The sequence below is a fragment of the Mus musculus genome, chromosome 13 (genome assembly GCF_000001635.26).
Source record: "Mus musculus strain C57BL/6J chromosome 13, GRCm38.p6 C57BL/6J".
Lineage (NCBI taxonomy): Eukaryota > Metazoa > Chordata > Mammalia > Rodentia > Muridae > Mus > Mus musculus.
The window spans coordinates 92,608,220-92,750,608 of NC_000079.6; the positions used below are offsets into that span (position 1 = coordinate 92,608,220).

Sequence of the window (142,389 nt, forward strand, 5' to 3'; positions counted from 1 at the left end):
AAGAAACTCGTAACAATGTATTTACCAGCCACTTTGGTGAGGCTATTATCTGAGAGGGATACAGTAGTAGTGGGGAAGTAGCTACAGGTTTCAGATGTGTTCAAAACACTTACACTTATGGTTAGAAGCTAGTGCTCTGACAAGCAATACATTACAAAAGCTTTACTTAATAGTATGATACTGGAGGTGGGCAGAAAGTGGTTAGTAAGAGGACGAAAGTCAGCCTGAGGGAAGATGAAATATTGTAACTTGTGAGTTTAAGAGCCCACGGCCTGGCCTGGGACTGAGAACAAAGCAGAACAGACCCCAGGCATGCCAGGGCAGGGCTGTTGTTAAGGCATTCCTAAGAACATCTTGGCTGTAAAGATGAAAAGGTATTCAAGGACAAATAGGGCTACATTATCTGGGTTGACACCATCTGGCCGGAACCTCCCCTCAATCCGAGGACAAGCAGGGCTATCTTGTCTGAGTCAACACCACCTGGCCATAACCTCCCCTCTGTCTATTACCCCTTGGTGCCAGGTAAAGCCATACATCAACTGGTTGTTATGTGAACAAAGATAAGCTCCCAGCCCACAGGAACAAAGCCCTGATGCCCCTTCTTGCTGACCTGTAATCTTTCTGTTATTGTTTGAATGAACCAATCCCGTACCTTTGTCAAAATTCCTCATACTCCTAACCCTTTGCTTCTTTAAAAACCCCTAGCTTCCGAGCCCCAGGATCGACTCCCCTGCCTCCTGTGTGAGGTACGTGTCGGCCCAGAGCTCTGCCAATAAAACCTCGTGCGTGTTACAACAAGAGAGGATTCTTGTGTTCGTGGGTGCTTCCTGTCCCTGGACTAGAGTGGGGGTCCCCATATTTGGGGTCCAACAAGCCAAAGATAACTTTGATTTTTCAATCTACAATATTCCATCTTTGCAAAATCATGAAGGTCCATCTAGTCTGCCAGACTTCAACACTACTGTGCTAAGAAAGAGGCACCACATAGCATCTTCAGAAAACTTGAGTGCACACCAGGCAAGCATCCTACCTCAAGCACAAACAGTAAAGCTGGCTGTACGTGACATGCCACATGTTTGCACCACAGTCCGCACAACTCTTGAAGGGGCTGAGGCCAGAAGACAAAAATCACAAATCACTTTTTTTTTTCATTTCATTTAAACACCCGCATGAATACAAGTGATGGTTAAGCCAGAGCTTCAAAGAGGCCATGTTATCCAGCCTGTTCTTAGGGAAGCTAAGAATTTGCAACTTCCTGACTCTGGAAGTTAAGGCTTTTGCTAACTTTTTTTTTTTGGGGGGGGGTATCTTAGTGTACATTTGACATGTCCACAAACTATTTATTATTTTTGGCATGTTGGGGAAGGAACTCATGCATGCTGGGAAGTTCTGTACAAAGGAGTTCCACGCCCTATCTCTCCAGGTCTTTAAGAGGCATGCTCTCTCTAGGATAGTGACATCAGTACTCAGAAACCCTCAAGCTAGTGCTTGCATAGGGCTGGCAAACAAACAAAAGCAAAACAGGAGTCCACTACGAGGTCTCTGATCCTAATCCAGTGACACTGGGACACTGGGTGAGGGGTCTCCTAAAAGAGTGGGTAAGTTCCAGCTCAAAGGTTTGGACAGTTTACCCCCCTCCCCCACCTCTTGGTCGGTTCCCACAAAGACAAACTCTTGGTGTCAGACCGGTTTCCCCAGGGGCTGAAGTTCTAAGTCTAGTGACCGCCCTGCAGCAAACAATGGAGCTCGCTGTGAAGCCCTGCGGAGGTCCTGGCTCTGAGTTACAGGCTGCCACCCAGCAGGTTGCTCCTCCCACACCTTCTTATTTTTAGTTACAGCCACTGTCTTCATAACTTTTCTTAACCGCCAAGTAGGGCTCGGTTGTGTGTGTTACTCTAAACTCCTGGATCTAAGACGCCAGAAGATTCAGCGTTGGTAATAACTAAAGCACGGATTATCAAAAACAGTTTTTTTTAGTTTCTATCTCCTAAAGTTCCCAAGACACTATAGGCAAAGGCTCTGTCCAGGGAAGGTCAAGTCCTGGGTTTTGTGCCTGAGGATCAGACGCTAGGCTAGGATTGTCAGCTAGGCGTTTTCACTTCCCAAGGCTTTAGGCAAGCTATTCAAGTTACTTATCCGCTGTCACTTTCCTCACACGGGTACAGCAATGTTTATCTGAAATACTCTTCCAACCAAAAAGGCATTGGTGTAAAAATCATACTAACAGAAATGGTTTTACATTTGAAGTAACCGTGAGAAGAGATTCAGGTAGAGAGCAAAACTTGGCACTCCCTTGGCATCCAACAAGCAAATGTTGGAATCCTCCTTTCAACGTGGGTCAGCTGAGAGGCAACTAGGACCCCAACCTAGGTTCCCAGATCGACTCTCGGTCAGAGTTCCGCGGGAACAGCAGGTGGAACAGCTAGGCGCCTGGGGAGACCTGGCATCTGAGGGGGTGCGGGAACAGAGGGGTTTCCCGAACGTGGATCTGGTAGATGCCTGAGGAGTAAGGCGATCGCAGTCCCATACCAGTGGCGCCCTCGTGGAGGGACCAGCGCAGGGCATTCGGGAGGGAGTCTTCCTCTAGGGCTACGGTTTTAACTACCAAAGGCAAGCGGATCTAGTTTACTGGATCCGGGGCGGAGGAGCGCCGCGAAACCCGGCGGGTCAGTAAAACCCGAGAGCTTGTAAAGACTGCATTCCCTTGGTCTAACTCCGGCGGAAGTGCCAGAGAGGAAGAAGCCCACTGTGCTGCCCGGAAAGGGGCGGGGCCATAGCCATCCGCCGGGCCGCTCAAGGGGCGGGGCCTAGGATATGGGGCGGAACCTACACTCGGGGCGGTCTTAGGGCGGAGCCTGTGGGGCGGGGCTTGGCGGCGGTTGTTTTCGGGCCAGGGTACGGGGCTCTCAGCTGGGCTGCTGGGCTCGGGGATAGGAAGCAAGACGAGCTTCTTCAGTCGCGCGCTCGCGGACCAAGCCGAGAGGGCCCGAGTGACGGGCCCAGCGGGCAGCGTCCCCGAGGCGAGGTCGTCGGCCGCGGTGATGTCTGCCCGGTGCTGTGCTGGCCAGGTGAGCGAGGCGGGCTGCCGCGCGGGTTATCAGAATCGCGGACACCGACGCGAGCCAAGCTCGAGTTCTGGAAACCCTGTGGGCGGGAAGGGACGCGGGGAAGCCCGAGAGGCAACCCCAGCGACCTCGGTGTTCGGCCTCCGGGATTCCGGGCTGGCAGGGCGAGCGGGTCTGGAGCTGAGGATCCCATCGGTTCCCAGGACGTGTCACCTCCGGTCGAAGCCTCGAGTAGTGGCTCTGAGTTCCGTAGCTCTCCTGCCACTGCACTGCCTGTGGGATAAATCCAGGAAAAACGTGGGGTTGGACAAGATCTCTGTTTCTGTACTCCGAGCACAACTGGTCAGTCCGAGCAGGGCGGCCGCGTTTGGCATCTCCAGGTCTAGAACATGGGGCTCTGTATTCACGAGAACGTCTGGATATCCGATTTGCAAACTCCCGGACACAAGTCTAGGCACAGGGAAGGCTCAGCCCTGCTTTATGGGTTTACCGACCGGACCCTACCCAACCCTGACTGGGCACGAGCCTTCGCTCCCTTCTTTGCAACTCATCTTGCTGGAACCTGTTTTGTAATCTTGCCAGTTAAATTCACGATATCCAAGCCATAGGAGGCTCCTAACTGGAGAGAATTATTAGGTTTTAGCCCTTTAATGCTAATTTCCCTTTTTTTTCCTGCAGGGTTAGAAAAACAACAGCGAACTAGGTAAAGCCATCTGGATGTCTTTCTCCCATGTTGTCTTTTTGTTAGGTTTTAAGGGGTTATAAAAAACAAAAACAAAACCTCGAATCTGATCGCGGTGGGTGGGCATTCAGGTGCAGGACTGGTCTTGTTTACTTTGAACGTCAGGACAATGGGAGCCAGCTGTACGTGCTGTAGGGGGTTAAGCTGTGTCTCTGGACCCATCAGGTTTAGTGGCCTATAGTAGTCCTGTCCTCTTAGAGGTGGCCCTGTATGTCAAGCTGGCATTTTTCAGAAATGAGGAAAGTGGGGCTTTTTGGTTTGAGTAAAATGATGCCCGTCCCCTCAATGTCTGGAAAGGAAGGACGAAGGAATATGACCCATTCAGGCTTTTTAGACCAAGAGGGGCAGAAAAGATTGTTTTCAGAAAATTGCAAATATTCATTCTCTCTCTCTCTCTCTCTCTCTCTCTCTCTCTCTCTCTCTTTGCTGGTGCTGTAAGTTCTAGGCAAGTGCTCTTTGAGCAGCACCTCCAAGTCCATTTTTCTGGTTGTTTTGTGATACTCTTCAATTTGATGCAACCCTTTTCATTGTATAGTAAGTAATTGCATGTATTTGGGGCCATCAGCCCTTCTCTCTTGGAAGCCCCGTGAAGATCTTTCCTGACAGGTGCTTGACTTCAGGTTCTGAGAATTTATTGTTAGTACTTAAGTGAGTTTTAAAAAATATTGGTATGAGTGATATTTTGCCAGGATGTATGACTTGTTTCTAAAATCCCCCTCTTAGGGCTTTGGAAAGAACCAAGTCCTGGCCATTCCCCACAGAATCATAACTTCTGTTTCTCAGGGCTGCTGAAGGTCTCACTGTGGTAGGTTTCAGTGCAGTGAGCAGCGCTCACACCATGGTTTTATATCGCTATGTGAGGGCGTGAGCTTTAGCTAAATGTTAGAATGCTTGTCTAGCATGCACTTAGCTGGATTCAGCCACTAGTACAAAATGAACCCCTCAAACCTCACACTGTCATCAGAAGCTGAGTCTCTCAGTTGTATCCATATATTGTTTTCCAAGCACCTGCTAAATGCTAGGAGGAGGATATATTGTAGGAAGCCAAACATCTCTGCTGGCAATGATCTGTGTGTGTACACAAGTGTAAGGACATCCCATAAGCGTGTAAACAACAATAGATCCAGTTCCAGGAGTCTCGGAACAAGGCTGGGTAGTAAAACAGCCTTGGGAAGGTTGGGTGAGACGCTTGTCTGAGAAAATGCCTCTAGAATGGAGATTTAATGGAGAGAGTACAGAGGCCAGACTTAGAGTAGGTGAGAGAACTTGCCGGGCCAGATATGACTGGAGATTGTCTGTAATCCCACACAATGAGTCATACCCTTGGTGAGGGCAAGAGTCACTGGGCCTGACTGGAGCTGAAATAATGGTAATTGCAGCAAGCAAGGAGAGCACTGGGCATAACTCCTGTGTCCCCACTGGGAACCAGGGCATCTTGTTCAGGAGTTTTACGTAGACCACTTTAGAGAGACTTGCCATCACTTGTGTAGTTGGTGCATTCCTGAGTGAGCTCAGTTTGAGATAGCTGCTGCTGCTGCTGCTGCTGCTGCTTCTTCTTCTTCTTCTTCTTCTTCTTCTTCTTCTTCTTCTTCTTCTTCTTCTTCTTCTTTTTTTTAAAAGATTTATTTATTTATTATATGTAAGTACTCTGTAGCTGTCTTCAGACACTCCAGAAGAGGGAGTCATATCTTGTTACAGATGGTTGTGAGCCACCATGTGGTTGCTGGGATTTGAACTCCGGACCTTCGGAAGAGCAGTCTGGTACTCTTACCCACTGAGCTATCTCACCAGCCCCTCCTCCTCCTCCTCCTCCTCTTCCTCCTCTTCTTCCTCCTCCTCCTCTTCCTCCTCTTCCTCCTCCTCCTCCTCCTCCTCCTCCTCCTCCTCCTTCTTCTTCTTCTTTTTTTTTTTTTTTGGTTTTTCAGACAGGGTTTCTCTGTGTAGGCCCGGGCTGTCCTGGAACTCACTTTGTAGACCAGGCTGGCCTCGAACTCAGAAATCAGCCTGCCTCTGCCTCCCAAGTGCTGGGATTAAAGGTGTGTGCCACCACCTCCTGGCTGAGAAAGCTTCTTTATATATCACAGGTTCCAGGATGGCTAAGGAGAAGGTCTCCAGGTTGGAGTTGAGATTACAGTGAGCAAATAGATCACCTATAATATCTAGGTTTTTGCAGTTTCATATGGTTACTTATGATTTTGTGGAGGGCCTTAAACGAGACAATCAAAAACATAACCTGAAGAGATGTTAGCCATTCTGCAGCCTTACAAGCACAGGTGCGAGGCCCTGTTCCTGCCACGTACCTAACAGTAGCTGTCATCCTGTGGGTCGAGACCCAGTGGGGACCTGGTGGGGGGTGGGGACGGGTTGAACGACCCTTTCACAGTTGTTGCCGACCACCTGAAAACAGATGTGTTTACCTTACAATTCATAACAGTAGCCAGATTACAGTTATGAAGTAGCGATAAAAAGAATTTCATGGTTGGGGGTCACCACAGCATGAGGAGCTGTATATAGGGTCCCAGTGCTGATCTAATAGATCCTCACTGGAGTTTGGGTCTTAGTGTGATGGCTTCGAGAGGAACACAGTGAGCAAGGGTGAGCTGTAGGCTGCCTTGGACTTGGAAGATTGCTTTGGGAACTGTGAAGGCTAGACTGTCAGGGAGAAGGGAGGTGACCTAAGGAGACGTTCCAAGTAGTCAGGAGCTGTTCATTTTGGAAGTACGTCTTTTTGTTTGTTTCTTCAAAACCAGGTTTTGCTACGTAGGCAAGGCTGGCCCAAAGCTTGTAATTCTGCTTTATCCCCCTGAGTGCAAAGATTAAAGGTCTGCACTATCTGATATACCTGCTTACAAGGTGGCCTGGGTTTTTGTTTTGTTTTGTTTTTTGGTTTTTTTTTCCCCTCATTTAACTTGGCTGGCTTCAAACTCTGTGAAGCAGAGACTAGCTAGCCTTACACACCTGATTCTTCTTCTCCCTCTACTTCTGTGTGCTATCATGCCTGGCTACAGTCAGCATCTGTCTATCTATATCTACATCTTTATCTATTTATATCTCTATATATTTAATTTTGTTTTTATGTGTATGTGTGTCGGTGTACCATGTGCCTGTCTGGTACCCTCAGAAGCCAGAAGAGGGTGGTAGTTCTTCCGGGGCTGGATCCAGGGTAACCCCTCTGCAGCCCCCACTTCCTTACAAGCACAGGTGCTGGGTCCTATTCCTTTGTGGGTCTCAAATCCCTGGGGGTGTTTACAGAGGGTTGTGAACTGCCCTGTGGGTACTAGGACTCAAATCCCGGTCCTCTGCAAGAGTAGGCGATGCTGTCAGTAGAGGGGCCTTTTTTCTCGCCCCAACTGTGAGTATTGCTTCTTTGTGAGTCATACTTCTTTGTATGTGCTGTGTTTGAGGCTCTGCTGTGAACACACGTCCCTTGCTGATGGAGCTTGCATTCTGGCAGCCTATTCTTACTGTAGTCCAGGGAAGAGAGAGCATGCTACCTTCAGTGAGGTTTTAGCTGCAGGAGTGGGTACAGTGGGTATCATGGACATTGTCTATAGTGGTAAAAATGAATTCGAAATGGGTGTGGAGAAGGGAACAGGACTTTGATATGTTTGTTTTGTTTTTTGAGATAGGGTTTCTCTGTAGAACAGGGTGACTTTGATCTCATAGAGATCTGCTTGCCTCTGCCTCCTGAGTGCTGAAATGAAAGGTGTCTGCCACCATGCCCAGCTTAGAGTTGGTGTTTGTGTGCATAGGTGGGTAGTGCCCTGTAATGAGGTGAAATCGGAGGTTGCCATTTGACAAGGAAACCCATAGTTTTCTTTTGCCTTTCTGTGACTCTTGAAAGGCCTGTTATTAAATCCAGTGAGATCGCGGAGTACTAGGATTTGCATTGATTTTAAGTCAAAAGAGCTTTAAGATTGCAGGTAAAAGTTTTGGATTTGGGCAAGCAGGTATGCCTCTGAAAAGGTTACTTCTCTGTCTTCAGTAGTCCTTATCTGTAGAATGGGTGTGGTGATGCTTAGGTTATTATGAGGATTACATGTGGCACTAGGATGGATATATATATATATATATATATGTGTGTGTGTGTGTGTGTGTGTGTGTGTGTGTATGTATATATGTATGTGTGTGTATATATACATACATACGCATATACATACACACATATATATGTAATATACATGCAATATATGTGATATATATATATGTATGTATGTATATATATATATATATATTGTATATATATATTGTATATATATATATATATATATATATCTCCGTTCCAAGACAATTTGAGAGTAAGAGTTGTCAGGATTTCCTGCAGGCAAGTATAAGCATTCGTGATAATTGTGGTGATGGTGGTGGTGATGATGTCTGTTTTATAAGTATATCATCATTCTGGACAACAGCCCTGTCTACCACAGGTGAGGCAACTAAACTGTAAAAAACTGAACCAGTAGACTGATGTATCCAGACCTTCAATACTGGCCCTCCAGGTTTCGGTTGGCTTACTTCTCTGCTTGGCGCTTGTTCCTTGTTTTCCTTATTAGTAAGCAGCACAAATATGCGACTGCTCTGGATGGACGTAGACAGTTCTGAGCATTCAGCGATTCGGCTTTTCTGGGAGATATTGTTGGCTGCCATCAGGAAAGCGGGAGTGGCATTTAGTTTCTTCCTTCTTATCTGGTCCAAGTTATAAACACCACATTAGAGACTTAAGCTCTGCCAAATACACAAACGTTTGTTGGTCTTGCAGCTTTTCCTGAAGCCCTGGGCAGTTCAGCTCTTTGCCTTTTTTTTGTTTGTTTGTTTGTTTGTTTGTTTTTTTTTTTTTTGGTTTTGTTTTTTTGAGACAGGGTTTCTCTGTATAGCCCTGGCTGTCCTGAATTCACTTACTTTCTTGCGCGCACCGGACTCGACCAGCAAGAACGACGCTGCAACAGGATCCTTCTGCACACGTTTATTGGGAGAGCTTGATTGCAGAGGCGAAAAGACTTTTTGCCCAGAGCTGGTGCTGCTTTTATAGGCCTAGGAGAGGCATGTCTCATACCCTGATTGGTTATGCACTAAGCCTCATTTGCATGTTCCTCATCTGATTGGCTACTCTCTCTCAGTACCTCACTGAGCCTCATTATCATACCTCATTTGCATGTCTCACATCTGATTGGTTATACTCTCAGTACCTTACAGAACCTCATTATCATGCCTGGGCCAGGCAGTGTTTTTGCAAAAAACTTTACTGCATATGTACACATTGGTTGTTTGTCCAATCTTATGCATGGTGGCCAGCAGTAGTCAGTGCCACTCAGCAACGGCACATGTGGCTTCCCACATCTCCCCCTGTTTGTTTTAATAAAATGAGGCTGGACTAGGCCTGTGCAATTATGCCCATCCGCCGTGGCTCCTGTTTTAGGTCGTTCCTCTAATGTCACAGCCTTACCCGTCATAGGGTAACCCTATCGCCACCGGGCCCCATGTCTTAGGTTGGACTATGCACGAGGAAAGTTGCCCGTCTCTGGATACCGCAGTGCTGTGTGACAATAACTGCTAAATGACCTAGGGCGAACTCTGCAAAAGAGGCCAGCCAAAAATTGAATTAGTGGGGAAATCATGATCACTCTATCGCTTGTAATGAGGAAACCTCAGTGATGTGCAAGGGCTGATCAATGATCATTGAGTCTCTCTCATCTCAGTGCCGTGGAGTGCAAGAGCAGAGAACTCAGATGCCAACTAATTCTTGAGCATGGATAACCAAATTTCAGGGGAGGAGCCGTTTTCAATAGCTAAAAGTGCCTGAGTTATAATCACCTTGTCACGTTTTTGTTGGGTTCTGAATTTGCATACCAACCAGAGCATGAACGCCAGTCCACAGCATATGGCAGCACCAAACAAAATCACTCCCACCCATTCCTTAAAGTAAGAAAAGGCAGAGGTAAACCAAGAGGTAAAGTCTCCGAGGGTCACTGGTTCCACTCTGGTCCCATTAAGGTTCAGGATCTGCATCTGCAGTCTCGTCTGCAACCTCTCCAGCTCCTGCGACCAGTTCCCTTTCAGGTAATTTGATAGGTCTGTACTTTTAATAAAAGAATTATTAATATACTTATTGGGAGTAATGCACACATGCGATGTGGATGCCACACAACTCATTTGTATGACATCCATCATCCGTTCCATATTATGTTGTAAAATATCCACTCTCTGATTCACTAACATTAACCCTGAGGCGATATGAGAATCCACCTTTTGCAGGGTAAGCAATGCTTCAGAGGATTTTTCTGCTATCTGACTTATGGTGTCAGCAGTATTAACTTGATGGGCCATAGCAGTTCCTGCGGTAACTGCTGATGCCGCGGACACCACAATGGCTGTAACAATGGCAGCTGTGATTCCAAAACCTCTCTTTTGCCGAATAAGACTTGTTATTGGGAACTTCTCTGGATCTGCCTCAACAGGTACAGGGACAAAGATTGGTAGATGAACCACTAAGGCTAAGAATTTGGTTCCATTCCAGCATTGCGTCAAAAAACAAGTGACATTTGTACAATCTAACCATTCTGTATTATTTTGAAATTCAGCCAATATAAAGAAAAATGGAGGATTGACACAAACTTCTACTGGAGAAGTAGTCATATTTCTGATAATTCTATTAGTTGTCACATTATCTAAATGAGTAGAGGTATTGGAAAGAGTGGCAGAAACATTCAATATCTCATGAAAGGTTCCAGTCAGCAATGCAAAGGCTGACAGACTGGTACTAGCACCTGCCTCATTGCTTAAAATCCATTGGTAATATGGCCAAATATTTTCTTTCCCTGTAGCATCTCCTTTATCGTTCATTATAGCAAAATCTAGTGGGGGTGACAAAACAAAACCCTTTGCTATTTCTTTCCGAGGAAAAATTTTTGATTGACAAGGTGAAAAAACTATAGGAAATGCGAGGTCCGGATGACACCAAGGCATGCTGCGTATAGCAGTAGCATTGCCAACAGGCCATCGTGATCTTTTGGGAATGGTCACCTTTCCCTTTATCATAATAGTGGTGATGTTTATAGGTGAAATTATATTATTTTCAACATCACCTGAGCCTGATTGCGCTCCTTGAGCAACTTGTGTTAAAGCATTAAACAACACTCCAGAGCTCCCCTTATTTTGGCTAATGGGATCTGCCCAATTAGAGATAATCTTTTTCTTTAAAAATATACAGGGTGTAAAAGGTTTATCCACATTATGCACAAAGCATAGTGTATAATTCAAATGAAAACTAGTACTATTATACACCCGTGGCTCTTGAGGAGTTTGTCGTGCACAAGGCGCATCCAAAAAACATTTCGTTGCAAAAAATAAAGGTAAGGTAGAAGAATTGGAATGTACCGGTAAAGGTACTGGCCATGATCTTACTATGGCCCACAAAGGTATACTTATCCCGGTCTCAATCATCAGGAGCAGGAGAATCATCTTGGGGTTCATCTTGCTCTTTCACGGTCCTTGTCAGTCGCGTCGGGACCCAAAGTGGATTTTCTTCACCCTGTGGAAAAACACAAATAGCTCCCCGGGATCTGATTAAGATAGGATCCGGGCCATACCATTTATTATCAAGGACATTTTTCCATTTGACCATTTCATTGGGCGATTGAGGCCATTGTCCGTGCCTTTCAGCTGATGATCTTCCAGCATCATCCAATTTTAAAAAATTAAGAGTAAATATTGTAAGGGATAGAGCCATCTTTGGCGTCATAGCCTCTATTCCCCCTTTCTGTTTTTGCAAATATTGTTTCAGAGTGCGATGGGCTCTCTCAATTATGCCTTGGCCCTGTGGATTATAGGGCAATCCAGTAATATGTTTTACTTGCATTTGTTTGCAAAATTGGCTAAATTTAGAAGAAGTATATGCAGGACCATTATCTGTCTTTAACACTAGGGGCTTGCCCCATGCAGCCCAAGCCTCTAAGCAGTGAGATATGACATGAACTGCTTTTTCCCCTGTCAAGGGAGAGGCATGAAGGACACCAGAACTGGTATCGATGGATACATGTACATATTGTAATTTCCCAAAAGATGGGATATGTGTTACGTCCATTTGCCAAACATCTAGGGGTCGCAATCCGCGAGGATTAACACCCACGGAAGGTGCATTAACAAATTCTACACATTTACCACACTGTAGGACAATATCTCGGGCTTCTTTTCTTGTGAGCTTAAACTTTTGTCGTAATGTAGAGGCAGGGACATGATAAAGCTGATGAAAATTTTTTGCACTTTCTATAGAACTTTGTGATAGGAAAACCATGTCTCTGGTGGCTGAGTCAGCAATTGCATTTCCCTTAACCATAGGTCCAGGTAATGATGTATGTGCTCTAATATGTTGAATATAAAAGGGATGCTCACGCATCAGAATACAATTTTGTATTTTCATCAAAATTTCAGATACAGGACTGGACTGTTTAAAATTTCCGGCAGTCTCTAATGCTAGAACCGCATTAACTACATAAACAGAATCAGAGACAATATTTATGGGCATAGGAAATCTTTTAAAGACTTCTAAAACCACCAAACATTCTACCAATTGAGGGGCTCCTGGTGTAAATTGCAACCTTACAGCCTTTTCATTGATTACATAACTTCCAACTCCTGTTTTGGATCCATCTGTATAAATATCAATGGCTCCCTTTATAGGGGTATTAGCCGTTACCTTTGGAAATATTACTGGATGTAATAACATAAAATGTAATAACGGATGTTTAGGATAATGATTATCAATTAAACCAGAATAACTGCATCTAAGAATGGCCCATTCATCTATAGTAGCACACAATATTTGCATTTGTGCGACAGTATAAGGGACAATTATGCTATCAGGCATTTTCCAAAGTGAGTGATTGAAGTTTTTATCCCTTTGTGGGCCATATTTGCTACCATGGTGGGATAATGCTCTATAGTCTTATTAGGGGATATATGTGGGTGTATCCATACTAAAGGACCATTTTGCCATAACACAGCAGTTGGCAGATTGATGGTGCGTAATATGCATAGGCACAAAGGTTCTTGCTCATTTATACGAGTTAACTGTGCTGTTTGGATCGCCTTTTCCACTTTCCTAAGAACATCAGAAGCCTCAGGTGTTAATTGTCTCAATGAGGTAATATGTGAGTCTCCTTCTAAAATTTGAAATAAAGGTTTTAATTCCGAAGTAGGGATCCTTAAATAAGGTCTAATCCAATTTATATCTCCTAATAATTTTTGAAAATCATTTAGTGTCTTTAGATGGTCTTTTCTAATACTAATCTTTTGTGGGGTGACACATTGTAAAGTAATAGTGGCTCCTAGAAAATGACTAACATTAGACTGCTGTACCTTTTCTGGTGCAATACTCAAACCATTATTTTTTAAAGTTTCATTAAGCAAGCCATAAGCTTGCTGTATACTTTCTTCTTCAGGTCCACAAATTACAATGTCGTCCATATAGTGACAAATTTTTAAGGAGGGGAAACCATCCCTAACCGGTTGTAAAGCTTTTCCTACATATAACTGACATATGGTAGGGCTATTTGCCATTCCTTGGGGTAATACCCGCCATTGGTACCTTTTATCAGGTTCCATATGATTAATAGAAGGCAAGGTGAATGCAAATCTAGGTTTATCTTTCTTATTTAATGGAATTGAAAAGAAACAATCCTTAATATCTACTACTATAATTCTCCAATCCTTAGGTAGAGCTGAGAGTAGGGGGAGCCCTCTTTGTACAGGACCCATAACTTGCATTTGTGCATTAATGGCTCTTAGGTCATGTAACAATCTCCATTTACCTGACTTTTTCTTTACAACAAAAATGGGGGTATTCCAGGGTGATTGAGTGGGTTCCACATGTCCCAGGTCTAATTGTTCTTGTACTAATTCTTTAGCTGCTTTCAATTTCTCAGAGGGTAAAGGCCACTGAGGCACCCACACCGTGTCCTCCGTATGCCACGGAATGGGCAAAGGCTCCTCAGTGGCCCCTAGAAAAAACCCAGCCCTTTCTTGTCTGCCTTTACAGTGGCTTTAACTGGTGAAATTCTACCTTGCAAATTTTTTCCAAGACCTAGTCCAGGTATATATCCCATTCCTTTCATCATTTCCTTGCTTTTCTGAGAGTAATCATTAGTCAATATAAAGTTCATAGCTGATAACACGTCTCTCCCCCATAAGTTTACAGGTAAAGGGAGTACATAAGGTTGAAAAAGCCCTGTCCTTCCTTCTTTATCTTTCCATTGTAAGGATTTTGCACTTATAGTTGGGGTAGCCTCATATCCTAATCCTTGTAAGCTATGTGATGATTGATTAACAGGCCAAGAAGCAGGCCACCACTTACTAGATAAAATGCTTTTATCTGCTCCTGTATCCATTATACCTTGAAAGGTTTTTCCTTCTATTTGTAATTGTAAAGTGGGACGATTATCCAAATCTAAAGATATGTAGGCCACATTAGTTCCTGTAGAACCGAGTCCCTTATCTCCTCGCGAGTCCTGGCCACTAGGGAACATGTTATGCAAACTAGGAAGAATCAGCAATTGAGCAATGCGATCTCCAGGAGAAATGGCTACAATACCTCGGGGTGCAGAACACATAATCCTAACTTGTCCCTCATAATCTGAGTCTATAACTCCGGGATGTATTACCAATCCTTTCAAAGCAGAAGAGGACCTACCCAACAGTAGGCCCACTGTATCCTTTGGTAAGGGACCTCTAAAATCTGATGAAATAGGCTGGCACCCCATTTGAGGTGTAAGAATTACTCTGGAGGTGGCACAGATGTCCAATCCTGCTGAACCCGGAGTGGCTCTCCTCGGTCTCTGGGTGGCCTCATGGACACTGTGGTCTGGAATGCCCCATACATTTGGGGGCCCTGGGGACGGGGGCCCCTCACTCCGTTTTTTGGCTGTTGCCCTTTAAACTGAGGTATTGGCCTTCCTTTTATATCTCTGACTGATCTACATTCATTTGCCCAATGTCTTCCTTTCCCACATTTTGGGCAAATACCTGGTACTGTCTTTTCAAACCTACTCTTTCTACTCTTTGTACACTGCTTTTGCAAATGACCTGTTTGTCCACAATTATAGCAGGTTATTTCTTTTGTTTGTGCCATCAAGACTGCAGCAGCCAGCCCTGCATTTGAAAGAGGTCCTCCTATTTCTCTACAGGCTTTCATCCATGCTTGTATTCCTTTCCCTTTCCATGGTGTGATAGCATTTCTGCATTCTTTGGTACATTGCTCATAAACTAATTGTTCAATTAATGGCATTGCGGCCTCAGAATCACCAAATATACATCCTGCCGCTTCCATCATGCGAGCTACAAATTCAGAGAACGGCTCATTAATTCCCTGAATAATTTTTGTCAAGTTACCAGATACTTCTCCTCGATTAGGCAATGCTTTCCAAGCTTTCACTGCTGCCTGATTAATTTGATCATAGACCTGCACTGGGTATCCTAATTGATTGTTTGTCCATATACCCTGACCTGTAAGCATTTCAAAGCTCCATGCTTGTTGCCCTGCAGTAGCATTAGCACGGGCCTGACTCAAACACAGATCATGCCATATAGACTTCCAATCTAGATACTGTCCCATCGTAAGACATGCCTTTACCACACTCATCCAGTCAAAAGGAGTCATGGCATTGTGAGCCAATCTATCAATTTGGGACTGAGTAAATGATGCATTAACTCCATAGGTCCTTACTGACTCTGCTAGCTCTTTCACTTGTTTATGCGATATTGGCTCATAATATCGCTGTTGAGCATGATCCTGAAAAACAGGAAAAGCCTGACATATTTTTTGCAGCCCTTTAGGAGTGCAAAAGGAGTGGCCATAGCCAATTGTTTTCTTATCTGTATAAGGCGGAGGTGGTGGGGGAGCACTGATACTCCTTCCTATTGGACCAGATCTTTCTGCCTTACACTTTGCAGCAGCCTCCTCCAAATTTTTCTCCTCTCCTTCTGATAGTTCCGAATCCTCTGAGCTAGACAATTCTAATAACTCAAAGTCCTCGAGAGGAGGGTAAATTGACTTAACTTTCTGTTCTTTATTTTTTATGCTATCTTTTGTATCTTTACATTTTGGTTTCTTTTCCTTTTCTCCTTTTATTTCTCTCCCTTTACTTATCTTTCTGCGCGCGCTTTCTTTTTCATATTTCTCTGTTTCTGACATACTTTCCTGTTGCTCCTGTAAAAGTCGCTGTCCTTCTTTAACAGCTAGCTCACATTTCTTGTCCTGGATACAAGCCTTAATTAATTTCCATAACGGCCTTGTCCCTGCTTTCACTTTCCCATCTGCTTCCTCTCTTGCTATATCTTTTCCCAGCTTTTCCCAACTAGGTAGCGTCAGCGACCCAGTGGGGGCAAACCAAGGAGCAAGTCTGTCTATTTCTCTCAAAAAACCGCTCACTGTGCTTTCTGAAATTTTTAAACCCCTTTCTTTAAGCAAGGCTTGCACTGGCCCTACTAAGGGCGTAGACTGGCCATTACCCATGATCGTCCTGGACTAAAGCATTATCTACGTGAAATTATTCCCAGCAGATACACTCGTGCCCAGGGCGATGACAATTAAGGCAATAGCATAAAATTAAGGCAAGAAAACAAGCAAGCAGCACAATCCCAGCGACAATTAATGGATCTACTTCGTAGGAGAGCATGCCTCTCAGAGATTTACATTAATTTCTTTACACTTACCGGTACCACCGTTCCTCAGCTGAAGAGTTCTGAATCCATGCAGTTGAATCCTTCTCAGCAGTCTGTTTTGCAGGAACCTTTATTAACACCGCTCCCCAGCTGAAGAGTTCTGAATCCACGCCGGATCCTTCTCAGCAGTCTGTTTTACGGGAACCTCTATTAACCGCTCCTTCCCCGCGATGCAGTTCTGAATCCTCCCTGTAGTAGGGGGTCTTCGCTCGTGCCTGAAGATGTTTCTTGTCCCGGGTTTTCGGCACCACTTCTTGCGCGCACCGGACTCGACCAGCAAGAACGACGCTGCAACAGGATCCTTCTGCACACGTTTATTGGGAGAGCTTGATTGCAGAGGCGAAAAGACTTTTTGCCCAGAGCTGGTGCTGCTTTTATAGGCCTAGGAGAGGCATGTCTCATACCCTGATTGGTTATGCACTAAGCCTCATTTGCATGTTCCTCATCTGATTGGCTACTCTCTCTCAGTACCTCACTGAGCCTCATTATCATACCTCATTTGCATGTCTCACATCTGATTGGTTATACTCTCAGTACCTTACAGAACCTCATTATCATGCCTGGGCCAGGCAGTGTTTTTGCAAAAAACTTTACTGCATATGTACACATTGGTTGTTTGTCCAATCTTATGCATGGTGGCCAGCAGTAGTCAGTGCCACTCAGCAACGGCACATGTGGCTTCCCACATACTTTGTAGACCAGGCTGGCCTCGAACTCAGAAATCCGCCTGCCTCTGCCTCCCAAGTGCTTGGATTAAAGGCGTGCGCCACCACCGCCTGGCACTTTGCCCTTTTTTGATGCTGTGGTGTGCATATTGCATGAAAAGTTCTCTGGGGCAGAAGTGAGCACCTTCTAGTAGAGAGAACTTCACTAACTTCTGGATGGGCTGAGGCAGCCACACTAGTGGGCTTCGTAGACAGATCCAGTCTGTGACTGCCATTGACAAAGTAAAGACTCGGCCATCTCTGCAGCTGTGTCCCATAAGAACAGAGGTGCCCAGATGTTTACAGGTGGTCTAGACACCTTCTGTCTATTTTCCTCCATCTCCCTCTCTTCTCTCCCTCTCCTCCTTCTTCCTTTTTTCTTGAGACGAGATAGATCTAATGTAACCCACACTGGCTTTCATCTTGAGGGTGACCCTCTTCTAGATCTTTCTGCCTCTGTCTCTCCAGTGATGGGACTGCAGGGGTGTGGCACAGCACCTAGTTTATGGGTTTGTTTGTTTGTTTGTTTTGAGACACACCTCATCATGTAATTCTGACTGACCTGAGCCTCAGACTCAGAGTTTGGCTTTGCTACCTGAGTGCTGGGATTAAAGGCCTGTGTTACCATGCCTGGCAAGATCTTATTTCTTGATCATTGAAGTTTTCCTTAACAAAAACCCACCTCTAATATCTTTTATGTTAATTAACAAAGCCTTTAATGCTACCAGGGATTACCTTCCATTGTTAAAGTTTAAAAACCACCACCACCACCACCACCACCACCACAATGGCACATATGCTAAACCATGATATTCTGTTTGCCAAGTATTGGGTAAAGACCTGAGCTGCTTCCATTTTGCACAGCATGAGCCGCCTGCTTGCTTTTTATGACAACTTGCTATGTAGCTCTGGTGGGACCAGGTTGGCCTCCTGTCTCAGCCTCCCAAGTGCTGAACTACAGGTATGGCCACCTGGCCAGTCAGCCTCTTACAGAGGGGAGTAGGAAGGGGGTGGGTGGTGAGTGGTGGTCCAAGTCCAGTTTAGGGAGGAAAGTTATAAAAGGTGGTGATGTGTCTGAGTCAGCTCTGCCTGCTAGCTGCCTCTGGTCAGAGCCTGTCCACCCTCAGAGCTGGAGCCCCAGTTATGTTGCTGGTATTGTAAAATAGTGGTCTTCAGATCTGGGAGAAAGCCACTATTGCACCAGTGTCCCAGGCTTGTACTGTCCATGGAGGGTTGGTTCTTCTCTAAAGATTGCCAAAAATTGCAGACGTTCAAGTTCCTCATAAAAACATTCTGTTTGTAGAATAAGAAGCAGAAATCCTCCACTTCAACACTTAGACTAACTCCTCCGATCCCAGTGACTTGTGACATCTGATACAAACATATAGAGTGGCCAGTCTCAAGCAACACAGATGGCGCTCCAGCATCTATTACCTAACAAGATGGTGAAATGCCCAGCTAAGTCCCCACAGGAACAGTGCATGAGATAAGAACACGTAACTTCCCTCACATAACCTAATATCCATCCCCTCCAGGGCATGAGTCTCTCCTTGCAAAGTATTTTACAATATATTTTTAATTATTATTTCTGTATGGTGTGTGTGTGGAGGGGCATGCTTGTCACAGTGATGCGTATGGAAAAGCTCTGTGGAGTAGGCTTTCTATTTTCGCCTCTGTGTTAGAAGGGGTATTGAAGTCACATTGTCAGGCTTGCGTGGCAAGCACAGTTACCCACTGAGCCATGCTCTGGCCATATTTTTAAGGATTTATTGATTGCCTGTTGCATGTGTGCACACATGCATGTGCTTGAGTGTGTTTGCTCTGATACAGGGTTTCTCTGTGTAGCCCTGGCTGTCCTGGGACTCATTCTGTAGACCAGGTTGGCCTTGAATTCAGAGATCTGTCTGCCTCTGTCTTCTGAGTGCTGGGACCATGCCCCGCTCTGATAAATTGTCTGTTAACTCCGTGCCTTCAGCTCATCATTGCCAGCAGATTTTACAGTGATCTTTGCACATCCTCCCAAGTATATCTAACTATCTCTAGTTCACTCATACTTGAGACTATGTTGGTATTGTTATATTGTTACATTGTTTACGGGAGAGAGATGGCTCAACAGATAAGAGTACAGAGTTAGCTCTTCTGGAGGACTCAGGTTCAGTTTCCAGCACCTACTTGGCATCCCACAAACATCTATAACTCCAGTTCCAGGGAATTTGACAGCATCTCACATAAATGCAGGTGAAACATGGACACACATAAAATAAATTATTAAAAAAGGAAAAGAAAACAGCAAGTGCATGTTGAGTAGAGAGAGAATTTTATTTTGCTTTGTTTGTTTGTTTATTTGTTTGTTTTTGGAGTCAGGATTTCTTTGTGTGGTCCTGGCTGTCCTGGAACTCTGTGTAGACCAGGCTGGTTTCGAACTTGCCGAGATCCTCCTGCCTCTGCCTCCTGAGTGCCAGGACCAAAAGTGTAGACCATGACTGCCTGGCGATTGTTGAGATTTGGAAGCCTGAACCAGGGCTTTGCACATTCGAGGCAAATACATAACTGCTGTGCTACATCCCTTACGGGTAACGTTTGTGAGACAGGATCTCACTGTAGACCAAGCTGGCCTTAACCTCACCACCTTCCTGCCTCAGCCTCCTCGGTGCTTGGGGTGCCGCTGCACCTGGATCCAGATGTTGAGTGAACCTACAGATGCAGAAACTGAAAAAAAAAAAAAGAACAAAAAAAGAGGCCTCTCTTGCGTTTGTGTTTCTAAGGGACAGGAGGAAGCTTGGAATCCCTTAGTAAATGCTGCATAAAAGGGGAATGTTAGCTACGGCAGACGGTGGTTGCTTTTCCACACAGGAAGCTTAGTTGTGTGTGGCCTGAGCTTGGCTCGAGTCATAGGTGTCCAGGATCTTGAGGTTTGGTTGTTTCTTTTGGTGTGCTGATGGGTCGGTTCTCTGGCATCTTCTGAGTTATGGGTAATTGGAACCCATGCAAGAGGCTTCTTATAGCTATTAAGTGGTCTTTAGGGCAAGTGATGGACCACCTTGGGGTTGTAGACAGCCCGTGAAGATGTACTTAAAAAGTAAATTACAGCTCTGGGGAGGTGACTTAGGAGTGGTGGCTGAACTGGCAGCTAACTCAAAACTGCCTGTAACTGCAGCTTTGGTGCCCTCCTCTGGCCTCTGTGAATACATGTGCGCGCAACACACACACACACACACACACACACACACACACACACACACACACACGCACGCACGCGCACACACACGGATATGCATGCACATGTACAGAGAGACACACATACAAATATAAAATGTCCATTACATACCATAAAATATTGATGACCCCTGAGAAGATCCTTTGTGCTCCTCTAGGAAACCTAAGTGTCTACTTTCAAGACACAGGCAGCTAGATCAATATTTTCAGACTCTGGCTTAGATCTGTGTCCACCACCTGGCATTTGTTATCTAGTGCACTAGAAGTGAGTCCTGGCTAGTACAGTGTGGCATCTCATGTGCAGAGCATGCACCTTGCTGAATGCCTTGATGAGGGTTACAAAGCCCTTGTCCTCCTGGGCTTTGATGAGTCCTCATCATGTCGGATGCTCCCACCCTTGCTTAGAAGGAATCCAGGCACAGATTTATTCTTTTCAAGACTCGAACTGTGTGGCAGTATTGTAAAACAGTGAGGAGAAGAAAAAAATCCCTTATTGTTACCCAGAGAGAACCATGTTTTGATATTTAATACATCCAGTCATTTTTGTTTGATATGTGTGATTTTACATTTTCAGTCTTTTAACTTTGAGCTTTAGCTTCATATATACATATATATACACACATGTGTGTGTATATATATGTATATATATTCATAATCGTATTTATTGATACACCCACACATACCCACACCCATGCACATCAGTGTCCCAATGAGTCAACTCACTGTTCTGACATTTTTCCTGTCTTATTGCGCCTAGTGTTGTTTTGTCTACACTAAATTTGAGTCTTGTCATTATCACTAGCATGGGGCACTTTTAGTTTTCTAGTCATATACATTTTTTAGCATATAAAATGCAGGCAGAATACAGTGGATGCCTATATACTGTCTCAACCATGCTGCCAGGCAGTGTACTATTGATGGAGCTGTCAGCTAGTCTGGCTCACAATGAGCTGATACTGATAACGGAATGGTGGCCAGTTTCTTAGTAGGGTTTAGCCACGCCCCAGTGTTGAAGAGATAAGTCTCTGCCCCTTTTTTCCCTTGAGTTTCATGATAGCTGACCTGGGCTAGCTGACAAACGGCTGAAGGCTGGGTCTTTGCTGGCAGAGCAGAGTGCAGAGTGCTTGGGAGGCTGGGGAGCCACTAGTATAGAGGAAATGGAAAACAGGTTCTGACTAATCTCTGAGCTAAAGAGATAAACTCATACCCCTACCCCAGTGCTTGCTCCCTGACTGGTGTTTTCCATGTAAACATTGACAGTAGATTTCCCATAGAGGGTGTCAGGCAGTGAGTAGACTATGAGTCGCATCAACTTCACTTAGTACTTGCCCAAGTGTTTTAATATAATCATCCTTAAAATCTCAGTGGAGGTAAGACAGTGATTCTGATGGCATGGCTACTTGTAGTCTGAGCTGTATAAGACAGATAGACAGACAGACAGACAGATACACACACACACACACACACACACACACACACACGCACGCACGCATGCACGCACGCACGCACGCATAGTCTTGCTATGTAGCCCTGGTTGGCCCATGTTGTCAGTTTGAATAAGAATGGTCCTCATAGGCTTATATATTTGAATGCTAAGTCAACAGGGAGTGGCACTATTTGAAAAGATTAGAAGGATTAGGAAGTGTGCCTTGTTGGAGTAGGTGTGGCTTTGATGGAGGAAGTGTGTCACTGGGGGTGGGGTTTGAGGTTTCAGAAGACCAAGCCAGGTCCAATGTTGTCTCAGGATGTAGCTCTCAGCTATTGCTTCAGTGCCATGCATGCCACCATTCTTAGCCATGATGACAGTGGACCAAGCCTCTGAAACTGTAAGCAAGCCACCAGTTAAATGCTTTCTTTCATAAAAGTTGCCATGATCATGATGTCTCTTCACTGCAATAGAACAGTAACTAAGATAGCCTGTTACTTGCTGTTAGCTCAGACTGGCTATGAACTTGTAGCCATCCTCCTGGCTCTCCTTTTTAGTGCTGGGATGACAGAAATTCTTTTCCCTCCCAGACAGGATCTTACCTATAGCTGAGGCTGGCCTGGAACTGTGTATTTGCAGAGTAGCTGGCCTTGAACTCACTGTAGTCTTCTTGCTTCAGCTTCTCAAATCCTGGAATTACAGGTGTTCACCCCTATACTAAGAAAGGCAGGCTGCTGTGCTGTCACCCCAGGGCAGACAGCTGTGCTGGTAAATTTTCATTTCATATTGCTGTTTGTCAGTGGAGTTCAGTGTTTTGATTGAGTGTTGAGAGCAGTATTATTGGTCAAATTACTAAACTAGGCCACTGTAATTGTCCTCAAATTCTAGGCTTTCTAAGTGATCAGAAGGGACCCTCTGCAGCCCTAGTAAAAGAGCATTGTAAAACCTTACCTACAGTGTCTAGTTTATATATTAATGATTATTTTATTTTCTTATGAATGATAATTTTAAATGATTTTTACAGTATAACCTGCAAATCAGGGTAGTAGTCAGTGTACGCGTAGGAAATTCAATCCGTGGTTTGGTCTGCTTATGTAAAGCATCTGTCAGCATCTTAAGGGAGGAGGCTTTTGCTCTAGGCCTTTCTTCTGTAGTTTGCCTTGAGATTAAAGTTGCTGAAGTGTTTGGAAAGCAGCTGCTGCGGAAAAACTTAGTTGGACTGGGCTTGTATCACAGAGTAAGTTTTAAGCACTGTGGTTTGAAGTCATGTTCCAGTAGGAATAAGTGACTAGATAGCATTCTTTGCTCCTCACGAAACCGTGTCTAGTCAAGAGAGAAGTAGGACAAGCGCATATACAACCTCGAGCCGTGTTTATGAGAAGACGAAGAGCCGAAGGAAAACTGGACTTCTGTTTACACAACATTTTTATAGACTGACTAATTGCATTTTGAAACAAAGCTTGTAGAGTCTTGGTGGAATTCTCCCCAGCTTTTTGTTCTTGGACTCTGTTGTACTTTAATGGAGGGCTAGCTCTCACAGTTGGCTCTGATCTTGGTTCACAGGAACCAAGGAGGAATTTGGTCTTTTGTTCCTGACTTCATGCTCTGATGTACAGTGGTGTGCCCAGAAACAACGGCAGTGCTTTGTAACCATAGTAATGAAACTTGTCTGACTTGGATTCTGTATCCATGGCTTTGCTAGTGTTGTGTAAGGACCCTGGAGCACTTTTGACTTAACTCCATTGCCTTGCTGTTTTTGTTTTAGAGCTGACAGAATCCTTAAAGCAGTTTGTCTGCTGGAGTATCTTCACTGGCTATCTAGGATAATATACATGAAAGGCTTATCCGCTTAGCCACTTAGCCACAACTTGTGAATCAGTGCTTAGCTTCTTAGGGTGACATCCCTCCTAAGGTGGCCTTCTTCGCAGCTTGTGGAGAGTTACACACCTCAGCTTTGGAGCCTTTGCTCTCTGGGAAAGGAGAGATAGATGGGCTTGTGTAGGGTCTTCAGAGTAGAGGGATCTGATAGGACCATGCAAAGTAAATCGGTCTACATGAGAGGGGGTGAGGGCTCATGAGATGGCTCACAAACCAGGTGACCTGAGTTCATTTCCTGGGACCTATCTGGTTGGAGGAGAGAACTGACTCCTGCAAGTGGTCCTGGAACCTCCGCATGCGTATTGCTTCCCCACTCCTATACACATAAAAGCCTACACATCTCATTGAGCGCTGTACTGTTAGAGCAGCCGATACGAAGCTGTGGAGTATCACGTTGGAGTTTACACTTTTCATTATCAAATTTATTTTTATGTACTTATCTACCACCAAACTCAAAAACTAGCCAAACAGTCCAGGCTGTCCTGGAACTCACTCTGTAGCCTAGGTTGGCCTCAGATTTACAACTCTATTGCCTTAGTGTTATGAGGACTCTATGCCAAAAACAGATACGTGGTGTCTTTTTACCATGGTAGAATTCATTAAAAACAAATGCACACAGTAAGTCAGTTTCTTTGACTGCAGTTTATGGAGTAGTCCTGTTTAGACCATTGGGCCTGCCTGCCTGCCCCAGGACCTCCTACAGCAGAGGCCACAACGGGAAGTGGATATTTGTTACCATCCACATATTCACTGTCAAGTTTCTAATGAGGAGTCTGGGAAATGCAACAGAATTTGACAGATTTTTCAGCATTGGGAAATACAATTGGCCATGGAGGGGCACGTGGGAGCTGGAATGTAGAGGTCACAAGCTAGGAGCATACACGGATAGGATGTAAGGGCACAGTTGCATGTGGGGGAGAAGGCACTGCAGGAGGCAGGTACTGAGGGGTGAAGATAGGGAGGTGGGAAGAGCCGAGTATTACCCTGTCTGAGAGCAAAGCCTGCTGATTTTTCTCCTGTCTTCTGAATATTTGCCCTCCTCTAGGATCTGGGGAGATGGATCTGTAGTAAAGAGCACTCACTCTTCCGAAAATCCTGAGCTTGGTTCCCTGCACTGCATCAGCTGCCTTATGGCTGCCTGTAACTCCAGCTCCGGGGAGATCTGTGGCCTCTTGTGCCTGCACACAAAGACAAGTGCCCCACCCATCTTTTTTTCATTAAAGGAAAGAATCTCTTCTATTAGTTTATGGTTCTAAATGTGAGGTTGCTTTATGTATGTGTATCATGTGTGCATGTGTGTGTGTAATTTGTAGGACAACCTGCTAGCTTTGTTTTTCTTCTTCCTCTGTGTGGATTCCAAGGATTGAACAGAGATGGCCCATGCAAGAGATCAGTATAATGAGCTTTAGGTTGTTGGTCAGAGGCCAGGGTCTAGCTGATTGAAGCCTGGTCTCTTAAATTGGTCCTAAATGTAGATTTAAAAATTGCTTTCTTTAGGTTTTGGTTTTATTCCTGCAAGCAGCTTTAGTAAGATCGTTAGGAGGAGCCAGGCAGCTACTTCCCAGGCAGCTAGAACACAAGTGCTAATTTTTCACATCCCCAGACTCCTTCATATTAACCTTGTTTCACTGCTTGTATCTGGCTGACTGTGAGCACTGTCACCAGTAGACCAGGTTCAGCCACTCCCCCGGAAACAAAAACGGCAAAAGAAATTAATGCTGGTGGAGGAAAGCAATCTACTGAGAGAGCCACAGTAGATTGGGAAGGATGCTGGGATCCAGCCACTACCTTTCTGCCTTTGAGAAGCTAATAAAGAGCTCTAGGGTCCTGTGAGGAGGAGGCAGAAGAGCCCAGGGGCAGCAGGCATAGTCAAGCCCTCTTGCTCTGATTGTAGTCGCTTGGTTATGAGTTCAGTACAGACTACCCCAGTGCTGGCTGCTGTCACCAGTAAACTCAGTTCCCATTGCTGGAGGCTGATCTGGGTTCAATTGCGAGACCCCGCCTCAATGAATAGCATGAAAGATGACCATGGCAGATAACTGACGTCAGCTTCCATCCATCCTCCACACACACACACACACACACACACACACACACACACACACTGCCACACAGGCACACACTGTCACACATGCACACACACTGCCAAACATGCACACACTCCACACACACAACCTTTAGCATATATTTAGTAGTATTAACTTAATAAAATAAACATCTATTTCACTGTTTTCTTTTAGACAGTGTATTATAAAGTGTCATAAGTAGTATCTCTTACTCTAGGCTTAGAGCCCCATGCTGTGCACTCATACAAGGAATGCAGAACCCAGCAAGACAAGCCACAGCCTCATGGGGCAAAATCCACATGGGGCACACTTATCACCTTCTCACTAGCACATTTTTTAAAAAAAGAAAGCTTGAGGTTGAAGAGATGGCTCAGCAGTTGAAAGCATTGTCTGCTTTTTCACAGGACCTGGTTTCAATTCTGAGGACCCACATGGTGGCTCACAGTCATGTGTGACCTTGGTCCCAGCAGGTCTGACACCCTCTTTTAGTGTCTGTGTGCACCAAGCATGCAAGTGGTAAACAGCTATACGTGCAGGAAGAAGTATATCTATACACACAAAATAATTATTTTTAAAAAGGAACCTGGTGAAAATAGTGTTAACCATTTTACAAATCAAAAGTTGCTCAGAATACCTAAGACTATGGTAAATTTGTCACTTCACTTTGGAAAAAGACGTTGTGTGCTTGTAGAAGTAGGTGGTGGAAGTTACAGCCTTGGGTTGCTGTGGAGTTGGGGGTGGAGGGTGGGAGGGGCACCTGCCATTGGATGGAGGCTGGTACCCAGGTCTGCTCTGGTGTGATTCAGCACCATTTGAATTGTGTACATCTTGACTATGATTGTACAGCTGATGTCTGGCATCTCACAGAGAAAACTGCGCTTCCTGTTGAGTTCTAATAATCCCTAACACATAAAGCCTGGTGGAACGTGGCAAACTTTCAAAGTAAGTGTAGAATGAAGAGCCTAGAGGCTCTGGACTTGCAGGCTTTCTTCTTCTGTTGAGATGTGAGGTCTGGACTAGGCAGGGAGCCCTGGACATCCAGCTTTTTAGGGATGTTCTCAGGTCACACTTCTGTTCAGCTGTGAGGTCTGGGGTTGCTCCAGAAGGCTCCTGTGGAGCTACTTCAGAAAGTTGGTGCTGGAAGGATCTGGCCCTCTGACCCGTCTGTGTGCTGCTTTCTTTTACTGTCCTAAGCAAACAGCTCCAGAGGGCGGATCCTCCAGTCTGGGGTCAGCTTTTCTTTATTGCCAGTGACCTCTGGCTCAATCCTTCTTCCTGCTAGCTGCCCAGGACTGAAAAACTTAGCTGTGTCCTGTAGAAGGACACAGTCATTACCATATAATAGTCATAAGGGGGGTGGTGTGCTCTTGTCAGTGTAAAAATACAGCTTTCCTCTTAAAGAGAACAAGAGAGAGTTTATTCTGGACTCATTCTGAGTGACCATGGCCTGGGATGTAGGTTACCCTATGGGGTGGTTTGAATGAGAATGACCCCCATAGATTCATGTGTTTGAATGTTAGGTCACCAGTTAGTGGAGCTGTTTGGGAAGGACCTAGTTGGAAGAGGTATGACCTTATTAAAGGAGGCATGTCACTGGGGTGGGCTTTGAGATTTCAAATGTCCACGTCAGTGCAGTCTTTCCCTCCCTGCTTGCAGCATGAGCATCCTGTAAGCTTTCAATTACTACTTCAGGGCCAGGCTAGTTAGTCTGCCTGCCATCAGGTTCCCTACCATGATCAAGGACTAACCCTCTGAAAGTGTAAGCAAGCCCCCAATTAGATACCTTCTTTAGAAGGAACCGTGCTCATAGTATCTCTTCTTAGCAATGGAAGAGTAACACAGACACTACAAGTTCCTTATTGCGTCATGGGAGCAGTTTCATAGTTTTACAGAAAAAAGTCATAAATTAAGACGGTGGTTACAGCAAGATGGAGGGAGCTTTTCTTTAGACCTCAGATGTTATCTGATGACATTTTTAGCTTTTGGGGTGTGGACGTTGGTGCTCTGCTAAATTAATATATTTAAAAGGTTTTTATCTGTTAATCACCAGATGTTAGTTCAGATTGGACACAGAGGTGGACGAGCAGTGGCTGTTGGGAGCTAAAATTACCCAAGATGAAGTAATCAGGCCTCTGGACCTGTGGATTTCCAGCCTCTCTACATCATTGCAGTTGTAAACAGTCTTTGTAAACCCAGCTTCTTTCCAGGAGTTTTCCTTCATAGTCTCCGACTCTTACGTCACAACAACCCCCCATTTGGCTGTTAGTCCTGCTGTCTGAGCAGTTTCAGTGTCCACCAGATCCACAGACAAAGTCAGGACACACCAAAGGAGGATTGTGCTCTGGGCTGAGAGGCTACTCTCAGGAGCCCATTAGTGCTCAGGTCCTGGTGGGAGTGCTACCTGAGCCTCCAGGTGCTGAGTTCTGACTGTTCATGGAGACAGTCTGGGAGGCCACAAGGTCTTCTGGAGCCAGAAAGATGTGGACCCTTCCCCAGTAACTAAGGCTCTCAGCAGGGCCTCCTTGAAGGGCAGTATTGCTGGGTGGGCAGCTTGCTCCCCTCCTGCAATGCACCAGTGTCCAGCATAAAGTGCACAGTATATCTTGAGAATCAGTGGCTGGGTATCGGGCTTTTTTCAAAGCAACCCAGCAAAGCTCGTGGCCACAGATTTTAAACATGATTGTGGGTTAAATCTTGACTTGACTTTTTTTTTTCATGCTGTATTTTTCTGTAATAAATGTGGCTTACGCTTTTTGTCTTTAAACTGCCCTAAAGTGCCTTTTAAACTCGTAAGAAGTTGCTTATTTTGTTATTGTTCCATAAACTTCTACCCTGTATGTGGATCACAAGATTTAACAGAAAACAGTCTTTAAAAATACTTCCGTACCCTGAGATGTACTTTGGGAAAGTTGCAGGTTGCTGAGTAAGAGAAATTAGGCCACTTCAGCAGCGTTGGGTAACCAATGAGGAGCTTTATGCAAATCATTTTACCCAACAGCGGCTTCTGGCTGGAGGCTTTGAAAAGCATGAGGCAGTAAATTATTTCCTTATGGTGATGGGGGTGGAGGCTGGGTAAGGGCTGCTGCTCATGGACGTTTCTTGCAAGCAAGTGATTCAAAGGACCGGTCTCAAACCATGCTTACCGCGGGGGTGATGTGGCAGACAGTGAGCTCTTGAGAGGCACATGGCTGCTCCCCAGTCCTTCTGTGTGGCTCTAGCATGTCCCCAAGGGGAAAAACTCCTGCTTTTCCTCTGTTCTTCCAATCCCTTGCCTTTTCTTTTTCTTTTTCTTAGTCTTTGGGAGAATGAAAATTAGTAACTTGCATACAAAATCTAGGCCTCCTCATGAAAAATTATCTATTTTTAAGGTAGATGCTGTTGTTCAGTCCTGTAATCCCAGTACTCGAGAGGCAGAGTCAGAAAGAGCAGGATTTCTACAAATTCACACAGTTTGGTTATACTCAGTGAGTTCTAGCTAGCCAGGGCTGTATAGCCAGGTGTCCCAGTAAACCCCAAGGCAACAGAAGCCAACAACAGCACACCACAGAGCGCCCACACGAAGGTTGAAAGACCAAGGTCCTAACTGGTTTCAAGAGCAGTCCTACATATACAGCATATACATATACATATACGTCCGCCTCCCCCTTGAGATATGTAACATGTAATATCTGTATATAATACATAACACGATGTATTGTAGATAGTCTGATAGATACTGATAAGAGACATTAAAGAAAAGCCACGAGGTCACTTTATGAACTGAGATACCAGAGAGGTGCTTCATCAGCTAGGGCCTGGCTGGGGCAGGGGTGTTGGCTTTTTGGCTGGGGCGGATCTGCCTGCCTTTCTTCCTTCCCAAAACAATTTTATGTGTATAAATGTTTTGCCTGTATGTGCACCAGGTACATGTCCTGAAGATCAAAAGAAAGTTTTTGGATCCTCTGAAACTGGCGTTGTGAGCCCCCAGGTAGATTCTGGGAATTGAACCTAGATCCTCTACAAGAGCCACGAGAGCTTTAAACCTTGGAGCCACCTCTCCGTTCTGTGCAGTTCTTTCTTAGGAAGGCGGTGCATGCCTCGCTGCTGTTTAGAATGCTTGTTCACTATTCTGTGTGGACCACTGTCTCACCTTTTCTCCGGGACTGGGGGATATAGTGGTTGGTACTGCTCAGGTAAAGGAGACAGGCCTTTGGGTTTATTGATCTCTTCTTACAGCTCAGATCTGTAGAACAGTCTTGCCCTACTTCTAGTATATAAAAGCTATAAAATTAAAGGACAAAAATAAGCAAGGTGGATTCTAACCTTGACTTGCTTATGTCATGTCTTAGAGGCAGCTTGCTAAACCTGAAGGACATTATGTTCAATAAAACAAGCCAGTTACAGAAGGACAAATATCGTATGACTCCATTCAGACAAAGTACCTGAAGTTGTTAAAACACAAAACAAGAGAAAGAGGGGTTCTAAAGGTTATGTATGGGGCAGGAAGCAAAAGGAGGAGCCTGTGTTGAGTAAGAAGAGTTTGGGGCTACGTGTGTGTCCTAAAGACCACGTGAATGTCCTTAATGCTGATGAACTGTAAGCAGACATATGGCTAAGGTGGTACACTCAGTGTTTTCACATATAAAAATGAGGTGAATTTGGGGGTGCAGAGAGGAAGGGATGGGCAAGTACAATGTTAAGTGAGGTCCTTGTCCTCCTTTGCGAGAAAGGAGTTGAAGAACAGACCACTGTGAGCCCATGTGTACCTGGTTGTCATATGTTCATTTTCAGTATGTGTTTGTGCACGCTGGAACATTTCTGAGAGGTGTTTGGCAGCAGTGGTCACTGCAGAGGATCGGTAGAGGAAGTCGGAGGGTAGGCAGTCATGTCTGGACATTAGGTTGTCATTTGACAGTTTTCTATGCTGTCTAGGTTCATCTTGCTATTTAAAATTTTCAAATCTTGTTTCGGCAAAGCTACATGGGTAAAATTTGGCATCTTGTATCATTGCATTTCTCAAGATTGCTTTGATTTTGAAACTGATATTGAAATCCCTGTCCTTGGAGAGTCAGAGAGTATAGGAGGAGGTGGTGCATGAAGCGTTTAGAAAGTGGGGGTGACCATAACAGAGCTAACCCACTTTTGTTCAGAACAGAAACGCAGATGTCTGGCTGCACATCTGGTACAACTATGTCCTGGTACTTATTTTTATCTGCATGCCCACAATTTACATATGTAAATGGAGGTTTTTTTTTTCTTCTGAAGTTCTGAGGTGTAACTAGAACTACAGAAAAGGAGTATACCGCCCACAGCAGTGGGTGTTAGGATGATAACTCAGCTGTCAGAGCTCCTTGTCTGGATTCCAGCTGGGCTGTGGGTTGTTAGCAAGTATCACTCCCAGGGCTGTTTTGGTGCAGGACGAAAAAACAGACTTGGGAGCTGCAGCGCCAAGACTCAGCCATTTCAACGTGTGCTCTTAAGGAAACTGAATGTTGAGAGACCCGTAAAGCACATAAAACACTTTATGTAAACTTTATAAAGCACTTTACAGCAGGCTTATGATTTCAGGAGCATGAAGCACTTTCAGCCCCCGAAGTGTTAGGAATTTGCCTTTGGGGGCACTTTGTTCTGCTTAAACTAACAGGTGCTCAGAAACACTCCTTATTCTTAAAGTGGGATTGGACAAATGCCCAACTTCCACTTCTCTCTTGAGCAGAAGATCCAACCAAATAGCTTAAGAAGCTTTTGTTATTGTATTGGTGGTGGTGGTGGAAGTGTGTGCGTGCATGTGTGAATCCTGTGTGTGGTGTGCACATGCTAAGGTGCACGTGTGCAGGTTGGAGAACAACATCTGACATTCAGGTCCAGGCCCATTGCTCGCAGTGGCTTTCCTTTCTTCAGCGTGTTGACAAGGTTAACCTGCTGCCAGTGATCAGCTTTTTTACCTTGAAAAAAATAGTATTGCTGTTGCTGTTTTTGTTGGTTTGTTTGTTTGTTTTGAGACAAAGTCCTACAATGTAGCCTTAGAACTTGCTATGGCGTTAGCCTCGAAGTCACAGAGATCTGTCTGCCTTCTCAAGTGCTAAGCTTAAAGTCATGTGCCACCATGCTACATTTTTTTATTATTATTTTTAATGCTGTGTGTGTCTGTCTGTCTGTCTGTCTATCTGTCTGTCTCTCTCTCTCTGTGTGTGTGTGTGTGTGTGTCTGTATTTGCATGTAGTAGTTGGTTTTTTGTCAACTGGTCACAAACCTAGACATCTAGGACAGAGAATCTTGACCTTCAGATTGGCCATTTTCTCATTTTCTTGATTAATGATGGGGGGGGGGAGCTCACTGTGGGCAGTGGTCCTGGAGTGACCTACATAAGCCATGAGATTAAGTCAGTAAGCGTGCAGCTTACACTGCTTTAGTTCCTACCTCCAGGCTTCTGCCTTGAGTTTCTGCCCTGACTCTTTAATGATGGAGTGAGTGTAACCAGAGAGAGCTGTTTACAGCTTCCCCAAGTTGCTTTTGGTGATGGTGTTTGATCCCAGCCACAGAAAACCAACTAGGATATTGCATGTGGCTTTGTGTACATGCAGGTTTCCAGGAAGGCCAGAGATGTAAGATCTCCCAGAGCTTGAGTTGTTACAGGTGCTTGGGTACCTCTGACATAGGGACCTAACGTGGGTGCTCTGCAGGAGCAGTAAGCACTCGTAAGTGCTGGTCTTTCTGAGACGGTTGACTCACCTGAGTTAAATGTTCATGGAACTTTGGCTGTAACTGGCACAGGCCTGCATAGGTTCTGATGGAGACCTGAGATGTGGTTCTGTTTACACACAACCACAGCATATCCTGTGGCAGTTGGGATGGGGCATTCTGTCTGTCAGTAAGATTGCCCTGAGACAGACATTTGAAGCACAAATCCCACGCCATAAGGATCATCTTCAGGCACTAGTAACTTTACTGGAAAGTAAATTTTGATTGGGTTTTAAAAAAATAAAGGCAGCTGAGGAAGGCGAGTGTCCGCGTGCTGCTGCGCTCTGCTGGCCTCGTGTGCATGCACTCACTGCCTGCAAGATCTCCTTGACCATGGATTTTTGGGGCAGGTGGAAGAGCGTCAAAACAGTGTATTCTAGGTATCCTAGAGATCTGGTGAGGGAAAACTGACTTGTGGAGCCAGATGGACCTTGGGGTCAGAGATCAGGATTTTAGTCATTCCTAAAGTGATTTCTGTCGACCTGTCAGTGACTCAGGTTCTGAAAGTGGTAATTGTGATTCGGTATAGAGTTCCTATTAAGATTTAGTGAAAGTCCTTTAGCAGGTACGGTGGGGTGGGGTGGGGGTGGGGTGACGTGGGCTTGATAATGGGCGAATGAATGATCAAGAATGGAGGGCACTTTCACCCACACACATGTATGTATGTATGTATGTTTGTATGTATGTATGAATATAGTAAATGCTAGGTAGAGAGTTTCTGTAGTTTAGATCTTCACCTGTTTCTGGCCATGTTGACAGCCGTACTTTGAACTCATTCTGGCTGCTTGAAGGTTTCAGGAATTCCCTGTGTGAAGGTTGATTTTGGTTTACTTCACCAGAGCATCGACTCTGCGAGTCTCATTCTCAGGGTGTTACTCTATGCAAAGCATGTTGCTGGTACTGTGTCCAGTGAGAAAGCTAGAGATAAGAATTAGATATGACCTTAGCAATCTGATTATCTGTTCTCCCAAATCCCAAGTGTATTTGTTTACAAAAAAGTGCTGTGTTCTTTCTGCTTGCCATCTGCCCATATATAATTGGGAGCAGGTGGTGAAGGCTTAAGGAAAATTTATGGATTAAGAAATAAAAAGTTAAGCCCTCTTTCTCTGTCTCTTTCTGTCTCTGTCTCTGTGTGTGTGTGTGTGTGTGTCTGTGTCTGAGTCTGTGTGTCTGTATGTCTGTCTGTTTCTCTCTCTTCCTCTCTCTCTCTCTCTCTCTCTCTCTCTCTGTGTGTGTGTGTGTGTGTGTTGAAGTGTAAGGTCTGTTACTATTCAGGTGTGGTGAGGTCAGCAGACCAGAGAACTACATTGCAAAGATACTTGTTACAGTCAGAGAGGAAAGGGATAAGGAGCATTGCTCAGCTACATGGGGAACCACAGACACAGGCTGGACTTGGCCCTTTGTTGTGGCTTCCTTGAGAAAGACCCAGGCCAGAGTGTGTGTGGGATGAGGTGGGCAGGGTAATCTCAGAGTAATCTCTGGGTGGTTAGTGTGGCTCAGAACCTAGGGAGTGTAAGAGGGAGTGTAAGAGGGAGTGTAAGAGGGAGTGTAAGAGGGAGTGTAAGAGGGAGTGTAAGAGGGAGTGTAAGAGGGAGTGTAAGAGGGAGTGTAAGAGGGAGTGTAAGAGGGAGTGTAAGAGGGAGGAGTGTAAGAGGGAGTGTAAGAGGGAGTGTAAGAGGGAGTGTAAGAGGGAGTGTAAGAGGGAGGAGTGTAAGAGGGAGTGTAAGAGGGAGTGTAAGAGGGAGTGTAAGAGGGAGGAGTGTAAGAGGGAGTGTAAGAGGGAGTGTAAGAGGGAGTGTAAGAGGGAGGAGTGTAAGAGGGAGTGTAAGAGGGAGTGTAAGAGGGAGTGTAAGAGGGAGGAGTGTAAGAGGGAGTGTAAGAGGGAGTGTAAGAGGGAGTGTAAGAGGGAGTGTAAGAGGGAGTGTAAGAGGGAGTGTAAGAGGGAGTGTAAGAGGGAGTGTAAGAGGGAGTGTAAGAGGGAGTGAGTGTAAGAGGGAGTGTAAGAGGGAGTGTAAGAGGGAGTGTAAGAGGGAGTGAGTGTAAGAGGGAGTGTAAGAGGGAGTGTAAGAGGGAGTGTAAGAGGGAGTGTAAGAGGGAGTGTAAGAGGGAGTGTAAGAGGGAGTGTAAGAGGGAGGAGTGTAAGAGGGAGTGTAAGAGGGAGTGTAAGAGGGAGTGTAAGAGGGAGGAGTGTAAGAGGGAGTGTAAGAGGGAGTGAGTGTAAGAGGGAGTGTAAGAGGGAGTGTAAGAGGGAGTGTAAGAGGGAGTGTAAGAGGGAGTGTAAGAGGGAGTGTAAGAGGGAGTGTAAGAGGGAGTGTAAGAGGGAGTGTAAGAGGGAGTGTAAGAGGGAGGAGTGTAAGAGGGAGTGTAAGAGGGAGTGTAAGAGGGAGTGTAAGAGGGAGTGTAAGAGGGAGTGTAAGAGGGAGGAAGGGTGGATTAGGGAGGAGGCTTTTGCCTGGCTGATCTGAAGTTGTCTGTCAGGGAAATAGCTTTCTTTTTCTAGTCACTGTGTAGCTCTGGATGGAGCAGCCCCTTCTGGGTCAGCCAGACCTCAGATATCTGGGCATTGGAAACGTCAGAAGTCTGTTCTTGTCTATTAGGAGGCAACCGTAATCGTTTCGGCCATAGTCCACTTGGGGTGGCGTGTGAAGCACAGCGCTCTGAGGAGTTGAGAGAGAGAAATACAGGTGAGGGACACAGAGGCCGTGCTGTGGGGATTGGCTCCAGCATGCTTCCATTTTGCTCTCAATGGAATTGAGTGCTACAAATCCTCAAGTGCCTTTGCAGGCACCAAACTTGCTCATGCTGATGGGAAGTGCAGCAAAGCGTCTTCTGTCTGCTACAAGTCATCTCAAAAGAGTGGCCAGTCGCCCAGCTGGCGTGATTCTTTCTTCTTCTGGGGGACAGCATGGTAGGACGTTCCTCGTGGCAGAGCAGCATCTGTTCACAGCGGTGCTGAGGGTGAGGATTGGACTGTTTTTATCAAAACTATTATTGAAACTCACTTTAGGGGACTTTTCTTCTGATAATTGTTAATTTTGCTAAAGTTGTTCTTTAATTCATACTAATAGAAATATTTTATAAATAAAACAGTCATTTTATGTGGAGTGTAGCAAACTAAATTGACTTTAATATTTTTTCTGGATTATAAATTTTTATTCTTTGACTTTTTACCAACATTTTGCATATTCATCTAATTAAAAAATATATTTAGGCAGACTAGGGATGTTGCTCAGTGGTAGAGTGTTTCCTTTAGCTTGGCAGAGCTTTGGACTCTATCCTCAGTACCGCAAGATAAACACCCACCAACCAACCAGAACCAAAACAATTAAGCAAGCCCTAGGAGATAAAACTTAGAAAATTCAAGCTCGGGGCTGGTGAGATGGCTCAACAGATAAGAGCACCCGACTGTTCTTCTGAAGGTCCTGAGTTCAATTCCCAGCAACCACATGGTGGCTCACAACCATCCCTAACGAGATCTGGCGCCCTCTTCTGGAGTGTCTGAAGACAGCTACAGTGTACTTACATATAATAAATAAATAAATCTTTAAAAAAAAAAAAAAAAAAAAAAAAAAGAAAATTCAAGCTCAATGTTAGGAACCTGGAAAGCTAGGATGTGACAGAGAGACAGAGGTCACTGACAGCCCTCGGCCCTGGATGGTGTTTTATCTTTCCCACAGATGTGTCTGTTAGCATATGGTTGCACTAAAGACTTTCTAAGATTAAACCCTTGTCTGTCCTGACCATCCTGTTACCCAGAAGTTATGATTGGTCTCCCTGGAGACTTGTCTGCTGTGTTCACCACCACTGACTGGGCCTTTGAATAAATATCTGGGAACACTGGCTGTCAGGCATGTGAAATACAGTGATTTAATCACAGACTGGATCTAAATTCACACCAGCTATTGCCTGATTTCTGTGTTCAGTGTGGGAACATCTCAAAGTATGGGTTCCGGGTAAGGGTCTGTGGGGAACCTAGAAACTCGCAGGGTGCCTGTGACACCAGCCCAGGAGCCATGCTGGGAGTGTAAATGGCTAAGGTGCCCCTGTCTCCTGCTGCTTTTGTTCTGCTCCAGCTGTTGTGCATGGTGGCTGGCCTCTATTTCACCAAGGCTGCTCAAGCTGATACCAGCTGTGCCAGGGACGTATCCTCTCTGCCACTCAGGCTTTGCCCTGCTTACTCCAGTAGGCTAATCCGCTTCCAGTCCAACCTCCTCCTGTTACCACCAATCGGGAGCTCTGCTTTGTCAGTAACTGGATTCTGTTGCCTTCACCCCACCAGCTTCAGGAAGCTCAGGTCTAGTGCTACCTGATCCTCTCCCGAGGCGTTGTGGCTCAGTCATCTTGACCAAATCCGGCCCTCTCCTGGGGCATCCCTGAGAAGCAACACCTTGGGTTTCTGAAGGAAGCACAAGTGAGACAGGTGCAGAGTCTTCAAAGGCATCCTTGTCCAGTCCACATTCATTCCATCAAATGACTGCAGAAATACTGGGTTTGACTTGGCAAATAACAGTAATTAAGATTCCTTTCCTGAACTGCCTCCCCCTTGGGCCTGTCATCTCCTAGCCCAATTAACAGCTCCACATTGTATGTTTCTCCTGGCTTTGAGGTCTGTGCATTTGACTTTGATGGTGGGGTGCTGGCCATCACAGTCTAGGGCTGATCAAAGAGTCCTGTCTTTTCAAACTGGAGGGGAAACTGCTTCCAATGTGAGCAATGGTCTATTTCATGAAAATGACCTGGGGAAACCTCTCTTTAGATCCCATGATTGTCAAGACTATTTTCATTTCTGTTGGTGTGTTGGGAGAACTCCCAGGGTTGTTGAGGATCAAATCCAGGGACCCCAGACATTCAAGTGTTCTGCTCTTGAGCTGCATCTTCACCTGGGCCCTGGGTTCCTTTGCAGGTGTTTTAAGAACATTAGTCAGACACTTCTCAAGTTGGTCATGCAGGGACTTGAATGTATGTGATAGTCATCTACCAATTAGTGCCATTGCTGATGGTAAGCATCCCAATACTGGCTATTTAGGGTTGGGCCCCAGCCGGCCTTGGAAAGAGGATCTGGTTCAGGTGGGCACAGGGTTCTGGGACAGTGTACGAGGTGGCTGAGCAGTGCTGCATTTGGAAACGGCAATGAACTTGTGATGCTTGTGATGCACCACTGATTGTTTGCGTTGCACGTTGGAAGCAGGAGAAGGAGGTGGATATCCGTGATGAAAGGCGAGGACCTAGGCTGAGGTTGCTAATGTTGTGGAAGATTAACTGTGAGGAGTTATTTTCTCAGCCATGGGAAATGAGTGCCGCTGCTGCTCCAGCTCCAATGGAAGGCTGCCCAGTAAGCCCTCTCCTGTCTCCACAGCCCTTTGTCCAAAGCAGAGGGCCTTGGAGGGGCGAGGGTGGTCTGAGGTTGATGTGGGCCTTTCTCTCTGGCCCTAGTCAGGCACAGTGATGATTTTCCAAACCAGAGGCCTGACATCTTGTTTTCTGATTTACATATTTATTTACATGAAAAATTTACCTGTTTGCTGTGCATTTTGTGAGTCCTAAAATGTAGTATTACACGGCATCCTCACTGCCCTAAACAATCTAAGGTAGGCAAAGTGTGGACAGAGCTCTCACTGTGAGACAGACTTGGAAAGAACCATCTTGGGCTTAGGGATACAGTTCTGTTAGAGAGTGCTTCCCCAGCAAGCCTGACGCAGCACGGGGTCAGTGCCCATCCCATGTAAACCAGGATTGAAGCACCGGGGGCAGTGCCCATCCCATACAAACCAGGATTGAAGCACCGGGGGCAGTGCCCATCCCATACAAACCAGGATTGAAGCACCGGGGTCAGTGCCCATCCCATATAAACCAGGATTGAAGCACCGGGGTCAGTGCCCATCCCATGTAAACCAGGATTGAAGCACCGGGGTCAGTGCCCATCCCATATAAACCAGGATTGAAGCACCGGGGGCAGTGCCCATCCCATATAAACCAGGATTGAAGCACCGGGGTCAGTGCCCATCCCATGTAAACCAGGATTGAAGCACCGGGGTCAGTGCCCATCCCATACAAACCAGGATTGAAGCACCGGGGGCAGTGCCCGTCCCATGTAAACCAGGGCAGTGCAGATGGAAGCAGAAACATCAGAAGTTCAACGTCATCGCAACTCCACAATGAGCTTAAGGCCACCACTATGTGAGATCGGCTTCAAACCAGACTGCAAAGAGAAGCTCTATTCACTGTAGTCACAGAAGTCTTACTTGACTACCATCCTTTCTGTAGTGTGGGCCGCGGATGTGCCTGGTAGTTGGTCCTACACAGAGGCGGGATGGGGGCCTGGGTTTCCTACTCTTTTCTTCTCAGAGGTGAGGGGGTAGGAGGCTCACCAAAGCTAGGCATTGGTCATGACATAGCTGTAGCTGTGGGAAGCCACTTGGTTTTGTGGCCAGCCTGGGGTTAAGGAATTGTTCTCCATCATTTGGTTTTCACTGGTTGTGATGGAAACCTTTCAAAATGCACTAGACCTGGATTCCCCATTTGCTAGGCTGAGCAGAATGCTGCTTAAATTATTTGTTATGACTTCGTGTAGCAATTCTGAATGCCCACTAGTATATTGCAGTGTGGAACCCAGAGGTTAAGTTACTGGCCAGACCCTCTCCAGAATGCTGAATTTGTCATGTTTGTGGAGTTTTTATTTGTCTGACAGTGTCTCATGTTCATCACTAAAAATCTATTTTTGAACCAAATCACCCATGCTTTCTGGACACCCAGGCTCACTTCAGAAGAACACGATGACTGGATTACATCAAACACTTTCAGACATATCTCAGATTGGGTTGAATTTCCAGGATGCTTAGCTGGGGTAAAATTTATTTACTAGAATGCGAGCTTCCTGAGGGCAGAGAATGTATTGTCAGGTCCTGGGTGATGTTCGTTAGTAGGAAGCATTGGTAAACATTGCAGTGAGAATGTTACCCTATGTAGTGTTATCGTGCATCTGAGTGTCAGAAAACTTTTCTTGAAAAGAAATGTATTCCCCATGGAAGCCCTTAAGACTGGCATTCCTGAGCCCCAGCCCCTCCCAGCTCAGCTCTCTGAGAACAGTGAAATGAACTCACTGCTGTTCCCATGCCAGAGCACACTTCTCCATCTCCTTGGCTCTGAGACTGAATCTCCAGCCTGGAGAGTGCTTTGTGGCCTGGCAGGCTATGGGAACTGAGCTGGCACTCAGTGGTTCTTGGATAGGGCTCACCAGATCTCTCCACTGCAGCATAATCCCCATGACACAGGAGGCAGATTTAGGAGTTAGAGTTTCAGTAATTGCCAGTTGATACCCGTTGTTTACAAAGTAAGATAAGCAAGATTCCATTTCTACCTTTGAGTGTTTAAAACTAATTTGCAATGGTGATTTAAACCGAATGAGTGCCTTTCTTATTTCTCCATTTTCTTCCATTTTGAATTCCATGGATTCATTTCCTGGCAGTATTTTCTTCTGGAACCTGAGGGTGCTGCCCCCAGACCCCCATCCCCGCTTGTCTCTTAGCAGGTATTTGTTCCTTGTGGATACACGATGTTCCTGCTTCCTTACGTTCTCCTCATTGATAATAAAGGAATGGGGCTCGCTTTAGGTGGAGCCCATGCAGGTGTTTTTATATACAACCACCATGTTGGTTCTGTGTATATAAAAACCAATATTCCCATGGTTGGTGCATACTCTTTTGGGTTCACTCTGCTGTGTGTGAACCCATTTGACTCCATTGCTCTAGCTCTTGACTCTAAGTCAGTGGCCCTTAGCAGAGGAGCAGTTGTCGGTGATGTTGATGATTGTCTGAGTTGGGTGGGAGAGGGAGGACTGTTCTTGCATCTAGCTGAGGAGGCCTAGGAGGAGGTCAGGGACCTGCTGAATGTGCCACAGCACAGGTCATCTTCCACAACAGTGGATGATGCGCTGGAGGAAGCTTGCTCAAAATGCTCTGTCTCCTAGGCATACCCACTTTCTGTTGAACTCAGAGAAAGGTGGGGTTCATTTACCTTTAACTTTAGCTTTAAACCTTTACCAACTGACTGGAATGCCTAGCCATCCATCCCCCCTTATCCATGGGGCATATGGTCAAACCCCACAGAAGACACCTGCAAATCATGGCTATGTACCAACTTTACACTCTCTATGCCGTTCTCTATGTACATTTGATAAGTTTTATGTTTGGCACAATAAAAGCTTAACAATATTAAGTTGCAATAAAGTTGAACAATTCTAACAATACACTGTGATAAAACTTCAGACTTATGAATTACAGCACTTCTGGACTTTGGTGAAGTCACCGATGAAGGACCACCACGTTCCTGTGGTGTTTTGAGCAGAGATAGTGGTATGATGGAATGATTGAAAGACTCCATCTGCTGTCTGAGAGCAGAGAAATCCGTTACATTCTTTCCTGTGGAAAGTAACCCTAACCGCGTGAGAAAAAGCTCCTCAAAAGGACAGCTCTGCCCAGGGCCCTATTGTAACTCCGCCAAAGGTGCTGGCTCTGTGCGTGCTCACGGCCTGGCCTTGGGTTTCTCAGACCTGACCTGCTGGCCACGGGCATTGAATGGATCCTTGAGTGTCCTCTTTGTGGAAACCAGTGTGTTCTAGGATATGAAAAGGGAGCGTCTCTCTAACAGCTCCCAGTGTCCTCCCACCGGGCTGGGAAGGCTGAGAAGCCTGGCAGCTCAGGGCATTAGTGAACCAAAGCGCACAAGTCCAGGAGCAGAGACAGCATATAAAAGTAAGTGCCCCTTTCTAGGCTCTGCTCTCTTCACCTGCTAAACCATTTAGGTAGCATTTGATACTCTCATTTAATTATTGCTCTAGATATCACCAAGTAGAGGTTTAATTATACTAGTTAAGGAAATGAAAAATAATACCAGGGTAACAGAGTACCACTTATGTCTGTCTGTCTGTCCGTCTGTCTATCTGTCTATCTATCTATCTACCTACCTATCACTTGTGCTAAAGAACCATGAAATCAGGATCTTAAACATACTAGTCAAATATTCAACCATGGGTGCACATCCCCAATCCTAATGGTTTTGTTTTTGTGGTAAAAATAGGTAACAATTTTACCATCTTCACCGTTTTTAAGGGTACAGTAGACATCTTATTTTTCTGGTGCCTTAGTTACCTCATGGTCTTCCATCAATCTTCTGGCTGAAGTAGAATTCTTTTGTTAGCTTTCTGATTGATTTAGCAAGTGTTTGAGTGCTTACTACCTTCAAAATGGAGCAGGAATACTGTTTGTTTTCTTCCCAAACAGAAACTTGAGGCAATGGTTTTCTAATTATAAGATAGGCACTTGTTGCAGAGTTCAAAAAAATACAGACCAATATGACGACTCCGAAGCCTGTAGTGCTTCAGTGCTGTGGACATAGTGATACACTGTCTGGGTTGCGTGTGTTACTGCTGGTCTGTGTCTCTCCGTTTTTACCTCAAGTTTTATCTGTACTCTGTGCTCTTATGTTGTTAGCTGTTTTCAGTTAACACACTGTAGATTGCTTTCTATGTAACTGGGATAATCATTGCAGTGGATGTAGTCTAGTGAATGTAGTCTAAATGTGAATCTAGTGATCAGTTGATCAATACCCTCATTGAACTTTCAAATTTCCTTCCTTCCCCTTAAGTTTCTTTCATTGTTACTCCTTCTCTGTTTTTTTTTGTTTGTTTGTTTTTTTTGAGACAGATTCTAGTAGCGCAAACTCAGTGCAATTCTCCTGCCTCACAGCCTTTAAAATGTTTAGAGTGTAGACATGATCCCCATGTACCTGGCATCTCTTTTCTTATTAAACATGTAATTCTTACAAATTTCTTTCTTTCCTTGCTCAGTGATGGAAATGAAGTTCTTCTGTTCATGCTACATTCCCAGGAGGAAATGCTGCTCTTAGTAAACATGCATAGAGCAGCCAGACACTGGCTGAGTGAGTGAATGGCCTGGTTATTTCTGTAGAACCGGGTGGGAACTGGAATTTTAGTACAGGGCAGGAATTGGTGATGAGGTTTGGTGTCTGGGTCATTGATCTCATCAGCAAAAGGCTCAGAGAAGCCTTCCAGGTCCCCTGCAGCTAGAAGGCCTGGAAGCCACATGTGCCATGGAAGTCGGAGCATAGAAGGAAGGTGACTTGATGGCCTCTTACTGTGTTGAGAAAAGAAAAATTGTTTCTTCCTTTGCTTTCCCCTCCCAACTCAACCAGTCTTGTTTTAGAGGAAACCAAAGTTTGGCCATTGTAATCTGCCCTGCTAATTCTTATACAAACAGGAAATAGAGCAGAGTTCAGCAGATGAAATCCTGGCTCTTCCCTCACCAGCTCTGTCCCCTTAGGTTGCATCACTTCTCTGAGCCCTGGTGTCAACTCCTAACACAGAGATGACAGCAGCAGCAGCAGTAATAATCGTCATCCCCTGCAGAGGGTAAACTGTTGGTAGATGTTAGCTAATACTATAGATTACACAAGCTTTGTTTGTATGGGATAAATCCAGTAAGCTGCCAAACCAGTCAGTTTCCTGACTCGTGGATTTGTGTTGAGTTCACTTTGGCACATTCAATCTATGAGTCTACAAGCCACAGCTGTAACTGGAGGACTAGCTCCAGTTGTACGTGTTATACCTGAGTCTGGGTGCTTTGTTATACATGCCAGTGAACAGAAATGATGTTAAATCTTTAAACTGTACTTTAGTTAGATCCTGGCCATCTGAGAAAGTGATAGGTTAACACCCTGATGAAACCCAACGCTACCATCTCATCTTTAGTTTATAAGATTTTGCAAAAAGCTTAACCTTGCCTTCTTGATCAGGTGACCACCACATTCTGAGATTCGTGGTGCCTGCCTTTCACACTTCCCCTCATCTTTCTGGCTATCTGGGCTTAGGTAATTCTTGGACTACTGGCAAGAGTCTGGCAGTGTCTGCTGGTATCAGCGCTGCATCTCCACAGGTGTTTGAGGCCTGGAAAGTTAACCCAGAACCAACAGACCATTAATAGTGTGTAAGTGCAGAGCCCTCCCCACAGAGCCCTCAGAGTGGAATACAAGGTCCCCTGTTCTCCACCTCCTGTCATGTGGTACACAGTCTCAGCGGAAGGACTCCTTTAATCCCATTTCAGTATTTCAAAGGTATTTGTAAGGCACAGACAGTGCCTGTGTACTCCCCGGCACCATGGTGGCACCTGTATTCCCTCTCCCTGCCTTTGAGCAGTGGCTGACCCTGCATACTCTCAGTTGGAAGCTGTTTCTACACTGAGGGTGGTGGAAATCATCTGCAAAGCGCCGATTGAGCAGTTTAGAATTTCAGGACCTAGGGCTTCCCAGTTAAAATTCTGGCCTTCTAGTTTTCAGACTGGGGCATGCAAGTCCTTTCCATTATGGTTGATAACCCAAGGTTAATATGAAAGGGGTGTGGGGGTTGAAATGGCAAGATCCAGGAAAAAGAAATGAAAGGGCTTGCCACTGGGTATAAGGTAACAGAGCAGATAAGAAAGACAGAGCTTTGAGCCAGTACTGCTTGGCTGGCTGCAGTGCCCCGGAAGATATACACAAAACTCTATTTTTTTTTTTTTATACATTCTTTTTCTGGTAGTTTTAATAGACTAAATTATAAACAAGAACAGGCTTTTTTTGTTTTGTTTTAAATAAATCTATTTCTTTCCAAAATATGTTTTGTTCTGCATTTTCTAAAAAGGTGACTACCCAAGACTAACCTGTAGACAAGGAGTTAAACATGAGGTAACCAAGAGAAACTACATCTTGGTCAACTATGATAAGGATAAATTTATCCACAGACAGTAAAAGAAAAGGGCTTATGGTAAAGTACTAGCTGGTTATGTAAATTTGAGAACAAATCGTCTAATTAGCAGTTAGCAGACCTCATGAAGTCAGATGGTAGCAGTGCTGGCTGGGGCTAGCACTGTCCAGTGGGCAGTGCCAACAGCAAGTCAGATGCACAGAAGACTGCAACACGACATGCCCACTTCTCTAGTTGAGCCAAGTGTGAGCCTGCATGAGTGTCTCCCTGCTTGGACCAGTGGGGCTGTGGGAACATGCTGACTTCCCAGAGAATTAACCAGACTAATAAAAATGGCCCCAGTCTCATCCCAGATTCTGCCATAAGTCATATTAAGAGCCCACAGACAAGCAGTTCACCCCCCTCCCATACATCAGCAAGTAGAACCTCTCTGGCTGCCCCGTCCAGTTCTTTTGCTTGTCTTCCAGAGCTCAGTGATCATTCTTTTTTCACCCCTCTCTGTAATAAAAAAACACTTTAAGCCCATCCTTTTGGTTGTTCATGAATTTCATCCTGGGTGTTCATGAGAAAAGGACCCAGCATGGAAATCTTGTGTGATTGTGACCATACAGCACCCAAGCTCCTGAGTTAAGCTTTCCACTCAGGGATCATCACCACCCCCAATTGTTGCCTTCACCCACTCCTGTTCTGTTTCATAGCTACCTGCTGGGAGCTTCAGCACCTGGTAGTTTACTCAGGGACACTCGCGGGCTTCCTGATGGATTGCTATTTTCAGTTCATACTTCCAGGTAATGAGGGTATTGTGTTTTGACTTAATAGAAGTGCTGAAGCCACTCGCAGGCCTAGCTCCTGGCACATTTCCTCATAGTCCTCCTGTAGTCCTTGGGAGGATGGTTTCCAAGGGCTGGTGGGCAAGGCCAGCGAGGGAGAATGGAGACTGGTATTCACGGCCTGTGGAATGCAGTTTGGATTCCTCTTTCAAAAAGGAAAGCAGTGAGAGCAGCTGTCTTATCTTCTCATTTTGACCTCTTTCCCAGGCAAGGACCATACACTGTTTACTCGTGAAAGCCAGCGCTGTGCCTGCCTCAGCAGTGAGAAGGGAGGGGCAGTGACAAGGAGGGGGCAGTGAGAAGGGGGGGTAGTGAGAAGGGGCAGTGAGAAGGGGGGGCAGTGAGAAGGAGAGGGCAGTGAGAAGGAAGGGGCAGAGAGAAGGAAGGGGCAGAGAGAAGGAAGGGGCAGTGAGAAGGAAGGGGCAGAGAGAAGGAAGGGGCAGTGAGAAGGAGAGGGCAGTGAGAAGGGGGGGCAGAGAGAAGGAAGGGGCAGTGAGAAGGAGAGGGCAGTGAGAAGGAAGGGGCAGTGAGAAGGAGAGGGCAGTGAGAAGGAAGGGGCAGAGAGAAGGAAGGGGCAGAGAGAAGGAGAGGGCAGTGAGAAGGGGCAGTGAGAAGGAGAGGCAGTGAGAAGGAGAGGCAGCGAGAAGGGGGGCAGTGAGAAGGGGGGCAGTGAGAAGGAAGGGATAGTGAGAAGGGGGCGCAGTGAGAAGGGAGGGGCAGTGACAAGGAGGGGGCAATGAGAAGGAGAGGGCAGTGAGAAGGGGCAGTGAGAAGGAGAGGCAGTGAGAAGGAGAGGCAGTGAGAAGGGGGGCAGTGAGAAGGGGGGCATTGAGAAGGAAGGGGCAGTGAGAAGGGGGGCATTGAGAAGGAAGGGGCAGTGAGAAGGAAGGGGCAGAGAGAAGGAAGGGGCAGAGAGAAGGAAGGGGCAGAGAGAAGGAAGGGGCAGAGAGAAGGAAGGGGCAGAGAGAAGGAAGGGGCAGAGAGAAGGAAGGGGCAGAGAGAAGGAAGGGGCAGAGAGAAGGAAGGGGCAGTGAGAAGGAAGGGGCAGAGAGAAGGAAGGGGCAGTGAGAAGGAGAGGGCAGTGAGAAGGAGAGGCAGCGAGAAGGGGGGCAGTGAGAAGGGGGGCAGTGAGAAGGAAGGGATAGTGAGAAGGGGGCGCAGTGAGAAGGGAGGGGCAGTGACAAGGAGGGGGCAATGAGAAGGAGAGGGCAGTGAGAAGGGGCAGTGAGAAGGAGAGGCAGTGAGAAGGAGAGGCAGTGAGAAGGGGGGGCAGTGAGAAGGGGGGCATTGAGAAGGAAGGGGCAGTGAGAAGGGGGGCATTGAGAAGGAAGGGGCAGTGAGAAGGGGGGGCAGTGAGAAGGAGAGGGCAGTGAGAAGGGGCACTGAGAAGGAGAGGCAGTGAGAAGGAGAGGCAGTGAGAAGGGGGGCAGTGAGAAGGGGGGGCAGTGAGAAGGGGGGGCAGTGAGAAGGGGGGGCAGTGAGAAGGAGAGGCAGTGAGAAGGAGAGGCAGTGAGAAGGGGGCAGTGAGAGGGGGGCAGTGAGAAGGAGAGGCAGTGAGAAGGGGGGCAGTGAGAAGGGGGGCAGTGAGAAGGAGGGCCAGTGAGAAGGGGGGGCAGTGAGAAGGGGGGCAGTGAGAAGGGGGGGCAGTGAGAAGGGGGGCAGTGAGAAGGAGAGGCAGTGAGAAGGGGGGCAGTGAGAAGGAGAGGCAGTGAGAAGGGGGGCAGTGAGAAGGAGAGGCAGTGAGAAGGGGGGGCAGTGAGAAGGGGGGCAGTGAGAAGGAGAGGCAGTGAGAAGGAGAGGCAGTGAGAAGGGGGGGCAGTGAGAAGGGGGGGCAGTGAGAAGGGGCAGGAGTGACAGAGACGCTGTTGTGATTGGGGAGAGGAAGGTTCTTCAGAAGGGAAGAGAGTGACATATGTCTATACACGTTTGCAAATCTGTTGACAGAAACAGCTTCGAACCTCATTGCTTTTCTAAACACTTCATTTTCATTCCCTCCTCCCTTTTCTTCCCCTTTCTCTTCCCCTTCCCCTTCCTTTTCCCCTTCCCTCCTTCCTTTGACTGGATCTCATGAAGCTCAGGGTGCTGTATTATTCTTTAAAAAGAAAAGAAACCTGACCACTTGCCATGTATGGCACCAACTTGCCCTTGGGAGAAGAGTCAGGAGTACAAGATCTGTCAGATACACAGTGAGCTTGAGGCCAACCAGGAATTCGTAAGATCCTGTCCCCCAAAATAAAGCAAAAAAAGGAAACACACACACACTAAAAACTTGAGTGTTAAGTAGATGTTTCTGTTCCCTCCCCATATCTAGGTCCAGTCTCCTGGTAGTTGATGTTAGTAGTTTTGTATCTTCGCATGTGGCTGTATAAACCTCTGCATAGATAGCCTGTGTCAGCACATTACCCTGGGCTGCCACATTCAAGATCACCACCCATATGGCTTAAACAAAACTCTAATGCCTCATTTCCAGAGGTGAAAAGCCCCAGAGTAAGATTTTGGCAAGTTGTCTTCTAAATGACCCCTGTAGAGTCTTCTTACATGGCAGTCCCTGTGACTCTGACAAGCCCCTGTGTTCAGGGCTGTTCCAATGATCCTGTTCAAAACCCTACCCTCTAAAGACCAAATAAAGTCACACTTTTGGGTACCAGAGACTAGTACTTCAACATGTGAATTTTGAAGGAGACACAGGCTCAGTAATATTAACCTTCTCATTTCAAAACAGTATCCTATTGTGTAGAAAGCCCACGATTACTTTAACATTAGGCCTAATGCAAATGGATTGTAGGCTTTCTCGATGTTTGTAACTAAGTCTTGGGATGCTCATAGGTGTGATTCTGCCAGGATGAACTTGGAAGAATTGTAAGTAATGCCCTCTGAAGAGTATAAAAATTATATGGAGGGGAGTTCATGAAGCCTCAACCCTATAAGGTATACAAAGAGCTACAGGCAACTAAGGAATGTCAAAGCAGGAAAAGTGTTCCCCGGGGAAGAGCACACCATTGGTTATCTAATACCAGTGGTCAGCCCTGAAAACACACACACAAATAACACTTTACAGTAAGAGCAGGGCACCTATTCATCTTTAGGACTATATATGTGTATGCTTATATGCATGTAAAAACAGTAATGAAAACAGAAGCCATGAATTTGAAAGAGTAAGGAGGCATATATGGGAAGGTTTGGAGGGAGGACAGCGAAGTGTGAAATGATGTAATTATGTTCTCAAAAATAAAATTGAAAAAAGTAAAGTGAAAATTATACCCCTTAATTCTTGGTGATACGACGCTGGTAGGAGATTGAGTTCAGCGTGTGGCTTGTGATGGTGGCCCAGGGCCTGGGGTTGCTTGTGCTTTTGTTTGAGGGTTTTCCACCCACATGACTTCATCATACATTACTCACTGAACATCTATTTACTGAGGCAAGGGTGGACAGCGCCGCTTTGTTCATTTTTAATTTTTATCTTAAACAAAAGGCTTTTTAAAAGAGTAATTTTGAGCTCATAGCAAAACTGAATAGAAAAACAGAAACTTTTTCCATATGCTCTGTTCCCACAGAAGTGTACCCTCCCCAGTGATGACTGGCTTTCTCCCATGGTGACCAGCCTCCTCCTGCGGTCATCATTATCTAATGTGATGATCAGCGTCCTCCCAGGATCAGCTTTCCTAATGACATCAGTGTCTTGCCATGTCACCATGCTCTCTCTTGGACAGCATCCCTCAGCACAGAGACCAGTTTATACCTCATGAGTCTGTATGTCCCCTTGGTTTCCCAAAGTCCCTAGTTTACGTTACAGCTCAGTCTTGGTGCTCTAAACCCTGTGTTTGTTTTATAAGCCTGACTTGTTTGGCAAAAGGCTTATGCCCTGTAGAGCCAGGAATAGGACAGTGGCTTTTCTCTCCAAGCTTGTGACAGCCTGGAGTTTGTCCAGCAGGAATTTTCTAAGGTGAAGAACTGGAGGAGGTTCTGCCAGGGTAATAACACTCTGGAGGCAGGGGCTGGATGAATCTATTATATCCTAAGTTGTGTTCTCCCTACAGTGTGGCCAGTCAGTGCAGGTGGAGTAAGAATTTCTTGGAATGCTAGCGTTCCTTTTATAGACTCTGTTGGCAGTGTCCACATAGTACATTTGTCAGCATTTAGCTTAAGGCAATGCATGCCTTCCCTTGTTTATTGGTATAGTTTGCTTTGAAGGGTGACTCTTGATATAGTAGAGAAAGGCTATTGTTGAATTGCAATATTTTTATAATCTTTATACAATATGTACACGCATATAAATGTACATATGTCTGGGTTTTGGCAGTACTGTTTTTAGACCTGTGGCACTGCACATGCTAGGTAGATTCTCTACACTGGACCAAAGCACTGCAAGTAAATAGTGCTGCTTGACAAACTCGGTGCATACATTGATACATGACTTAAACATGAATTAAACCACCTGCTTCGTTTTAGTGTTCTCCATAATCGTATCCTTTCTGTGACCATTTAGACAAATTTAAATATCTGTATGCATTCCTTTTCCCATCTGTGGAGATAGTAAGCCTAACCATCGACTCTGCCGTGGTACAGTTCCATCCTTAGCTAGAAGCTTTCTAGCTCATTCTGAATGCCTGAGATGTTGGCCTGTAAAGGGATGAGACATCCTGCCTGGGTTTTGAAAGTGATTGGCTATTCCTGTGCTTTGGGCCAGTGACAGGCAGCACAGCATGAGGGGAGCATCTGACAGAAGAGCCAGGGCCTCCCAGGCCTTTCTGTGACCTGATCTTGCTCTAGCTTTGCACTTAGGTCAGACATCTTCAACATTTGGGTCATGACCCCCTTTATGGGCCAAGTGACCCTTTCATAGGGGTTACCTGAGACCATCAGAAAACACAGCAGGTTATGGTTCATAGCAGTGACAAAATTAAAGTTATGAAGTAGCAACAAAAATAATTTTGTGGTTGGGGGGTCACCACAGCATGAGGAAGTGTGTTAAGGGGTCACAGCGTTAGGAAGGTTAGCGACCACTGTCTTAGGTTGGATGTGGCCGGGCCAGTCTTTTGCCACATTTGAGCAGTACTTAAGATTCAAACTTTAGTGAACTGCTTCTAAAGGAATTTTCTTTCCTAATAGGGTATTTTGTCACATCTGAACTTGGTATGCAGCGAATATGGTTATCTGAGACAACGTGGCTTAAAGAAAAGCTAGGAAAGAGGAGAGAGAGCCAGGGAATCAAGCTAGTTTTGGGGGTGGGGTGGAGGGAAGAGAGAATTAAAAAAGAGGAAGATCTGTACACATATGGAAAGAGTCAATAAAATCAGAGATGTCAGTGGGGACCAAGAGGCCTGAGGGTATGGAGTTGGTAGTGCTTTGCCTGTACAAGGCCTTGGGTTCAATCCTAGAACGTTATGGTGGTGCATGTCTGCATTCCCAGCCTTTGGGAGGAGGAGCTTGAGGCCAAAACAAAACACCAGCCAACAGGATGTCTGTATGTAAAGGGAACAGCAGCTATGCTGGTAAAGACCACGTGTAGCACCGCTCTTTGCACGCTCTGTCTGTTGGCTCAGCCTACGGAGAATTTGTTAAAAGCGGTGGCCTGTTTAGCCTTTTGAGTAAGATGGCTTGAAAAGTTGAGTGCTAGATGCTAAGAAGACGTTAGCAGGAATTTGAAGCCATGTTGCCATCCTGAAGGGCAGAGACTCCAACACCAGTGCTTTCATGAAGTAAGGAAGGAAGCTTGTGATATGACCAGACTTCGGAGATCTATGACATTGTTATAATTTGCTGTATTTTCAACACACCCTGCTACCTAGTCTCACTGTACATGATGTTTATAATATAGTCTTGTAACTCGTGCTTGTTTGGAAGCTTTGCAAAGTTCCCAAACTTCCAGATCATTTTCAAGAAATTGAACTATTAGGGCTTAGGTTCAATATAAAACAGTGTTGGCACTCACAGATTCAGATGTAGTTTGCAGTTTATGGCAATTCCTTTCAGAGAGGCTCTGTTGTGTAAAATCTCCTTTACACCAGCTGCAGCTGAGGGGGCTTCCAAACGACCACAGCAACGTATAAGGGACATGTAGCGTCTGTTCCCACTGTTACTTTATAAGTGGGGATACCGAGTCTTAATTTCTAGGTGGCAGAGTCTAACTCACAGTCCACAAAGGCTGATTTCTCTCCTGAGCTGCTATCCACTTACTAGCCTGCTGCCTTATGTTTTATCGAAGATCTAGTTTTCCCAAATAATGGGGGCAGAGAGAATGTTGAATTGGTTCAGTATGTGCTGTACAAGCAAGAGAAATTGATATGATTTCTGGGACCCACATAAAAAACTGGGTGTGGCAGCCTACCCCTGTAGTTCCAGTCGCCATGGGCTTCCTGGCCAGCTCATCTGGGTGAGTGGATGAGGTCCACATTCAGAGGAAGACTCTGTCTTGAAAAACAAAGTGGAAAAGTGTCAGGAGCGGCATCCAGTGCAGACCCCTGGCCTCCACCCACATGCATGTGCAGTACACATGGCCATGTGACCCAGTGACCTAGTTTCCCCAAGTGAAAGACGTATATACTCTAGTGGTACATCAAGAGTCTCTGCCCTGAGCCTATACTGCACTCAATAGCCTAGAAAGACTGCTGTAAGGGGCACTAGACTGAGAAATAAACAGTGCCTGCATAAGAGCTTACTGATGCCCTTCTTCAAGGATAGCCTTACTTGTGTAAGGAGTACTTAGTAGAACTCCCAGCGTGTCCCTAGGTGTTCGTTGGACATTTGTATTGCTGGGTCCAGGTTCTTGTTTTTCATGTTCTTCTTCTTTAATGGAATATTTTTTCTAGGTTTTAGCTGTTGCTTTTGCTCTTAGCTGATCCCAGAAACCTTTGTTTGCTCTTAAGTGTAATGACTGTGTACTTCTGAGAAAGTCCCTTTCCTGTTTATTTCTGGCCGTCTCCCAAGCTATTAGTGCTCATCATTTGAGACAGCATCTGACTAGTTCTAACAAGCTCTGCCATGCACCAGACTCTTCTCATGTCCCGTGGTCTGATGATCAATAGAACAGTCACCTTGTAGCCTGGGAAGGCCACCAGCCAAAATGTTTGTAAAGGGTCAATGTTTGTAAAGTAGTAGATTTGTATATGATATCAACTGGATCTCTTATAATTTAGTTCAAATTTGACACTACCCAGGTTTGATACCATCTCACAAGACTGTCCCAACTTCCAAGACTGATCATAATCTGAACCTCCCATAGTCAATCTGATTGGGTATAAGCCTGAGCTCTTAGACTTTCCACCTAGGGTTCAGCAATGGGCATATCTTCTTCGTGTACTTACTGACATTGAAATTCTGAATTCCACTGATGAGGGTTTTTGTAAAGATGCCAGCGTATATCATAACTGATTCAGTCATCAGCCATTGGCCACTTAACCACCATTCTCCCTCTGTGAGGAAAGAGCGGGGACCTGAAATTCCCAATCTTCAGTGTCATGTGGCTGACTTCTGGCAGGCAGATTCCACTCTACAGTGACTGGGGAGGGGGCTCACCAAGAGTCATGGCATTAAGTATAGACTCAGGAGTGGTTTAAAGGGGGTTATGAATACCAGGACACTCCTTGCCCACCCGTCAAATTCCAGTGGTTTTAGAGGCTCGTATTCCATGTTTTCTTGCTGTGTCACAGTAGCACACTCTGAAGGGATGTTTGTGTCTTTCCTAGTTGGCCTGCTGTTGCGGATCTGCTGGCTGCTCCCTCTGCTGTGGCTGCTGCCCTAAGTTCCGACAGTCTCGGACCACCCGCTTCATGTATTTATTCTACTTCATCCTGGTCATCGCCCTCTGCTGTGTGATGATGACACCCTCTGTGATGAAGCAGGTGAAGGACCACGTAAGTCTGTGGGTTTTGATAAGTTGTATGTGAAACTTGATGTAGAGGACTGAGTTCAACATCACTGTGATTGGGGGCTTGTTTCTTGTCTGCTGCTGTGATAAAACATTCTAACAAGGCAACTTATACAAGGAAGAGTTTATTTCATCTTATGGTTCCAGAGGGATAAGAGCCCATCACGGCGGCTTGGCATGACAGCACGTAGTTGGCATGACAGCACGAAGTTGAAAGCTCACAACCTGAACCATAACACAAAGCAGAGAGAACAGAATGGAAGTGGGCAAGGCCTTTTATTTAGCCTGCCTCCCCACCCCTGTGTTGTACTTTCTCCATCAGGGCCACTCCATCTACATCTCCTCAGCTCCACCTACATCTCAAACAGCACCACCAGCCAGCTGGGGACAGAGTATTCAAATGTCTGAGGCTACGGGGGGTTGGGGGAGGGCATTTCTCATTCAAACCACCACACTTGGTCTCTGAATTGTCTCAAAGCTTGTCCACTGCTTTCAGGCCAAACAGGCAAGCCATTCAACAGCTGGATCTTTAATCCACTAATTAGTGTTTGGCCTGATGTATAGAATGTCTATGGATGTGATGTATGTCCATGATGGTTGCACACAAGTCTGTCTGAATGCCCATGAAGACTGAAAGGACATCAGGTGTTCTACCTATTACGCTCTGTCTTGTCTCTTTGAGACCTGGTCTCATGCTAACCTTAGAGCTGGGTTGGTTATTGGAGGCCAGCGAGCCTCAGTGATACTCTTACCCATCGTGCTGAGGTTATGGAAGCACGCATGGGTATGCTCAACATTTTACATAGGTGGTAGGGATTCAAAATCAAATTTTCACACTTAGGCAGCAAGGCAGAGCCACTCGGTTTAGCCACTGGGCCATCTTTCCAGCCCCTAGTAGTTTTATCCTTAGTAGTAGGATATCCATAGTTAGATGCTGTTGGTAGATGTCAGAGGATTATGTTTGGTCTTTCTTTGTTTATATCTGTTTCTGATAAAAACACAGCCTCTGCATGTAGAACTTTGCACATCTTTTTATCTTAAGGATGACTGCCAGTATTTCAAGTCATGGCTGGTTATACACACTTAATTCAGCCTTTATGGAAAGGATGGTGCAGTTTAGACAGTGCCACAGATACCAGGAAGTAGTGTGCGATGATTTTAACCTTTCTAGACAGATCACTTGTCCATTGTTGTCTCTGGGTGGAAGGAAGAGTCCCAGTCCTTTCTTGGGCAGTGTGTTTTGAGGGATCCCTGGAGTGTGATGTTCATGGAGATGGATGTGGGGTCTTTCCTGTCCCCACATAGCAGGCCTCTCTGAGCCATATTAGAGGATAGTGTGTTGAAGTCTCAAGAAAGCCCAATAAACAACACAATTCTTTCTGTCCTAGGTTTTGAGAAAAGAGACTATAAAATGTCATCAAGTAGAGGCCAGATATCATGGTTATTATTTAACAAGTCACATGAAACCTTTCAGTTTGTATTTGCAGTGAGGTCAGCTTCCTCCTCAGCTCCTGAACCAATCAGTGCATTCACCTCTGCTCCATTGGCGTGGTTCATGATAGATTTCCTCTTCTAGGGCACAGTTGGCCAGGAAGAGAGGACAGCAGTGTGTTGAGGCGGCTCTTGTCTCAGGGGAAATGGTAGATGAAAGCATAGCTGTCCAAGTCCATTTGCCTTTAAAGTACCGCTGAGCCCTCATACTCCTGGGCAGGCAATGAGGTGGCAGAGCAGCCAGGCCTAGAGTGGTCCTGTATCCCTTCTGCAGTGATTATAGTCTCCATTGGAGCAACTCCTAAGCAAACAGTCCCAGTCCTGGTCCGTGCTGTGGCCATTTCAAACACACCCATTTTCTTTCCCCTTCTCTTTATGGTCAGAGCGGGACCGGGGCCCCGCATGTACTAGGCAGTCCCTGAACTATTGACCTACATCCCAGCTGAAACAACCATTTTCTTACAGGCTCTTGGTCTATTATCCTGTTTATCCTTTAGTTAGAATAGGCCCACTGAGCTTCCTGTTGGGTAATACATTTCTGATTGTACTTGTATGCTTTTGATTACAGAATAAACGACTGTAAAGCCTCTGATTAAGGCACCACAGTGGGGGATATGTATGTTTAGATGAAAAGCGAAGTTTGTCACTTGGAAAAAAAAGATGGGAAATTCCCTGAGGCCTATACCAAGGTAAAAAGAATAGGTTCCATGTGGGAAGATACTGTAGATGTTTGGAGCAGAGACCAAGGCCTTGGGTGCCTGGAGGGGTCTGTGCTAAGACTTGCTCTGTGCTTATTGATATATTTACCACCTGGTCCCCTCCTGGCATCGTGGCTTAACTTAATGTGTTTAGGGAAAGATGTGTGAACTCACAGGACTGGAAATATGACTCAGCAGTTAGGAACAAACAGTGTGCTTGCAGAGGACCAAGTGCGGGTCCCAGTACCCACTTCATATAGCTCAAAGCCTCCTGTAGCTCTAGCCCCAGGGGGTCTGGCACCCTCCTCTGGCCTCTGTGCGTGCTCTTCCCCTATTTTATTAAAAAATAATATATCATTAAACAGTATATATAATTAAAAATGAAAACTTTTTAAATTAAAAAAAAAATAGCTAGACTGCTAGAAGGATTGGTTTGAACTCTTCCTGGACAGAATGTAGAAGTCTGTTGAAGCCCTTTTACATTCATCCATTTAGATGACCTCACATGGGCTAGTGGGTCCTGCACCACTGAGCCGCACCTCAGCCCTCCGTTCACTACTTTTATTTTTCTAGTAATGTAGTACTCTCTTTTTAAATTCATAAGCAGCCTGTGGTGACAGTCCTCTGTCTCAGCTTGATGACCCACTGTGGTCCTGTGGTGACAGTCCTCTGTCTCAGCTATCTGGTAGGAGCTCTGCTCTTAACTTTTCAGTACGAGTACAATGAAAGCCTTAGATCCAAGAGACGAAAGTCTATGCCTATGTTATTAGTAACATCTCTTACTGCAATTGCAATTGTGTAGGTAATCTGGAAGCCACAGCTATGTGTTTTAGGCATACATTTTGTAATAACTCACACACTGGATTCCTATTTAAGTATCCTGCTCCTGCCCCATGCAACAGCCCTAACAATTCCTTCCTGTATCTCTGCTGCCTGACTCCTGGCAGAATCTTCAAAAGGAAGATGCTGACTGGAGTTGCCCAGGAAGGCTTCATGGAGGCAGTGGTGTGTGTACATAGTAAGTATTTTAAGAGCTGGTTTTTATAGGATAATGCCAGGTGCCAGATTTTAGTTGGAGCATTTTCCCTGTATCTTCATCCTTCGTTACCACTGGTCTCGTGTATGCAGAAGGTGGTGGTGTTATCCCACTCTACAGGTGAGGAAGCAACGAGTCACCTAACCAGTTTATGCTGGTCTTATAGCCAACTACTGGAGGTAGACTTGGGATTTGAACAGGGCAGATTATGTGCTCAGCTCCTGGGCTGTGTAGCTGGAAAGGCAGAGAAAGAGCAAGGATAGGGCATGTACAGAGGGACAGGGAAAGAAAAGACAGTGTCTCACATGATCAGATCCCACTGGATTTCCTGTTATAAGATAAAGGAGCATCCATCATAGAGTCCCAAGCAGAGGTGTGATCGTGGAGCAGGGGGAGACTGAAGGAAGTGAGATCACTGGGGTGAGTCGGGATCAGAGATCAGATGGAGAGGGAGGGGAAGGGAAGGTGTAACCCTGGCGCCTCGCAGAGTGGTTTGTCAATGTTTCATGCATGCCTCTGAATGTACCTATTTAAAAATGGCTTGGCCAGGCTTCTTGCATAGAGAGTGAGGTCACTCTGAGTGAAACAAATCGTTTTCCCTTCACAGGGGATAGCTATGTGGCCACAAAGTCAGCTTATTTTGTGGTGCTACAATCAGGCTGACCTCATGCTCAGGCGGTGTTTGAGGGTGGGCCCTGAAAGGTCTCCTTGTAGTGCATAGGCTGGCCTTTGGCTGGCTCTTGCCTGCTCTTTGTTGGCCTGTGGGAATGCTAGAGGTGACAGTAGCAGAGGAGAAAAAGAACCACAAGCTTGTGGCCTGGATGGGGTGTTATTGCCACCCACTCTGCATTCTTGCCTCTTAGCTAGGCCCCTGTCGGGGTCACGTGGCCTGTGGTGTGAGGGCCACTTTCTGGTTTCAGAATGTGATATCTCAGTGAGAAGGACCAGTGAGGCAACTTGGTCCTGCTTTTCATGAGGGGAGCCCTCCTGAGACCGGAGAAGGGTCTCCTGTATGTTGAGTCACAGCGAGTGGTTTTTGTCTTCTTGGAGCGAGCCTTTTTTTTCCCATGCCAGAATGTAGGAGCCGTTTAGGCTGGCTGCTCTTGGCAGTCACCATAGCATCCAAGCAAGTACAGAATGTGGGAGCACCAGTGGACATTAGAATGCTGAACACCAGTGGACATTAGAATGTTGAACACCAGTGGACATTAGAATGTTGAACACAAGAGGCAAAGCAAGTGAAGGAGTAAGGGCTCCAGGTCTGCACTGAAAAACCAAGATCTGTCTGCCTGGTTTGAAGATAAAAGGTGACAGTTGAGTGTCCCAGAAGCTGGTCATTTGGGAGAGAGGGCAAAAAATAAAGGCGCTCTCTCTCTCTCTCTCTCTCTCTCTCTCTCTCTCTCTCTCTCTCTCTCTCTCTTTCGAGACAGGGTTTCTCTGTGTAGCCCTGGCTGTCCTGGAACTCACTCTGATTTCTGGCCTCGAGCTCAGAAATCCGCCTGCCTCTGCCTCCCAAGTGCTGGGATTAAAGACATGCGCCACCACCACCAGGCAAAATAAAGGCTCTTGTGTGCTGAGGAACAAAGATCTCCTGGCCTTTTCCGCTGAGAGCTCACTGCCCACTGTGGGAAGAACCTTTGGTGCTGGAACCTTTCATGCCTTAGGTTCATCTTCTCCTGCCTTCCACTTGGCACCTCCATTGCCCTGATGGATGCAGATGTCAGACATGGTGCATTTAAAAATGTCAAAACCCCAACATATCCTAAACAGTGCTGTGAACTCATTTGTCTGATATCTGGTGTGTGGAGCATGATGTAATATGGTTGCTTTACATTTAAGTTGTAAAGAAGTTCTCCTTTTGTTGTGAAGAGAGTCTGGTACAATCTCTGCTGTCTTTTTGTCGCTCCTACAGTCATGTTTAGAAGGTGTTATGTCTGGCTGTACCTTCTGATCTCTGCACACATTTTATTTTGCACATTATTTCCCAGAGGTGAGTCAGGATAGTTTTGAGTGGCAGTGACTTGGCAACTGACGACTTTGACTAGGTTTTCCCTAGCTGACAAGGGCTTTTGCACTTGTTTTCAACATATGGAGCACCTGCAAGGAACACAGGACAAGACTGAATGGGATCTGGGTGTGAGGAACGTCTGCCTCATGGGATTGTACAACAGCATCTCCCACCTTTTCTTCCTGGCCTGGATGAAGGTAGCCAGGTTGACTATGTCTCTCTCCTGGCTCCGGACTCATGGCCACAGCCAGATTCAGATGGCTCAGATGAGGATAGACAAACTCTTGGAACTATACAGTTGGCTTTTATTTGCTGCCTTGAGGGGAACTGGCATGCAGTAATGAGACCCTAACCCTGGGCTGTGCTTGTATCTAGGCATTAGCAATTCTTGGAATAGCTTTGTGTTTCTGATGGAGTTGTATGTGTCAAGATAGACACCTGGGCTCTTTTAGGTGACCATTCAGGCTGCGGGGGAGCAGGGAGGTCAGTTAGCAAGCGGGTTAGAGTGAGCTTTTCAAATAAACTTGCATGGCCTTGGGCTGAGAAACAAGACACCCTTCTTGCTTACAGCTAGTTTGTCCGTTATCAACTAGCCTGAGTATGTCCATCAAGGAACTTGAGAAATCACTTTGTTATCTATCTACTTTGCATAGCATTTGGCTCTACTCTGCTTCTGTCTCTTACTCATAGGGCAGGGCTGGGACACCTTAGAGTCTCTGAGGTCCTCCTTCTCCAGGAACCATTTGTCACCTGCTCTTTTCTTTTGCTCTGTCTTTTCACTCTGGGCATTGAGTGTACACTTTCTGCAGTTTTTGCATTTTTCTTAAGAGGCAAAGGTACTTTGAGTCTGATAGCTGTGCATTTGGAGTCTTTGAATGTGGTTAGTGGGATGGATTAAAAGGATTTCTCTGTGTGGCCAGAAAACTCACTCTTTGAAAACACAGGGATGAGCTAGACATACGAAGTTGGTATTTCCCAGTCATTTTCACATTGGGCAAGAAGAAATTTATGTCTTCATTAACATACTGTGGCACTGACAGATGATAAAGAAAATGTTTAAAGTAAACTAAGGGTCCTAAGGCTACCTGCTATAATGCAGAAATACCAACTTCTCAATTCCCTTTAACTTTAAGCTTGCAATCCTGGCTGTGACCTCCTGCTACCCTGGTCTGTTTTGGGACCTTGCCATACCAGCCATTGCTGGTAGAGTTCTGATCTCGGCCTCCTGTTTTTCAGAGCCCATCAGCTATGTGGCTAGAACCTGTGTCTTGCCATTAAAACTACTTCCCTAAACTACTTGCCTCCATCTGTCTACAACCCCAATCCTGGAGTGCAGCAAGGCCACCCTTCTTCTGGTGAAGCTCTGCATAGCACCTGCCTGGATCACGAGTCACCCTCAGCCACAGGCTCCTCCATCTCTGTCAGCCCTTCCCTTTTCTTTCTCTCATTACAGACTTGTCATCTTCCAGAAGCATTCTCCCCCTTTTCGCCTGTCCTTAGTAAATCCAGAGCCACCCTGGCTTCTTGTTGCTCCTTCATTTTTCTTGTCCTTCCTTGTAGAGGCTTCCTGTTTAGGGCAATATTGCATGGTAGTTGAGAGTTTGAGCTTCAAATCTGGACAGCTGAATTTTGAATCCTGGCTCAGTTACTTAGCAAAGTTTTTTACTCTTTCTACCTTGATCTTCTGTTTAAAGGGAAAAAAAAGATAATAGTAAATTAAGATGTTGCTTAAGTGTTTGGGTGCCCTAGACTGCATGGGGTCCTGGGTTTGACCCTGATTACCAACCCATCTCATTTCTCCATAAATATATATCATAGTCATCCAGTCCACAGGCATGTGAAAACCCACTGATCTAATCCGGGAAGCATGCTTAGAACAATACCTGGCACATTGGTTTCCCAGTAGCATGTTGACATCTCCAGCATCCAAGAAGTCAGCAATCTGAGTCATATCTTGTACAGCTTTATTGAGATCCGATTCATATAACTTACAATTGAGTTATGCAACTGGCACTGTAATACATAGCCTTAGAACATTTTGTCACTCCTAAAGCAACTATATTTATTCACACATGCTTCCTATTTCTTCCCAAGTTCCTCCAGCCCTACAGAGCCACTATTCTATTTTCTTTCTATATGGATTTGCTTATTTTAGATGTTTCCATATAAACGGAGTTACACAATACTAGAATTTGAATGTGTCTCCGAAGAAACTTAGTTTCCAAGTTCATTTCCTACTTGGATACAGGACTTTAGGGGGCATAACTAGGGTTAGATGAGGTTATAAAGTGCAGACCCCTATGGTGACAGAAGTTCTCTCTGAAAAGAGGAAGAAAGACCTGAGCTGGCACAGTTGCTGAAGCTTGCCTTGTGATGTCCTGTACTGTAGAATGATGCAGCGCTAAGGTCCCCTCTGATACCAGCTTTGTGCTCTTACGTTTCCCAGTGTCTAGGACCATGAGCTGAACAAAAATCTGTTTTTTCTTTTAAAAATTATGATGTATTAGGTATTTTATTATAGTAACAACAAAACATACTATGTATTTTTTTCTACATGACCTCTTTCACTTAGCATGTTTTAAAAGGTCAAGCACACTGTAGCATATGTCAGCACTTTCTTCCTTTGTATGGCTGGATAGTAGTCTACTTATGAATACTCCATATTTTATTAGTTCATTCCTCAGTTGATGGACAATTTATGCTATTTTTACCTTTTGGCACACAATGTCACCTTTTTGTATGTGTATATAATTATTTTCTGGGTATATACCTAACAGTAGAATTTGTTCTACAATCTAGGCATTCTGGACCATATGAAAACACCTTGTGTAATCTTTTTTTTTCTTTTTTTTATTATTATTACGTATTTTCCTCAATTATATTTCCAATGCTATCCCAAAAGTCCCCCACACCCCCCCTCAGTCCCCTACCCACCCATTCCCATTTTTTTGGCCCTGGCGTTCCCCTGTACTGGGGCATATAAAGTTTGCCTGACCAATGGGCCTCTCTTTGCAGTGATGGCCGATACATATGCAGCTAGAGACAAGAGCTCTGGGGTACTGGTTAGTTCATAATGTTGTTCCACCGATAGGGTTGCAGATCTCTTTAGCTCCTTGGATACTTTCTCTAGCTCCTCCATTGGGGGCCCTGTGATCCATCCAATAGTTGACTGTGAGCATCCACTTTTGTGTTTGCTAGGCCCCGGAACCTTGTGTAATCTTTTGAGGAATTCCAGTACTGTTTCCAAAATAGTTGCATCATTAACATCCTCACCACTGTGTGAAACTTTCATTAAGTGATGTATAAATGTTCAAGTTTCTTCTACCCTTGCCAACTCATATTATTTCCATCTCCCCATCTTTGTGGGTCTGTGATCTCTCTACCTGTGCCTTAAAGGCTACCCTGAGCCGGGCTTGGTGGCTCACGCCTTTAATCCCAGCACTCGGGAGGCAGAGACAGGCGGATTTCTGAGTTCGAGGCCTGCCTGGTCTACAGAGTGAGTTCCAGGACAGCCAGGGCTACACAGAGAAACCCTGTCTCGAAAAAAAAAATGTCTCTACACAGTAAGGGACTTTTTTGGAATCACTTACAGTCTGCAGTCCAACTAACCCAACAATGGGAGGCTGTGAATGAAAATGCTACAAATCTAGTAGTAGTTGTTCGATCCCACGAGGCTGGGTATCCCAGCTGGTCTTCTGTATAAGCTGAAGTCTTGAAGACATAGGTTCCAGCAGATGTGCTGGCAAGTATGTGCCACCGCCTTCCTTCTTCCAGTGTCCTATGTAGGCCTCCAGCAGAAGGTATGGCCTAGACTAAAGGTGTGTACGAGCACACCTAGACAGTTCTTGAAACTTGCTCTGTCCCAGGCTGGCCTTGAACTCAGGTCTGCTTGTCTCAGTCTCCTGGGATTAAAGGCATGTACCACCTTGCCTGGGCCTAAGCTTTTCACAGCCACGATGCCGCAGGATCCGGATCAAAAGCATCTGTCTTCCAGCCTCAAGATCTGGATCACAGGTGTGCTCTTCATTTCTGGATTGTAGTTCATTCCAGATGTAGTCAAATTGACAACTGGGAATAGCTGTCATGGGTACCTTCACTTAGAACATTGCCAGAGTCTTCCTCCTCCTTCCCATTTTTATATCCAGTACTGATCACAGACTTTCCACAGACAGGGCATTGAGGTACTGAGTCTGTGCTGTGCGTTCTATTCAGTCATGAATGAGTTAGCTAGGCTAGGCTCCTGCCTACAGCCTTCCTTATCTAGACAATTGATCCCATGGGTGAGCTGAGGGCACTGTTGCTACTTCTCTTTCTCCCACATCAATCCTGTTCCAGATTCTTGGAGTCACTCATTGGCTTGTCTGTCAGCCACCGAAGCTACTGTGCTTGGGTGTTTGTTTGTTTGTTTGTTTTGTTTTGTCGAGACAGGGTTTCTCTGTATAGCCCTGGCTGTCCTGGAACTCACTCTGTAGACCAGGCTGGCCTCGAACTCAGAAAAACACCTGCCTCTGCCTCCCAAATTCTGGGATCAAAGGCATGTGCCACCTCCTCCCGGCTTTGCTTGGGCTTTGAAAGTCTTGCTAAGTGCAGCATCTAGTTGCCTAGTTAGTTCTGATGACTTTTTACACTCCTTTGGTGGTTCTTGGAGTGGAGTGGTTCATGAAATGCTTCCATACAATGTTTAGGACTCTAGATGGGCAGATAAGCTACTTTTTCTCCTATTTTCAGAGGGCTATGATGACATAATTGTCAGCCTTGTGCATAGTTCACCTTCCTGGCCTAGTCACGGGGATCCTGAGAACTAAGGTCTGAGGCTAAAGTGTTTAATTAAAGAAATAAGCAAAGCCAGGATGCAGCTCCCATCTGTGATTGGTGACAGTAAACAGCTGGGCCTATTAAGTGTTACACTGAGAAACAGTGTTGTCTTTTACAGGTTATAATTTGAGTCAGTTGGTAGAAGAATAAAGGAGACGGGAAGAGCAGAAAAGCCCTAAGTGGTCATTTTAACTCTCCAGTCATCTAACAGATGACATAGCTCATGAAGTGAAGTGGTTTGCCCAAGGCTTAAAACACTAGTTACAACCCAGGGTCCCTGGTTGCTTGACCAGTGTTTCCTGTTCATATCACTAGGTTTGCTTGTTGGCCAGATAATCACAGAAATAACCATCCTAGCCTAAAGCAAGCATAGCTTGCTCTGTCTCCTAAACACTGGATACAGGAGCAGAGAGGAGGAGTCTGTCTAGGAACTGCCTTCTTGTAATAGTGACATCCATTTAGTAAGCAGAGCCTTCCTTGACTCCTGAATGTTCTCTGGGCACAGTAGCAGGAAGGAATGATTCCTTCTGGAAAGGTCACCTTCCCACCTGCCTCCTTCCCATCCTTCAGCCAAAAGCTGGGCTCAAAGAAGGAAAACAGAATAGCCACAAACGATTTATTTGGTTTTGCCTGGAAAGTGAAACCTACTCTTGGGTTATGTTTTGTGTATCTTCAAAAGACAGACAACATCATTGGTGAAAAATATATCACTTTGATGCAAAACACCACAGTTTGTGGTGCAGAGCAGCAGGGATTCATGCTAAAGGGCAAAAGTCTGGCTCTCTGACTGAGTTTGGTCTCTGTTGGTTGAGTGTTCAAAGTGCTGGGCCCAGAGGTTGTTTTAGTTGAATTCTAGACCCAGGCAAAACTCCCCATTCTCAGCAGCTACCTGTTTTCTTATTCTGGAGAAATTTTAAGTTTATTATTTTAACCCAGCTGAGTGAAACAACTTTCAAAAGTTCTTTTGAACAACAGCTGAGTTCCGTGTCAGTATGCTTTGTGGGTCAGTAGTGTGGAGCCCCAGTTCCTGTGGATCACTAGGAGCTGCAGAGGTCTCCTGGGCTGGGAGTTCCACTTCTTATTTTCCCTGGTCCCATCCCTCCTCAGCATGGCTTGGTGGGGACAATGTTATTTTTCATCCGAGGTCTTCTAGGCCGGAAACAAACAATCCCTGCAAGTCCCAGCCTTGGCTCCTCTCTGCTGCTCCTGCCCTCCATATAGTGAATGAGGCTGGGAGATTGTTTTGTACTTGAGGCAGTGCTTTGAGCGATGATGAGAGGCTTTGGCTAGACTCTGAATCAAGGGCTAAGATTGACTCTTGTCTAGAAACCACGAGCTTGTCAGGAGCTGTACAGTAGGTAATGTTCACTGTCCTTGTCTGTCAGATCCCTTGCACAGAACCCTTCGGAAGGTCCCGGATGTGAGCTGGCTCTTTTTAAAGATTGTCCTGCCTATGGTAGGGAGAAAGTGATGAGGTGAGAATGTGAATTATTCTCAGTCCTTTCACTTTGACCATCAAAAGCATCCGTTAAATGACTGGCCCCCAAACACTCCCAGATAAATGGAATAGTCGGGTGCTTACAGTTAGAATGAATGCTATTACCTGCCATAAAAATGGAGCCAGAGGAGCAGACACCACAGCACAGAAGGAGCTAAGATGAACTAGGCTCAGAGTCACGGGAGGAAGCTCATGGATGCTGGGAACACAGTACCATCCAAACCCCATGGGGCCTTATTTCTGTGGTTTTCATTATCTAAGGTCAATGGAAATCCAAAAATATTACGTGGAAAATTCCAGAAATAAATAATTCAAAGCTTTAAATTATGCAGCACTCTCCTACTCTATCCTGCTTAGGACATGAATTATCCCTTTGTCCCACCAACTGTCACTCAGTGGACGTTTTGGTCATCAGATCTGCTATTGTGGTATCAGTACTTTTACTCAAGCAATCCTTTGTTTGTTTGCATATTTGTTGGTTGATACTGGGGATTGAACCCAGGGCCTTGTATGTGCTGGGCAGTTACTCTCCCAATAAGCTGTAACTAACCTCACCTCTTCTCTCCTCTTCTTCCTCTTTTCTTCCACCTTCTTCTCCTCCTCCTCTTCTTTCCACCCCTCTCTTTTAAGATAGGGTCTCTCTAAGTGTCCTAGGTTGTCCTCAAACCTGTAATTCTTTTGCTTTAGCATCCAGATGTTTAGATTTTTAGGAATGTGCCATCAAACTCAGCTCAAGTGACCCTTTTACATGCCTCCCAAGGGTAAGAGTATTGATGTTGGCTGTTTTATTACAGTGCACTGCTGCTATTGTTTTATTTTATCATAGGAATTGTGCAGCTATTACTCAGATTGATTGCCCATAGTTCTAGGCACCCATTGTTTTGGAGAAAGGATCTCATACAGCTCATTCTGGCTTCCAGCTCAGTACATGGCTAGGGATGCCCTTGAACTCCTTTCTGTCTCTACCTCGTCAATGCTGGTATTACAGGTGTGTACTGTATATCTGCAAATAAAGTGAGATCGGTGTGGTTTAATTTTGATGGTCCTTTTACAAAGTATAAGGGATATTGTTTGGCCACACTACAATCTCAGTACATTCTTTTTGGATTGTGGGGTTTTGTAACAGGGCCTGTGTCCAGAATAGCAGCAGAATGTGCTATATAGCTCAGGATGTGCTAGAACTAGTAGTACCTTCTATCCTAGCCATTGTAGTGCTGGGCACTTTGATGATAGGTGTGCACTGCCAGCTGCTGAGTACATTCTCTGCTCCATTTTCTTTTGTTTTGATTCATTGGAGAGAGGAAGAGAAAGAGACAGAGAGACAGGGACAGAGTATATTTGAGATAAGATCTTTTAAGATCTTATTTTGTAGTGTAGACTAGCCTTGTCTGAACTTCCTTTGTAGTTCAGGCTAGCTTTTAATTCAAGTGGTCTGTCTGTCTTTTACCCTCTAGAGTACTTCAATACAGACAAGCACCATGATGCCCAATTGCTGATCCCATTATTTAAAAACTGCTTAAAATCTGCTGCTTTCATTGATTTATCCATTTGGTACCATTAAGCATAGGTACCAAAAACTCAGGTGTTCTAGGATAACAACATAAGGCACTGAACCTCAGGTAGGGGAAACCAATAGTTTGGTAGCTGGCTTTTGTGGCGCATGTAGAGAGGCTGACAGGCTGAGGCAGGAAGATCTTAGTTTTGAGGCAAGAGTGTGTATGGAAGGAAACCCTGATAATAGACTGGTTGGCCTACTCTTGTGAACTCCATCTGGGGATGTCTGGATAGATAGCTGAGGTGAGGGAGAGACTCCCCACAGGACCTTAACCTGTTCCCCGTGGCTACGGAAATCATAATGGGCGCAGTTCAGTGGGACAGTTTTCTACAGTCAACACACTAGTCTAAAATTAATGTATCGACATGCTGGCTCTCATCAGTGTGGGTTTTATTTTTGGTTGTTACAGGCTGTGCTTCTAGGACAGATGGGACAGATGTAACAGATGTGAGTGGCTCTGTTAATGCTGCTTAAGGCTTTTGAGCATTGGACATCCCTCCCCCACCACTTCCTCTCTCCATCAAAATAGAAAGACGATTCTTCTTTGTACACGAAAAATGGCAGAAAGTTCTACAGTTTGTTTCACTTAAAACCAGCTTCTGTGTGAAGCACATCTGGTGAGGGAGGTGCCAGGAGCTGTACTGGCATAACCAGGTGTGCCCCTCAGCTCCCACTCCTTTGGCTTCTGATGGGTAGAGTGACTTGTCACAGTTGCCACTTGGCCTTCAAAGTATAAACACATACTTTATCAGCTAACTGCTCTGTATTAACCTTAAGACTGGGCAGACTTTCTCCATAAATGTCTGCTAGTGAAAACTGCAGGCTCTGGGCTTCCACTGTAGTGTAAGAGTGGCCCAAACAATGCCAACAAATGAATATAGCTTCATTCCACAAGAAAGTTATTTACATAACCAGGAGACTGGCTAGATCTGACCTATGGGCTGTCGTTTTCCTGGCTGCTGTTTTAGGCCTGACTGACTCCATGCAGGCCACATACGTACCTCGTCTCTAAGAGACAAACTTCAGTGGCCTAAGCTTTATGCTCAGGCAAGCAGAGCTCTAGCTTACCTTTCAGGTAAGGGCTGCATGAACCCCATGCCTAGCTAGGCAAGCACAAGCTAGTGTCTGTTATTCTATATGGGATTATAAGCAAGTGGAACTAATTTATGGGGAAATAGTTATTTGTATGAATCACTTCAGTCATGTTAGGGATGAAGGAATGTGAGGAATGTAAAAATGAGCATGTGTGGATCCTAATACGGGGTAAGAAGTGAGGGATGCTGGAGCCACAGTGGCCGCTGTGCATGGTTCTCAGGAGTGGGATTCACAAGCAAGGGATTCAGGCTTTCAGAGTCACGAGTTGTTTAAGTATGTTGGTGTCCCATCTTACAGAAGACAGTTCATTCTCGTGCCCTATCATTGTTTAAATATACACGATACACATGCGTGGCATGTACGTGTATGTATGTGTGTGTGTACACATATGTATATATATACATATGTACACATACACACATCACTATGGTTATCTGCACAGCATTTCACTAGACAGTTAATTACTCATTAGCACCGATTTAAACTGATTAATTAGCCAGTGACTTACAGCACTGGGATCAAATCCAAGGCTCATATATGCTAGGCAAGTAGCCTACTGGTTGAGCAACATTCCAGCTTTATAATATGGATCTTAAACCTATTTTATTTGATGCTTCTATCCACATGACCTGAATAATACTTGCCCAGAGTATGTGGGAATGAGTGGCTGACTAAACCCTGTGTGTCACACACATGTGGCGTGTGGTGTGGCATAGGGGATAAAGCGTGTGCGTACAAGCTCTAACTTGACTGAGCTTTCCATATTTCCCCAGAAACCACCATGCATGCAGCTGCACCCTTGAAGAGGACCTTCGCTGACTTGGTGGTTAGCGCAGAGAGATTTGTCACCAGGGGTTGTAGCTCTCCTTGGCTGCGCTTCTCTGGGCTTAGACTGACCTTCCTCTGCTCTTTCACTCCCCCTCCTCCCAGGAGAGTCAGTCGATTCGCGTGGGCGTGGGTTGCTTCCTTTGCCATGTGTGTGCTGGCTCTGGACTCCTCAGCCCTTTCTTGGCTGGCCTGAAACTTACTGTGCAGACCAAGCTGGTCTTGGACACGAGGCATCCCCACCCCCTCAGCCTATCTCTGTCTCCCAGCTACTAGAATTACAAGCATGTGCCAGCATGCCCAGTATCTTTAGTCTAGCTGTCTTTCTGGAGTGAGTACCCTTGTGGAGCTATCCACCTACACCTCCTTTTGATACAGGCGCCTCCAGGACAGGCTGTCATTAAATCAATTACTGTTCTGTTGCCGTGATTCACTCCTGTGGTTACCTGTCAACTTCAAAACCGGGAATCCTCGTCCCAGGTCCGTCTCTGCACCTTCCATATTCACAGATGATGTCACATCCAGCAGGACAGCGTCTCTCATGGTCGGTTCTCACTGCTCTTCACTGAGATCCACTTCTGTTTCTCCTTCAGAATCAGAGACTCATGAGCTCTACCTTCATCTTTACCTAAACCTCTGTCGCTGGAGATGAAGTTCACTGGCTCCACTCTGTGTCTGGAAGAGACCTTCTTCCAGTCCTGTGTTGTGTCCTGTGAGTTCTCTGGTTTGGACTGAAGGCTTATGTATTTAGCCCTCAGTTAGAGCTGATTTCTAGCTGTGAGGACTTGTGTGAACTACATTGTCAGTCTGCCTGTGTGCTTTCGATCTCTGAAGGCTTTCTATGGGGGACATGACGCTCCTGGTTTGACAAGTGGTAGGGTCAGTAAAACTAGACCATGGGTTTCTAATTCACCCCTTCCTTTTCTGAACCTTTAATAAGGACAGAATATATACTTTTCTCATATATTTTTAAAAAAGGTCAAGGTACCTAGCCCAAAGAGGGGCAAGCCATAATTGGTGTTGCTGGTTTTTTTTAAAGCCTTTTTTATTAGATATTTTCTTCATTTACATTTCAAATGCTATCCCCAAAGCCCCCACCCTGCTCCCCAACCCACCCACTCCCGCTTCCTGGCCCTGGCGTTCCCCTGTACTGAGGCATATGATCTTCGAAATACCAAGGGCCTCTCCTCCTATTAATGGCTGACTAGGCCATCTTCTGCTACATATGCAACTAGAGACACAAGCTCTGGGGGTACTGGTTAGTTCATATTGTTGTTCCTCCTATAGGGTTGCAGACCTCTTTAGCTCCTTGGGTACTTTCTCTAGCTTGCTCACAGTCATCTTTTGGATGTAACACAGGGCCCCTAATGAAGGTGTTGCTGGTTTTAAGTGCTCCTGGGTTCCCCAAAGGCTGCAGGATGCTAAGGTACTGAGGAAAGAACCCTGGTCTCACAGTCTGTGCAGAAGGGTGGAGGCTGGCTCAGTATTCTTGTCTCACAGCTGCTGTGCCCTGATCAGTAACAGGCTAATACTGTGCTGTCAGAATTACTTCATGGAGAAAAGTCTAAGGGAGCCTGAAATGAAGACTTAAAGTCGAGAGGTGCACCCCTCCCCCGTTCCAGCATTCTTTCCAAGTGAGGGATGACGAAAAAGAATTCTTAGATCTTGCTCTTCTAGTTTCTATGAGCTAATTTATCACTCATGCCGAGATGCCCAGAGCTTTCTCAGCAGTAGGATTCCATCTGAAGCTCTAGAAATTTGATAGAAGCAAATGTAAGACTAATTAGCTTTGGTAATAGCACATTTTCATCTCTGAAGTCATACAGCTATGTGACTCCCATCTTCCCTTCCATTTCTGTGAGGACCACTCCCACAAATTTTTTTTCCCCTAAGTTTGGATCATCTAGAACCCGAGTCAGTGAGACCAAAAGACTTTTCTGTAGCCGTGTTTTATGTGCCTGTGTGTTTGCATATGGCATATATGTATGTACATGTTCACACATGTATGCCTGTTGTATGTAGGTGCTTGTGTGTGTGTGTATGTATGTGTGTGTGTATATATGTGTGTGTGTGTATGTGTGTGTGTGTGTGTGTGTGTGTGTGTGTGTGTGTGTGTGTGTACAAATACATGGGAGGCCAGGTTGATGTTACTGTCCTCATTTGGCTCCCAGCTTGTTTTGGATAGGATCTCTCATGGAACCTTCAGCTTATTGATTCAGCCAGACAGCCTGCCCAGCACATGTTGGGATTCCCCTATCCCAGCCCCCCAGTGCTGGGACTAAAGCATGTACCTTAGAGTCTGGCTTTTTACATGGGTGCGGGGGGGATCCAAACTTGACTACTCAAGTTACTATGGTGAGACTTTAGCAAATGAGCTGTCTCCTCGGCTCCTCTTGCCTTCGGTTTTTAATATCAATTTACCCAAGTTTGAAGATGCCGGGGGCATTGCTAGCTTCTGCTGCTGCTGCTGCTGCTGCTGCTGCTTCTGGTTTCTTTCACTTGAGGTTGGAACTTCCGCACATGCCGTGGAAGTGGACTTTCCTTTAGGAAGTGTCTATCTAAGTCTGAGAGTTCTGTTTATGCTTTGGGAACTTTTGTTTCCTTTTATTAAGTTCTGCAGATCAAATCCCTGGCCTTGCACATGCATGGTAAGTATATTGCTACTGAGCTATGTCCCTGGCCCTTTTATGTTTTGAGACAGGGTCTTACCCTGTTGCTTAGCCTGGCCTTAAGCTTGTTATGTGTCCCAGACTGGCTTCTAACCTGTGATACACGTGTGTCAGCCTTTTAAGTACTAGGACTAGAATCAAGGGCCACCGTGCCTTCCTGGAACTCAGTTCTTAGGGACTAGGACCCGTGCACCACTCATCTGGTTGGCATGGTTCTATAGTAAATGCTTTGACACAGTGGATGGAGTCCAGATGCCCACCTTACCTTGTTTAGATGAAATATACCCTTCAGTGGTCCTTGCAGTGTGTCTGACTCCCTCTCCAGCAAGCTCCTTCTGTATTTATACAGTGCCTAAGCTTATGTAATGACTACCGTGGACAAGGCACTGTAGGTAGCCCTTCACAAGGATTATCTGGAGGAATTTCCTGGGTAATTTATGAGAATACTTCATTTTAAAGATAGGGAAACTGAGAAAGGGGTAGGGGTCGGGGGAAGCTTGCCCAGATGAGCAGTGGAGTCCGGACTATAAATCCCTCTACGCTATTTATTCTTACTTGACAGTTTGTGTTTTGAGTTTGATTTCTCTGTGGGATGGGAAAAAAGCCTTTGCTCCCAGGGACCCGCACAGAACAATACAGACTCAGTGTGTGATGTCCTTGGATGCCCAGAGCAGACTTACGAGGTAACACCCTCAAGTATGGAATCTGTGTGTGATGTATGTTTTCTTTCCCCAAAACTGGAATAGAACTTGGAACAGCAAATATTTAATCAGAGAAAATTCCTCTTGTTAAAACCTTGTTAGCCTGTGGCGCTCGGAGGCTGTTACCTAAAAATACCCAGCACTTACTGAAAGTAAGTGTTGCTAAGTCACCCACAGAGCATAAAAGAGGCTTAGTTAATATTGGCAGCGGGGGTATTTGCCCTTAGTTTGGATCACATTTTCAATGCCACATACCTACCCTGTGATGCTCCTGGGTGCCTGTGGCCACAGAAGGGCCTGACTTGAGTAAACAAGGGAGGGGTTTACTGGGAGTGGCCACAGAGAAGGCTGTACCTGCCAGCGTTCGGAGGGAGGGAGAATGTAAGGAAGGAAAAAGGTAGGAGGGAGGGGAGGAGGATGAGCGGTGGGCTGGTGTAAGTGGGGAACGGGCCAGTGTGCATGTAATATGGTGTGTATGGGGATTCGTGAGGTGGTGTACACAAAGTGGGAAAAGGCAGGTTTGTAATCCAACACTTAGGAGGCTGAGGCAGGTGGATCACTGTTAGACCAAGGTTACTCTGGGTTAGACCAAGGTTACCCTGGGGTACAGGGGAGATCTTGAAATAAAAAAAGGAAGGGAGGAAAAGAGGAAACAGACAGATAATAATTGGTATTATTGACAAGTAAGTCGTGGGGTGGAAACACTGGGTCTGAGGTTATGAGGATCTGTTGCTCTCGTAGAGACTAGGGTTCTGTCCCTGACACTCACAGGGCAGCTGGCAGTTCCATGATTTCTGATGCCTCTTCTGCACTCTGTTGACACTGCATACATGTGGAATGCAGACATACATGTGGTCAAAACACCCCCCCACACAAAGTACATCTTTTTTTTAAAAAAAAGAAACTGTGTAAATAAAATAGTATAGTAAGTGATGTTGTTGAATTTCTTCTTTATAAATATAGATTTTGCTTGTCAATAGTACTGTTCATATCAATGTGACTCCATTAGGGTCGAGAGCTCTGAAACAGCCTTCTTGTTTGTGGGCCCATTCATATTCATAAACTTTTTTTTGATACTCATCTACATACCTGAAAGACACAACTTACAGGAGGAATTAATCATTTTGGCTCATGGTTTCTGAGGATTCATAGTTGAGTATCTCAGCATTTCTGAGCCTGTTGTGGGAGTGTGTTCTCAGCCTGGCAAGGAAATAGAGAAAAAACATACAGGAGAGGCCAGGCCAAGATACAGTCGAGGAGAGGACGTGAAAGATTTTAAGTCAGAGGCGATAACTCCAAGGAAACAGGTTTTCCAGATACAGCGGAGCTGATGCACAGCGGACTCACAAACTCTGAGAGCTTGCAAACTCTGAGAGCATGCGCAAGACCTGCGCCATCTTAATTCAGACAAGGCCCTAGCACGGAGACAGGGAAGTGGGGACAAAGCCTCACCTTTTGCCAAGAAGCCGATTAAATTCATAGCTTCTGGGAGAGGGAACGTCAGTTTTCTTCCATGGAGAAACACTGCTCAGTCTACCACCTTCTGCAGCAGGCTCAGTGCTCAGAGCAGTTGCCACATAAGTCGTACTCAGTGGATTTGTTTGCAGAGAAGAGATGATGTATAGTTGAGTGGGAAGAGAAGGGGGCAAGGACCTGGGAGGAAATGGAGGAATGGGAAGAATACAATTAAAATGTACGAACTTCTCAAAAGTAAATAAACAAAAACACAGTCCAGAGCTATGCCCCACTCGCCTCCCTACTCCACCTGTGCTCTGTCTCCTTCTCAGAACTCCCTGCTAATAACATTGTATTAAGAATCCATTGCATCAGAGTCCTCATGAGCTGGAGCTCACCCTCATGCACGCATGCACGCATGAAGGGAGATGCTTCACTACCACCCTAGTCATTTCTCAACCTAATCAGCAGTCAGGAGTCCCCATCACACCATGGCTTTCCCATATGAAGATTTGAACCCAGATGGATGCTCACTCATATTTCAACCCAGCTTAAAACAACAACAAAACTTAGACTCCATTAGAAAGCACTCACATGGCCTGGCTCATTTCCTCCATGTGGGCACTTCCTGTGTCTTTGTGTCCACTTTTCATTGCTACTCCAAAGTGGTGACTAGGTGTTCTCACTGGGATGGCTCAGAGCCACAATCTCAAGTGCCTCAGTTACGTTTGTGAAGGAAATCAAACTGTGCTGTCTCTGCCTCATGCTCTGACCTTTGCTGGTTGTATCTCCTGTCTACTCAAACAGCAGTGTGTTCAAGAAGGACTCGTTCTCTCTGGTGCTCACAGACTCTTTGGTTCTCTCTCCCTCTCTCCCTTCCCCCACCATCTTCCCTTTCCTACCCTACTTCTCCTACCTACCTCTCTCTGGAGAGACTGAGAAGCTGAAACAATGTATCTTCTGAGTGTCGGGACTGTCGTTATCTATCACCTTACCTAGTTTTTTATTTGATGCTTTGGATTGAGCCCAGGGCTTCATGCACACTAGATAAGTATGTAACTCTACCAATTGAGCTAAGTCCACAGCCCTAAATCTTTAAAAGAACATCGTGTATATAGAATGTGTATAGTACTACATGTGTATATGTGTGTATATATGTGTTGTATACATGTGTATATATACACTCTTATTTGTGAATGAATAAAAAATACCCCCACCAACTAAGTTGATGACTCTTCAGTAGAGAAGAGTAACTTTTGGTGTGGTTATGTAGGCAGTTTCTCACTTTTTATGTTATATATTGTAATATTGCAATAGAAATTGATATTGAAAGTCCCTGGAATAAATAAAGATAGAACAGTACATTTATCCCTATAAATCTTTTAAAGAGTATAAAGAAAACTAAGAAAATGTCTTTATCCTTTAAAGATTAGAAGAGGGCATTGGATCCACTGGAAATGGAATTACAGATCCCTGTGAGCCATCATTTGGGTGCTGGGAGTTGGACCATGGTCCTGAAAGAGCAACCGTTGAGCAGCCAGTGAGCTGTCTGTCCAGCTAGAAACTCTAGCGGATAGGTTGTTCTTATTCAGTCTTGGTGCTGATTTGCACATGGCTGTTTTTACCATGCATTTGACTAAGACTGAACACTCACAGGCAGCTCCTCTCAGCCTAGTTCTAACAGGCAACTTTTGCATCTTCTCTCTCAGATTCCCTTTTTTGAAGAGTTCTGTAAAAAGACTCAAGCCGGTGGTGACGCCTGTGAGAACCTGGTAGGGTATTCTGCGGTGTACAGAGTCTGCTTTGGAATGGCTTGTTTCTTTGCTCTGTTTTGCCTGCTGACCTTAAAAGTCAACAACAGCAAAAGTTGCCGGGCCTACATTCACAACGGGTAAGTCTCTTGTTCTTCCAAGGGTGTCCTAGGGTCTGCTCGTCCTCACTGACTGACGTTCTGCTAGTTGACATTTGACACTGATGTGGGGAGGATGGGCTGTGTGTCACTGGTAGCCTAAGAGCGGCAGTGCCTGGTGCCATAATAAGAAATTCAGTATACACAGGGAGTTTATTGTTTCTACTAGGGTCTTCCCCTGAGTCATTTCCATCCTACCGTGAAGAAGAGTTTTATACAATCAGAGGCCATTCCAAGTGTGCCTCCTTATGGGAAAAGCCACTCTGTGGCACTCCATCACTTCCCCTTGATGTGGGAAGAACACTACCAACAACAGAAACATGAGCTAGCAGGCGGCCTTACAAGGACCTTTTGTCGCCTTTGAGTATCATTTGAATGTCTGCCTTTCTTTCTCTTCCCAGCTTTTGGTTCTTTAAATTGCTGCTGTTAGGGGCCATGTGCTCAGGAGCGTTCTTCATTCCGGATCAGGAGACCTTTCTGAAAGGTACACATGGGGTATTTTGGGCTACCCAGTTACTTTGTTTTGACACATTTCATAAAACTCTTCAAAAACATGGTCTAGTGTCTTTGCTATTTTGAACTACTGATTCTTTTATGAGTTGAAGACTGTCCAGGTGTTGGGGGTTTAGCTTAGCTGTAGTGTGCTTGCTTAGCAAGCACGCCCTGGCTTGGCCCCAGCAGTTGTATGGGAGCTTTGTAAAGCAGCTTTACCTGTGTGCACTCCCTCCCCCCTTTCCTCCTCCTCTGCTTACAAGGAGCCCGTGAGAAGGCTCTGTTCCTCTGCTACCTAAGCAATTGGAATGATAAGCTTACTGGCTTGGAGAGTAAAGGAGGTCTTTAATATTTACTTGAAAACAGATCTGGCACATCAGATCCGCCACTCCTCTGCCGTGGAAGAGTGTCATTCTCTCTGAGTACAAAGCAGACCTGGCAGCATGAAACTGTTGTTAGCTGTGAGAACTGGACAAGGGACATCCTCCAGTCTGTGTCCAAACTCACTGTATGTGAAGTTAGACACCATTTGAGTTGCAGTTCTTACTGGTGTGTAATACAGAGCCATTAGTCATATCCAAAGCAGGGCTCCTTCCAAGGGAAAGAATGGGATGCCCTTTTCTGAGAACAGGTAAGAATGGAGATGGGATTTAAATTAAAGCGGGTCAGAATACTCCATTCAACCCAAATAGATTGACTTTTCTAGTGGAGATGAGGGTCGCAGGTACCAACCACACTTCATTACATCTTTAGGGCTCTATCAGTTTTTCATATACTTTAAAAAAACTGGTTTAAAAAGTCTAAGTCTTCCTTTTATCTATAACACTGTTAACTAGTTTTTATTTATTACGAAGATACTTCATGTATATTTTAGCATATCGGAGCTATTATATCTATAGAGAGAGGTGACCTAAGAGTCCTCAGGTCAGCTCTAGCTCTATCTTATTATAAACAGCCTGCGACCCACACGGTGGGGTTCATCCAACAGTTTAGGGCAGAGCCAAAAAAGCCTTGAGGCCTTGACGCTTAATTTCCATACTGGATAGCCAAGGCTCATTGCCAGTAAGATTTAAACTGTTGATTTTTCTAGCAGTATTTCTTTTTGCTTGTGAATCAGGCCACTGTGGATTGTGTAAACCCCTGCATCTATTGAGACAGCTGTTAGTTCAGCTTGAGGTTCAGCTTGGATGCTCCAGGGCCAGACTCTGATGCCCCAGTCCTAGTTGTGCCCTTTCATTCTAGAGTGTAGTTCATGGTGGAAGTCAAGACAGCAGGAGTTTGAAGCAGCTGGTCACATGCCTAGGGAAAAAAAAGCAATGAACATCTGTTTGCTGCTCACATCACTCTCTCTAGTTTATAGTCTAGACTCCTCTGTCCAAGGAATGGTCCTAACAAGTAAGATGAATCGTCCAATCTCAGTGAACATAATCAAGATAATTCCCTATAAGCATGCCTAGAGGCCCATTTCTCTAGTGATTCTAGATTCTGTCAGAGACAGTAGCTGTCAAACCAGCTCACACAGACTTGCAGGTTTATCTCATGTTTATCAAGTGCGTATGAGGTTAGCATCTACCTTGTATGGTTGTATGGGCATGAAGTGTATTAGAGGAATGACGAGCACAAATAAAAAGTATTGTTCTTTGGAGTTGAATGCACATGGTGCTCACCTCTCTCCCTTTGGGTGGTGTTCTTTTGCAGTCTGGCGCTATGTGGGAGCTGGGGGCAGCTTCCTCTTCATTTGTATCCAGCTCCTCCTGATTGTGCAGTTTGCACATAAGTGGAACAAGAACTGGTATGTGCTGTTGTGGAAAGCTCTCACTCACTGACTTGAAGAAACTGTCTACCACTGACAAAGGATTACACTCCCACTCCGTGTGGGTCTTTCCATTTTCTCCTCTCTGGTACTATTTTCTGTCCTCTCTGCCCTCCTGTCCTGCTTTGCCTTATGTGCCTGGCTGTGCGCACTGTGTGGCTGGCTGGCCATGTGGACCATGTGTGGCTAGCTGGCTATATGGACGGAGTATGTCTGGCTGGCTGTGTGGACCCTGTGTGACTGACTTGACTGTGGGATGAGTATGTCTGTACCTTGGACGGTGTCCAGGTTCCACTCCTACAAGGTTAGAAAGCAAAACAAGCACAGGCAGCACAATGCTTTGGAACAGGAGATCTTCTGTGAAGAGTCTGGGATTGAGATAGTTCTCTTCTTGGAAAAAAAATGGTTTGTCTCTACTTTCTAAAACATACAGGATCCCTTTATTGGGAAAACTTGCATCCTGCTGTAAGGGAGCTGTCTTGCCTGTAAAATGGTAGCCTTTTAGTGCCTTGGAAACAGCATTCGCATCCAGGCCAAGAGGGAAGTGCCTGTCAGTAACAACCATCCAGCCCCTCTGCTGAGGCCATGTTGACACTGAGGTGCTGAGCAAACTGCTTCATTGCTCTGGTTTGTTTGCTTGTCTGTCTGTCTGTCTGTCTGTCTGTCTGGTGGTGTTGGTGATTTATTTGGGTCTCTTGGATACCAGGTAAGTGTTTGCCACTGAGCTGACTTTATTTTTCAAATAGTCCTCTTTTATACCCAGTAAAGCTATTACTTTTATGTCTGTCTGTCTGTCTGTCTCTGCAGTTCAGGCTGGTTGTAAATTAATGATCTTCCCTCTTCTGCCTCCAGAATACTAGAATTCTAGGCATATATAAACTGTGGCTGCCATTTTATAGATTTTTCTAGGTATCATTTTATTCTATATTTTGGCAAAAAACAAACAACTCACAATAATGCTGTATGAGTATGCATTTTCTTTTATGTTGAGTAAGATAAAACACATTGTCCAAACTTTTTCAATACTTTTTATTTTTAATATATTCTTCAGCTTGAACATTGTTCTGCCCTTTTTTTCTTAAAGATAATAATGAGATGACATGGTAGCTGTGGGGATGCATCAGTGGAAACAGTGTAGTGACAGCCATGTTATTACTTTGTGAATATTAGATTAAGTACAGCTGAGTAGGACCAGATTTTAAATGTTGGGGCTGGAGAGATGGCTCAGTGGTTCCTAGTGCATGGTGTTCTTATAGAAGACCCAAGATTGGTTCCCAGCACCCATATCAGACTAACACCTTCAGCGCCAGCAGATAATTGGATTCTCTCTTGTAGAGGTGTTGCGTGTGTGCGTGCGTGCGTGTACACACACACACACACACACACATACACTAGCTCAAATAAATCTTTAAAACTGTTTACATGCTTTGGTGTTTTACCTCTGCAATTACAGGATTTCAGGTTGACGTGTGTCCTTGTAAGAGATAGTGCTTGCTCTCTACATTTTGAGTCACCTTTAAAACGATGCTGTCATCTCTTCTATAGGTCAAGTTTTGAGGTGGTAGAGTTTTCTTAAAGATCAGCTAAGGGTTGTAAGCACATGCCACTGTGCACAGCTTTTTAGGTCCCACTCAGCCTCTCATGGTACTAAGGCAAGCACTTTCCCAACTGAGCTACCTCCTGAGCCCAGCACAGCTTTTCTTTCCCCGACTTTAAAGATTTATTAAATTATGTGTATGGGAGTACTTACATGTGTACTTACTAACCCCTTTTTTGATTCTCCTATCTGTGCAGAATGGGTCTCTAGTTGCAGGTGGGCAAGGAGTCGGCGAATGACAAACAGAAGCAACACAGAGAGTGTGTAGAATCTGAGTGTAATTTTTCAAATCGAACATCAAACTTTTTATACTGAAGAGTAACAAGAAACCAGGCGAGACACATCTGCTGAGTTACTGTGACACAATACAAAAGGAATGTATACATCAAAAGATGGCAGGGACCAGGTCTTATTTACCACTAAGATGGGAGCCAGGTGTAATGCTAGTCTATTGTTAAGCCCACCACCAGGGGTTCTTAGTAAATGCTTGATTTATGCTGTTTCTTTGGGCCTAGGGAAGAAACCTGTCTCAGGGGAATTCCCTAACTCTTTCATGGTAAATCCATCTATTTGCTATGCCATTGTGTATATTCCCTTGTTTGGGTGAGACTGGCTACTGTCCTAAGTAATCACTCTGCAGACCAGCCCTGAGCTATTCCAGCTCCATTCTTTGTAATGCCTAATTAGTTTTGCTGTCTCTACTAGAAGTAAATTTGAATGTTACTGAATAGGTAACATTCTTACTGAATTCCAAGCTTGTCAATTCAAGGATTTTCTAGGACGTTGGAACACTGGTGGAGGCTTACCTATGTCAGAATTCAATCTTTAAAAGCACTTATAATAAAACAATACTGAAAGAGATCACATGGATCCATACACCAGACTAACATGGGGATAGGGTATGAGTATACGGGTTATGAGAATGCCAAGGTTCCAGGAGGTTGAGTTTCCTTGAAACTCTTTGCCTCCTGAGTGCTTCCAGGCCTCTCAGTTTGTTAAGCAGGCTTCACTGGAGTGGGCGTAGCACATGTCAGTGCAGGTACCTCTGACATTGGATTCCCAGGAGTGGGAGTTACAGGCATGTGTGAGCCTCCTCATGTACGTGCTTGGGACTGAACTCAGGTCCTCTGCAAGAGCAGTAAATGCTCTTAACCACTGAGCCATCTCTCCATCCCCTTTCCCTGATTCTACTCACTGTATTTCTCCCTTAGTATTTCTTCAGTTTGGAGAGGTGGTCCTGATGCAGGCTCTTTTTTTTTAGCACAAAGAGAAACATACTGGGGCTGACCAGGCTTCTGCGAGTAGAGCTGTTTGCTTCTCCTACAAGAGAAGGTGATCTCAGAGGGACTGCTGGCAGAACATGGAAAGACGGAGAAAGCTCACAGCCAACTCTACTGAGTGATCATCTTTACCTCATACCTCAGTGCAGCCACTGTGTTTCCCAGGGCTGCTAGCATCAGAGTGGAGAAGTGCTGGGCTAAAGCTGATGGTTGTCCTTTTTAGTTGATGAACATGCTTGGGCCAGGAGAGGAGACTCATGTTTAGAAATAATTCTAAGCCAGTGAACCTGCAGAATTTTTGGAACTTTCTAGCTGAGATAAGAGTGTAATCATTGTTGAAAGTGTCTTAGGCTCTGTGGTTCCAGGGTCTCTGCTGGGGCTAATCCCAGTATCTGAAGGATAGAATGCTCCAGAGAATGGGGCCTTCACTGACCTGTTTTTCTCTCCCTTCCACCTCACCTACTTCTTTCTCGGAGAAACAGGACTGCAGGCACCGTCCGTAATAAGCTGTGGTACGCCTCCCTGTCCCTGGTGACACTCATCATGTATTCCGTTGCTGTTGGAGGCTTGGCTTTGATGGCAGTGTTTTACACACAGTGGGACGACTGCATGGACAACAAGATTCTCCTGGGAGTGCACGGTGGCCTATGCGTGCTAATCTCTCTGGTAGCCATCTCACCCTGCGTCCAGAATCGTAAGCATGGTTTTTTTCTTTTTGTTTTTCCTTTGTGAATTTTAACAAACCCAGTAGGTTTCTTTAGAAGCCCAAGTCATTCTTTAACTTCCTGTGGATGGGACTCAGCCTCCTCTTCATACTCCATGCCCATTTGGAGGTAATAACTAGGTTTACTTGTTATCCAAAAAAATCGGAACTTAAGTCAATAATAGATAGACAGTGCACACAGGGAACCTTTAAGTGGGAAATGTGCTTAGTCTCTGTTAAGCAAGAGATGTATAAATTCAGCTTATTGTGTCCTTGTGGAATTTGGATGGCAAGGCTCAGAGCAGCTGTATTTGGGATTGTCTTAGGTGACTGGCAACCTGACTAAGACAGGAAGCGGGAAATCCTATCCTGGTTGCTTCCAGTCTCATGACCAGAGTGTACTTACTGAAGTCAGCAGAACTGTCTGATCTTGGCCTTGCTTTGGCCGTTGTTGAGAGCCACAAATGCAAATTCAGTGGGGGTTGAAAGCACCTTAGAAAGTGGAGCTGTGAACTGTTACTAATAACCTATCTATGACATCTTAAGCAAGTATGCTGAAGACATGCTGTCTTCAGAGGTGTAAAAGTGTCCCCAGTCTGGTGTTGATTGAAGGATCTTACTCCATGGGTGATTGATCTACACGGGCCATTCCAAGTTCTGGATAGGAAAAGGAAATATGGGCAAAAATGGAAAGCCCCTTCGAATCTCTTTCCAAAGTAGTGGATTTGAAAAGCTGGGCACACCTGTGCATTCCTGTAAGCACAGTACGTGGGAAATGGAAGCTGGAAGATCGGAGGTTTAAAGGCAGCCTTGACTGCATAGGTTTGAGGCCAGCCTGGGCTATGTGAGACTCCTCCCCTTTAAGGGATAAGGCAGCAGCAAGTACTAAATCATTTTAGCAGGACTAAGATATTTTCCATACTAAGTTTTTAACCGCATTACAGAAATTGATATGATTATTCTCCTAGTTCCTGCAATTGATCAGTTTGTTCCTAAAACAAACTATTGGTAAGCTGACCAGAATCTTTTTTGGGTTAATCTTACCTTCTGAAACAGCCACAACATTTTGCTTAATGACATTAGTTCTGAGGGTGTCTTGTTCCCATTGCAGAGAGCACCATTATGATAGCCTGTTACAGTACTTCTACTGATAATTATTATTGAATAATGGTAAATAAGAAGGAATTTAACTAGAAGGAAGGGTGAATCCTTTCCTGTCAGCAAGTGTTGAAAATTTTAGCAAAGAGAGATCCCTTATCCCTAGATTCCATAGTTGCTCCAGATGATCCCAGTACTGAGTTATCACTTAAATATTGTACTTTAAGTCCCTCCCAGTGAATGTCTGTCCCATAGCTTCCCTTGTTAGCCTAAACCAGGTTTTGTACTTAGTGTGGCCAAGAATGGTTTCATTTTTGGTGGGATTTGTTTTGTTTTGTTTTTACCTCTTGACAGCTCAATGCTTGTGCTTCATGGATTGTCTAAAGACCTTGTACAACCCACAATGAATGGTCTGTGAAATTTGTCTATTGCACCAAACTAAATGATGATGGCTATTTTCTTTTTCTGATCTTGTGATTTATGAACTAATGTTATAAATTTCATAGGGAGAGAGACTGACAGAAGGCTCAGCTAGCGTAGGCGCTTGCTGCTAAGTCTGATAACCTGAATTTAGTCCCTTAGACAGAGAGAACTGACTCCTGCAAATTATTCTCTGACATCCACACATGCTATGGCTCTTGTGCACCTGCATGCACCCATACATGCATGCATGCATGCATGCAATTGAAAAACCACTCAGGGGTCTAGGCAGTATGTTGAATATGTTACAGGTTTTGGAGAGTTGTTTATGGAGAAGTTGGACAGATTTTGGCATCTTTAAAATAGCATGAATAGGGCATATTCCCTACCCAATATTACATTTTTTTTTCCTGAGACAAACACTTCATTAGGTTCCCCTTTCTTTAGTAAAGGTGAGTGTCTAAGTTTAAGGAGCATCATCCGTTGGCTGAGGGTTGCAGGGAGGGTGGTGGTGGTAGGGTTCTATTTAGGGTATAATGTCTTACTGCCAGGACTTCAAGCCTGTCTTCTGTCTGTCTCTTTCTAGGACAGCCACACTCTGGGCTGCTGCAGTCAGGGCTCATAAGCTGTTATGTCACCTACCTCACCTTCTCAGCACTGACCAGCAAGCCTGAAAAAAAAGGTAAGCAGCTCTGTTCAAGAGTGTGTGCTCACAGTGCACATGTCTCTGTTCCCTAGACCTGAACTCTTACTGAGCTATGGAGGGTTAGAGAATTCAAAGAACCAGGGTTTTCTATGCTTTGTCATTAAGTAAAGCCTTTAACAGCAAAAATGAAATTTTCTCCTCTTAAAACATTTTTTTAATTTTGTGTGTTTGTGCACATGCTTATGTGAGTGCAGGTGCCCCAGGATTCAGAAAAGGGTGCCTGATCCTCTGGGGCGTAATTGCAGGCTACTGTGAGCAGCCTGGTGTGGGTACAAGAGCAGCAAGGCTCCTTAAGCTCTGAGCCCTCTTCCCAGCCCCCGGCGTGTATTGAGTTTTCTGGCTTGCAGAGAAGAGTGACCAGAGAGGAGCTTCAGCAGTTGTCTTTAGGCCTCCGCTGCATTCTGTCATTCTGCTCTGGCAAGAACCACTTTATTTTAGTGTTTTATCGGCTTCGTTTGGTTTTGAATTTTTGTTTGTTTGTTATGTTTCCTACATCAGGGGTTTATTCTCTGACACTGAGAGAGGTGGGAGGAGCGAAGGTGAGGGAAACAGAAGACAGTTTGAACCTGGATCTGTCACTGCCTGACAGGCAATCCCAGTGCTTGCCCTAGATGACATTTATTTAACAGCGACAGCAGGATGTAGAGAAAGGAACCAGACTGCCTGAGCTCTGTTCTCTGTGTGGTTTTCATGCTGTGAAATGTTCATGGTGTATGCATCAGTCAGAACAGTAGTTGGCACATGGCAGGTGCTTGTGGGGTGTGGCCTGTTATTAGTGTGAAATTGTTACAGTGATCCTTTTGAAGGTTTTTTTGAGGCAGGGTTATATAGTCCTTGCTGATCTAGAACTCCCTATTTAGACCAGGCTAAACTCAAAAGCACAGAAATCCACTTATCTCTGTTCCCCCCCACACAAGTGCTGGGACTGAAGGCATGTGCCACCACACCAGGAAAATTTTAATCTATAAAAGAAGTATTACATTCTAGAGTCCCAAATTTTCATATTTATATTTTATCTTTTTCCCTTTTGTGATACATAAGGTGTACATATATATTTATATATGCATACAGGTATATGAATGTGAATGTTCAGGAATCTTTGATCCGTACATCAAGTAAATATCTCAATTAAATAGAAAATAAAAGTTACTAAATTTAGAAAACAAATGCAATAATTATTTAGGTATAGGTACTTTTTATTGGTCTGTCTTGTTTTGAGAGAAGGTCTTACTATAAACAAGTTGGCCTGGAACTTACTATGTAGCCCAGGCTGTGCTTGAACTTGCAGTTTTTCTAACTTGGCCGCCTAAGAGCTGGGATTATTGGTGCACGCCACCATGTTCAGCTGGGGTCTCATCTTCATCGTTGTAGTGGGAAGTAGTAGATGGAGGTTTTATAGTAAGTATGGCTTATCCCAAGTTTAATTATACACATAAAATCTCAATCATGACCCAGCTTACCCCAGGTCTTAAAATTTTCTTTTATAATTGCTTATATATTCATCTCTGGTTTTAAGTTAATGGAAGTTTTGTTCACAGTATATTTTTTAATAGCATGTATTGCTTTAAAAAACAGTAAAACATTTATTTTTAATTTTAAGTAGTAAATATAAATTTTATATTTTATTCATATCTTACAAAAATCATTCCACTGGCCTAAAAAAGAAAGTTTTTTGAAGCCACAGCTAACAAGGTTCTATTAACTCTTTCAAAGTGAACTCCAGTGATATTCTAGTTTAGCTTCAAACAGAATGTGTGTTTGTAGAACAATTAATATATTTCCATGTTTTGGGTTCAAATTGGCAATAAGATGTAGTTAGATACTCACAATTGAAGCATCATGTATTTTTAAAAAAAGCAAATTGCTAGTGAGAGAGATATTATAGAGACATTTCTTTGAAATTTTAGACTACCTCAGATGGTTCCCAGGTCACGGGTCAAGGGAAGCCATGTTTCTTATGTCTGCAGTAACCTGTCTTCTCTGGCTCAGGAACCCATTACCCTGTCTCTACGTGGGCTTCCCACCAGGGGACTGTGCTCTACCCCTCTCTGCAGAGGCTTTGGATCCAGTTTAAAAAAAAATCATCATAATTAAAAACAGTGGGTTTAATGTAGGAGAAGCAAGGGTGACTAAGTCCTGAGTCGTCCGTCACACCCTTGAAGGCTTAACTAGAATGGGGATGGGGCTGGCCCTTATTCCTCATGTGTGCTGATGTGGGAGAGCAGTGTCTTGGAACTAGCAAAACTGCAGTCTGTGCAGCATCAGACTATAGAGTAGAAGTTCCCAGGGTGAAGGGCTCAGTGTTGGGAGGAGTCATGCCAGCACACTTGAATCTTCCCAGACAGATGCTGTAAGGTACAGTAGATCTTTGTCTAACGTGACTGTGTTTGCTTCGTGTTATTTACAAGTCCTGGATGAACATGGGAAGAATGTTACCATATGTGCGCCTGACTTTGGTCAAGACCTGCATAGAGATGAAAACATGGTGACTTGGCTGGGCACCCTTCTTCTAATTGTGTGCATCTCATATTCATGGTAAGTCCTAGGAGTTACTGATGCTCAGCTTACAGGTTTTAGAATGAAAGGAACAGAGTTATTTACGTTTCAGTCCCTGTCCGTAGGAGAAAACTAGCCAGAGGCGCAGTGTTGCTGCACAGCCTCCTATGAGAAACTCCTGTGCTCATTACTCCACTACAGGGGCAAACTGAATACATGCATGTTTTGTTAAAAGGCAGTTTTGAAGACGAGTTGCTATGGCATCGTTGAAGAGTAAGGGAGCATATAGTGAGAATGATGAAAATGTACCACATGCCAGAGGGTTCTGGCAAAACTCTAATCCAAGGGGATAGCGTTTGTTTTGTTATCGGTGGAGAGAAAACCTGGGTGTTCTGTGTATGGTCCAGTTACGCCAGGAAATGTTCCTTCTCCGTTGTGCTGAAACCTGCAAAGCTAGGAAGTAGGTAGGCAACATTGCCCAGGTCTGTGGGATATGTGTAACGGAAGCCCGTTGTTTCACCGGCCTGTGCCAGAGGAGACTCCACTTTAAAAGCACTTCAAAGATCCCTGGAGGGAAAAGTCGGTGATGGGTGGTTCTGGGAAGATATTTTCCGGTACTGAAGCTTCATTTGGACAGGAGCCTTTTCAGAGCTGTTTTACTTCAGTGTGTTGTATGTTTTGTTTCTCTGTGTAAGAAATTCAACTTGTCATGGGCATGCTATGATTTTCCTCTTGCTGAAACTAAACAATCATGGTGGTGACAGACTGTGTAAACACAGAGTGGAAGAGCACTGACAGGCTCTCTAACAGTCCTGCTGAGAGGAAGGGCCAGCCAGTAAGGGCCTCCACACTGCAAAGGGCTTACTCAGAACCATGACCTAGCCAGGAAATGCTTGCTCCTGTGCTGTGTGGCTAAAGTACTGGTTCTCTAACGAGGATCCTCAGTCTGCCTGTGCCACCTGACAGTCTTTCCCTTAGGTCAGAAGGGACCTTGGTGGTTGTCCCTTCTGACACTTAATTCTTCACTTGTCTACTTAGTACCTGCTATACTGAAACAGAGACAGTTGAGGGGAGATGTCTGAATCAGTAAAGGGCTTGCCGTGTAAGTTCAAAGACCTAAAGTCGGATCTCCATGCCCATGATAAGAGCTGAGTTTTGTCACCCACACCACTAACCCTAGTGCTGGGGATGTCCACAGGTGCAGTACAACTTGATGACCAGCCAGTCTAGCCAGTAAGCTTCAGGTTCAGTGAGGGACCCTGTCTCAGGAGAGTAAGGCAGAAAGAGATTGAGGAAGATACCCAGTATGTGCTGGCCTCTCCATGCTCACACATGTATGTGTGCACGTACACACAGGCATATACACAATTAAAAAGAAAAAGAAACAGTGAGGGGCATTCAAGTCCATGGCCATTTCCAGTGATCCCCAGCCTCATGCAGCCACTTTCCCCTGCTAGCTAGTTGATTGTCAGCTTGAAACAAGCCAGGGTAATCTGAAAAAACAAACAAACAAACAAAAAACAGAATTTGGAGAAAAATGACACCATTGGATTGGCCTGTGATCCAGCCTTAGTTGCATTTTCTTGATTAATGATTGATGTATGAGGACCCAGTGCACTTGTGGCCGGTGCCATCCCTGGGCAGGTAGTTGAAGTAGAAGGCAGGCTGAGCAAGCCATGAGGAGCCAGCCGGTAAGCAGTGCTCTTCCATGGCAAGTGGTGCTCCTGCATGGCAAGCAGTGCTCCTCCATGGCAAGTGGTGCTCCTGCATGGTCTCAGCTCCAGTTCTTGTCACAAGAAATCTGTCCAAGGAATCTGACACCCTCTTCTGGACTCTAGGACACTGCACACACATGCTAAACAGACATGCATGCAAGCAAAACTCTCATGAACATAAAGTTAAAAAAATAAAAATCTCAAGAATATTGGTCAATCAAGAGCGAAGTAGGTTATAAAGATCATTCCTTTAAAAACATTCAAATACACTTGTGTTTATAAAAATTCCCAGGAGGGGGGATTGGCGAGGTGGCTTAGTGGTTAGAGCACTTGATGCTTTGCAGAGGATCCTGGGTCAGTTCCCAACTCCCACATGACAGCTCACAGCCATTTGTATATAACTCCAGTCCTACTGCTTTCTCTGTGGCCACAAGACATACACGTGGTACACAGATATAATACATAAACACTCATACACATAAAATAAATCTTTTAAAAAGAAGCAAACAAGCCCAGAAACCCCCAGGAGGAGACAGCCAGAGTTGTGGTAGTAGTGGCATTAGAGAGAAGTGACAGGGTTTAGATTTGCTGCGGCCATCAGTGGGAAAGAGCAGAATCCTACTGGGTACACAGCGTACATTGACAGTAGTGGGAGTGTCTCACAGTGTGGACTATTTACCCATTCAGATTTTTTCCTGCTTCTTAGAGTTGCAAAGACTCACTTTTACAGCTAGGCATATGGGTGCATGCCTGTAATCCCAGCTAATATGGGAGGCTGAGGCAGGAGGATTACAAGTGTGATGCTAGCCTCAGCAATTTAAAAAAACTCTAGTTTTATTTAAGTCACTTTTAGGACTGGGAGTGTGGCTCAGTGGCAGAGTGATGCACACAGGTGTATGCACACACACACACACAATAAGAGGAACTCAAGTCAAAGGCCATTTCCAGTGAGCCCATAAAGTCACCATGACTTAGCACAGCCTTTGTGAGGATCTGGGTTTAAAATACCCAACCCACCCAAGAAAGAAATCACTTTTAATTTTGTGCTTAGCTTAGTGGAAATGAATTTGCCTATCATTCTGTATGTATAAACCCTAGGTCTAATCCATGGTGTTATAAAAACAAAACAACAAAAACCAAGCATAAAACAGAAAGATCACATTTTCAAGAGATAGTCTGAGAATTGCAGCATCACAGTGGAGATTGTTAGTTTGATATTCCCCAAAGACATTAATTTTCAAAGCTGACAGCTGCTATTTAGAAATCTGTCTAAATGCCAACAGCAGACGTTTTCTGAATGCTGGTAATTAAACTGCAGAAGTGTAATGGCCAGTGGAATGCTGGGACAAAGCAGCAGCCTGCACAGAGTATAACCTGCTGCTCGTTTATGCTTCTGTAGCACATAGGCTTGAACGCACTCTCAGGAGTTGGCTGAGCATCACGTGGGGGTCTGGAGATTGATGCTTACTGTAATCACCCCTTGCAGCACCAGGAGGAGTCAGCTTGGAGAATGTTATAAACAAACGGTTTGGCATCTTTGAAGAAAGGACCTGCTGCTAAGGGAAGGCCCCAGTAACATGAAGGGGTTTTCAGCTATTTCCAGAGTTTACATAAAAGGAGCATGGGAGGCTGGGGAATGTTCTCAAGTGAGGCCACACTGTCTGCGTAGAAGCTGTTATTTGAATGATTGTAGGAATGCTTAATTTCTTGGTGGAAACTGTACTGACTAGAACACCAGATTATAGGAGAATAAATTACCAGTGTTCCATGTAAAACCCAGGATTGTCTGCGGTGACATTTTGTAATGTCATTTTGTAATAAAAAGCTTGGCTCCCGTGGCTCTTCTCAGTTCCCTGGAGGATCCTTGTCTCCCAAATACTTCCTTGGGTGCCATGACTGCCCTGGGTCCTCAGGCGCTTCCTGAGAGTACACTTCCTCTGTGCTGAATTCTCTCTCTGGCCTCGCTTTCTGGCAATGCTCTCTCTAGAACCCCTGTGATGGAACATCCCAGGACCCCAAGAGAGCTCACCTGCCAAAGTTCCCTAAGAGCTGGCTCTATTGATCCAGCTGAAACCTGTGACAAAGTCCAGCTCCCAAAGGCCTCTAACTCCTTCCTTGGACTCGAGGTTGGAGCACTATTTTATTTCCAGCTGAACCTGTCAGACTGGACAGGACCCTGGAGGCCTTGTGAAGAATGGAGTATGTTCCTACAACTCTGTACCTCAGCTTCAGGAACCTCGGGCTGAGCCACCTTTGTTAGCCATGTGGAGAGATGACATTTACATAGTGACTGGTTTATTATCATTAGAACAAAACACCTGATCAAAAAGTCTTAAGGGAGAAGAAATTTATTTCGGCTCATGATTTCCCAGAGAGTCCCAGATTGCTTTCTATTACTGTGATAAAGACCATGGCTATACCGACTAGACTCAGGTAGTCATTTGGAAAGAGGGAGCCTAAATTAAGAGACTGCCCTCATCAGACTAGACTGTGGATAAGCCAGTGGTGCGTTTTCTGTATAGATGATGACATGAGAACTTATTGTGGGCAGGGTTACCCCTGGGCAGTGGTCCTAGGGACTATAAGAGCAAGCCCTGAAGAACAAGGTAATGAGGAGTGCCCTCTACACACGCTCTTGCCTCACACTCTTGTTTGAGTGTCTCCTGCCCGACTTCCCTCAGAGATAACAGTGATCTGAAAGCTGAAATAAGCCTTTCTCCTCCAAGTTGCTTTTGAAGTGTGTTTATCACAGCGATGGAAATGTCAACTAAGACAGTGACCACATAAGTGGAGAAAGGGGTTTCTTTCACCTTACAGCTTGCAACCTGTCAAAAGAGGAGGGCAGGGCAGGAACACACGGAAGGAACCTAGAGGCAGGAGCTGAAGAAGAGACCATTGAAGAGTGCTGTTGACTGGCTTGCTGTTCATGGCTTGCTCAGCCTGCTTTCTTGTACTACCCAGAGCCACCTGCCCAGGGCTAGCACCACCCACAATGGGTTGGGTCCTCCTACTTTTACCAATTTAAGCTTTGCGCGCTAATGGTCTTTCCAGCCCAAAGTTCCTAATATTTTGCAACCCTTCCCAGATCAGGTCTGTCACAGCAATAGCCAAGTCTTTGGTGCCAATTTCTGTTCTAGTTGCTTTCTATTGTGACAGTGATCACCCCAAAGATGCTAGGGTGCTAACTAAGCTGGGTGACCTGCATAATTAGATTATTAGGAAACATTTGTTTTATAAAGTATTCCTTGGCTATTTTCATTTAGTTATGCTTAAGAGAAAAGAAATAACCTTTAGTATTTAAGCCACCTAGGAAAATACCCATTGAATATAAAATGGGAAAGCTAAGAATCTATATTAAATGCTGAGCAACTTCCTAGTTCAAAATAGGACGCTCACAGCAGTACAGCGTGCCATGTGGAACAAGGGGGTATGCTGTGCTGGTAAGGACGGTTGGCTTAAGCTGAGAACCAACGGCATCCTGAGGAGCAGTGTTCTCTCTGCACAGTCTGGGCCTGCTGCTCTTCTCTAAGGAGAAAGGAATGGCGGTCATTTGCTTTTTTATTTTAGAAATCCTGCCACTGCCTCAGCAGCTAGCCAGAACTCTCCATGTCTATACATCAGGAACGTGGGCTGGCCTCCTCTGGCTCCCACAGAATTCTGGTCTTCTTTGAATCACTAATCACACAGCTCTGTGGGAACATGGTTGCCTTTTGTCACACAAAAGGCATGGGGTGTGTCCCGGGCCTGCCCTGTCCATTTTCTAGTATGAATTGAAAGGTCTGTGATCTCCAAAAGCAAATTGGGCATTTTCTTGGAATTTTCTGGGACCCGTGGGACTTCGGCTCACTCCACAGTGAACTAAAGCAGGTGCTCAGGTGGCGTTTGCGCTGTGCACGATCTGACGATCTGACAATACTGCAGAGGTTGGGTATTGCAAGGGTTTCTAGAGAGAGGGGAAGGCAGGCAGTGTTTTGGTGAATATGTAAATAATTACAAGGAACATCTGTGTCACATTGCAATGTGATGCAGCTGTTTTCTGAATGGTGACAGATTGCACCACTTGGGGCTGTTGTCCCTCTCCTCAGCCTTGCTTCACCACAGATTATAGTGACTGACATCTGTAATCCCATCACTCAGGAGGTTGAGGCAGGAAGATGGCCACAAGTTTAAGGCTAGTATGGACTACATAGTGAGTTTCAGACCAGCAAGGGCGGCATAGTAAGACTGTGCCTAGAATGAATGGATGAATGTGTCTGGGAGCTGACTTTATGGGTAAACTAGTTAATATGCAAGCGCAAAGACCTAAGTTCAAAGTCCTAGAACTCAGTAAAATCGGACACATCTCGTGCCTGTAATCCCAGTCCTCTACAGTGAGACGGGTGAGGGAGAGAGATGGGGAGCCCCTGGTAGCTCAACAGGAGACCTGGAAAATGGGAGACCCTGTCTCAACCAAAGTGCAGGCAAGGACTTATGCCGCCTCTCCCTTCACATGCACTCAGTGTTACACACATACATGCATATTACAGAGACACACACAGAGGGAGAGAGACAGAGACAGAGATGGGGGGCACTTTAAGAGTTTACAGAACCATGTTTTTGTTAATAATTCTCATGAGTTTTATGGGGATAGTCCTTTTACTGTGGTTGCCTCTACTCTGCATAAGGACAAGACTGTCCCTACGGATGAAGTGAATGTAAATAGTGTTAGACAGAAAACGAAATCCTCCCCCATTTTAGTGCCATCTGGTGCAAAGAATGAGGTGTCAAAGGTGCTTGAATCAGAAGGTTTGTCTTCCCAAAACTTTATTCCAAAGAATTTATGGAGTAGTGATGGAAGTGCTTTTAAAGAGTTTTCCTCAATTTCCAGCCGAAAACTTCAGATACTAAAATTAAAATTTTGTCTTTCCCCAAGGAAACTTCCTACTGTACTATAGTATAACTGGCATGCAGAAGTCTTGAGTGCATAACCAGATGAGAGTGTTCTTCCGAATATGGCCAGTGGGAAGTTTTTGTCCTTCCCTTACCAGTCGGGATGGAGTAGAAGAATTGTGGATTGGGGTCTGGATCCCAGAGGACCTCTTTTTCTATTGCTCCCCATAGCCCATTGATACCTTTTCTCCTTGGGCAGGAGACTGAGGGGACAGACAAGGCCCTGCTGCTTCCTGGTTGAGGCTGACTTGATGGACATGAATCTTAATCTCTGCCTGTGCACTAGGAGCCTAACCGCATGAGCAGTCACCCCTGTGTCCTGTGTCCTCGTAAACTTGCTTCTTTGTGAGCTACATTTTCACAGACGAGGCCCTGAGGCTCAGAACAGGGGCTGCCACACGCAGCACACTTGGCCTTTAGGGATTATCTGCAAAATGCATGTATAAAGTTAGGCTAAGTGTTGAATATATGTTTGTTTAAAGTGCTTCCATGTTTTTATATATGGGAGAAATGAGCACTTTTACCATTGTCAGTCAATGTTACAGATTGTTTTGCCTCTCTAGATATGGAGGAAAGATAGGGAAAGATTTTGAAACAGGGTGCTGTGTAGGCCAGGCTGGTCTCACATTCATTATGTAGTCGAGGATGGCCTTGAATGTCTGATCTTCATACCTCTTCCTCTCGGGTTGTGATTACAGGTCTTTATAACCACACACAGTTTATGGGGTGCTGGGAACTGAACCCATAGCTTCGGGCATACTATGCAGTCACTCTACTAGCCGAGGGACATTGCCTGGACTTAACAAAACAAATAACTTTTGATCTCTAAGTGAGACTGGAGAGTGGGGTGGTGATAAGGTAAAGGTAGAACATGAGGAGCAGCAAGAAGCCTTGTTGAGAAAAGACTGACAATATCTGCAAACTTGTGTCTGGATAAAATGATCTAGAGCAGTGTGCTTACAAAGATAGTTGTGGAATCCACCATCAAGCTTGCTGTCAAATGGAATATCACAGTAGCTTGTGTTCATCCTTCAGTGCCTGCTGTGAGGGGACTGGCTCCAGGATCCTACACCCCTACCCTATGCCATCCTACCCTGCCACCGACACCACGTCAAGTGCTTACATATCGAATGGTAGAGGCAGAATTCTACATAAGCTCTACGTACATCCTCCAGATGTGCTAAATTGTCTCTAGATGGTGTGTTTGATATAGTGCAAATACAGTATAAATAACATAAGACATCATTACTTAGGAAGTAAGAGCAAGGGAGAAAAACAGACGCACCCCTGCCCACCTAGACACCGTTATGCAAGGTTAAATAAATCCACAGATGGAGACACTTCCATCAAGTGTCAACGGGCAGGGCGGGAGAGGGGCGCCCAGAGCTGAGGGCATGGGGAGCCTTACAGGCCGCTTTCCCTCCACTCAGATGACAGCTTCTCCCTGTGCTCTTGCACTCTGTTCTCTCCTAGTTTGACATCGACAACAAGGTCGAGCTCGGATGCTCTGCAGAGTCGATACGGAGCGCCAGAGCTGGAAGTAAGTGCGCGTCCTTCCTTCTCTTCCGGCTTCTGCTCAGGGCCCTGTTCTCAGGAGAGCCTTTTGTGCATTTGGTTTTTGTTTTTGTTTTTGTTTTTGTTGTTGTTGTTGTTGTTTTTTTTTAATTAAAAGTAAGTTTTTCATATAGAATATTCCAATCATGGTGTCTCCTCCCTTCTCTCTTCCCGCCCCCCACACCCTTTATCCACCCAATCCAACTCCATGCTTCTCTCTCTCTCTCTCTCTCACACACACACACAGACACACAGACACACACACAGACACACAGACACACACACACACACACACACACACACACACCCACCAGGCCAATTAAAACAAAAATCCAAAGCAAACACAGGAAAGAGAAAACACACAAGCAACACTTAGACACTTGTGGAGATGTCCGTGGTGCCCGTATGTATACTAAGCCTATACAAACACAGACTCAGAAAGGCTAACACGTGAGCCGTGCTGAATAAGGCAGGAAATGCTCAGATGAGGCGGCTACACAAACCCCATTGAGCTTGTTTTGTGTTGGTCATCTTTGCCTGGGTGTGGGCCTGGGCAGGAGATAAGTATAAGTCTGGCTTGTATACCCAGTGAGAAGACTAATTTTCCTTTGCAGTGTATTGATTTTTTTTTTTTTTTTTGGCACTCATAGTTCTGTTTTTCTGTCTAAGAAAGAATAAGATTTTTGTATACAAAAAGAACTATTGTCCTATGTGTTAAAATGAGAGAACTCTCAATTTTTCGTCAACAGTGTTGCCACTGGCTTGGCACTCTGCACCCACCCCGAGTCTAAAGCTCGGGGAACCATGTTCAGCCACCCCTTGTTTAGTCTCTTTGGCTGTAATGGCGTAGGTTTTCTGTCAGTTCTAAACCACACACCTGCTTGACGCCCGTCTGCATTCCCCACGTGCAGCGTAGCTGTGGGGTTATGTATCAGCGCTCTGGAGGAAGACACAGGCAAGGAAGAGAGCCGAGCACGTTCTGCACACACTGCACATACAGCGGGAACGCTGACACCTCAGTTATGGGTCAGTTCCAGCACACACTTGTCATTCAGTGAGGAACTGTAAGCGTATAGATCACGCCATTCACCTCCATGTCAAGGTCTGAGGGAGTGTTTAGCTCACTGTCAAAACATTTCCTGTTTTCCCTTTCCTGTGTAGAAGTCTTTTTTTTTTCTGGAGCTCTTGGTGAAACATGAACCATAGTCAGAAAACTCAACCATACAGGACAGTTAAGATGAGACTTGGCAGCCAGGGTGGCGGTGGCACACGCCTTTAATTCTAGCACTTAGGAGGCAGAGGCAGGAAAACCTCTCTGTGAGCTCAAGGCTGCCCAGAACCTGGGGCTGCAGTGACTGCTCAGTCATTTAGCACTTACAGGTGCTGACTGTCTAAAGCCGTGTAGTTTCACATCGTCCTCACAAAAGCAGTGTTCCTTGCATTTCACAGAGGGAAGAGCATTCCCATTTCCCAGGATGGGCCCTTGGGTACGTGTTCTTGACTGCGCATTGCCTGGGAGCACCACTGCTGTCCCAGCCCCTCCTGTCCCAGTCCCTGCAGCTGACTTTGCTGGCGTCTGGCCACTGGATCCATTCAAATAGCATTTACTGGACGGACAAGCCCTGGTGTCTTTCCAGATATGGATGGGCACTTGGCTCTGCAGCTGGCCATTTGGGATGCCTTTCCAGTGCCTAGCCTAGAGATAGTGCACCATTATGAAGGCCTGTTATCCTGCCAGCCTCAGAATGCAGAGGAGGAAACTGTGCTGGCTTGAATAGGTTACTGCTGTCTGTTACAGAGGAGCATGCTCTGCAGAAGCCTTCTTTGTGCCTTTGTTCCTACCATTGACTGGGTGGCCACCTGCTGGGGGTGTGAGCATTATGGTTTCAATGTCTCCTTTGTGTACAGCCTTCAAGCTCAAACAGCAGCAAGTCCCCAGGTTAGATTTAAGAGAGAAAGTTGTTCTCCTTTGAGGGAGAAGCCGCCCACTGTTTGCTTCTAAGCAAGTGGGTTCGTGCCCCCACATCATTGCCTATGAAAGACCAAGCTCATGTTTTCTGTGGTAACTTAAGCTTCAAAAGAAACGGGAATGAATAGAGTGGGCCCACTGACTTCTGAACTGTAGACTGCCTCACAGCATCCAAGTCTTGTGGAGCAGGAGGAAGCAAAAGCTCCAGCGGGACTTGAGGGATGAAAGGCTGTGTTCTCCTGGCCCTCAGCTCTGGCTCTCTGGGATTTTTGTAGCTAAGCCCTATTCCATAGAGATAGGAAAGACCATTGCTTCTCAGATGGTCTTGGTAAGTGTAGTCATTCCGTTCTTTCTTATTCTGTTTATCAGTCTTCCTGCAATCATGTAATAAACTTTCATAATTTTGTCTCTTTTTCTTTGAGCTTACTGTTTTGAACAAGTAGGAATTATGATATAAAATTCAAAATGTACTAAAGAAGCAAGAATTCCAGCCTTCTGTATCCACAGCCAGATCAGCAGCCTGATTGCTTATTTTGTTTGATTTATAAGAAAGGATCTCACTACATAACCCAGGCTGACTGCTTTGAACTCTGCGGCTCCCGGGCTAGTCTTGAGTTCACTGCACTGCTCGGACCATCCATTAACTTGGGATTCTTCTACCTCTGCTTCCTGAGTTAGGACAGGGGTGCAGCCATTCCCGCCCACCAGCTGCCTCTAATCTGCCCTTCAGATTTATCCCATTCCCAGTTCAGCTTGTCAGCTTCAGTGCCCTGAGTAATCACGAATCCCAAGGTCTCGTTCCGCATGTGTCCCAGCTCTTTTTTTTTTTTAAGATTTATTTATTTATTTATTATATGTAAGCACACTGTAGCTGTCTTCAGACACTCCAGAAGAGGGCATCAGATCTCATTACGGATGGTTGTGAGCCACCATGTGGTTGCTGGGATTTGAAGTCAGGACCTTTAGAAGAGCAGTCACTGCTCTTAACCACTGAGCCATCTCTTCAGCGCCCCCTGCTCCCCCCCCCCCCCAGCTCTGTCTTAAAGCTAGTTTATGACTTCTGGCTGCTGTTTAATTTGCCTGATTTCACTGTCATCCGTTGTGAGCATGATCGTAGTCCCAGCCCCTGAGGCAGAATTGATGAGTAGCAGGCCTCACACTAGGAAGTGTGAGGCAGGAGCATGGTCTCTTTTGCTGCATGTTTCAGTCCAAGTCGTGCAGAGGTAGGAACTGAAACAGAATGTCTCAGTTAGTAATTTATTAGAGGTCAGCACATGCAGAAGAGAGAAAGGAGAGAGGAAGGAGACAGAATTAGGCACAGTATAATTAAAGTTAAAGGACATTATAGGCTGGACTAAGCCCAGGGCGTGCTCCCAAGCACAGGTGGTGCCTCAGAGTGTTCTACATGTCCTGTTAGCTGGGCCTTTATCTGCCTTCCATGATCAGTCATTTGATGGAGGATACACAGAAGGGCCTGCTATGGGACAAGGCAGCTGTGCAGCCAAAGCAGTGCCTAAGTGAGCTGGCTCACAAGGATTTGCTTCCAGAAGTCACACAATAGCTAGCTAGGGTGAGCACTAGGTCCTTTGAAGGGGACCTGGCTAGAACATCCCCATACTCTTGAGGGCTGTCCCTGATGCTGTACCTAGTGTATCTGGGGACAGAGACATAGCCAAATCTCTTGCACTAACATGTACGTCTGGTAGAAGCTTTTCCAGTCGGGCGGCATACAGTGCTAGGGACGTAGAAAGCAGCATTTGACTTGGTCGCTTTTGTTCTCACAGGTGGCCCGGTGCTGTTTCTGCTTTGGTCCAGATGGAGAAGGTACGGTTCTGGGCCCGACTGTGGCCCTGCAGGCTGGGGTTTCTCTCTGTAGGCATTTGCCGTTCAGGTATTACTTTGGTGCCTAACTCTGCTTGTTCCAGAGCTGATTAACTGTCTATGTACTTCTCACATCTCTCTCAGGGTTTGTCTGTTTCATTGGTATTCTGGCAGGGAAAAACCACTGCTCACTTTGGTTCTTATCTAAGGTAAATGAGAGTTAGAAAATACAACGTGTATATGTTTTTTAAAGGGATGATAAGAAAATGCAAGAGGTCCCTACATCTCATTTGGGAGCCATTTCTTTTCTTCAGCTTGCTTTTCTTTACAGAAGGGAAAGTTTATGGGCTGCTCTCTCTCCACTGAGTTTCTAATATTCTTTATGTCTTCGAGGGCTCTCTTTCTGCTGCCCCACTGGAACGTATTTGCTAACTCATCTAGTCAAGCAAGTTCCTGGGGTAACAGAGCTATAAGTGGCCTTTGTGGCTTTTTCTACTAGCAGCACACTCGGACTGAAATGTGCACGCAGCTGCAGTAGTACTGATCGTATGTGGACTCACCACTGCCCTTGGGCATCCTTTGTCATCCACAGACACTGAAGAGCAGCAGAACGTCAAGAAGGGACCCAGGGTGATTTATGATGAGAAGAAAGGCACCGTGTACAGCTACTCCTATTTCCACTTCGTCTTCTTCCTGGCTTCCCTCTACGTGATGATGACTCTGACCAGCTGGTTCCAGTGAGTGGCCTGTTCACAGCCTTGAACCCAGCTCAGTGGGACAATCTCTGTACAGTAAAATAACACAACAAAACAAAACATCTCAGTATGGTTCTCTAAAGAGTGAAGTCAATCTGTACTCTCCTTAGCCCTTGTAGCCAACCCCTGACATTCTTCCTGGTAGACCAGAAGCCTTTCTGAGATGTTGAGTGTACTCACTGCAGTTAAGTTGAAGTTCCCGGGAGCGGGGGGTGCTCAGAGGCAGAGGGTGAGCTCAGTATGTGAGAGACCTTCAGTCTCAACCCTGTATTGAGAAACAGAACAAACAAGACAGGAAGGGCTAAGTCCACATCGCAAGTGTGGGGAACACTGTCATAGCAATAGAAGAAAGATTATCTTAAAGACTAATACAGTGGGGTTTTTTCCTACTTCAAAATAGGTATCTCTTATTTTTCCAGTTTTTAATTTAGCCAATGCCCAATGGATTTGAGTTTTCCTACCTGGAGATTCATGCAGCCCCAGACTCGGAGTCATATGTTTGACGTGTAGTGTTTGGGTGGCTCTTCTGTGCTGCACTGAGAGTAAGCTCTCGTGGGACTGGCTGACCATGAGCCACGGCGCTTGACTGTCAGGTGGTGAGAGCTGAGGAGGAGGCTGTCAGGGAACAGGAGCTGCAGTCTAGAGCCTAGAGTTAGCAAACACTTCCGGGAGGGCATTCTTCCTGAGGAAGGGACAAATTTGTTGTTTCCTAGTGATCTTTTAAAAACTGGAGGAATTTTGGCTTGAAACAGATAAGAAAGTATGGACAGAGCCAAAATCATAAAGACGAGATGGTAATAAACATTGAAGATAGGTAGAAATTGGAGCCCTCTTTACATTGCTGATAGGAATATACGATGAAAACACATTTGAAAATATAATTTGGCAACTCCTTGCATGGTTCAACACAAGATCCTAGTGTATAGTCCAGCAATTTCCCTCCTAAGTATAGATCTAGTACAAAAGGAAAAGTAACCAAAAATTATAGACATATGCTCATGTCATAGTGATTCATAACAACACAGAAGTCAGGGGTAGCTCAAATGTCCCTAACTGACGAAGAGAGCAAAGCGAGCTATTTCCACTCAGTAAGATAGGATTTATAAATCAGAAGGAGTGATGTACAGTGTGTAGCCCCAGTCTGGAAACCCCAAAATGTTCTCAGATCTGACAAGACATGGAAAGGTTACCATTTCCAATTTTGGATTTGTTTACCTGATAACATCTATTTAAATATTCTAGAGTGAAAAACTCTTAAAGTTTGGTCTCAGGCTTCTCAGCCAAGGGACACCCATCAGTGCTGATACACATACAATGCACAGAGCTCTGGAAGCAACATGCTATGTTTAAAAGCCAATCATAGGAGACTGTGTGACTGTGTTTACATGAATTGGTCTAAAAAAGACAAATGCTATAGACAGGAAGTAGGTAAATGGATGCGGGGTGACGGAGGACATGGGAAGGGGAGCAGCTGGGGGATGCAGGATGTCTGGGAAGAGGAAGCTGTTCTAAAACTGACTAGCAACAATTCTATAAGCCTGTAAGTATTGGAGAAGTTGGCAAATGATACCTTTTAAGTGTATATGAGTTAGAACTCCATTAATTACTAAGAAAGAACGTTGAAGTGTGCTGGGGGCCAGCAGTGCCTTGCTACCTTTGTGTTCTTACTGCTCTATCTGTTTCTCAACAGCTATGAAAATGCCACCATTAAGACCTTCTTCTCAGGCTGGTCCGTCTTCTGGGTCAAGATGGCCTCCTGCTGGATGTGTGTGCTGCTGTACCTGCAGACCTTGGTGGCCCCTCTCTGCTGTCCCTCCAGGCAGTTCTCTGTGTGAGGATGTCCAGGTGCCCTGTGGCTCAGCAGGCCTGTGCCCACTGTGGAGGGCTGCCCTTTGAACGTGTGCACCAGGGGTTTAAGCAGCAACTGGTGCCCTGTGAAAAGCTGACATCCCCTGGCTAGCTTAAGTAGGTCTGACAAAGCTTTCAGGAAACAAACAAAATCTCCTGATTAGCTTCTAGTTGTAAAATCCAAAAGGAAACTACCAGTTAGATCGACAGGAATTGAAATCTTTAGCCAAGCTGGTAGGTGCAATTATCTCTTTATGCCTTACCCAAGAATTAGCTGAAGTTTTGTTGCTGTTCTTCCTGGACGTGTTTTAACCAGGCCAGAGCTTGGGGCACAGCGTCTGTCACAGGGATGAAAATGTCCTTGTATGGCCTGTCACTCTCATCCTTGGCATAAAGAAGCAACAACAAAAACACTTGAGTCCTCAGCCTAAGGTGGGGCTTGGCCCCTGTCACTCACCTTTGCCTGCCTCCCAGAGCCCTCACAGTTCCCTGTTTATGCAGAGTACAGAGGGAGCCCCTCCTTTGACTCCACCCTCAACTACTTCTGCACATCCCTGCCCCAGCATTTTCTGTTGAGGTCATGATGCTGGGAGTCATGGCCTTCTTGTCCTCTCTGCCCTTGGCAGAGGTCCTTCATTCTTGTCTAAGGTAGTGTTTGTAATAATGTGAAAAGCACAATTTCTTCTCACCTTCATGGGATGCTCCACCATGTTTTCCCTACCCAGTACAAGACACTGCAGTAATCCTGCTCTTATTTATGGCAGTGTTCATGTGACTGTAAAACAAGATGCATGTTGTTGTCTTTGCCCAAGTAGTGGAGGGTTGCAGTTCTTACTTGTGAGTGTCATTAACAGTAATGCTTTAAGGGTCTTAACAAAAACGTTGCTTCTTTACTGCAGCTTGCCACACCCCTCTCAGTGTTAAGGTCAGCCCCCCTGACTCACCCCCACCATGAGGCCTTCCTCACTTACAGTGTGCCCCCAATGCTAACAGCATGGTTTCCTTGAAGTAGAGGAGGGCTGGGGTAAGGTTCCCAAGCAGCTTCCAACAGAGCTGGCCACACAGATCGGCCAGACAAGCTGTGCAAGTGTGGAATTAGGCTGAGATGCAAAAGTCGGTGGTTGGAGGCATCTCACAAGACTACGATTACATCCATACAAATTCCTAGATATGCTTTTGGAAAGCAGTGCTCACAAGTGTGCATTTTAGTGCCAATGTTCATAGTGAGGGAGAGGATTTCCCCAGTGCCTATCTGAACAAATCAGACAGAATTGGGACCCACATAAGCCTGATTCCCACAAGCCAAAATGTCAGAATCTTCATTTCTACTCACTACTGTACCCTCCTGCTAAAAGGACCCACGGAAAGAAATAGTGGTGAATTCAGTGGAGAGCTTGTCTGGTTTATAGTATTTGAGATCCTGTCTTAAAAGGTACACACATAAGGACACCTTGTCTGTAAACTCTCAGCAGTTCAAAGAGAGGAGAATCACACAAAGCATAGCTGTATACTAGCTCTAAACAAGTCTAGTTAATCCAGTAGGAATGGGAGCCTCATCATCTGGGGCCTGTGTAAGGCAGCAGCTTCGTTGCAGCAGCCCCTGCTGTGCTGAAGAAAGGAGGTGCTGAGAGAGAGGCAGAGAGGAACTCTGCTGGGGGGAGCAGGATTGTTTTGCCAAGGTTTGTCTCTGCTGAGACTGGAAGCCAGGCGTGGTGACTTTTGAACTGGTCACAGCCAGGCTGACGAGGCCACACATACCTGGGCTAGCCTTTGTTGGCCCCTTTTCCTCTATGGAAAGCAGCTCAGGGAAACCCAGACAGTACCAGTGGCTGCCCCGGTGGCTTCCCTCTGAACCAAGCCCCATTCACTTTCTAGCTGCCTAAGTCTTGGTTGAGTACATGCCCTGCCGTTCTTCAGAAGTTAGGCCTCACACAGGACGAAGAGCTGGCCACCCTCTTCTTTACTCTCAGCTAATGGTATAAATGGATGGTCAGAATTGAGATGAAGGGTTTCTAAGAGAGATATACATAAGAATTGATCCTTTAATCTCTGCTGAAGTGAGGGAGTCTCTGGTTTCTAGGGCAGCTAGACCCTATTTCAAAACAAAAAGTTGGCATTTGTGATCAGCTGTGAGAAACTACTCAGGTAGAAGCCTGTTTGTGAGCTTAGGAATACTATTGTTTGTGAAACTGGAGAAAACTGGAAAGTGTGCCATTGTTTTGAGATAACAACAGCAATGTTACCTTGCTTTTAAAGATAACAGGCCTTTGCTTCGTGCAATACCCAAGCAACACTATCAAAATTCATGCTTTGAAGCTGCCCATCTGACCTTAGCCATGGCAGCCCTGGAGGCAGAGTTTAGAAATCATGTGTTCTCTCCCTCTAGTGTTTTATGAGTAAAATGTTAGTTATGCCATGGAGGGATTCTCCTGGGAGTCTCATTCACACATGATGCCTGCTTCAAGTTTTTGTGGTGCTGGATAGCTGATCTGGGTTTCTTGGGAAGTCAGCAGATGAATTGTTCTGCAGGGGTTTGGGGAAGTTTTATGGAGTGGGTGGACTGTGGTATGGAAAGAGTTGTGGGGGGAGACATGGAGTATTGAGACTTCTGGTTCCGAATCCCATAGGGAGTGGCCAGTGGGAGACATAGTGCCATGTCTCCAGTTCCACGGTGACTTCACGCCAGTGTTAATTGCCCCCTTCCCAAATTGTCACCCTCTGTCTTTATCCAATAATGTTCTCATGCCGTCCTTGGTGCTTCACGTTACCCTGGAAAGAGAGCTCCAGAGCTTGCATTTAAACTTCTGGGCATCTCTGCTTCAATGCCTTTCTAACCAGTGGCTCTTTTTCGTGTGCGGAAACATAAACCAGTGCACATCCCACATACTGCCAAGAAGTGAAAGGGCTTCATAAGGAAGATGGGCACCAGGGAGGACCCTGGGCTTCCTCCTCGGACATGAGCTTGCCACCTGGTCATATGCTCTGAAGGTTTCTTCTGTGACTGAGACTAGTAAACATTTTATTCCCTGCAGAGATGAGCTGTCTGGCATGGGGGTGACTTCAGTAGACAGGAGAGCCGACATGATGGCTTTAGCTCGTTCTCACTTGCCGTTTTCCATCACTGAGGCATTCACAGAGACAGTTACTTTAAAAGGCTGAAACACTTGGCTTTTACCAAAGAGGTGTATCTGATTTTGTTTTAGTTGGGCAAGGGCAGAACTGGAATGCATTTGCCCAATTGACTTCAAGAAGTTTAACTACATTCATGTGAGGAAAATGATAGAAGTCTTTAAGGTAATTCTTTAGGATCCTGGGAAATTCTCTCAGGTAAAGAAAGATTACAGCAGATGAGTAATATATGTCTTGAGAGCTATTTATAAAAATTGTAAGAGGATCATTTTGTTTCCATTTATTAAAAAGTTAAACTTTTTTACTTTGCAAAGAAAATACTACAAACATTTTTATAGTCATAACTGTTAATTTTTTTAAAAAGACTTTTTTTTTTGGAAACAATTAGCTGTAGCCAAATTTTGTGGTTACATTTTTGCTATAGTGGAGTTTGAATGCAATCTGTGTGGTAAGTCTACTGTTTGTTTATAAAGGTCTCTGACATGGTTAGATTTTGCTACCTTTTAAAATAGTTATTTTTCCCCATTAGCCACAAAGCCAATTATGGATTTGTATTTGTGTTTTTCAATGCTAATTTTTCTATGAAGCACCTGAAATTGACTAGCCTTTTCCTATGTAGAAAACTCAAACATGTTAACTCTGTACTTTAATAAAATGTAAACTTGAAATCATGTTGTTTGTTTTCTATTAGACACCTGACTAAAGTCTCCAGTTAGCCTTTGCCAGAGCTAGTGCCTTCTTATGTCAACCAGAGTTCAAACATTTTGGCAGCTATACTGATGATGGCTTGTGATTGACAAATAAAAATGGGTGATTTGTGGTATCTAATTTAAGGCCTTGAAGTACAAATAGAATGGCTAAATCAAGCTAGTTAACATGTATAACTTTTTTATGGTGAGAGCACGTAGTCCACCTGTGTAACAATTTAAAATGCTGTTAGATACAATCATGTTTCAGAGCACTTCCCTTGAACATAGTTCTTCGAAGCTTAGCTGAAATTCTGATTCTTCAACATGACTCAAAAGTCCTTGGTAACCAGTTTTACAATCCACTTCTGTGTTGACCTCATTTGTTGTTTGTGTTTTAGGAGCTACAAGTTGAATACAGAGCTTCATGTATGGTAGGCAGGAACAATATCACTGAACTACAGCCTAGACACCAAGTCTAACCTTGGCTTTCTTAAGACAAATTTCACTGTAGCTGAATGTTACTAAAATTCATCCTTAGGGGACCATAAAAGGGACCCCTTCTCCATAGGTCCCAGCCTCAAGCAGATATGATTCTGCCAAAGTTCATTCAAGGGAGACAATTAGTTTATACTTCTTTATGAAGATCATTGGTGAGTGGTTACTTATAGAGGTGTGGGTGTTCCTTCCCTCAACAGGGGAAAGCCTTTGTCCAGCAAGGGTGAGGGCTTCCCCGTAGCCAAATAGATGGTGTCCCCTTCCTGTAGTGTTCCTTCATCTTTATACTCTCGAGCCTCCCCCAAAGACACATGCAATTAAGGCAGAGTACTGCATACTCAGATAAGGGTCCTGTGGCCCTCTCTGTTCCTCCATAATGGGGAGTAATCAAACCATCAGCAAGCCCTGTCGTGATGATCTTTTAGCAAGGGGAGCCACTGAACTGCCCAGGATGGTGGTTGCTCCACTTGGAGGACAGTCAACTCTTAGGTGGCCTGATTTGTCGCCTACACTTGCACTGTATTGCTTACCAATGTTCTACATGGTCATTCAAGTCACTTCATATTACAGGAGTTCCTTCATTTTAAAGGCTCAATATTCCATTGTGTGTGCCTCACATTTTCTTTGTGTATTCTTTTCTTATCAAGAAGAGTCACAAGACCATCTGGTAAAACAGAAATAGGAGACTTTAGCAGCTATCTTGGAAAATGCAATTCAGCACAAGCTCTTGTGGCTTACTGTCTCATTCAAAGGAAGAGCTGAAGTCTGTGCAGGGGTCTATTAAACAACCCTCTCCCCTGCTGTCATTGCTTCAGCCACCTTGCACACCCCTGTAACCCTCTCCATGGCCAGTCTGTTTCAGCATCCTTGGTTTCCCTGCTGCTTAAGGGCATCAGATGTATACTCCTCTTCCAAGAAGACTCCTTGGGTTGCATGCAGTGTTCTTCCCACCCTGTGACCCCCTCCCCGACCTCCCTGCTTTATCATTTTACATAGAGACCATTGCCTTCTGTCTTAGTTGGTTTTTTTTTTTTTTTTATAGCTGTAGCAAAACACTGTGACAGAGACACCTTATAAAAGAAAGTGCTTAATTGCACTTATGGTTCCAGAGGGTTATGGTCTATGATGGCGGAACAAAGGCACAGAGGCAGTGACAGCTGAGTGCTCGGATCTGGATCAACAGTCAGGAGCCAGAGCACATGGAGAGTGGAGCTAGTTCTTTGAAACCTCTAAGCCTGCCTACAGTGACACACTTCCTTCACCAAGGCTACACACCTCCTGATCTTTCTTAAACAGTTCTACCACCTGGGGACCAATTATTCAAACATGAGTCTTTGGAGGCCATTCCCACATAAGCTACCACAGCATCCAGCTTACTGTTCGTATTTGTTCACATGGTCCCTGGGACACTAAGGTCCTTCAAGCTTCACTCAGGTATCTCTGATGCCTCAAATGGTACTGCTCATGTTCTGGTGTTCAGTGAATGGATGAAGGAGTGAAAGAAGGATTTGTGAGTAGTGATGGTGGAAGATGAGGCTGTTGAGGCTTTGACATCCATGGAGGGCTTCACACGCTAATTAAAATGGCTGAACTGTTTAGTGAGGTATGGACTGTGGTGATCAGTAAGGGATGGACAATATCCTTAGGCATGTATGACCCATAGGTCCTGGATAGCTCATACACGTTAGTATTGCAACATAGATCCTGTTTAGGACTAGGATTATGGCTCAGTGGAACAGCTTGTACTTAGCATACTTAAGGCCCTGAGTTTGATCCCTAGGGTATATAGATAAACACATAAGTATGCCCTTGAAAGTTAATTTGAAAAATACAGTAAGGGCTGGAGAGACTGCCTAGTGGTTAAGAGCACTGGCTACTCTTGCAGAGGACCCAAGTTCAATTCCCAGCACCCACGTGCTGGTTCACAACTATACATAACTCCAGTTCCATGGGATCCAAAAACTTTTTCTGAGCCTTGCAGGTACAAAGCACACATGTGGTACACATACATACAGGCAAAACACTCAAATGCATAAAATAAATGTCAAAAAAATGTGGAAGCTCTCTATGGTAGGATACACATTTAATCCCAGCACATAGGCAAAGGTAGGCAAATTTCTGAGTTTGAGGGCAACCTGGTCTACATAGTGAGACTTTGTCTCAATAAACAAAACCATAGAAAACATTGACAAAACAGTCAAAGAAAATGCAAAATGCAAAAAGCTCCTAACCCCAAAACATCCAGGAAATCCAGGACAAAATGAGAACAAACTTAAGGATAATAGGTATAGAAGAGAGTGAAGATTCCCAACTTAAAGGGCGAATAAATATATTCAACAAAATTATAGAAGAAAACTTTCCTAACCTAAAGAAAGAGATGCCCGTGAGCATACAAGAAGGCTACAGAGATCCAAATAGACTGTACCAAAAGAGAAATTCTTCCTCTCACATAATAATCAAAACACCAAATGAATTAAACAAAGAAATAATATTAAAAGCAGTAAGGGGAAAAGGCCAAGTAACCTATAAAGGCAGACCTATCAGAATTACACCAGACTTCTCACCAGAGACTATGAAAGCTAGAAGATCCTGGGCAGATGTCATACAGACCCTAAGAGAACACAAATGCCATCCCAGATTACTATACCCAGCAAAACTCTCAATTACCATAGACAGAGAAACCATGATATTCCATGACAAAATCGAATTTACACAATATCTTTCCAAAAATCCAGCCCTACAAAGGATAATAGATGGAAAACACCAACACAAGGAAGGAAACTACTCCCTAGAACCTAAAAAGATAGCCACACAAACATAATTCCACCTCTAACAACAAAATAACAGGAAGTAACAATCACATTTCCTTACTAACTCTTAACATCGGTGGACTCAATTCCCCAATAAAAAGACATAGACTAAAAGACTGGATACATAAACAGGACCCAACATTTTGCTGCATACAGGAAGCTCACCTCAGTGACAAAGACAGACAATACCTCAGAGTAAAAGGCTGGAAAACAAATTTCCAAGCAAACAGTCCCAAGAAACAGCCTGGAGTAGCCATTTGTCTTAGTCAGGGTTTCTATTCCTGCACAAACATCATGACCAAGAAACAAGAAGGGGGGAGGGGGAGGGTTTATTCAGCTTATACTTCCACACTGCTGTTGATCACCAAAGGAAGTCAGGACTGGAACTCAAGCAGGTCAGGAAGCAGGAGCTGATGCAGAGGCCATCGAGGGATGTTACTGACTTGCTCAGCTTGCTTTCTTATAGAATCCAAGACTACCAGGCCAGAGATGGTCCCACCCACAAATGGCCCAACCTCCTTGATCACTAATTGAGAAAATGCCTTACAACTGGATCTCATGGAGGCATTTCCTCAACTGAAACTCCTTTCTCTGTGATAACCCCAGCCTGTGTCAAGTTGATACACAAAACCAGCCAGGACACCATTCTAATATCAAATAAAATTGACTTTGAACCAAAAGTTATCAAAAAGTATAAGGAAGGACACCTCATACTCATCAATGGAAAAATCTAGCAAGAACTCTCAATTCTGAACATCTATGCTCCCATTGCAAGGCCACCCACATTCATAAAAGAAACTTTACAAAACTAAAAGCACACATTGCATCTCACACAATAATAGTGAGAGATTTCAACACCCCACTCTCATCAATGAACAGATCATGGAAATACAAACAAAACAGAGACACAGTGAAACTAACAGAAGTTATGAACCAAATGGATCTAACAGATATTTATAGAACATTTCATCCTAAAGCAAAAGAATGTACCTTCTCAGCACCTCATGGTACCTTCTCCAAAACTGACCATATAATTGGTCACAAAACAAGCCTCAACAGATGCAAGAGGATTGAAATAATCCCATGCACTCTATTAGATAACCATGGACTAAGGCTGGTCTTAAATTCCAACAAAAACAATGAAAGACACACATACACATGGAAGCTGAACAAGGCTCTACTCAATGGTAACTTGCTCATGGAAGAAATAAAGAAAGAAATTAAAGACTTTTTAGAATTTAATGAAACGGAAGCCAGAACATATCAAAACCTACGGGACACAATGAAAGCATTCCTAAGAGGAAAACTCATAGCTCTAAGTGCCTCCAAAAAGCAACTGGAGAGAGCTTACACTAGCAGCTTGACAGCACACCTGAAAGCTCTAGAACAAAAAGAAGCAAATACACCCAAGAGGAGTAGACGGCAGGAAATAATCAAACTCAGGGCTGAAATCAACCAAATAAAAACAAAAAGAACTATACAAAGAATCAATCAAACCAGGATCTGGTTCTTTGGGAAAATCAACAAGATAGATAAACCCTTAGCCAGACTAACCAGAGGGCACAGAGACAGTATCCAAATTAGTAAAACCGGAAATGAAAAGGGAGATATAACAACGGAAACCATGGAAATTTAAAAAAAAATCAGATTCTACTACAAAAGTTTATATTCAACTAAATTGGAAAATCTGGATGAAATGGACAATTTTCCAGACACATGACAGGTGCCAAAGTTAAAATAGGATCAGATAAACCATCTAAACAGTCCCATAACCCCTAAAGAAGTAGAAGCAGTCACTAATAGTCTCCCAACCAAAAAAAAAAAAAAAGCCCAGGACCAGATGGGTTTAGTGGAGAAATCTATCAGATCTTTTAAGAAGACCTGATACCAATACTCTTAAAACTATTTCACAAAATAGAAACTGAAGGAACACTATCCAGTTTGTTCTATGAAGCCACACATATGATTATACCTAAACCACACAAAGACCCAGCAAAGAAAGAGAACTTCATACCAATCTCCCTTATGAACATTGATAAAAAAATACTCAATAAAATTCTTGCCAACAGAATCCAAGAACACATCAAAACGATCATTCACCACGATCAAGTAGGTTATATCCTGGGGATGCAAGGATGGTTCAATATAAGGAAATCCATCAACGCAATCCACTACATAAACAAACTCAAAGAAAATAACCCCATCATTTCATTAGATGCTGAAAAAGCATTTGACAAAATTCAGTATCCCTTCATGTTAAAGGTCTTGGAAAGATCAGGAATTCAAGGCCCATATCTAAACATAGTAAAAGCAATATACAGCAAACCAGTAACCAACATCAAATTGAATGGAGAGAAACTTGAAGCAACCCCACTAAAATCAGGGACTAGGCAAGGCTGCCCACTCTCTCCCTATCTATTCAATATAGTACTCAAAGTTCTAGCTAGAGCAATTAGACCACAAAAGGAGGTCAAAGGGATACAAATTTGAAACGAAGACGTCAGAATATCACTATTTGTAGATGATATGAACGTATACTTAAGTGACCCCCAAAATTCATCTAGTATATATATAATAAAATAGTGATGTTGAAAACATGCTGAATGTGTTCTGGATTTGTCACGTGAAAAATAATTTAGAAAATACTGTGTGCTATAATAGAAACTGCACATGTGCATTTGATTTGTGTACATGCATGTACATGCACACATATACATGCAAGAAATAGTTCAAGTAGCTAGATGTGGTAGCATACTTAGAATCCCAGAAGTCATCATGCTGAGTCAGCAGAGTGGAGAGTTCAAGGCCAACTTGAATCACATGAAGAGGCTCTCTCGAAACAAAATATTTCAAGTGTTCACCTGTAATCTTTGTGGCGCTGTCCTGCCCTGTCTCCCAGCCTTCATATTATAGACACTGTTTATAAGGCTCAAATAGGAACAGCCTTTCCACATAGCCCTGTGTCAGCTGCAGCTCACTGAACCAGGACTTTCCCTCCAAGCTGAGCAATGGGCCTCTCTATGCAAAGTTGTAACTGTGGATGTTAAGGTTGCTGCTGCCTTTGCCAGCAATTAGAGGGACAGGGACACAACTTCACATGGCCACTCTAGCAGCCTGAGAACTTCCTGAGGGACCTCAACTCAGGGAAACACAGGACACTTGGCTTTGATTTCAAGATTAGCCAGTATGAAGTAGGGTTGGTGTTAAGAATAGAAATGTTTCATTCTTTCCATGAGCACATTTCTGGTGAGAGTCTTAGAAAAATTTTAGGCTTATAACTTCAAAGGGGAAAAGGCCCTTAAGTGAATATTGTTAATTATAGTGAAATTCTCAAAAATTTTTAGATGGTGATAATGAAAATGGAAGACATGTTGTCTAGTTTTATGTCAACTTGACACAAACTAGAATCAATAGAGAAAATGTTTTCATAAGATTAGCCTGTCGGCAAATCTGTAGGGCATTTTCTTAGTAAGTGGTTGACACGGGAGGGCCCAGCTCACTGGGGCAGTGTTAGCCCTGGGTTCCGAGTTGTATAAGAAAGCAAGCTGAGCAAACCATGAGAAACAAGCCAGTAAGCAGCACCAGTTCCTTCCTTCAGGTTTCTGTCCTGCTTGAGTTCCTGCCCTGACTTCCTTCAGTGAAGGACCTTTCTTTCCCAAGCTGCTTTTGGTCATGGTGTTTTATCGCAGCAATAGAAACCCTAAATAAGACAGGAGCTAAAACTTGTCTGGGTGGTTTAGGATGAGAAGACCCCAAGAGAATGAATCACCTTTTTTTCTTAGCTAAAGGTCAGGAAAGTCCTTGGGACCTTTGTAAGCCTTATCTCTGCCAGAGGTCAGAGATGCCAAACGTGTAGGGGGCTAGGATCCATGATCTGGTGCGTAAACGAGATTTTGATTATCTCTTCAGAGGGGAGAAAGTTAGCATGGCAATAGGGAAATATTAAGGGAAAGTGCCTGGTCAGGAGGATAGAACCCTGTTCTGGGTGGAGACCTAACATTCTGCATAACAGCATCAATGACCTGGTTAAAGAACCATGTCTAGGGTTTTGTGGACACTGCTGTCCCTGTTGCCTCTTGCTACAGCCATGGTCATCCCCACTGGGTACTTAGACATCTCAGCCAACGGCAAGCGCTCGGACCACATCTCCTTTGAGCTGTTTGTGGACAAAGTCCCAAAGATAGCAGAAAACTTTCGTGCTCTGAGTACTTGAAGAGAAAGGGTCTGTCTATTAGGGTTCCTCCTTTCATAGAATGATTCCAGGATTCGTGTGCCAGGGTGGTGACCTCACACACTGCAATGGCCCTGGCAGCAGGCTCATCTACAGAGAGAAACTTGAGGATGAGAACTTCATCCTGAAGATACGGGTCTGGGCAGCTTGTCCACAGTAAATGCTGGACCAAGAAGTGCTTGACTGCACTGCTAAGACTGAGTGCCAGGATGGCAGGCGTGTGGTCTCTGGGCTGGTAAAAGAATGCATGAGCATCGTAGAAGCTATGGAGCATTTAGGGTCCAGGAATGGCAAAACCAACAAGAAGATCACTGTGGACAACTGATTCTTTTGCATTATGGGCATCTTATCCACTAGGCCACCCCTTCTGTAGTTCAGGAGAGTGCCCCCACCCCATCTGTTCACAATAATCTGTAATTTCTGCTCTCCCTGAAGTTCTTTGCGGCTCATGTCTTTCTCATGCCCCTTCAAGTCTAGCTGAATTGCAGGGTTAAGCTTATGATCATGAATAAAAACTAAATAAGGGGAAAAACATCTCTAAAAAGGTGGGTTCACCTTAAGCTGTACTAAAGAGACGGGCAGAATAATTATCCCTTTAATGAGATTCTGTACTTTCCCTTCCAGAATCATGTGTCCAGTGACCTGGGCCTAAGAGACCAGGTCCTCCATCCTTCTGAGTCCCGACTCAGAAAGGCACAGCTTGTCCTTTTCCTTTTCTCTCTGGATCATTTGTGTCACCTAGAACTGAAGTGTGCTGTTTCCATACTTTAGGCCCCCTTACTCTCTCTAAAGCTCCCACCCCCACCATGGAACTTTCATGCCACCATAACTCAGACAGCATGGCTTTCCCCTTATCCTCTCCTCTCCTTTTCCCGGTAACTGGCGAGATTTATGGCTTCCCTCCCCTGGGGTTTTTCCTTGTAAGTGCTAAGAAAATTGTCCACAAACTTCTGCTTGAATCCTTTCTTCAATTCTTTTGTTAAGGAGACAAAGAACCTAAAGGTAGGAAGGTGGTTAATTTCCCTGGTATCTGAAGAGGCTTTAACTACATCCTGCTAACTTCCCCTGCTTTCTATCCCTCCTGGCATTGAGCTACTAAGTTAAAAAAGCTAAAGTCCTATGTGATTGAGGCATCATAGTCTCCAAAGGAAAGGTCACTTGCAAAAGGTGGAAGACTCAAACAGGTGTGCAGAGGAGCAACTGTAGGAGAGAGGGAAGGAGTGGGCGAATGTTCTGGAGTTCCTCCTGGTGTCCTTCCTTTGGTTCTGAACCACATTGGGGGGGGGGGCAGCTTGATAAAGTGATGCCAAAGGCTAACATCTGTGGAGCATTTCTATGACTGCTGCCATTCTCCCAACGACTCCATGGCTGTTGGTGTTCTAACCCCTTTAATCAGGGGAAAGGCAGAGTTTCTGAAATCCTTACTAAGTACATTTGGTTTCATAGACACTGCCAAATGGCTCCCTCTCCCAGCCCTGTCTTACACCTCTGCTTTGCTCTCCATTCTACCCCTTAGGGTACCCCAAGACCTCCCCATGCCTTCCTTCTTCTCATATTTAGGTTTTCCCTGGGCCTTTCTATTGTGTAATGCTGTGTCAGGAAAGTGTTGTATTGCTGGGCTTTAAACCTCTGGGAACTTGGTTTAGTTGCTCTTGAATGTCCAACCGTAGATTACTGTAACCCCTCAGCGGGCCCCCAGGCACTGCTTTGCAGATGTGTTTCATTTGTCTTCCAGCCACAGGCCCATCATGGTCAGGGTTGGATACTTAGCGCATGTTTTAGGAAAGGAAATATCAAGACGAGTCTGGAATATCATATTATTGCCAGGACCCCAAAATTCTTCCAACAACTTTTGGATGACAAGCTAAGTTATGTCTAGTTAGGAATTTTATCTGGAGCTGAATTTTGCTGTATGCTGTAGTATTTTGTGTATATCTTCTTGCTTTTTAAGGTGAACAGAGACTGATTTTTAGGTTTAAAACATTAGTCAAAACTCCATAAGCTATAGGTAGTTAAGTTTGTGGTCTATCCAAATGTTTAATTTATAATTGTATCTTAGCTGCTTAGGAGGATTTTTGTCTATAAATCAGAAATAAAATGTTGCTTTGATGGTGTGTGTGTGCACGTACCTGTGCATGTGTGCATCTAAACACAAGAGCGTGCCTAAGTGTTCATGTGTACATGCATGTGGAGTGTGGAGGTCAGAGGTCAGCCTCAGACGTCGTTCTTCTGATGCTGTCTGCCTTGCTTTTGAGACAGGATCTCTCATTAACCTGGGACTTGCCCAGTAGGTTAGACTGTCTGGCCAGCAAGCCTCAGGATTTGCCTGTCGCTGACTCTCCACTCCTGACATTTTCTGTAGGCTCTAGGGACTGAACTCAGGTCCTCAAGCCTGAATGGCAGCTGCTTTACCTCTGAGCTCTTTCTCTAGTCCATTTTGTGGGCTTGTAGAAGTTATGGCTGGTTATGGTGGTTCACATCTATGGTCCATCCCGGAAGCTAATGTAGGAAGGCTGCGTCAAGTTCAAGGAGAGAGTGGGCTTCAGATTGAAACCATCTCAAACAGACAAAAAACAAAGCAAATGAACAAACAAACAAACAAACAAAACCCCTACACTGTAGCCTGAAATCATTATCAGCTTTATTTTACAAGCTTAATAAATATTTAGGTCTACTTTGTTAACTTCAAAATCCCAGTTAAGCAAAAGGATAACATTTGGTAATAAAATATATAAATAAAATCAATGGATTTGTAACTAGCACAAGGCTTCAAAATTAAGTGTTAGGGCTGGGTATAGTTGCTCATTTAAGAGGCTGAGACAAGAGAAATGCCATGATTTCCAGGAGTGCTCGGATGTGTGTATGTGGTATAATTTAAATATAAAAGGAATAAGTTAAAGTTCAACCAAATATTTCACTACTCGGAGGCTCTCCAGACAAGAGCTTGGCAGGTGGGTGGAACAGTCAGTGTAAGCTGAATTAATCTGTGGCAACAAGTAGCTCCACAAGTCAGTGATTTGCCAGAGTCATTTCCTGTTCACACTCTTGCTGTGGCTGTGTGCAACTCCGCCCCAGCCCTCCAACAGCACCATCTCCCTCTGGAAGGGAGGAAGAACACAGCGAGTCACATGACGACTCTTAATGTCGTCACTTAGAATTAATACCTCTGCTGTCTTTTGCTTCTGGTCAAGGCAAGTGACATATCTGCTCTGTTGAGGGCAAGAGGAAGGGATATGGACCCCTCCCACAAGGCAGTAGTCACACTCAGGCTGATGCAATGAGGCAAAGAAGTTCGTCCCGACAGGTGGTACAGCAAACATTCTCAGCACTGACACGACTTGTCATAACTGAAAATGAGGGTGATCTCAGAGATTCGTGCAGTTCATCCCCCACCCCCATGGTGTGTGTGATGCCCCTGTATCCTAAACTTCAGGATGGATTGTTTTCTGTTGTTGGAATTGAGGTGAGTTTGTTATTCTTTACAAACATTTCCCCCATGAGTTAAAGCTTTAATTTAAAAATACAAATTGAAGACTTTTAGCCAGATTAAAATGTGTTAAGTTTTGTTGAACACATTAGGCAGTTGGGTAACTAATTTGTATTTTTAAGCTTTACTTTTATTTGTGTTTGTTTATTTGAAGCTCTCTGCTGTAACAAATGAATGTCCAGGCAATGATATCATATACATCATTTGTTTATTTTTATCTGTGTATGGGTGTTCTTGCCTGCATATACATCCATGCACCACATATATACAGAGAGGCCAGAAAAAGACAACAACTCCCCTGGAGCTCAGATGGTTGTGAGCCACCATGTGTGTGCTGGGAACTGAATCAGAGTCCTCTGCAAGAGCAATAGATACTCTTAGTTGCTGAGCCATTTCTCAACTCCTGTTTTATTTTTTTAAGATTTATTTTTCAAATGTGTGTGTGTGTGTGTTTGTGTGTTTCTGTGTGTATGTGCACAAGTGTAGGTACCTATGAAAGCCAAAAGGGATGCTGGGTCCCCATGGCTGCAGGTACAGATGGTCCTTAGGAGCTAGCTAGGCATGGGCACTGGGAACGGAACTAGGCTCCCCTAGAGGAACAGCAAGTGCTCTTACTGCTGAGCCAGCTCTCCAGTATCTACAAAACAGTACTTCAGAGCATCACATCCCAAAACACTGGAGGAAAACGTGTCTTGTAGAGCATAGGTTTTAGGTATGTCTCTCCAGCATGTCAGCTTTAAAAGATCGGCTATGAAAAACAATGTCTGTTCAATCAATCAATCAATCAATCAGTCAGTCATTAAGTGCTGAGTGTTGGTTAGTCAGGGAGGGCAAGGCTTAGACTCATCCTGCATTACATAGTATGTTGTTTTCTTGGTTATCTGATGTTAACCAAGTCGTGACGTTCGGATTTAATGTCACCAGGGAAGATTACAATTCTCTTTGGCATAAAACTTACCGACTTTTGTCAACAAAACATATGTGTTCCAGCATCGAGCTAGTCTACATTCCAGAACCAATGGGTGGGTCTCATGGGGTCCCATGCCTAGCTGAGGAGTAATGGCAGTTGATGGCTGCTGAGAAGGAGGGCTCAGCTACTGGAAGCTTGCCCATGCTGGGGAAATAGCTCCACACCCAAGCACAAGCACATGCAGTATGCACTCACTGGGCTCAATGAAAAAGAAAATTAAAGGCAAAAAAAGGTGGGAAGAGAATGGATGCGTTGGGAGAGAGATCCAGGGTGAGTAGGTGGGAGACTAGTGGGTTCATATGATCAAGATACATTGTACAGGTGTGAGATTGCCAAAGAATGAGTTTAAACTATCCTTTTAAAATGACAGTGCTTAGCCGGGTGTGGTGGCACACACCTTTAATCCCAGCACTCAGGAGGCAGAGGCAGGCAGATTTCTGAGTTCGAGGCCTGCCTGGTCTACAAAGTGAGTTCCAGGACAGCCAGGACTGTACAGAGAAACCCTGTCTCGAAAAACAAAAACAAAAAACAAAAAAAAAAAATAAGACAGTGCTTAGAATCAACTAACCTGGGCTCATAGAGACTGAACTACCAACCAGAGAGCATGCATAGGACAGACCTAGGCCCTCCGCACATATGTAACAGTGGGCAGCTTGGTCTTCACGTGAGACTCCTAACAGCAGGAGCAGGGGCTCGCTGATTACATTGCCTGCCTCGGGATCCCTTTCCCCTGCTCAGCTGCCTTGTCTATCTTCAGTAGAAGAAGATCCACCTGGTCTTACTGCAACTTGATATGCCAAAGCTGGTCAATATCCAAAGGAGGGCTCCCCTTTTCTGAGACGGGGAGGGGTGGATGGGGTGGGTGGGAAGATGAGAGGGAGGGACTGGGAGAAAAGGAGGGAGAGGAAGCTATGATCAGGATGTAAAGTATATAAACAACAATAACAAGACAATGCCTGATTCTGCAATTGTTTTCATCCATTCTCCAATTTTTCATCCTATATTTTAGATAATGACCACTTCATTTGCATATCTTCTCTCCCCACCCACTGCACATCCTTTTTTGGACTTGGATGAGGAACCTGTTTTCAAACACCCTTGTGACATCCGGTCACCAGTCACCTCAGTTACTGTCCAACTGGGTCTCCGCATCTGCTGCTGCTGCTGTGATCTTCAGCATGGCCAGAAGTTAGCTCTATTATTTATAAGCCCTTAGTCTGGTATTTTGTAGATGTCTGAATGGATGGAAATACGTGGCTTCCAAAAGTGTATATACAGTGTATATCCTAGGACTACAGGTGATCAGAGGGTAGTGAAGGGTCTTGTGTCAGGACACCTTCCTGCATGATCTGGTGGTGACAAGTATCCTTTCCATGAGGGACAGAAGACAAGGCAATCTGACGGGCAGACAGAGATGAGGAACCACAGTCCACAGAATGCCAGCAGCCACTAGAAGTGTGGAAAGGCAAGAAATGGATCCACTGCCCTCAGAATCTTCACAGGGCAGACAGCCCTGAGAACAGCTTTATTTCAGACCTCAGCCTCAAGAACTGAGGAGAGAATACATTTCATTTGTAAGACTGAAGTGGTAATGTCTGAACCCGCTCTACACTTCCTGGCTGGGGCGGTGTGCTTCCTAGATACCTGCCCCAATGCTCTGGAGTTCCCAAATGAAAGACTCACACAGCCTTATTTTTAATATGCCCTAAGCAGCTCCATGGCTGGGCCACTCCCTGACTCCACGTGGCTAACACACACTCCCCTTCGATATTTCATCTTTGCTGCCCTGGGCCCTGTTGGACAGCCCTCATGGGCTGCTTTCCTTGGCTCTTACATGATCGTTACTCTGTTGTCTGCAGCTCTGCTGCCTGCTCCTCCTGCTTCCCCAGCATGGCTGTACTGCCTTTCTCCCTCTCCTGCATTTCTTGCCCAGGAATCCTAAAAGTCCCACCTCTGTCTCCCTGCCCTGCCACTAGCAGCAGGTGACTCTATTTCCCAATCAGCACCAACAGGGGGCAGGGTTCCTCAGTGCAGATGTACAGGTACATGTTCCTATATAATTTCAGGAGCTGAATTAACACAAATAGCATTAGAACCAATCTATAACATAAGATGCCAGTTTGTGTTGCGGTTAGGTTTTTGACTATGCATTGTGATGCCAAACCCTGGCCCCCCAAGTTGTGGTTGCCCCCAGGAATGGGAGAATCCCCACATAGACCCAAAAGGTCCTATATAACCTTGGCCCCTAAGTTATCCCTGACTGATGAATAAAGATGCCTACAGCCTATAGCTGGGCAGAAAAGAGATAGGGGGAGTTTTGGTTCCCAGGTTTGGGGTTGGAGGAGGACCACAAGAGGAGAGAGAGAAGGTGGAGAGTGGAGAGACGCCATGGGGTAGTGAGCCATGGAAGCATGGCCACGAGGGCTGGCCAACTGGAGTTAAGAGCAGTCCAGTCTAACTAAGCAAGTGAAAGATCTGTATGACAAGAACTTCAAGTCTCTGAAGAAAGAAATTGCAGAAGACCCCAGAAGATGGAAAGACCTCCCATGCTCCTGGATTGGCAGAATTAATATAGTAAAAATGGCTATCTTGCCAAAAGCAATCTACAGATTCAATGCAATCCTCATTAAAATTCCAACTCAGAGTTAGAAAGAGCAATTTGCAAATTCATCTGGAATAACAAAAAAACCTATGATATTGAAAACTATTCTCAACAATAAAAGAACTTCTGGTGGAATCACCATCCCTGACCTCAAGCTGTACTACAGAGCAATTGTGATAAAAAACTGCATGGTATTGATACAATGACAGACAGGTAGAGCAATGGAATAGAATTGAAGACACAGAAATGAAACCACACACCTATGGCCACTTGATCTTTCACAAAGGAGCTAAAACCATCCAGTGGGGGGGAAAAAGGCAGCATTTTCAACAAGTGCTGGCTCAACTGGCAGTTATCATGTAGAAGAATGTGAATTGATCCATTCTTATCTCCTTGTACAAAGCTCAAGGCCAAGTGGATCAAGGACCTCCACATAAAACCATAGAAAATATATTAATAGGAAATTAATATATTTTAATTTAATAGATATTAGTAGAAAAGAAAGCAGGAAAGAGTCTTGGGCACATGGGCACAAGGGAAATTTTACTGAACAGAACACCAATAGCTTATGCTCTGAGATTAAGAATTGACAAATGGGACCTCAGTGCAAAGCTTCTGTAAGTCAAAGGGCACTATCAATAGAACAAAATGGCAACCAACAGATTGGGAAAAGATCTTTATGAATCCTACATCTGATAGAGGGCTAATATCCAATATATACAAAGAACTCAACAAGTTAGACTCCAGAGAACCAAATAACACTATTTAAATATGGGGTCCAGAGCTAAACAAAGAATTCTCAACTGAGGAATACCAAAATGGCTGAGAAGCACCTAAAAACGTGTTCAATATCCTTACTCATCAGGGAAATGTAAATCAAAACAACCCTGAGATTCCACCTCACACCAGTCAGAATGGCTAAGATAAAAAACTCAGGTGACAGCAGATGCTGGCGAGGAAGTGGAGAACAAGGAACATTCCTCCATTGCTGGTGGGATTGCAAGCTGGTATAACCACTTTGGAAATCAGTTTGGTGTTCCTCAGAAAATTGGACATAGTACTACCTAAAGACCCAGCAATATCACTCCTGGGCACATATCCAGAAGATGTTCCAACATATAATAAGGACACATGCTCCACTATGCTCATAGCAGCCTTATTTATAATAGCCAGAGGCTGGAAAGAACCCAGATGTCCTTCAACAGAGGAATGGATACAGAAAATGTGGTTTATTTACACAATGGAGTATTACTTAGCTATTAAAAACAATGAATTCATGAAATTCTTACGCAAATGAATGGATCTGGAGGATATCATCCTGAGTGAGGTAGCCCAATCACAAAAGAACACACATGATATGCACTCACTGATAAGCGGATATTAGCCCAGAAGCTCAGAATCCTCCTTAGAAGGGTGAACAAAATACCCATGAAAGGAGTTACAGAGACAAAGGGTGGAGCAGAGACTGAAGGAATGATCATCTAGAGACTGCCCCACCTGGGGATCCATCCTATATACAGTCACCAAACCCAGACACTATTGTGAATGCCAACAAGTGCTTGCTGACAGAAACCTATTATAGCTGTCTCCTGAGAGGCTCTACCAGTGCCTGACAAATACAGAGGTGGATGTTCACAGCCAACCATTGTACTGAGCACAGGGTCCCCAATGGAGGAGTTAGAGAAAGGACCCAAGGAGCTGAAGGGGTTTGCAGCCTCATAGGAAGAACAACAATATGAACTAACCAGTACCCCCAGAGCTTCAGGGACTAAACCACCAATCAAAGAGTACACATGGAGGGACCCATGGCTCCAGCTGCATATGTAGCAGAGAATGGCCTTGTTGGACATCAATGGGAGGAGAAGCCCTTGGTCCTGTGAAGGCTTTATGACCCAGTGTAGGGGAATGCCAGGGCCAGGAAGTAGGAGTGGGTGGCTTGGGGAGCGGGGGTGGGGGAGTGGGGGGGAGGGATAGGAGGTTTTTGGAGGGGAAACCAGAAAGGGGGATAACATTTGAAATGTAAATAATAATAATAATAGCAGTTCAGATTGGACATAGCAAGTGATACCTCAGGGTCATTGATAGGGAAGTGGATACTCACAGAAGGTAGATATCTGCCCAGCTGTAGTGCATAAGGCTTATTATAAATATACAGGTTGTATGTCTTTTATCTGGGAAGTGAATGGTAAAAGGCAGGGTAGGATCCCCCAACTGAGATTAATTATTTTTAACAAGTTTGTGTTAGTGATTTTGCTTTTTGTTTCTAACACCAGCATCAGGAAAACTAATACATCCTTGACTCTATAAATGCAAAATCATCTCCAGGACAGAAAATAAATACAAAACTAAAAGTAGGGGAGAAATCGACCTTGGTGGGTGGGGCCCTGGATTTGGTGCCCAACACTGCAACACCAACAAAATTATGGAGGTTCTGCAAGGCACATTACAGGAGAAACTGGAAGTGAAAAGCTAGGATGGATAAAATTGGAAAGTCAGATACCCTTGGGTAATTACCGGTTATGATCCATCCTTTTCCTTCATTGAGTCTATCAATCAGCATTTAGTCTGGGCTAGCTACCAGACGATCATTTTACCTGAACCCGCTCTGAGGGAGACATAAGCAGCAGCCTGCTGTACAAAAGAAACGGGCTCGGGGAGACTATGTCTGCATCTGTACTCACATAAGTCAGTGGCAGAGCAGACCCTCTGGACCTCGGCCTGTAACACCCCAGTTTCTGCCCACCCAGCTTTCTTTTTTACTGAGTTTTTAGTAGTAAGCTTGCTCATTGTTCCAAAGCGTTCACAAATTCCAGGAGACAAGAGCTGGAAGTGGCCCAGGTACCTCTAGGATATAGCATCCCCTGCTCCCAGGCCAAAGCCAATCGGGCCTATGAAGTGTGCCGTGGTGTACCAGCTAGTTTTGGCTACCTCGGGGCCAATGGAGTGATTTGTCAGTCTCTGGGCAGGTAAAGCACCTATTGATGGGCTCTGTTACTGAGCCTTGTCCCATGAGAAAGAGAAGTAGACCCTGGCTCTCAGCCTCTGCCTTACCCACCTAGGGTGGTCGGGCATGGGGATGAAGGTGCAGGTCCCAGGGACGTGAGTGCGGCATTCAGAGTGAAACCTCTGCTTTGGTTCTTGATGCTTTGGACTAGTGGTCTGTCCCACTCTCTTCCTGTGATAGGAGAGGATGCGGGCTTCATTTTCATTTCTATTTCTTCCCCCAGAAGCTGTCAACGGTCCAGACATGGGTCCAGATAAAATTCTCAGGGCAGGAAGGAATGGAAAACGTCTGGCTGTAACTCTGACAGGAAAGCCTGTTTTTAGAATTTAGAAAGGTGCATGCAACTCGCTTTTCTCCAAGTAGGACAGAGAGAAGCGCCAGGGAAGCCAAGAGGAAGGGCCTGCATCTCAACTAGCAACGTGGAGGCTTCTAGCCCCGCCCCGAGTTCGTCCACCCTCCCAGACTTCTGGGCACGGGTTTCCCAGAGGAAGCATGTTGATTTCTTTCACGTGTGTGTGGGATGGATGCCTTCTGTCCCTTTCAACGACTTTGTAACCAATTCTGCAGGACTTCCCGTAGGCTTTTCCTTTCTGTAATTTTCCCCACTGTCAGCAGTGGCGGAATTCTCACGGAAGATATTCTGAGGAGACACAGAAGAAAGCCCGGCATGGTGGTGTGGTAGATGCTGGCGATCTGCAGTGCCTGGAAGGTGGAGACAGAGGCATGGACAGCGAGATCTAGTCTCAAATAAAAGCCACTCGAGAGTTCTAAATGTCCTTGCCTGTAGAGGATAAATGAGCTTCTCTTGATACATTTTGTAATACTCTTGCCAGCACTCATAAACCTATCTGGCATTGAAATGAACTTGACCAAATGTCCCCATTAGACCTTTGAGGAGGCAAATGTATAATGAAATGATCAAAAAAGTCCTTTATGCAGCAAGCTCAGGAATTGTGTGTGTGTGTGTGTGTGTGTGTGTGTGCATGTACAGGTGGAGGACAGAAGATGTAATCAGCTCTCTTCCTCTGTCACTCAGTCTTTATTTTCTGTGGCAGGGTCTCTCTGAAACTCAGGACTTGTCAAGACTGGTTACTCTGTCTAGCCAACTTGCCCTGAAGTAATCCCCGCCTCTATCTCCTGAGAGCTGGGATTACAGTCAGCCACATGCCTGGACCCCAACTCCTATCTTCATGCATATATGGCAAGCACTTTATCTCCTAAACCATCCGCAGCCCAACCATCCCCATCTTGGGACTTTTTTTTTTTTCATTCTTTCCTTCAACAAAGTTATACAAAACACCATCTAAAAGCCAAATTCTAGCACCATGAAAACGGACAAGTCCTACACTCAGCTGCCCAGTCTTCTTGAAGAAATGGCCAACAGCAAGTCGTTGCAATGCGATTTAACAGGTACCGCAGCCTGCACAGCTATATGCTGAAAACTGAAATTGGGAGGAAGAGATTGAATTGGTGGCTGATGGCTTCAGAGCATATAATTAAAATAAGAATACAGTAGACACTCTTAATATATTCAGGGTAGTGAAAGGACCATGGAGTTTCACAGCATGGTTCAGTGCTTGGCTGGAGACTGAGCTAGACCTGGTCTGGAGTATTGTGTGCGTGTTAAGTTGTTCATTGCTAGGACAGATGCCTGACAGCAGTTACAAGGAGGAAAGATTTATTTTAGTCCATGGTTTCAGAGGTCCTTCATGGTTGGATCTGTTTATTCTGGTGAGAAGAATCATCATGAAGGTAGGGGCAGGTGGCAAAGGCTATTCTCGGTTGGGGACAGGGATGGAGAGAGGCAGGGAGAGACGGCAGAACAAGAAAGTACAGGGACAACTTTCAAAGGTAGGCTGCTGCAACTTCTCCCAGCTACGCCTCAGTTCCTCAAGTTCCCAGCACTTCCCCAAAAGACTAAGCATTAACACACCCACAGGAGATGTTTTCTATTCATAACACCACGCACACCAGGCAACAATGATCCTGCATAATATTTTATCAGCTTAGTTCCTCCTAGCCCCGCTCAATGGTGAAGTGTCTCTTGAAAATTATTTCAGTAAAACTCTCACATTGGTGCTGAGAACCATATTTATTATTATTATTATTATTATATTATATTATTATTATTATTATTATTATATTGGGTATGTAGATACAAGGAAGATGAGGGCAGTATACTTCTTGATTACTAACAAAGGAGTCCGGCCATCAAGCACAGCAGAAAGCTGTCCTCCAAGCAAAACAGCTGCCGTTATCATCAGCTCAGCTAGGCCTGCTTGAAAAGTCATTGCAGCTAGAACTGTTAACTGTTGGCATTCACCTTGTGGAAGGAGGGAGGGGGAGGCTCATTGGCTGTCACCTGTGTGTCTGGCTACCGCTCTCAGCCGTTGGAATACATTACACTGGTCATGCTGGGCGTGTGGAAGGGGTGGGAATCCAGTGAGGCGCTAGAGGTTGGGAAAGACTGATAGGAGAGCCTCTCTCTGAGCAGCCATGGCAGTTGTCATCCATGCTTGGCACAGACCTAATGGGCTGACTTAATGTCACCCATGCGCTGTAAATAAGCCTAATGAGCTCATTGGTCCCCCAGGGTGAACTTGGGCAGAATCTATCTTTGCCTTGTCATTGGGACTAGGGTAGACATTGTTTACACCTCTCAAAGGGAGGAATTCTCACCCAGATGGGGAACTGGATGGCTCCACCCCTCCACCCCAGCCTATGGAGGGAAGCAAGCTGCAGAGACATTTTCCTGCTCTATAAGATGGGATTTTGTGTCTACCCCATTCACTTGAAAACGGTGTGCACAACTCCTAGACAGGGCCACTTGACAGCAAGCTTCTGTGGATGGTCAACTTCGTATCAAGTGGAGTAGTGATCGATTGTGTATCTGAATTCACACCGTTTAGCAGCACAGAGAGGGTAGCTGGAAAAACCGGCACAGGGTGTGCTCGTCCAGGGTCAGTCCTGGGAACGCTGGGATGAAAGTCATGGGAGCTCACAGTCCAGTACCAAAGGCAACGGGCAAAGGCTGTGCAGATCAGCATGGCAGGCTGCAGGATTAACTTTCAGGGGCGGTGGAACCTGTGCAGACGTGAATACAAATCACAACTATACACTGCACAGATCGGAAAGTCATTTTCCAAACGGTGGACACTGATCCAGGTCTGAGAGCTGGGCCAGGCCAGGAGGTTGGGCAGGCTGGCAGGGAGCTGGATCTGATGTCGGACTCAGTCTTATTTTCACCACTTTCCTGAACATTCTAAAGTGAGTGGTAGGACCGTAGTAAGTATGGAGAAGAAAGAGAGCTGCTAATGAAAAATGAGTGCCCATGACTAGCTGCAGCCTGTGCTCAATGGTCAACTGACACTCTGCCTTTGACAAGAGGCAGATTCCATGAACTTAGAGACCCTGCCAGGAAAAAAAGCAATTAACCAGAAGGAATCCACCCCAGGCTTGGCCGGACCCTGTTGGAGCTGGAGTGGGTGAGGGAGGCGGGTAAGTCTAGCAAAGCCACAGGGAAAGGACTGTGGTGTTTTTCAGGTACATTCCTAGACAGGGCTGTCCTCGGCCACAGATCCCAGAGTCCCAACTGAAGATGAACTGCTGGGTCTGGCTTGAATACCCAGCTAAATGCCACCTAGTTTCCGAGGCTGTGTGCCACTGCTGCCGTGAGGAATGATGGGCAGGCCAAGTGACGTGGCTTTCTGGTCCATTTCTGCACAGTCTGGAACATCTAAGAGAACGTTACACTGGGCTCTAACCCAGCAGCTAGGCCAGGAGCCCAGCTTTCTATGTGAATGCATTTTGGGCTAAAGTTTCCTCCCGCTGTGCTGTCTAGCACTTCTTACTTGGACCAGTGACATCTGCATGATCGGGAAGCATGTGGGGCATGCAGAAGCTCTGCCTCCCTGTCTCTAGTCAGAATATGCATTCAGGGCAACCTGGCTGAGAGCCAGGGGGCGCCATAGAGCAAGGAGCGGCACCCATACTAGCAGACGTTCAGCCCCAGTCAAAAGCCGCTGGATCTGATGTTGGACTCTCTGCTTCAGAGACGAGGCTGGCCCACAGCAGGAGCCTGCAGGGGGCTTCCCTTCAATGGGGTGGGAGAGCAGAAATGGCAAGGACCCTCACAGCTGCTGGCAGAGAGCACCGATTTATGGGTCACTTTCGCTATTTCGAGCAAAAGAGGCCGAGCAAGAGTTTAAACCAGGGCAGCCTCCTCTAGGTATGTGGGGGCTTCATGAGTAAATCCCAGGAACTCGGTAGCAAGCAGAGGTCTCATTTCCATTTTCCAGATGGTTGAGGGATAGATAGGGCTGGGATGTTGCCAGCTGGCTGAACAAACTCGGGACCCTCTCTTTGCTCTATTGGTGCCAGCTGGTTCTTGGGCCAGAGATGCAAGCTGTGCCCAGGCACACGTCATTCCAGGTCCCCGGAGACATGCCAGGCACCGGCTGTTGGTCTTTCTCACCAGAGCCAAGGCCCAGCCGTGGGTCTTCTCTCATAGGCACCGATGACCACGACTCTTTCTCTCTTCTCCATCTTAATGACCGGTATCACTTCTCAGACCACACACCGCACCTCACATAATGCCGCAGATAGATGTTGGCTACAGAATGGCTCAGGCAGGAATAAAGAGGCTGCCGTGTTCAAGGAGCTCAGAGAGCTGATGTACTGGGACTCTCTGTAGGGGACCAGATAAAATGTCTAATGAATGCACAGAGCTGCCAAATACAGATCCAGATGATAGGCCGTTTGGAATTGCCACTTTGAAGCGGGCACCAGCAGGAGAAAGTGCGCCTGAGTTAGAGCCAGGGTCCTAGGCTGGGGTCCTCCACTGCGGCATTTCTCCAGAGTAAGGTTCACGACCCGCACTTCAGTGTGCTGGTCACGTGTCAGCCTTGGGGTGCTACCTTCAGAGGCCTGCCCCAGCTTGTACATGGTGTGGTTGGTGAGCATGTGTCTCTAGGCTTTCCAATATGATTGTTATAGTCACAGGTGTAACTACTGGCATTAATGATCAAATTGGATCTGGGCGAGCAGGCAGACAATGGGCTTTCCCTTGTATAGACAAGCAGAGAACCACTCACTCACTTACTCACTCACTCACTCACTCACATTCAAAATGGGGTAAAATCCAGTCCAAAAGTGTGGCCAAATTGATCACAGCACCCATTACTTTCATAGCTACAACCAGAGTGATTGGAGAAGAAGGCGGTGCCCTTTTCTTGTGGAACTCAAGGGACTTCTGCCCAGCCATTCTGGGACAGACACTTTGCCTGGCCCAGGTGAGCTCTGTTCTGGGGACTGATCGCCTTGTGGGCCCTACCAGGATGATACTGAACCTTCTGTATCTGTAACCTGGTGAAGGTTCTCCTTAGCTCTTGTCTTCTTGGAGGAAAGAATTCTGCCAAGCGACAGTATAAGCAGAAGTCTGTTTAGCAAAGCAAAGGAAAGTATCCTCGAGAGAGGCTGAAGGACCCAAAGGATCTTAGCAGCCCACTTTGTGGATTTTAAAGAAATTTCTATGAATATTTATGAGATGGGTGTCAAGGTGGTCCCTTTTTGCTTTCCAAATGGGTTGGACCAGATCTATCTTTTAAGTCCATGATCCTCTTAAAAAGCCCCTGCCTGAGGTGAGAGCTAAAACCATAATGCTAATTATATTATGTAATTAGCTTGTCTTTTGAGAATGCAGACCCTTGGTTAGTATGCATGCAGTTATGGAGATGCCCTGGTTTTAGTTTCTGATACCACAGAAAGAACCTGGATGTTTAACCATCATAGGGGCACCACGATCCCCAGAGACCTCTTCCCTCATCCCCGAGTCTACCTCCCCGCCTGACTGGAAGCAGATGCTGAAACTCAGCTGTAACTTCTATCTTGTCTGTCCTTGTGGGCCCTGCTCACACTGAATGGCTCTCCCAGGTTTTACTGTCCACGGTTGCTTGTTATTTCTTGAATGCTTATGTTTTATCTTCTATAGTTTCTGTTGAATGCATTATTTTTGGCTACCATCATTCTCCAAAATTGTTACCTGACTTACTCTCTTAGATGCCGCCTCCTGCTTTTGTGATACAGGTGTACACTTGACATTTTTCAGAGCGTATTACATTATAGTTCTGTGTGTGTGTGTGTGTATGTGTGTGTCTGTGTGTGTGGGTGCTTGTGTGTGTCTCTCTGTGTGTGTATGTGTGTGTGTGTTTGTGTGTGTGTCTGTGTTTCTATCCATCTCTTTGTCTCCTCTGAGCTGCTTTTACTCTGATTGGTCTTTTAGGGAGATGTATGAAAAGAGCCTAGCAAGTCCCCAGAGACTCTCAGTCTGTCACTTCATAATTGACTGCCACTACTGTGTGTGTGTTCTTTGTCCTATCTGTCCACCTCCTAAGTTTATGTTAGTTCTTTTGGCTAAGCTGATTGGTGAATGTGTTTAATTCTACGTGCCCTGTTATTTTGCTGGCCTTTTAGTCCCTTTGCTCCTTCTAGCTTTTTCTTCTCTTTCTTCTCTCTCTGAGATAAGTTTGCTATACATTTTTTGGGGGTGTGGCTTTTATTTTCATTTTCTCTAAATAATTTATTTTATTTCATCTTATTTAAATAATTTCTTAAAACAAATCCCAACACCGAATTATCAGGTCAAAAGCGGGTTGGCATTTTCAATGCTGTACTGGGCTGGCAATTCCTTAATGACGTCATCGGGGGGAACAAATGAAGATGGCTGCCCAGCACTTGGCTTTGGAGTCTTGTCTCCATAGTTGTTTTAATTCCTTGTCGCTGAAAAACTCCCAGACATAAAAAAAGACCCTTAAAATCCCTTTGTGCAAAGGCAAAACCATCCTGTGTTAGCTGGGGTCCTTAGCTGAGATGGTTGACTTCCTGAGGTTGTATACAAAGTGTTGTGAGCATAAGCACGTTAGCCAGGAGAGGGGCCGTGGCTTTCATTACAGTCTTAGAAAGATTTGATCTAAAAAGAGTAAGTGGTCTGATAGACCATCCTACCTCTAACTAGAGAAGAGGGGTAGCAATAGTAAGACTGTGGTGGAAGACAGCCTCGCTCTGAAATCTCACTGCCTGCCCCACTTCTTCTCTCCCTGTGTGAGTCAGGGAAGGTCATTAATCCTCTGAGCTGCCTGTCAAGTGGGGATGGGCACATGAGTCGCTGTTTCAGAGTTCTCTCACTAACTAAAGGAATCACACAGGTCTGGCACTTTAATAGTCCCTGGCACTTATCAAGTGTTTAGCGAAACAATGCCCACTGTTAGAAATGTCTAAGACGTCCTACTTCAGGTAGAAGAGAGCTCCCTGTCACTTGAGGTGTCTGTAAAGCAGGTGACAACTGTTGGGAAGGCTCTGGGGCATGCGGTGGGGGGTTGTGAGTGGTGAGGGGGGAGTGGATCTCTGAGCTGGGAAGGGATTGGTTTTGGCAAGCTGAGCGTGCCTGTGAATTGTATCTGCCCTCTGGGCAGGTGGCACATGGTGAGCCTCGCAGACCTCAGTCAGCCAGCAGGCGTGACAGCTGTGCTCGATGAGATGGAAACGCACTTCTGTGTAAGAAGGCTGTTTGCAGAGCCTGTTCCTGGCAGCTTTCCTCAGTGTGCAGAAAAATAGGGTGGAACACCCAAGTATGGCCTCATCAGGGCGAGTAGGGGTGGGCAGATCATCTTTGCCACCATCCACTCATGTAGGGTGTGCAGAGCAGACACTGGCTGCCTGCTGTCCCTTGCTTCACTGGGACAGTACAGGAGAAGGAGGAAAAAGACAAGGCATTGGTCGCAGGCCAGGGCTATGTGTGAGGGGAGTGGGTTAAGCAAGGAAATGAATGACCCAGTATTGATATCACTTCCTTACTCCACAGTTAGCATTTACTTATCGAACGGCTATACCATCTTGATGGTTAAGTTTTAAGTATCAATTTATGAGGGATTGCTTAAATCAAAGTGGCCTGTGAGCATGCCTGTGGGGGGCTGATTTGACTACCAATGTTAACTATTTAGACACAGCCCACTGTGGGCAGTACAATCCCCTAGGCAGAGGGGGTCCTAGACTGTAGAGAAAGAGACTGAGCAAGTGTGCCTTTATTCTTTCTCTGCTCTTGCCTGTGGAAGAGACTGTGTGCATTGTTTTTTTGTTTGTTTGTTTGTTTTGTTTTGAAACAGGCCATTGCCTGGAACTCAGTCTTTCTGCCTCAAGCTCTTGTGTCCTGGAGCTGTGGGCATACATCACTACACTTGGCTGATGGGCTGCTTTTGTTGGGACAGTAAGGCCTGTGTTAAAGATAAGGATGTCTTTGTTTCAGAGAGATGCTGAAAAGTGTGTGTGTGTGTGTGTGTGTGTGTGTGTGAGAGAGAGAGAGAGAGAGAGAGAGAGAGAGAACTCAAATTTGAGATTCCACAAGTCTGGCTTAAGTAAAATCTGGGTGAGTAATTCACTTGTGACTAGCTCCCTCAGAAGCAGACCTTGAGATAAGGATTTGCCTGAAACTCCTTTAGGCGCAGTTGCTAGAGTACCTGCCTGGTATGCACTCAGGCCCTAGGTTTGAACCCCAGTGCTGCAGGAATCAGATAGAGTTGCTTTGTGTATCCCATCTTCAGTTCCTTGTGAGTTCAAGACCAGCTTGGGACTCATGGACTCCTGTCTCAAAATACGGTGAAGGTAACTTCATTACTTAGGATATAGAGGAACCTTACGTAGAGGATGAGGAGGAAGGAATTCTCCTGAGGGCGACTGGAGGTTAACCATGCTGAAGGCACGTAGAACACTTTCCACAAAGTTCCCCCCCACAAACCAGCTCTCTTTAGTTCTGTGGGGGACCATCCAAGGGCTTGTGCTTCTCTGGTACTTGAGCATACTACCTGCACTGGCTATTTTTATGTGACCTTGACACAAGTTAGAGTCATCAAAATTTAGGGAGCCTTAATTGAGGAAGTGCCTTCATAAGATCCAGTTGTCAGGCATCTCCTTAATTAGTGGTCTAAGGGGGAGGGTCCAGTCCATTATGGGTGGTGCCACTCCTGGGTTGGTAGCCCTGAGCTCTATAAGGAAGCAGGATGAGCAAGCTATGAAGAGCAAGCTACTAAGCAGCACACTTCCATGGCCTCTGCATCAGCTCCTGCCTCCAGGTTCCTGCCCTGGCTTCCTTCAGTAATGAACTATGACGTGGAAGCATAAGACAAATAAACCCTTTCCTTCCCATGTTGCTTTGGTCAGGGTGTTTCATCATAGCAACAGCAACCTTAACTAGGAGACTACCTGAGCAGGAAAGCCTAGAGATAGACAGTCTCGGATGCTGGTGGCAGGAGAGTTGCAGGCCACCAAAGCATCTGGGCTTTTGGAGGGTTGGGTGTGGCATGGGTCCCAGTGAGGCTTTCTGCAGCCTGATGGCTCGCAGGTGTCAGCTGTGGTGGTTTCTTGTTATGAAAAACATGTGAAGGAAACTTTGCAAGAGGAAGAGAGTGTCTTTTGCCTGGGGCTGTTGGACTGCAGGCCACAGACAGCTGGCTTTGTTATTTCTGAGAGGGCTGGGGGAGTGGAGAGTGGGGAGTTGGGGGTGAGATACACCCCTCACTGCAGCTGGGAGGCAGAGGGGAGCCCGCACTAGTGGACTTCCTGCCCACCTTTTTTCCCAGGCTGGGTCCCAGCCAGTTTGCTGCTGCCCAGGATTCAGGAGTATTTTGCCCCTTCATGGTCTCTAGAAAAACCCTCACTGACACTCTCAGAGCTATGTTTCATTAATCTAGGAGTTTCTTAACCGAGTTGATAATGCAGATTGACCATTACACTAGCCAAGTGTTTGCAGGCCAGACTGGGCTCCTAGAGCCTTCTGTGTCAACTCTTGTTTGCATACCTAGTAGATGTCTTTTCAAACTAGAGCATAACTATAGATACTGAAAGTATGGGTGTGGTACTTGAACCTGCCTCAGCCATCCAGGGTAGGTTCTCTACAAAAGGCTTTAATCCTTTCTGCATCACATGGGCCAGGAAGAGCTGTACCTCTGAGTGAGTTCCCCAAGTTTTAGATGTTTGCTAAAGTTAACCATAGGCATGCGCCCCCCTCCCCCATCATCCCACTCTGGGAACCTAGTTTTTGTTTGTTTGTTTGTTTGTTTGTTTGTTTTCTCTCTCTCTCAATTAGTGACAAACCATCTGTTCTGGACTGGGAGGTTGCCTTGGTTTTCTGCTCTTTGGAAACCTACTTTTCTTAGGCAGGGAGATTTAGGCTGAGGTCCCATTTGGACCCAGCTAAAAACTCACGGCTAAGTAAATATAGGTTCTCCCAATGCATAAATGCATGTCTAACTTAAACATTTTTTTAGACTTATTTTATTGTATGTGCATGGGTGTTCTAAGTGCTTGTATGTCTATACTCTACAGACATGCAGTGCCCTCGGAGGCCAGAAGATGGTGTTGGATCCCCTGGAACTGGAGTTTATAGATGGTTGTGAATCACCATGTGGATGCTAGAAACTGAACCTGGGACCTTTGCAAGATCAACAAGTGCTTTAGCTGCCGGGCCACCTGCCAGCTTGAAAATGTGTCACAACCTCAAAAAGTTGAGGTTCACTCTTGAGAATCTCACAACCGAGTCATACATGCACACATATAAACATACATACAACATGCCCCCCCCCAAGTCCCCAAATCCCCCAAACAAAAGACCACCAACAAAGAAACCCCAAACAAAAAGAAAACACACAGGAAAACAAAATCCAAAGTATATCAAAACAAAGAACCCTCGATATTTTAAATCTGTAATGTCCGGTTGGACAGCACAAGATGATGCAGGCTTTCCTCACACAGAGGACTGGCCTGAGGGTCCCAGCAGCACGCACTGCTCTGGCCACCATGGTACCAGGTATGCAGCATACATAGCAGATTGTCCAGCAGGGCTTGAAAGAATGAATGAGTGAATGACAAACAGACAGATGAGCAGCTCTGTGCTTACTGCCCAAGTCATCTGTGACTCTAGGCTGAGGGCAGAGAATTCCTTGCCTGGCAGCTCCCAAGGGAAATGAGAGCGGGTGTTTTCCCCAGACACTGATTTGTAGCCATTCACATTCAGAGGGATGTTTGCTTTGTGGTAGTTGCTGTTGTTTGTCTAGGTAAGGAAAGAGCTGTTAAGCACTGAACTACCAGCGCTGACCATAGGGCTCTGAGCATAGAAGTAATTTAATAAACTGCACCTTTCTTATTCTCTGTGTAAGGAACTTTCAGAGGATGCCTGTAGTGTTAAAAGGGGATACTGGGAACACAAGGGAACAAGCTATGGAGAAGGGCTAGGACATGGGGGAGAGGAAGGGGCCAAAGAAAGTCTCACAACAAAATAAACATGTGTGAAAATGACCAAAAGGAAACCTGTTCATTTGTATACAAATTAAAAAAAAAAATTCAATTTGAAGGGCAGCAGGTTGAGAACAAGGCTATTTTTAGAGGATTGCTGCCCTCTAGTGGATCATATGCAAAGAGGCATGCACTGGCAGCCTCTTGGTGAGCTTGATGCTGTAAAACAGTAAAAACAAGTCCACAGATAGATCTATCAGTCTATTATCTGTACAAGTCCACAGATACATCTATCAGCCTATTATCTGTTTGTCTGTCTGACTGCCCATCCGTCTGTCTGTCTGTCTGTCTGTCTGTCTGTGTATCATCTGTCCCTCTCTCTCTATCTATTATCCATTATGTGTATGTGTGTGAAAGATACACATGTCACGGCATGCATGCAGCAAATGCATGCATGTCCCATGTGCCCGGAGAGTCTGCTTTCGCCATGGGTTAATGGACTTGAACTCACATCATCAGACTTGTGTAAAAGCACTTTTGAGTGTTTGGTCATTTCACCAGGTTGTTCACAAACAGTTTACTGAGACAGGTGGGGGTGGGGAGTATCTGGAGCTGGACATGTCCCAGTCCTTGTCCTCCAGGGGCGTTCACAAGACTCCAGGATTGAGGGACTTTGGGGACATTCTATTCCTATGCAGCAGCCCAATGAATCTGTTGGGGAGGTGAGAGTGGATGGGAATGTATGGAAAGTAAACTGATCACCACAGAGCCATGGTGCTACACATGGTGCTACACACCTGCAATCCCAGCACTGAGACGTAAAGGAGGAGGGATTGTGAGTTCAAGGCTAGCCTGGGCAAGTTATACATGGTGTTACACACCTGCAATCCCAGCACTGAGACATAGAGGAGGAGGGATTGTGAGTTCAAGGTTAGCCTGGGCAAGTCCTTGATTACAAACAAACAGACAAACAAAACCAATCGGATTGAGAACTTTTTCATTAAAGTGCTCCTTCAGTATGCTTCTCCTAGACACCAGCTATCTGCTGCTTTCCACTCTGGTAAGCACTGTAAAATAAACAACGAATGAGCAGCTGTCTCGGAAAGAACCTCCAAAGGCAGTGACAGATGTTTGCACTTAGCCAGAAACCCTTCCTATGTGGACACATTCACTCTCAACAGCGGGTTCCTGCTGTATATGGGTTTAAATGTCCCAACCAGGGCTGGGTCTTGGAAGCTTATGCTGGCCTATGGCTCCTGTCTAGCTCCCACTTTCCTGGTCTGGTTGACATGATGGACTGGAACTACAAGCCAATGTCAGAATGCTTTTCTCCTGAAAGTCTCTCCCATCCATCTTGTCCCAGTGCTAAGAGAAGCTGCTGACACAACGGCATGTACATTCAACACCACATGTCCAAGTTAAAATTTACTGATGGAAGACTTGAAATAAATCCTGTGTCAGAAGTCACTAGATCAAAGCTGTGGCTTCTTAAGGTCCAGGGCCTTAGCTTCTCACCTGCGAAAGCACTCAGTGCAGGGGCTTCTTATGAGATCCCAGTGCACAGTGCAGACATCTTAAAACATACAAACAACCCAACAAAACAACAACAGACAGAACAAACAGCAGAAGCCTGGAGGCCCAGTTTTAAGAAACCAAACTTAGACTGAGTTGGAATCCAGCTTTTTTTTTTTTTTAAATCCAGCTTTATGAGTGTGTGTTGGGAAGCAAAGCACAGGCTCTTTGTTATAGTTTTATTTTAATTGTTATTACAAGCATCATGTAACTGCTCACACTTTTCTTTTAGCTCTCTTTTTACTATCAGCTACACGTATACCTGTGTGTCTGTATGGAGGTATTTGGTGTGAGTGTGGGTACCTGTGGAGGCCAGTACAGAGCATGGCATCACTTGAGGTTGGAGTTATAATTGGTTGTGGCCCTCAGGCTCAGGTACCTTAGATTGACCTCAGGTCCTGAGGTCATACAGGCACAAGGGCAGTATGTGCTCTTAACCATGGAGGCATCTCTCCAGCCCTACACACAGGCTTTCCTTAGCCAATATTCTACCATTCATTTGATTTCTGAGTGACTGATCGATTGATTAAGATAGGGTCTCTTGTATGCACTGTGGCTTCCGCCTTGTTATGTAGACGATAACCTTGCACCTCTGAGCCTCTCTGGAGTAGTGCAGTTGCAGATGTGTGCTGCTATGCCCAGTTTATGTGATGCAAGAGATCAAACCCAGATCGCAGTGCATGTTGGGTAAGCACTCTCCAACCTGATCTAAAGCCCAGCCTCTTGCACTTCCTCAATTTTTGTGCTTGTTGTTTTTTTATTTCTTGTAATGATAACATAAGTACCTGTGTGTGTGTGTGTGTGTGTGTGTGTGTGTGTGTGTGTGTGTGTGTCCTTCTGGAATGGTAGGTGTGCTTTGTAGGGCCCCCTCTCTATACCTGGATCTGAGACGGTCTGCTTCTGCCTCTACTGACTAGAGGTTGGTAGGAAGGGCCCTAGAGACACTTGGAGCGAAGGGTGTCTGTGGAGGCATCCCTGTCAGTCCCTGAGGCCCACTGAGCTGACTTGGTTACAGGCCAGTTTGATGGTGGCCTCCTGCCTGCTCCTCTCTGAGTACTGAGGAGCCCAGCTCTCAGCATGTCCTCTGTCCTCTCCCAGAGGGCCTCTGGTATCAGCCCTTACTGAGGCCTCCCTTCAGGAAGTTGGGTGGATCCAGAGGATGAGGCTTTATCTCCTGTGGCCCTCTGTGGCAGCGTTCTGTAGTTACAGGGTGTTCTTGTCGGGATCCGCTTTTCACCACTGTTCACTGGCAAGGCTTAGTGGAGCCATTGGGTAGATTTGCAGGCATAGCTGTGGGGAGCCGTCACCTCTGCTCTTAGAGTACAGGGTAACCCTTCCTATAGTCACACGGCCCCGTTAGAGGTTTCTGTCACCTCATGCTGCGTAGACATGAGATAGACAGGGCCACTTCAGACTCTCCTCTTCTGTCCCCAGTCCTTTCTCTCCTTCCTCTGCCTTCCCTCTACCTTTTGAGCAACAGGACCACCTTAAATGCCACTTTTAAAGTTACTTAGTTCTCACCTTGTCCCGCCTCTGGATCAGCCCCTTCTCTCTCTTTCTCTCATCTGTCTGCCTCTTGAGCAACTCCAGTTTCTTTCTTTGATGAGCCTGAGTTTTTCTTTTTCTTTTTTTTTTAAATTTTTTTAAATTAGGTATTTTTCTCATTTACATTTCCAATGCTATCCCGAAAGTCCCCCATAACCCCCCGCCACTCCCCTACCCACCCACTCCCCCTTTTTGGCCCTGGTGTTCCCCTGTACTGGGGCATATAAAGTTTGCAAGTCCAATGGGCCTCTCTTTCCAGTGGTGGCCGACTAGGCCATCTTTTGATACATATGCAGCTAGAGTCAAGAGCTCGGGGTACTGGTTAGTTCATATTGTTGTTCCACCTATAGAGTTGCAGGTCCCTTTAATTCCTTGGGTGCTTTCTCTAGCTCCTCCATTGGGGGCCCTGTGATCCATTCAATAGCTGACTGTGAGCATCCATCTCTGTGTTTGCTAGGCCCTGGCATAGTCTCACAAGAGACAGCTATATCTGGGTCCTTTCAGTAAAAACTTGCTAGTGTATGCAATGGTGTCAGTGTTTGGAAGCTGATTATGGGATGGATCCCTGGATATGGCAATCACTAGATGGTCCATCCTTTCGTCACAGCTCCAAATTTTGTCTCTGTAACTCCTTCCACGGGTGTTTTGTTCCCAATTCTAAGAAGAGGCAAAGTGTCCACACTTTGGTCTTCGTTCTTCTTGAATTTCATGCGTTTAGCAAATTGTATCTTATATCTTGGGTATACTAAGTTTCTGGGATAATATCCACTTATCAGTGAGTACATATTGTGTGAGTCCCTTTGTGATTGGGTTACCTCACTCAGGAAGATGCCCTCCAGGTCCATCCATTTGCCTAGGAATTTCATAAATTCATTCTTTTTAATAGCTGAGTAGTACTCCATTGTGTAAATGTACCACATTTTCTGTATCCATTCCTCTGTTGAGGGGCATCTGGGTTCTTTCCAGCTTCTGGCTATTATAAATAAGGCTGCTATGAACATAGTGGAGCATGTGTCCTTCTTACCGGTTGGGACATCTTCTGGATATATGCCCAGGAGAGGTATTGCGGGATCCTCCGGTAGTACTATGTTCAATTTTCTGAGGAACCACCAGACTGATTTCCAGAGTGGTTGTACAAGCTTGCAATCCCACCAACAATGGAGGAGTGTTCCTCTTTCTCCACATCCTCGCCAGCATCTGCTGTCACCTGAATTTTTGATCTTAGCCATTCTGACTGGTGTGAGGTGGAATCTCAGGGTTGTTTTGATTTGCATTTCTCTGATGATTAAGGATGTTGAACATTTTTTCAGGTGCTTCTCAGCCATTCGGTATTCCTCAGGTGAGAATTCTTTGTTTAGCTCTGAGCCCCATTTTTAATGGGGTTATTTGATTTTCTGGAGTCCACCTTCTTGAGTTCTTTATATATATTGGATATTAGTCAACTATCTGATTTAAGGTAGGTAAAGATCCTTTCCTAATCTGTTGGTGGCCTTTTTGTCTTATTGACGGTGTTTTTTGCCTTGCAGAAGCTTTGCAGTTTCATGAGGTCCCATTTGTCAATCCTTGATCTTACAGCACAAGCCATTGCTGTTCTATTCAGGAATTTTTCCCCTGTGCCCATCTCTTTGAGGCTTTTCCCCACTTTCTCCTCTATAAGTTTCAGTGTCTCTGGTTTTATGTGAAGTTCCTTGATCCACTTAGATTTGACCTTAGTACAAGGAGATAGGAATAGATCAATTCGCATTCTTCTACATGATAACCACCAGCTGTGCCAGCACCATTTGTTGAAAATGCTGTCTTTTTTCCACTGGATGGTTTTAGCTCCCTTGTTGAAGATCAAGTGACCATAGGTGTGTGGGTTCATTTCTGGGTCTTCAATTCTATTCCATTGGTCTACTTGTCTGTCACTATACCAGTACCATGCAGTTTTTATCACAATTGCTCTGTAGTAAAGCTTTAGGTCAGGCATGGTGATTCCACCAGAGGTACTTTTATCCTTGAGAAGAGTTTTTGCAATCCTAGGTTTTTTGTTATTCCAGACGAATTTGGAGATTGCTCTTTCTAATTCGTTGAAGAATTGAGTTGGAATTTTGATGGGGATTGCATTGAATCTGTAGATTGCTTTTGGCAAGATAGCCATTTTTACAATGTTGATCCTGCCAATCCATGAGCATGGGAGATCTTTAAGCATCTTCTGAGATCTTCTTTAATTTCTTTCTTCAGGGACTTGAAGTTTTTATCATACAGATCTTTCACTTCCTTAGTTAGAGTCACGCCAAGATATTTTATATTATTTGTGACTATTGAGAAGGGTGTTGTTTCCCTAATTTCTTTCTCAGCCTATTTATTCTTTGTGTAGAGAAAGGCCATTGATTTGTTTGAGTTAATTTTATATCCAGCTACTTCACCGAAGCTGTTTATCAGGTTTAGGAGTTCTCTGGTGGAATTTTTAGGGTCACTTATATATACTATCATATCATCTGCAAAAAGTGATATTTTGACTTCATCTTTTCCAATTTGTATCCCCTTGATCTCCTTTTGTTGTCAAATTGCTCTGGCTAGGACTTCAAGTACTATGTTGAATAGGTAGGGAGAAAGTGGGCAGCCTTGTCTAGTTCCTGATTTTAGTGGGATTGCTTCAAGCTTCTCACCATTTACTTTGATGTTGGCTACTGGTTTGCTGTAGATTGCTTTTATCATGTTTAGGTATGGGCCTTGAATTCCTCATCTTTCCAAGACTTTTATCATGAATGGGTGTTGGATCTTGTCGAATGCTTTTTCCGCATCTAACGAGATGATCATGTGGTTTTTGTCTTTGAGTTTGTTTATATAATGGATTACATTGATGGATTTCCATATATTAAACCATCCCTGCATCCCTGGAATAAAACCTACTTGGTCAGGATGGATGATTGCTTTAATGTGTTCTTGGATTCAGTTAGCGAGAATTTTATTGAGTATTTTTGCATCTATATTCATAAGGGAAATTGGTCTGAAGTTCTCTATCTTTGTTGGATCTTTCTGTGGTTTAGGTGTCAGAGTAATTGTGGCTTCATAGAATGAGTTGGGTAGAGTTCCCTCTACTTCTATTTTGTGGAATAGTTTGTGCAGAACTGGAATTAGATCTTCTTTGAAGGTCTGGTAGAACTCTGCACTAAACCCATCTAGTCCTGGGCTTTTTTAGGCTGGGAGACTATTAATGACTGCTTCTATTTCTTTAGGGGATGTGGGACTGTTTACATCATTAACTTGATCCTGATTTAACTTTGGTACCTGGTATCTGTCTAGAAATTTGTCCATTTCGTCCAGGTTTTCCAGTTTTGTTGAGTATAGCCTTTTGTAGAAGGATCTGATGGTGTTTTGGATTTCTTCAGGATCTGTTGTTATGTCTCCCTTTTTATTTCTTATTTTGTTAATTAGGATGTTGTCCCTGTGCCCTCTAGTGAGTCTAGCTAAGGGTTTATCTATCTTGTTGATTTTCTTAAAGAACCAACTCCTCATTTGGTTAATTCTTTGAATAGTTCTTCTTGTTTCCTCTTGGTTGATTTCACCCCTGAGTTTGATTATTTCCTGCTGTCTACTCCTCTTGGGTGAATTTGCTTCCTTTTTTTCTAGAGCTTTTAGATGTGTTGTCAAGCTGCTAGTGTGTGCTCTCTCCAGTTTCTTTTTGGAGGCACTCAGAACTATGAATTTCCTCTTAGAAATGCTTTCATTGTGTCCCATACGTTTGGGTATGTTGTGGCTTCATTTTCATTAAACTCTAAAAAGTCTTTAATTTCTTTCTTTATCCCTTCCTGACCAAGGTATCATTGAGAAGAGTGTTGTTCCGTTTCCACGTGAATGTTGAGCCTGAGTTTTTCAAACCGTATCTCTGAGATAGCTATTTTATTATTTTTTTTCAGGAGGCCCAAGATGGTCAAAGATAAGCTTATTCTTTAGATCATTAATGTGGTGGTTTGAATGAGGATGGCCCCCGTAAGTGCATATATTTGAATGCTTGATCCTCATTTTGTGGAAATGTTTGGGAAGGATTGGGAGGGGCAGCAGTGTCAGCTTTTAGGTTTCAAAAGCACATGGCATTAATGGTCAGTCCTCTCTGCCTTATGTTTGTGGTTCAGGATGTAAACTCTCTCAGTTACTGCTGCAGTGCCATGCCTGTCTGCCTGATGCCATGCTCCCTACTGTAATGGTCACAGACTAATCTTATGGAACTATGAGTCCTCAAATTAAATGTTTTCCTTTATAAGTTACTCTGGTCATGATGTGTTGTCACAGCAACAGAAAAGCATCAGTAAGGCAATTGACCTCTGAGGTGGTTCAGATGTGGAGACAGTTAACCCCACTTCCTTCTCATGTTTCCCTGAGTCCAACCATTCCATTTGGGTGGGGAGTAGACGAATTCCATAGAGGTGGTGGTGGATGTGTCAGCGACCTAGAACAACTGACTTTCATACACCCCAAAATAGGCCCATGGGGGATCATACACCCAAAATAGGCCCATGGGGGAAGTTTAGGATTTGGGGAAATAAATGCAAGATTATTCGGGTTCAAACAGACTCAAGGCCCTAGGTGGTCTATTCCATTCAAAGTATGGGGCTAGGTGTGGCCATGGTCACTTCAGGAGGGATCTGTGGGTCTATATCCCCTATGGTCCCCCTATCCCTGCCTGCTCCTGTGTTAACCAACATTCCTTTATTGTTATGGCATTTATGAGGATCTGTTTGCAAAGAGGAAAGGGTTATTTTGGTTGTAGTTTCAAATGACCTTAGGATAAGCATTCTACTGCCACCTGAAAAAGAACTTAGGCTCAAGAGAAAAGCATTAGTCTATACATGAGGTGTTCATCATTATGAGAGTAGGACAGACAGGCAGAGGAGATGGGGCAACCAATGGCTAGAGGCTGATGCAACTGTGGGCTGTGCTACGTGGGGCATCAGGTGACTAAGGTGACCACTAATTGACCTTTGCTTCACGACAATGACATCTCCGTGACATTAACCTGACAGGATTGTCTGTCCACCATGCATTGGATGACACACATAAGGGAAGGTAAAAAGAATGAAATCTATTCTAGAAAAAGCCAGTGTTGCTAGGACCCCACATGTGGCTCCAAACGGAACCTCTCCTCCTCTCAGTTCATGGTACCAGCCACTTGGCTCCCAAGATGCCTTACTTCAGGGTCAGGTATTTTAAACTCTGTTTACTTGTTTACTTATTTACACTAATTAGCTGCTTCCTTCCCTGTTAGCTTTCTAATCTGGACCATAAAATGATGCTCGATGGAATTTAAATAATAGTGACTACCTCCTGTGCCTCTGACATCATCCTTAACTCTGGAGCCCACCTGAATAGTGAAGAAACAGACACTCACTTCTGTTTGTGAAACACAGGCTGGTGCCCTGGGTGGGGAAGGAAGGGTCTCCTATCCTGATCAGGCAGGGGCAGAATGCCTATGACTCCTTTTCTTTGCCTCCTCCTGTACCCTGGGTGATACTCTCCCCTATATCCTCTGTGATTTCACCCAGGCATGGGCTTTCCTCACAGCGATGTCTCCTCCACCCTAAGCATTGGAAGCAATCAGGACAGGACAAACATTGGAATGACTTCACATAGTGAGTGATTGTGTCTGCTTCAACTCCGGGACCATTCATATCAAGTTGGATTTACAGGATCTCTTAGAGAAAGAGCTAGAACTGACCGGAAAACCTCCTCCCTGTCTGTTAGCCTTCACAGTGTTATGCAGGCTTCTCAAGAGAGAAAAGATGTCCATGGTCTTCCCTAGTAGTGGCCCCAACATGCAAAATGTTTGTACTGGTGCAACAGGATATGAAGGTTATGGGGGGCAAAGATCTGCTTTCTAATTGGATGATGGGAGGCCCGCCGCACAGGAGGGAATTCACGTCCGGTATTGTAAACCTGGTCAAGAGCTTGGGAGATGACAGGATCTAGAGGAAACCTATTGTTGTTTCAATACGTTGACATGTTGACAATCTGCCTTCTAAGCATTTATAGACTGGCACTGTTGTCAACCCTGACCAGGGATGCTCCAGCTGAAGTGGAAGCAGAGGAGCCTCAACCCTTCAAAGCCCCGAGATTGACTGTCCGAGTGTTCAGCTCTCAGTGAGACACCTATATCAATCCCACCAAGGCAGAGGGAACATCACACAAGAGGGGACAGGAAGAAGGTGAGATCTGAAGGATGCTGCAAAGATTAAACCTAGACTCCCTAGATCTGATCAGACAACACGCCTGCCTAGTGGATGACAGTATTTTGTGTACATGCTTTGATAGGCTTCAGTGATAAGAAGTATTTCTCCAGAAGAAGATCTGGAACCTTCCTCACAGTGCCTGGTAAAACACCGAGAGGCCCAGAGCGAGAGCATCCGAATAGCTCTACAGGTACCTGTACTATAGAGTGAAGAATGAGAGTGGTAGAGCTCAGAAGCTACCTTGGTGTTAGCTGTAAAAGAGGGGTGCTTGAAAGGTAACCATTTCCTGTCATTGAGTCCCCCTCCCTGCCCAGGGATTTCGGAATTTAGGAAGGGCTGTAGATGTGTTTCACCCAGAGATTGAGAAGAGTCATTGGCAGCCATGTGAACTCTGAATACTATAGCCATGGTAAAAGTGGGAGGAATGTTTATAAT

General features: G+C 45.1%; 1 protein-coding gene, 1 long non-coding RNA gene and 1 pseudogene across 3 annotated transcripts; 2 read left to right on the forward strand and 1 right to left on the reverse strand.

The window, feature by feature from the left end:
• Positions 1–2,918: 2,918 nt before the first annotated feature.
• On the forward strand, positions 2,919–103,728 carry Serinc5 (serine incorporator 5). Its single transcript, NM_172588.2, has 12 exons — positions 2,919–3,068; positions 52,799–52,966; positions 74,536–74,717; positions 75,137–75,219; positions 76,926–77,019; positions 80,400–80,611; positions 82,725–82,820; positions 85,253–85,379; positions 93,458–93,524; positions 97,292–97,331; positions 97,921–98,065; positions 99,774–103,728. The coding sequence occupies exons 1-12, from the start codon at positions 3,042–3,044 to the stop codon at positions 99,916–99,918; spliced, it is 1,386 nt and encodes a 461-aa protein (NP_766176.1). The 5' UTR covers positions 2,919–3,041; the 3' UTR covers positions 99,919–103,728.
• On the reverse strand, positions 94,208–98,940 carry Gm41018. Of its 2 annotated transcripts, none has more exons than XR_003950693.1 (4): positions 98,545–98,940; positions 98,264–98,348; positions 97,889–98,112; positions 94,208–97,377 (listed from the first exon to the last, which is right to left on the reverse strand). It is a non-coding gene; the product is annotated as a predicted gene, 41018 (long non-coding RNA). The 2 variants fall into 2 exon arrangements; XR_873804.3 differs by having other exon boundaries at positions 96,328–96,737; positions 98,545–98,932.
• Gm5199 (predicted gene 5199) lies at positions 111,130–111,809 on the forward strand (annotated as a pseudogene).

What these genes read in the sequence shown, in the direction of transcription:
- Serinc5 (NM_172588.2), top strand. Translation starts at nt 3,042, where the DNA reads ATGTCTGCCCGGTGCTGTGCTGGCCAG. An exon ending in TCAGGAGACCTTTCTGAAAG is followed by an intron (nt 75,220 to 76,925) that starts GTACACATGGGG and finishes GTTCTTTTGCAG; the next exon opens with TCTGGCGCTATGTGGGAGCT. An exon ending in CATAAGTGGAACAAGAACTG is followed by an intron (nt 77,020 to 80,399) that starts GTATGTGCTGTT and finishes TCGGAGAAACAG; the next exon opens with GACTGCAGGCACCGTCCGTA.